The sequence below is a fragment of the Chiloscyllium punctatum genome, chromosome 24 (genome assembly GCF_047496795.1).
Source record: "Chiloscyllium punctatum isolate Juve2018m chromosome 24, sChiPun1.3, whole genome shotgun sequence".
Classification (NCBI taxonomy): Eukaryota; Metazoa; Chordata; class Chondrichthyes; order Orectolobiformes; family Hemiscylliidae; genus Chiloscyllium; species Chiloscyllium punctatum.
In genome coordinates this window covers 35,392,150-35,536,328 of record NC_092762.1, presented here as the reverse complement: position 1 = coordinate 35,536,328, position 144,179 = coordinate 35,392,150, and positions in this window count along the sequence as shown.

Below are 144,179 nucleotides of genomic sequence, written 5' to 3'. Positions count from 1 at the left end.
CACCTGACAAAAACAGCTCCTTCCAAACCATCTGCACTTAGGAGGTTCCAGTCGATATTGGGAAAGTTGAAATCACCCATAAAAACAACCCTGCTACATATGCACTTTTCCAAAATCTTCCAGCCTATGAGTTCTTCAATCTTTCTACTGCTATTAGGGGGTCTGTAGAAAACCCCCAATGAGGTGACTGTTCCCTTGCTGTTCCTAACTTCCACCCATACTGGCTCAGGAGACAAACCTTCCTCTACGAACTTCATTTCTGTAGCTGTGATGCACTCTCTGATTAGCAATGCTCCCTCCTGTTTTGCCACCCACCCTGTTATTTTTAAACATTCTAAACCCTGGAACATCAAGCAACCATTCCTCTCCCTGTGAAACTCACATCTCTGTTATGGCCACAGCACAGTAGCCCCAAGTACTGATCCATGCTCTAAGTTTGTCATTCTTATTTCTGATACTTCTTGCATTAAAGTAGACACACTTTAACCAATCCCTTTGTTTCATCGTGTGAGAAACCTTCCCGATAGATTCACTACATTTTGTCACTGCCCCATCTATAAGTGCCCCCCTCTCAGATATGTAGCTCTGATTCCCACCCCTTACCAAACTAGTCTAAACCCTCCCGAACCATACGAGCAAATCTCCCACCCAGGAAATTTGTGCCTCTCCATTTCAGGTGCAACTTGTCCTTCATGTACAGGGCCCACCTTCCCCAGAAGGTCTCCCAATGGTCTAGGTATCTGAAGCCCTCTCTCATGCACCAGCCTCGCTGCCACGTGTAAAGTTGCATTCACTGACTTGTATTCACTATCTTGTAGCACTGGTAACAAACCCAAGATCTTGTCCTGCTCTTCAACTTCCAACCTTGTTCTCTGTGGTCACTTTTCAGATATCACCCACTTAAAAACTTCCCGGCAGCCCTCGTTTTTCTCCTCACCATCCAGTAAAAAAACAAATTTTGTTTGAACACACCTTCCCAGCCGTCCTCTGCTCCTCCTCCACAACTCTCAACAAATGGAGGCCCCGAAGCCTGAGGTAAGTAATTTAAACAGTTTACTCACTCTCCCAGCAGTCCTCCACTCCTCCTTCACATCTCTCAACAAAGAATCTGGAAATGGATAAGCAAAGGACAACACGTTGGCAGATGGAATACAATATTGGGAAATGTGAACCTGTGATTTTTTCAGAAAGAATAAAAGACTGAATATTACAGAAATGGAGGGATATTAAATGTGTTAGTGCTACAGTGTGTATTGGAGAGTTCAGTCTGATCCATTCTGACATCACTCCATTACCCTAATGGTCAGTGGCCCCATTGCTCTCAGTACACAGGGGATATTTTGATGTGTTTGGTTGGTGGTAGGGAGTTGTATGGAGGACAGAGCTTTGAACAATTTACAAAGCTGTGGCCTTTATCCAAGAGGCCATCCTTTCTTTCCACTTGAAGACCCGAAGATGATGGGAATGGCTGACTGCTTCTGAATGAAGAGGCTGCTTGCCAGGGGTATGCATCAACATGATGTACTGAGCCTGGTCACACAACAGCATTAATGGGGCAAAATAGTTTGTTTTATCAAGATGAAGTTAACAACATCTTCATAACCTGGTCCATCTTATAATGTGTTGTGAGTGCTGAAAGGGAAATTGCATCAAATCAGCAGAACAAAACCAGGCCAGGCTGGTGTTTACACTTCTCCTATCTTGCTTCAAACTCTTAATATGCTGTCTGTGCCCTTTTTGACATCTAAAGTTCCCTCAAATACTGTTCTTTGACACTAATTTTCCCAACAACCCCTGGCAGCAGCAGGTTCTGCACACTGACTGCTCGGAGCAACAAAGCTTCTCCTGCAGTTTTATTGGATTTATTCGTGACCATCTACATCTAAGATGCAGTTGTAGATTGCCCCCATTCCCAACCAAGCAAGAAAGGCCCAACAATACAGAAAGGCATGCCTTCCCCCTTTCATACAATTCCAACCATTTCACACAGTGCAATTATCCATACTAACTTTTTGTCTGCTGTCAAAGTTGGTCAAATACTTCTGTAAGAGATAAACAAGGACAAAAACAAAATCAGGATGTTCAAAGGTTAAATAGTACCACAACTTTGTGAAATTTGAAAGATCAGAAGTGAAATACAAGTAAATTTGGTTCTATTTTAGTGTGTAGTCAAAAGTCAATCACAAATGATCTATCAAACTGCCAGGTCACATTTTGCATGTCACAGAGAGCCCTTTGCTCCAGTGAACCGGATCAGTACCAAGCTGATAACATTCTTCGTTGTTCAACTGCTCAGTAGGCAGTGACATCCAGGTAACATATACACCTGTACAAAATTTTAAAATGTGCAATTTATCCAAACTTGTGATGGCACAGAAAAAAATAAGTCATAGAGAGTCATAGAGTCATAGAGATGTACAGTACGGAAACAGACCTTTCGGTCCAACCCGTCCATGCCGAAAAGATATCTCAACCCAATCTAGTCCCACCTGCCAGCACCCAGCCCATATCCCTCCAAACCCTTCCTATTCATATACCCATCCAGATGCCTTTTAAATGTTGCAATTGTACCAGCCTCCACCACTTCCTCTGGCAACTCATTCTGCACACATCTCACCCTCTGAGTGAAAAAGTTGCCTCTTAGGTCTCTTTTATATCTTTCCCCTCTCACCCTAAATCTATGCCCTCTAGTTCTGGACTCCCCCATCCCAGGGAAAAAACTTTGCTTATTTACCCTATCAATGCCCCACATAATTTTGTAAGCCTCTATAAGATCACCCCTCAGCCTCGAACCTTCCACCACCACCCTGTGTCTTCTACCTGTGAGCCAGTTCTGTATCCAAATGGTGAGTTCTCCCTGTATTCCGTGAGATCTAACCTTGCTCAACAGTCTCACATGGGGAACCTTGTTAAATGCCTTACTGAAGTCCATATAGATCACATCTACTGCTCTGCCCTCATCAATTCTCTTTGTTATTACTTTAAAAAACTCAATCAAGTTTGTGACACATGACTTCCCATGCACAAAGCCATGTTGACTATCCCTATACAGTCCTTGCCTTTCCAAATACATGTATATCCTGTCCCTCTGGATTGTCTACAACAACTTGCCCACCACTGACGTCAGGCTCACTGGTCTATAGTTCATTGGCTTGTCCTTATCACCCTTCTTAAACGGTGGCACCACATTAGCCAACCTCCAGTCTTCTGGCACCTCACCTGTGACCATCGATGATCCAAATTTATCAGCAAGAGGCCCAGCAATCACTTCCCTAGCTTCCCACAGAGCTCCAGGGTACACCTGATCAGATCCGGGGGATTTATCCATTTTTATGAGTTTCAAGACATCCAGCACTTCCTCCTCTGCAATATGAATATTTTTCAAGATGTCACCATTTATTTCCCTACATTCTATACCTTCCATGTTCTTTTCCACAGTAAATATTGATGCAAAATACACGTTTCGTATCTGCTCCATCTCCTGCGGCTCCACAAAAGGCTGGTTTGCTGATCTTTGAAAGGCCCTATTCTCTCCCTAGTTACCCTTTTGTCCTTCATGTATTTGTAAAATCCCTTTGGATTCTCCTTAAGTATATTTGCCAAAGCTATCTCATATCCCCTTTTTGCCCTCCTGATTTCTCTCTAAGGTACACTCCTACTGTCTTTATACTCTTCTGAGGATTCCCTCATTCCATCCTGTCTCTCCCTGACATATGCTTCCTTCTTTTTCTGAATCAAGTCAATATTCAACCAGCTGAAAAGTGATCTGTATGTTCCTTTATGAACAAATTGTTTGATCCACCGCACAACGTACCAAATTATTCTAATCCATACCATTATTCTTCTTTTATTGGTTTAATTTTCATCTACAAGCAACTTGCAATGAAAGTGAAATAATTGGTGCTCATCAGCAAAGAAGGAATCCAAAACCTTGCAAAACAGACTTACAAAACAATAGTAAGAGAAAACCGAATCCAGCACTCATAGGGACGGCACAATTCTCTGACCGATACCCGATAAAAAGAGAGGTGAATTTCTTTCATCCATTTTGAATGTATTTCCTAAACATACCACTCATGCCTTATTTATCCCTTTTATTATGCAACTAAATCAATTTAGACATACTTTTAGTCGAATTTTATTCACAGTTATACAGAGAAATACAAAAATAGGCCTGTAAAAGTCAAGCAAGTTCAGAGTTTGATCCCTGATCTGTGAAGTGTCAACCAAACTCAATATTTGTGTTAGTTGGTCATTGGAGGTTGGAAGTTTTCTAAGAATTGCAGAATTTCCCGTGAGGATGACAACAACATATCTCTCCAGATCTCCAAATTTATGTCTCACTAAGATTAGGTCTCATTCTTCTAAACTCAAGAATGTAGTCCTTCTTAATGTCCCTTCATAGGAATCGTCTCACCCCAAGGATTCATTTAGTGGTCTCATATGGAAGGTTGATTAAGAAGTGAAAATCCAAAGAGATCCACTGCCATTGGCAAATTGGATCCAACATTGGCTTCATGGCAGAAGGTAAGGATGATGTTTGAAGGGGGCCTCTGCAACTGGAGTCTTTCACCCAGCGATATACCACAGGTACAGTGGTGGTCCCTTACTGATGTGCACATAATGATCAAGAATGATCATTAATGATCCTTCCTCGTTAATAATCAGGGGCTACAGTGTAATACAAGAAGCAGAATGTTTAGAGGGGAATTGAGTAAAAACGTTTCATCCAGGAGGTGGTGGGTATCTACAACTCACTGCTTAAAAGATTGGCAGAGACAGGAACCCTCGAGATATTGAAGAACTATTTTAATGGACTCTTGAACTGCCTTAGCACCCAAAGATCCTGGGTGGGGATGTGGTTCAGGGTGGTGCTTTTGTGGCATTGTGTAGATATCATTCCTATCTTTGGGGGTATGGGATCCAGTTCTGGTTCTTCCTGCTTCAGAAGGTAGACATAAGTCTGTCTGAATAGATAGATTAAAGCACCAAGAAATGCAAATTCTTTAAAAGGGTCATGTGCTGAGCGAAGACATCTGGGTTTGAGTTCCACCTGTGCCAGACAAATGTCATCATGTGTCAGAATATGTTGATTAAAAATACCTGGATGGCTGTGGGCTATGTGGTAGAAAATGGGATAAGAATAAATGGCTGATTTAGGACTAGGGCAGAGACAAAGGGCACTGTCATGAATACTCTATTCAGCCAGCTACACAGATGATGGCTATCTGAGTTATTATATAACCTGGGTTCAGTTCTTCCTTCCCTATCCTAAAAAGAATGAACAATTGCAGACCTCAGTCCCTGACTTTGTGAACATTGAAAAATGACAATGTTTGAAGCAAGATGTTGGATGTTATTTACCAGGCATGGGAAATGATTCCTGATGAAGGGCTTTTGCCTGAAACATCGATTTTCCTGCTTCTCAGATCCTGCCAGACCTGCTGTGCTTTTCCAGCACCCCTCTGATCTAAACTCTGGTTTCCAGCATCTGCAGTCCTCACTTTTGCCCGGATGGAATCTATCCCAGGTTACTGCGGGAAGCGAGATCGGAAATAGCTGGAGCCTTAACAGTTATCTTTGCAGCATCCTTAAACACAGGTGAGGTCCCAGAGGACTGGATAATTACTAATGCTGCCCCTTGTTTAAGAAGGGTAGCAGGAGTAATTCAGATAATTATAGACCAATGAGCCTGACATCCGTGGTAGGGAAACTACTGGAGAAGATACTGAGGAATAGAATTTAATCCCATTTGGAAGAAAATGGGCTTATCAGTGATAGGCAACATGCATTTCATGCAGGGAAGGTCATGTCTTATCAACAGAGTGGAATCACAGTTGGTGTGTTGCCTCCTAGGTGCCAGGGTTTGTGATGTCTTGGATCACGTTTTTGGATTCTTTGAGGGGGGAGGGGGAGCAGCCCCAAGTCATGGTCCACATAGGCACCAATGACAGGTAGGAGAAGGGGTTGGGATTTAAGGGAGAAATTCAGGGAGTTATGGTTGAAACTTAGAGCTAGAACAAACAGAGTTGTTATCTCTGGTTTGTTAACCGTGCCGCATGCTGGCGAGGCAAGGAATAGGAAGAGAGAGGAGTTGAACACATGGCTACAGGGATGGTGCAGGGTGGAGGGACTCAGATACTTGGATAATTGAGGCTCGTTCTGGGGTAAGTGGGACTTCTACAAATGGGATTGTTTATACCTGAACCAAAAGGTACCAATATCCTGGGAGGGAAATTTGTTTGTGCTGTTTGAGAGAGTTGAAACTAATTCAGCTGGGAACCTGAATTGTAGCTCCACTGTACATGAGGTTGGGAGTAGTGAGGTCATCAATAGGATTTCAAGGTCGAAAGAATGTACCTGCGAGCAGGAAGGTGGTTTGAAGTGCATCTACCTCAACACCAGGAACATCCGGAATACGGTGGGTAAACGTGCAGCATGTATTGGTACCTGGGACTTCAATGTAATGGCCATTTCGGAGACATAGATAGAGCAGGGACAGGAATGTTGTCACAGGTTTCAGGGTTTAGATATTTCAGTAAGAACAAGGAAAATGATGAAAGATGAGGAGATATGGCGTTGTTAGTGAAGGACAGTATTACAATGGCAGGAAGTGACGGAACAGCACTAGCCACCCTCCAGTCTTATGGCACCTCACCGTCACTGTCGATGACACACATTATCTCGGTTAGGGGTCCCTAGCTTGCCAGAATACCCTGGGATCCACCTGATGAGCTCCTAAGGATTAAGGTACCTCTATTCGTTTGAAGACTTCCAGTGCCTTTTCTTCTCTGATGTGGATTCTTTCCAAATCATCATTATTTATTTCCCATGTTCCCAACTGTTCATGTCTTTCTCCACAGTAAATTCTGACAGGAAATTTTTGTCAACATCCTACCCATCTCCTCTGGTTCCACACCTAGACGGCATTGTTGATCTTTACAGGCCTCTATTCTCTCCTTATTTATTCTTTAGCCCTAATGGGACCCTGTCAAAAAGTCTCTGAAACTTCAAATAAACCATATTTCCCCACTACCATTCCCCTCCCTCATTCTTAACTATTCTACTAATTATTCTGCCTAGAGCCATATCAACAAATAAGATCAATAGGCTCATAAAAAGAAATATCTTTTATAAAACATGTCTCCCATTGTTTCTGACAGTCCAGTTATTCTTTATTGTCATATCCTTTCTAATACATTCCAGCACCTTTCAAATTTACTGTCAGGCTAACACCATTTGGGTTCAGAGTGTTTGCTCAAAGGATTTTGGGAGTCCCTTGTGAATCAATCTGAAAAAGGTTGCTTTCAGGTTCCACGGGTAGTGGAGAAGGCAAATCAAATGCTGGCATTTATTTCAAAGGGAATGGAGAATTAAAAACAGGGAGGTGTTGCTGAAACTATACAAGGTACGAGTCACACCGCACTCAGAATATTCTGAACAGAATAATTGCATTGAAGGCAGGCGAGAGAATGTTCACTAGACTGATCTTGACAATCGAGGGCTTTGCTCATGAGAAGATCATGAATGGATTGAGTTTGAACTCATTGGAGTTGAGAGGAATGTGTGAAACATTTCATGAAACTTTCAAGATTCCAAAGGGTTTTGACAGGGTAGATGCCTGGAAGTTCGAAAATATATTAGTGCTCACCATGGCTTTTTTGACAATGATGTTATTCCAGTCGAATACCATCTGCCTGCAAATGGTCCATATTACTCTACTCGCTATATGTTCATATTTCTGTCTAAATGCCACTTGAAAACTTTGCTAACATTTCTGCTTCTACAATCTCCCAAGGCACTTTCTATTCTTTACGTAAAAAAAAACTTGCCTCAGGCATCTCATTTAAACATTTCTGTCTCACCTTAATCCTATGCACCATTGTATTTGATACTTGCACATTCAAAAAGAAATTTTAACTATTCACATTGTCCTTGCCTCTCCTAAATTTAAATTCCTGTACCTGGTCGCCCCTTAGTCACTTACACTCTGACAAATCAATCTCACCAGAAAGCTAACACACTCTCAAAACATTGAAAACAGGTAATCTGCTTTTGCACCCTTTCCAAATTCTCCATATCCTTCCTATTGTGTGGTAATGAGAACTCCCCGCAGTACACCAATTGTGTCCAAACCAGTCTCAAACAGTTAGAGCATGATGTTCAACCCTCGATACTCAAATCTGCAAGTAATGGGAACAGGCTTTCGATGTGCTTTCTTTCCCACTTTATCCACTTGTTTTACCAATTTCAGGCAGCGATGAACATGCACCAAGATCTCTGGATATATCATTGCCCCACAGTCTCCTAACCATCTCACACTTGTCCACATGAAACTAAATTTGCTATTTCTCCACCTACCTTTCAAGCTGATGTGTATCCTGCTGTAAACTTTGATAGCTTTCCTTAGTGTCTACAACTCCACCAATCATCTTGTCATCTGCAATCATTATCTTTGATATTCCCTTTGGTTTCTCTAGTGGGAGAAGCTTCAACCAGGTGGCATAAAATTCAACCAAGGGCTCACTCGTTCACCTTACATGATGGCTCATTGTTTAGCACTGCTGCCTCACAGCGCTAGGGACCCGGGTTTGATTCCAGCCTCGGGTGCCTGTCTGGAGTGTGCACATTCTCCCCGTGTCTGCGTGGGCTTCCACTAGTAGCTCTGGTTTCCTCCCACAATCCAAAAATGTGCAGATCAGGTAACTTGGCCATGCTAAGTTGCCCACAGTGTTAGGTGCATCAGTTAGAGTTAAATGTAAGGGAATGGGTCTGGATTGGGTACTCTTCAGAGGGACTTGTTGGGCCAAATAGCCTGTTGCCACACTGTAGGGAATCTAATCTAAAGACAGTGATGAGGAGGAATGTGTTCACTCAGAGGATCGTGAATCTGTGGAATTCCTTACTGCAGAGGGCTGTCAAGGCTGGGTCTTTCAGTATGTTTACAGTAGAAATGGCCACATTTTACTTAAGCAGGGAAACAAGGGTTACATGGAAAACACAGGAAAGTAGAGTTTGGGATCATCAGATCTGCCATGATCTCATTCAATTGCAGGAATACCTGATGGACCAAATGGCGAAATTCCACTTCTGTGTCGCATGATCTTCACTTAATCAGTATCAACCTCAATAAAAGATTGTATAATATTATGGTTCTGTGCTCACAGAACTTGTTTATAATGAGATTATTAGACATTTATCCTTCCACAGCATTTGATCCAGAATAGCCCATTCTATGTTGTGATAGAAAACCATCGCAGATACAATCAAAGACTCCATCCATTGCAGTTATCCAGTCGGGAATGAGACTCCTATCACACGTAGTTACTTTTGTGCCCTTGCTACAAGTACATCTAATTTTCTGACTGAAACCATATTTGCATGACCATCACTGGCTGCTGCCTGCAAAAGAATTTCTACTAACAGTTGCTGCCCCTTGTTGTTTCTCAGCTTCAGCCAGAAAGAATCTGCATTTTGATCTTCCAATCCACATGGCTGTCTCACTAATACACTGACTGCATCTGTTCTTCACAACACAACTTGACCTCACTTGGTTTTTTGCCTATTTTGCCTAAATCCGAACAACCCTTTGATATTCACTTCCCAGCCATGGTCATTCTTCAGCCGTACCTTCATATTGACAGTTCAATTATATCAGATCATTTCAGATAATGCTGTCATTCCACCTGCCTTGTCACAAATGCAAGGAGTGATTCAGTGATTATGGGGGTAAAGGGACAAATCGATGTGTTACAGAGACAGCAAATCATAGAGGGATTCTAAGGTGTTACAGAGTTTAGTACAGACTGAGAATATTAGTGGGTGAAAGGACTTTAGGGATTAGAGGAAGTAACAGAAATAGTGGTGTCTGGAGTAGATTCCAGAGATAGAGCTGGGCGTTGGGAGAGAGAGTGGCAGACAGCCCGAAAGGCAAAGATAAGAGCATTTTAGAGAGAAGACCTAAAGCAACAAACAGAGATATGGAAGGTTGTGGAGACTGAAGAAGTTTACACGTATCAGAACAGAGAACAAAGAACAAAGAAGATTACAGCACAGGGACAGGCCCTTCAGCCCTCCAAGCCTGCACCAATCCAGATCCTCTATCTAAACCTTTTGCCTATTTCCTAAGGATCTGTATCCCTCTGATCCCTTCCCACTCACTCATGTGTCTGTCTACATACATCTTAAATGACGCTATGGTACCTGCCTCTACCACCTCCCCAGCCAATGCATTCTGGACACCCACCACCCTCTGTGTAAAGAACTTTCCAGGCATATTTCCCTGAAACTTTTCCCCTCTCATCTTGAACTTGAGACCCCGAGCAATTAATCCCTCACTCTGGGGAAAAAGCTTTTTGCTATCCACCCTGTCTATATCTCTCATGATTTTGTAGACATCAATTAAATCCAACTTCAACCTTCGTTTTTCTCATGAAAATACTCCTATTCTATTCAACTTCACTTCATAGCAAGTGCTCACTATACCAGACAACATCCTGGTGAACCTCCTCTGCACCGTCTTCAATACATCCACATCCTCTGGTGATGCGGCAACCAGAAGTGTACGCAGTACTCCAAAGTCCTGTACAACTCTGACATGACCTGCCAGTTCTTATACTCAATACCCTGTCCGATGAAGGAAAGCGTGCCGTATGCCTTCTTGACCACTCTATTGAACTCCGTTGCCATCTTCAGGGAACAATTAACCTCAACACCCAGATCTCTATCTACATCAATTTTCTACAGGGCTTTCCCTTTACTGTATAGTTTGCTCTTGATTTGGAACTTACAAAATGTACCATCTCGAATTTGCCCAGATTGAACTCCATCTGCCATTTTTCCGTCCAACTCTCCAATCTATCTATATTCTGCTGTATTCTCTGACAGTCCCCTTCACTATCTGCTACTCCAACAATCTTAGCGTCACCTACAAATGTGCTAATCAGACCACCTTTCTCTTCCTCCCGATCACTTATGTACATCATAAACAATAGTGGTCTCAACACAGATCCCTATGAAACATCACTAGTCACAGTTCTCCACTTTGAGAAACTGCCTTCCACAACTACTCTGTCTCCTGCAGACCAGCCAGGTCTCTATCCAACCGGCTCGCAAACCCTGGACCACATAAAACTACATTTTCTCCATCAGCCCACCATGTGGAACCATATCAAACACCTTACTGAAGTCCATGTGTGTGGCACTTACAACACTTCTCTCATCAGCCACGTTTGTCATTTCCTCAAAGCTTTCTGTTAAGTTGTAAAACATGACTTTTCCTGCACAAAACCATGCTGCCGATCACTGATAAGCCCTTCTAAATGTCAATGGAACCCATCCCTCAGTATCTTCTCCAGCAGTTCCCCTACCACTGACATCAGGCTCACCGATCTATAATTACCTTGATTATCCCTTGCTGCCCTTCTTAAACAAGAGGAAACATTAGCAATTCTACAGTCCTCCAAGAATTCACCCGTGATCAAGCTTGCTGCAAAGTTATCTGTTAATGACCAGCTTTTTCCTCTTTTGTTTCCCTCAGTAACCTGGGATAGATCCCATCTGGATCTGGGGACTTGTCTACTCAACATTTTCTCCCTCTTTATGCTGTCTTGACTGAGAGTAGTCAAACGTCTGTCCTGAAACTCACCATCCATCATGTCCTTCTTCTCGGTGAACACTGATGCAAAGTACTTACGAAGACTCTCACCCATTTTCTCTGACTCCATGCATAACTTTCCTCCTTTGTCCTGAGTGGGCCAAAACTTTCTCTCATTACCCTCTTGCTCCTTATGTGTGAATAAAAGGCTTTGGGATTTTCCTTAACCCCATTTGTTAAAGATAATTCATAAGTCCTTTTTGTCCTTGTAATTTCTCATTTCAGATCGGTCCTACTTTCCTGACATTCTTCCCAAGCTTTGCCAGTTTTCATCACCTTGACCTTATGTATGCTTCGTTTTTTCCTCCTAGCTAGTCTCACAATTTCACCTGTCATCCATCGCTCCCTAATCTTGCCAGTTCTATCCCACATTTTCAAAGGAACATGTCTGTCCTACATTATAATCAACCTCTCTTTAATAGCCTCCCACGCATCAAATGTGGATTTGCCTTCAAAAAGCTGCTCCCAATCCACATTCCCGACCTCCTGCTAAATTTTGCTATAGTTTACCTTCCCCCAATTTCTCACTCTTCCTTTATGACCACTCTCATCTTTGTTCATAAGTATTCTAAAACTTATGGAATTGTGATAACTATTTCCAAAGTACTCCCCCACTGAATGTTCAACCACCTGGCCAGGCTCATTCCCCCAAACCAGGTCCTTTCTGGCCCCTTCCCAAGTTGGACTATTTACTTTCTGCTCTATAAAAAACCTTCTGCATGCTCCCTACAAATTCTACTCCATCTCGACCTTTAACAATAAGTGAATCCTAGTCATTTTTGGGAAAATTAAAATCTCCTATCACCACCATCCTGCTGCTCCTACATCTTTCCATAATCTGGTTACATATTGTCCCTCTGTCTCATGCTCGTGGTTGGGAGGCCTGTAGTACAGCCCCAACATTGTTACCGCACCCTTCCTATTTTTGAGCTCTGCCCATATTGCCTCACTGATCGGGTTCTCCATAGTGTTCTCCTTCAGCACAGCTGTGATATCCTCTCTGACCGGAAATGCGACTCCTTCAGCCCTTTCACCTCCCTCTCTATCCCGCCTGAAGCATTGATATCCTGGGATACTTAGTTACCAATCATGCCCTTCCCTCAACCAGTAAGAGCAATAACATCCCAGTTACTAATCCAAGCCCAAAGTTCTTCTGCCTTACCTACTGCACGAATGCGTCTCAGGCCAGCAGTCTCCTTACGTCATCATCTGCTCTCTGTCTTCTCTTCCCCTTAGTCACGCTGACTTCATTATCCAGCTCCTCACAGACTTTAGTTGTTACCTCCTTACTGTCCACTAACCCTCTCAATTGGTTACTATTTCCCACCACATTAGTTTAAACCTTTCCGAACAAATATATTCTCAAACTTATTTACATAGGAAGGCTGTGAATCTAGCAGCTTTTCCCAGTCAGACTCAGTTACAAACATAGGGAGTATCGCACAAACTGTAGGAGGTTCCAAAGGTGGAGATGGTTGTGAGGGAGGGTGAAGTTTACATCGATGAGGGTGAAAGAGCTGGAGAAGGATATGGAGATAAATAGAGGGATCGAAAAACTGGATGAGCGAACATTGAAAATCAGCCTGACAGGAAGTGGAGCGTCACATGGATTTGAGTAGGTGCTACAGATCAGGAATTCTGCAGGGACTTGAAGGAATTACCCAACTCAGGAAGATTGTAAAAGCTCCACAGGTTGGGAGTGTCATCAGGACTGAAAGAGGTTACACAGAAAGGGAGGGCTTTAGGGGCTGCAGGATTTTCTGAACAAAGTGGAAGTGTTGGAGCAGTTTCCAAAGTCAGGGCAGTTTTTAGACATAGAAGTAAGATACACTGAAAAATAATGTTTCTGGTGTTAATGTATGAAAGAATCAGAAACTTCATGGGTCTGGATAAACTAAGGGAGTTATGGACAGTTGTTTAGGCTGGAGAAGTTTACACAAGAGGGCGGCATGGTGGCTCAGTGGCTCGCACTCCTGCCTCACAGTACCAGGGTCCAAGGTTTGATTCCAGCCTCGGCCGACTGCCTGTGTGGAGTTTGCACATTCTCCCTGTGTCTGTGTGGGTTTCCTCCAGGTACTCTGGTTTCCTCCTACGGTCCAAAGATGTGCAGGTTAGGTAAATTGGTCATGCTAAATTGCCCATTGTGTTAGGTGCATTAGTCAGAGGGAGATGATTCTGGGTGGGTTACTCTTTGGAAGGTTGGTGTGGACTTGTCGGGCCAAAGGGTCTGTTTCCACACTGTAGGGAATCTAATCTAAAAAAACCTCAGAGAGAGACTTGTAGAAATTTGGACATTAGTGACAGCATGGGCTTCAGATACTGACATACATTGGAGGAACGCAAATAGGCCTGACAAATGGAGAGTGAAATAGGGACTGGAGAAGTTTGCAGTTCGAGACTGGAAGACATTACAGATGTAGGGAGGGTTATGGATAGTGGTGGAGGTTATAGATAGGAAGGCTGCAGAGACTGCAGGGGTTCACACTGAGAGGGAGGTTTCTAAACAGGGGAAAGTAACAGATGTAGAGAAAGTACAATGCCTGAAGAAGTTTCACCAATCATGGTTTCAAGGTGCAAGAAAATGTTACAAAGACAGGGATGGTTGTAGTGATCATAAGAATTTACAAAGAGACAGAGGTCTTTCAACACTGTAGGATGGTATGCAACAGAAATAGGAAGAGTTTAGCAATAGAAGGAAGTTACAAAGACCGGGAGGGTCGAAGGCATTGGAGCAGCTTTGACATATATGGAATGTTCGAGACTTTGAAGGAGGAGGTTACAGTGATAGAGAGCCCTGCCAGAGCTTGAGAAGGTTACACAGATAGGGAGGGTTGTGGGGACTGAAGAAGGTTAAGGAGATGGGGAGTTTAGAGAGAAACAGGGAAAGAGGAACAGATAATAATGAAGCCTGTGATTGTTCTTTTCTGCGTTTCTTGAACACATGAGCCTACTCCACCATTCAATATGATCATGACTGATCATCTAACTCAGTACAATGTTCCTGCCTTCACTTCATATTCTGATATTGTAGTGACTGGTGGCACTTAGTGATACAGAGGGCTGCAGTAACTGGAAGGGATTTAACCGAGATAGGGAGGATTGTGGAGGCTGTAACAGGTGACAGAGTTAGGAAGCATTTTACAGAGGAACAGAGGTATGTAGGAATGGGACGTGGTTACAGTTACAGGGAGGATTATGGGAGCTCATGTAGGTAATGGACATAAATTGTGTCATCATGTCTGGAGGAGGTTAAAGGTGTAAAGGTTTGTATTGATTGAAGGAGATTACATGCAAAGGGAGGGGAGTTTGCAGTGATCGAGTGTGATTTGGAGACAGGATGAGTTGAAAGTCATCTTTGGACAGCAGAGATTAAATTATGTGATAAGGAGAGTAACTCTGGCTGGTGTCCAGAGACAATGAAGATTCTAAAAGCTGGTGGGGGTTATAAAGGGAGAGAGTTTTTTTTGTAGAGATAGGAGAAGGCGTCATAGATAGTGAGGTTCATAAGAGCATGACATGGTTACATACGTAGGAAGGTTTTTTTTCCAGCCTGGAAGGGATTACACTGACAGAGCTGGCTCAAGGGATTAATAATTCTTTTTCACAGATAAGGAGGGGTATAGGGTCTGAAGAAAATTACACAGATAGGGACAGATATAGGATTAAAGGCAAATACAGAAACATGGAGGGTTGTATTGGTAGGAGGAGTCAACTGGGATAGGCAGGACTGTAGGGGTTTACAGAGATAGGGAGGTACTGTCTACTGGGGAAGGTTACACTGATTCGGATTGGAGAAGCTGACAGGGATAGAGAGTTTTCTGTGGACCAGAGGAAATTACAAACAAGATGACGATAATGAAGCCTGGGATCTTTCTCTTCTGTGTTCTTTGTCCTGTATTGTAACATATCGTGTCCTCAGTTATTGACTATAGAAACCCTCTACCTCATCCCTCTCCTGTTTATTGTGAATGATCTTACCATGCTGCAGGACTGAGTAAAGGATCCAGACCTCTCTCTCCATCTGACATACAGGAGGCTGGAAGAACACAGTAAACCAGGCAGCCTGGCTTGTTGTGTTCTCCCAGCCTCCTGTTTGTCTGCTTTGGATTCCAGCATCTGCAGATTCTTTTGTCTCTCTCCATCCCTCTGGCTGACAAACCACCTTCACAGAGGCAATAGACGAGGCAAGAGTTGGGAATTCTGTTGAGTCAGGAAGTCCTTGACAGCAATAATGAGGGCTCTGGAGGCTACACATGATTAAAGAGATAGAACAAAGACCAAAGAAAATTAGAGCACAGGAACAGGCCCTTCGGCCCTCCAAGCCTGTGCCAATGCAGATCCTCGATCTACAACTTGCACGTATTTTCTACGGCTCTGTATCCCTTTGTTTCCTGCCCATTTATATGTCTGTCGACTATATCTTAAATGATGCTATCGTGCCCACCTCTACCACCTCCGCTGGCAATGTGTTCCAGGTACCCACCACCCTCGGCACAATGACCTTTCCACACACATCTTCCTATAAACATTTCCCCTCTGACTTTGAACTCGTGACCCCTAGTAATTGAGTCCCTCACTCTGGGAAAAAAGCTTCTTGCTATCCACCCTGTCTATGCCTCTCTATCAGGTCCCTGCTCAACCTCCATCTTTCTTGTGAAAATAATCCTCTTTTACTAAACCTCTCCTCATAACTAGCACCCTCCAAACCAGGCAACATCTTACTGAAACTTGTCTATTCCCTCTCCAAATCATTCATGTGGCGACCAGAAATGTACACAGTATTCCAAATGTGGCCAAAACAATGTCTTATACAACTGTATACCCCGTCCAATGAAGGAAAGTATGCCGTATGCCTTCTTGACCACTCTTTTGACCTGCATTGCCACCTTCAGGAAACAATGCACCTGAACACCCAGATCTCTCTCTACATCAGTTTTCCTCAGGACTTTTCCATTTACTGTATAGTTTGCTCTTGAATTGTATCTTTCAAAATCCATCACATCACATTTATCAGAATCGAATTCCATCTGCCATTTCTCCACCCAACTCTCCAATCTATCTATATTCTGCTGTAATCTCTGACAGTCCCCTTCTGTATTTGTGACTCCACCAATCTTAGTGTCACCTGCAAACCTTTTAATCACACCATCGATATCTTCCTCCAGATCATTCAGTACTGATCCTTGTGAAACACCACCACTCACAATTGTCCATTTTGAGAAACTCCCTTCCACTGTTACTTTCTGTCTCCTGTTGCCCAGCCAGTTTTCCGTCCATTGACCTGGGAACCCATGCGACTTCAACTTCTTCATCAGCCTACCATGGGGAACATTATCAAATGCCTTAAAAAGGGATGGATTCAGGTACTGGAGAAGGCTACAGAGACAGGAATGGTTTTCGCGATTGAATGAAGCTAGTAATACTGTAGACACTGGGTGAGGTGAGTAACAGTTGTTCAGACTGAAGGAGGTTCCAGATAGAAACCGCTGTAGGGACTGAAGTTGGACACAGCAATCAAGAGGGTATCACTATTTCATGGATGGTTTTCATGGCTTTTGGAGGTTACAGTGTTAAGAAGGTTAATAGTGACAGGCGGAGGTAGAGTTAAGGAGGATTGTAGTGACGGGCGAAGTTCACAGAGGCAGTGGAGATTGCAGAGACCGGATGAGATTGCAGACATCGGGAGGAATTGGTGGCTTCAGAACACTATAAAAAAGGGAGGGTTGAAGGATTAAAGCAGGTTTCACAGGCAGGAACGGCTATAGGGACAGTAGGAGTATATATAGACAGGGAGGTCAGTAGGGATGATCGAGGGTCACAGAGGTCACGAGGCACTGTCTGACAGGAAGCAGGATTGTTATAGAGACTGGAGAGAGTTACAGTGATGTCATGTGCTGTAAGGGGCTAGAATAAGGTGCACAGATGGGGAGGTTGGTAGAGGCTGAAGAATGTTTTCCTGACAGGGTGGACTATAGGTCCGGGACAAGATGACAGAAATAGGTATTATTGTAGTGACTGGAGGAGGAGAAGGCAGAGATTGGAAATATTATGGAGATTGGAGTAATTTACAGAGATAGGAAGGGTAATCAGCATTGGAGTAGGTTTCAAATGTACTGAGGGATTGTTGGGAGAAGAGGGAGCTCACAGAGATAGGAAGGTTTTGTATGCATTTGTGGGACTTGGGCATAACTGGCTGGCCAGCATTGATAGCCCAACCCTACTTGCCCTTGAGAAGGTGGGGGTGAGATGCCATCTTCAATTGCTGCAGTCCCCTTGCTGTGGGTTGACCCACAATGCCAGCAGGGAGGTAATTCCGGAATTTTGATCCAACTCAGCAAGTACAATGCACCCCACAAACTTATGTGTGTGTGTGTGTGTGTGTGTGTGTGTGTGTCTGTGTGTGTCTGTGTGTGTGTGTGTGTGTGTCTGTGTCTGTGTGTGTGTGTGTCTGTGTGTGTGTCTGTGTGTGTGTGTGTCTGTGTGTGTCTGTGTGTCTGTGTGTGTGTCTGTGTGTGTCTGTGTGTGTGTGTGTGTCTGTGTGTGTCTGTGTGTGTCTGTGTGTCTGTGTGTGTGTCTGTGTGTGTCTGTGTGTGTGTGTGTGTAGTGGGGGAGGGGAGAAATGGTTATGAGTATCTGTGAGAGAGTGTGTGCATGTGTATAAGTCTGAGTGTAAAGGAGTATAAGTCTGTGAGAGGATGCGTGAGTGTGTGAGTCTATGTGTGAGCATATGAGAGAGAGCCTGTGTATGACAGAAGGTCTGTGTGAGTATATGGGTCTGTAGGTGTGTCCCAATGTCCGCCTTGAAGGACCGTCACCCGAATGTCCGTGGTCGAATATCCCAGCCTGTTTGAAGTGTTCTCTGACTGGGAGGGAGCTCTCCTGTCTGTTGATTGTTGTGCAGTGTCCATTCATCCATTGCCATAGCCCCTGCTTGGTCTCACCAATGTACCATGCCTCAGAGCATCATTACCTGCAGGGTACGAGATAGAAGACATTGGCTGAGTCGCCTGAGGTACCTGCCGCATACACGGTGGGAGGTGTCCTCACACGTAATGGTGGTGTCCATGTTGACACACTGACACGTCTTACAGCATCGACCATGACAATGTTGTGTGGGGTTGTCCTGAAAGCCGGGCAGTTTGCTGCTAAAAATGATCTGTTTGAGGTTTGGTGGTTGTTTAAATGTGAAAAGTGGATGTATAGGGAAGGTCTTGACATGGTGCTCATCCCCATTGGTAATGTGTTGCAGGCTGCGAAGAATATGGTGTAGTTCTTCGGCTCCTGGGAAGTACTGGACAATGAAGGGGACCCTGTCGGGTGCAGCTCATATCCTCCTGAGGAGGTCATTACGGTCTCTCGCTGTGGCATATCACAACTGGTGGTTGATGAGTTGAGCATCATAGCGCATTCTTATGAGGGCATCCTTGAGTACTTTCAGGTGCCCATCACGTTTTTCCTCATCTGAACAGGTCCTGGCATGTATTAGTTTTGCAGCCACAAGGTCATGCTATTAAACACCTAGAGTATTGTGTACAGTTCTGATCACTGCATTATACCAAGGATGTGGAAGCTCTGGAAAGGGTTCAGCGGAAATTTACTAGGATGTTGCCTGGTATGGAAAGGCTGAGGGACCTGAGGCTGTTTTCATTGGAGAGAAGAAAGTTGAGAGATTTTTAAGATTAGATTCCCTACAGTGTGGAAACAGGCCCTTCAGTCCAGCCAGTCCATACTGACCCTCCGAAGAGTAACCCACCCAGACCCATTTCCCTGTGACTAATGCACCTAACACTATGGGCAATTTAGCATGGCCAATTCACCTGGCCTGCACATCTTTGGACTGTGGGAGGAAATCGGAGCAAACTCACACAGACATGGGGAGCATGTACAAACTCAGTTGCTCGAGGCTAGAATTAAACCTGGGACCTTGGTGCTGTGAGGCAGCAGTGCTTACCAATGAGCCACCATGCCACCCTACATGGTGACTTAATCGAGACCTATAAGATAATCAGAGGGTCATATTGGGTGGACAGTGAGAGTCTTTTTCCTCAGATGGTGAAGGTTAACACAAGGGGACATAGCTTTAAATTGAGGGGTGGTAGTTTTAGGACAGATATCAGAGGTAGTTTTTTTACTCAGAGAATAGTAGGGGCATGGAACATCCTGCCTGCTACAGTGATAGACTCACCAACGTTAAGGGCACTTAACTGGGCATTGGACATGCATATGGGTTATAGTGGCGTGGCATGGTATAGGTTAAATGGGCATCAGGTTAATTTCACAGGTCTGAACAACAGCGAGGGCCAAAGGGCCAATATTCGTTGTTATTTTCTATATTCTAATTGTAATTCTACTGAAAGGCCACCCCTCATCCCCTTGATTAGGTTCTAGCTTGTAACTCTGTGCTGTTCCTGTCCTCGGAATGTTTGATAGGGACAGCAGAGATGGAGCTTCAATTTCTATCTAATTCCGTGCTGGAACTGTCCTGAGATTGTTTGATCAGGACAGTGTTATGGGAGATATTATTCCACATCTAACATTGTGTCAGAGTCTCCTGAGTGGTTGATGTGAACAGGGTGCAGGTGAGTCCTCTGACTGCTTGATGGGTGACAGTGCAGATGGAGATTTAAACTGTACCCCAACCTTATTGTGGAGAAAATGAAGATGCTGGAGATCAGAGTCGAGAGTATTGTGTTGGCAAAGCACAGCAGCTCAGGCAGCATCTGAGGAGCAGGAGAATCGACGGTTTGGGCATAAGGCCTTCATCAGGAACCAGGAGAATCAATGCTTTGTGCATAAGAATTTCGGGCGTTATGACCGAAACATTGATTCTCCTGCTTCTCAGATGCTGCTTGACCTGCTGTGCTTTTCCAGCACCACACTCTTGACCCAAACCTTATGGCCCCTGTCCTAGGCATATTTGATGGTGATAATGTATAGGAAACTTTACTTTATATTGAACGCTATGCTGGATCTGTCCTGGGAGGGTTTGATGGAGGACCAGTGTTGACAATTTAAAAGTGGGAAAGCAATTTTACTTTCAGGTTAAAAAAGAAGAGGTTGAACACAGTACAGGAATATAAAATTAGGAGAGGCAATGACAATGTGAATAGTTGAAATTTCTTTTTGAATGTGCAAGTATCAAATACAATGGTGCATAGGATTAAGGTGAGACGGAAATGTTTAAATGAGATGCCTGAGGCAAGTGTTCTTTTTACGTAAGGAATAGAAAGTGCCCTGGGAGATTGTAGAAGCAGAAATGTTAGCAAAGTTTTCAAGTGGCATTTAGACAGAAATATGAACATATAGCGAGTAGAGTAATATGGACCATTTGCAAGCAGATGGTATTCGACTGGAAATAACATCATGGTCAAAAAAGCCATGGTGAGCACTAATCTATTTTCTAACTTCCAGACAACTACCCTGTCAAAACTCTTTGGAATCTTGAATGTTTCATGAAATGTTTCACACATTCCTCTCAACTCCAATGAGTTCAAATTCAATTCCATTCATGATCTTCTCATGAGCAAAGCCCTCGATTGTCAAGATCAGTCTAGTGAACCTTCTCTCGCCTGCCTTCAATGCAATTATTCTGTTCAGAATGTTCTGGATGTGGTCTGACTCGTACCTTGTATAGTTTCAGCAACACCTCCCTGTTTTTATTCTCCATTCCCTTTGAAATTTGATTTGCCTTCTCCACTACCCGTGGAACCTGAAAGCAACCTTTTTCAGATTGATACACAAGGGACTCCCAAAATCCTTTGAGCAAATACTCTGAAACCAAATGGTGTTAGCCTGACAGTAAGTTTGAAATATGCTGGAATGTATTAGAAAGGATATGACAATAAAGAATAACAGGACTCTTAGGAACAATGGGAGACATGTTTTATAAAAGATATTTCTTTTTATGAGCCTGTTTGATTTTATTTGTTGATATGGCTCTAGGCAGAATAATTAGTAGAATAGTTAAGAATGAGGGAGGGGAATGGTAGTGGGGGAATATGGTTTATTTGAAGTTTTAGGAGCTTTTTGACAAAGTTCCACAAGGGCTAAACAATAAATAAGGAAAGAATAGAGGCCTGTAAAGATTAACAATGCCGTCTAGGTGTGGAACCAGAGGAGATGGGTAGGATATTAACAAAAATTTCCCATCAGAATTTACTGTGGAGAAAGACATGAACAGTTGGGAACATGGGAAATACATAGTGATGCTTTGGAAAGAATCCACAACAGAGAAGAGATGGTGCTGGAACTCTTCAAATGAACAGATGTAACTTAATCCTCAGGAGCTCATCAGTTGGATGCCAGGGTGTTCTGGCAAGCTAGGGACCCCAGACCGAGATTATGTGTGTCATCAACAGTGACGGTGAGGTGCCATAAGACTGGAGGGTAGCGAATGCTGTTCCATCACTTCCTGCCATTGTAATACTGTCCTTCACTAACAACGCCACATCTCCCCCTCTTTCACTATCTTCCTTGTTCTTACTGAAACATCTAAACCCTGAAACCTGCAACAACATTCCTGTCCCTGCTCCATCTAAGTCTCCGAAATGGCCATAACATTGAAGTCCCAAATACCAACACATACTGCACGTTTACCCACCGTATTCCGGATGTTCCTGGTGTTGAGGTAGATGCACTTCAAACCACCTTCCTGCTCGCAGGTACATTCTTTCGACCTTGAAATCTTATTGATGACCTCACTACTCCCAACCTCATGTAGAGTGGAGCTACAATTCAGGTTCCCAGCTGAATTAGTTTCAACTCTCTCAAACAGCATGAGCAAATTTCCCTCCCAGGATATTGGTACCTTTTGGTTCAGGTGTAAACAATCCCATTTGTAGAATCCCACTTACCCCAGAACGAGCCTCAATTATCCAAGTATCTGAGTCCCTCCACCCTGCACCATCCCTGTAGCCATGTGTTCAACTCCTCTCTCTTCCTATTCCTTGCCTCGCCCGCATGTGGCACGGTTAACAAACCAGAGATAACAACTCTGTTTGTTCTAGCTCTAAGTTTCAACCATAACTCCCTGAATTTCTCCCTTAAATCCCAACCCCTTCTCCTACCTGTCATTGGTGCCTATGTGGACCATGACTTGGGGCTGCTCCCCCTCCCCCCTCAAAGAATCCAAAAACGTGATCCAAGACATCACAAACCCTGGCACCTAGGAGGCAACACACCAACTGTGATTCCACTCTGTTGATAAGACATGACATTTCCTGCACAAAACCATGTTGCCTATCTCTGATAAACCCATTTTCAGCCAAATGGGATTAAATTCTATTCCTCAGTATCTTTTCCAGTAGTTTCCCTCCCACGGATGTCAGGCTCATTGGTCTATAATTATTTGAATTACTCCTGCTACCCTTCTTAAACAAGGGGCAGCATTAGTAATTATCCAGTCCTCCGGGACCTCACCTGTGTTTAAGGATGCTGCAAAGATAACTGTTAAGGCTCCAGCTATTTCCGATCTCGCTTCCTGCAGTAACCTGGGACAGATTCCATCCAGGAAAAAGTGAGGACTGCAGATGCTGGAAACCAGAGTTTGTATCAGACTGGTGCTGGAAAAGCACAGCAGGTCAGGCAGCATCCAAGGAGCAGGAAAATCGATGTTTCAGGCAAAAGCCCTTCATCAGGATTCACCTGATTTCAGCACCACTCTGATCTAGATTCCATCCAGACCTGGGGACTTGTCCACCTCAATGCCTTTTAGAATACCCAACACTTTCTCCCTTCTTATGTTGATTTGACCTAGAGTACTCAAAGATTTATCCCTAAACTCCATATCCATCATGTCCCTTCTTCGATGAATACTGACACAAAGTACTCATTAAGAATGTCATCCATTTTCTCTGACACCACACATTTCTTTCCTACTTTGTCCTTGAGTGAGCCAGTCAATTCTCTCGTCAGCCTCTAGTTCCTTATATATGAATAAAAGGCCTTGGGATTTTCCTTAACCCTTTTGGCTAAAAGGTATCTCATGACCCCTTTTAGCCCTCTTAATTCCTCATTTCAGATTGGTCCTACATTCCCAATATTCTTCCAAAACTTTGTCTGTCTTCAGTCACCTTGACCTTATGTTTATTTCCTAATTCTTCTTAGCTAGTCTCACAGTTTCAACTGTCATCCTTGGTTCCCTAATCTTGCCAATTCATGCCTCAATTTCACAAGAGCATGTCGCTTTTGCAATCTAATCAACAACAACAATCTGCCATTCCAAGATGTCATAGCAGAGCCAACGCTCAATGGGGAACTTCAAACGTGTATCGACAGGAAAACAACATGCACGGGCCAAATACTGAACAATGGAAGCAATCATCTTAAAACCCACAAACGAAACTGCATTAGGCCTTTATTTCAATGAGCCATCACACACTACAGCACCGAGGAACTACGAAGAGCAGAAGAGAATTACCTATACATCGTATTCAAGAAGAATGTGTACCCAGTAAATAAAGTCCACCGATTCCTCAGCAACAAACCAAAATAAGCAAACACAGCATGCCCAGAAACCCTAGCCACTTTACAACAAAAAGATCTCTGAAATAATATCCAGCCTACTCAGACCACTTGGCATCACGGTAGCCCACAAACCTAACAACGCACTTAAACAGCGGCGAATTAACTTAAATATCCCGTGACAAACAACAAGCAAAACGAATGTCGCTTACAAAATACCTTGCAAGGACTGAAGCAAACACTACATGAGACAAACAGGCAGAAAACTAGCTACCACAATACATGTACATCAAAATGATATGACCCACTATCACGAGTACATACAGACAAAGAAGGACACCACCTTGACAATACATCCATCCCAGGACAGGTAAAGCTGAGATACACACAAGAATTCCTTGAAGCAAGGCATTCCAGCCAGAACTCTATCAATAAACACATTGATTTGGACTCCATCTCCCATCCTCTGAGAAAAAGAACTGGAAATGACATCACCCACCCAAAGAAACCTAAACACATAAATAGAAAGCAGAACGGGCCACCAGTGCTTCACCGGAGACTCACTGTTAATGTTACCGAGTGTGGTGACGAAACGTCTGATAACAAGCAGACTTACATCCGAAATCTCTACCTGAGCTACAAATCTGCTCAAAAATTAATTTCCATTTATCCTTCCACTACTACTCTCTGTCACCTGTTGCCCAGCCAGTTCTCTATCCATCTCGCTCGTACACCCTGGACCCCATACGATTTCACGCTCTCCATCAGCCTAACATGGGGAATCTTATCAAACGCTTTATACTGTTTTTTTAAATAAATATTTGTGTCTTGAAATCTCTTATGTTCTTTCAATTGATATTATGGGAGGTATCGAGTTATTATAGTAAGGGATTAATTGGTTTTCTTTGCACAGCTTCAGGGAGGAACTTCAAAATTTGTCACCCTTGGCAACAGTTTGAAGGAAACCAAATCGCGTACTGACTCACAAAATGCAAAAGGTGAAAAGAAAGCAGGTAAGTCATCCTTTATGTTCCTTATCAGAAATGAAACATTCTGAAATTGTAATACATAAACTTTAAACTATACAACTAAGTCTGATTCATCTTTGCACAAGCTGGCACTTTGTCCTCAATATGCTGTGAAACAGTTCTCCTTACAATTATAATGAAGGTATCAGCTTATGCATGTTTGAAGCTATAATCATGTGGTGTTTGCACGTACACATGTGTTGCTTTCTGAATAGAATATTTCTCTGTGTAAGATGAGTGAACTTGTGGGCTGGGTTCGTATGCATAAACATTTCCTATGTGGGAGGAAAAAGGGAGGACTGCAGATGCTGGAGATTCGAGACATGAGTGTGGGACTGGAAAAACACAGAAGATCATGCAGCATCCAAGGAGCAGAAGAATCGATATTTCGGGCAAAAGTCCTTCATCCGGAATCATTTCCCATGTCTGGTAAATAACATCCAACATCTTGCTTCAAACATTGTCATTTTTCAATGTTCACAAAGTCAGGGACTGAGGTCTGCAATTGTTCATTCTTTTTAGGATAGGGAAGGAAGAACTGAACCCAGGTTATATAATAACTCAGATAGCCATCATCTGTGTAGCTGGCTGAATAGAGTATTCATGACAGTGCCCTTTGTCTCTGCCCCAGTCCTAAATCAGCCATTTATTCTTATCCCATTTTCTACCACATAGCCCACAGCCATCCAGGTATTTTTAATCAACATATTCTGACACATGATGACATTTGTCTGGCACAGGTGGAGCTCAAACCCAGATGTCCTCGCTCAGCACATGACCCTTTTAAAGAATTTGCATTTCTTGGTGTTTTAATCTATCTATTCAGACAGACTTATGTCTACCTTCTGAAGCAGGAAGAATCTGAACTGGATCCCATGCCCCAAAGATAGGAATGATATCTACACAATGCCACAAAAGCACCACCCTGAACCACATCCCCACCCAGGAGCTTTGGGTGCTAAGGCAGTTCAAGAGTCCATTAAAATAGTTCTTCAATGTCTCGAGGGTTCCTGTCTCTGCCAATCTTTTATGCAGTGAGTTGTAGATACCCACCACCTCCTGGATGAAACGTTTTTACTCAATTCCCCTCTAAACATTCTGCTTCTTGTATTACACTGTAGCCCCTGATTATTAACGAAGAAGGAAATAAACTTTTCCACGCCCTTTTCAATCTTTACACCTTAACCAGATTCCCCCTCAGCCTTCTGTGCTCTATTGAAGACATCCCCAACTTATTTAGTTCCTTTCCATAACTGAATTCTTCCAGAACAGACAATAGCCTGGGCAACAGGAATCTCATGTGCATCCTCTTGTGTGCAGTTACATACTTGCTATCATGTGGTGACAAGAACTGTACACGGTATTCCATCTGTAGCTTAACTAGTGTTATTTTCAATTCCGTCATTACCTCCTTGCTCTTACATTCAATGCCTTCACCCCAATAAAGGCAACTATACAATAGCTGCTTTAACCACCTTATCCACTGGTCCTCCTGCGTTCAAGAATATATCTGATCCTCTGTACTTCCCAAAATTTTAATTTAACATGCATTGTCCTGACTTATTAATCCACCCAAAACACTTCAGCTCTCACGTTTCAGGACAGAATTCTACTTGTCTCTGCACAGGCTTGTCACCATCTGTGTTATCTTAGACATTAAGACATTTTGTGATTGACCACATCTTCAAATGTTGTGTTGCCTGTGAACTTACTGTTCACACTTGGAACATTTGTGTCTTTATTATTAATGTGTACAGCAGTAAGGGACCACCACTGTACCTGTGGTATATCGCTGGGTGAAAGACTCCAGTTGCAGAGGCCCCCTTCAAACATCATCCTTACCTTCTGCCATGAAGCCAATGTTGGATCCAATTTGCCAATGGCAGTGGATCTCTTAGGATTTTCACTTCTTAACCAACCTTCCATATGAGACCCCTAAACGAATCCTTGGAGTTGGAGTACTGTGTGCAGTTCTGGTCGCCTCACTTTAGGAAAGATGTGGAAGCTTTGGAGAGGGTGCAGAGAAGATTTACCAGGATGTTGCCTGCAATGGAGAGTAGGTCGTACGAGGATAGGTTGAGAGTTCTCGGCCTTTTCTCCTTGGAACGGCGAAGGATGAGGGGTGACTTGATAGAGGTTTATAAGATGATCAGAGGAATAGATAGAGTAGACAGTCAGAAACTTTTTCCCCTGGTACAGCAGAGTGTTACAGGGGACATAAATTTAAGGTGAAGGGTGGAAGGTATAGGGGAGATGTCAGGGGTGGGTTCTTTACCCAGAGAGTGGTGGGGGCATGGAATGCGTTGCCCGTGGGAGTGGTAGAGTCAGAATCATTGGCGACCTTTAAGCGGCATTTGGATAGGTACGTGGATGGGTGCTTAATCTAGGTTAGAAGTTCGGCACAACATCGTGGGCCGAAGGGCCTGTTCTGTGCTGTATTGTTCTATGTTCTATGTTAATCCCTATGAAGGGACATTAAGAAGGACTATTTTCTTGAGCTTAGAAGAATGAGACTTAATCTTACTGAGTCAAAACTTTGGAGATCTGGAGAGATATGTTGTTGTCATCCTCAAGGGAAATTCTGCAATTTTTAGAAAATTTACCATCTCCAATGACCGATTAATGCAAATATTGACTTTGGTTGACAGTTCGCAGATCAGGGATCAAACTCTGAACTTGCTTGACTTTTACAGGCCTATTTTTGTATTCTTCTGTATAACTGTATCTAAAAATTGACTAAAAGTGTGTTTGAATTGATTTAGTTGCATAATAAAGCGGATAAATAAGGCATGAGTGGTATGTTTAGGAAATACATTCAATATGGATGGAACAAATTCACCTCTTTTTATCGGGTATCGGTCAGAGAAGTGTGCCGTCCCTATGAGTGCTGGATTCGGTTTTCTCTAATTATTGTTTTGTAAGTCTGTTTTACAAGGTTTTGGATTCCTTATTTGCTGATGAGCACCAATTGTTTCACTTTTATTGCAAGTTGCTTGTGGATGAAAACTAAACCAATAATTTAAAAAATCAGTATGTTTAATGATGTGGATTAAAATAATTTGGTGCTTTGTGCTGTGAATCAAAGAACTTGTTAATAAAGGAACATATAAACCATTTTGCAGTTGATTGAATATTGACTTGATTCAGAAAAAGAAGGAAGTATATGTCAGGTATAGACAGGATGGATCGTGTGAATCCTCAGAAGAGTATAAAGACAGTAGGAGTGTACCTTAGAGAGAAATCAGGAGGGCAAAAAGGGGATATGAGATAGCTTTGGCAAGTAGACTTAAACAGAATCCAAAGGGATTTTACAAATACATTAAGGACAAAAGGGTAACAAGGGAGAGAATAGGGCCTTTCAAAGATCAGCAAGGTGGTCTTTGTGTGGAGCCGCAGGAGATGGGGCAGATATGAAACCTGTATTTTGCATCAGTATTTACTGTGGAAAAGGACGGGGAAGGTATAGAATGTAGGGAAATAGATGGCGATATCTTGAAAAATGTTCATATTACAAAGGAGGAAGTGCTGGATGTCTTGAAACACATAAAAATGTATAAATCCCCAGGACCTGATCAGGTGTACCCTGGAACTCTGTGGGAAGCTAGGGAAGTGATTGTTGGGCCTCTTGCTGAGAAATTTGGATCATCAACAGTCACAATTAGGTGCCAGAAGACTGGAGGTTGTCTAACGTGGGGCCACCGTGTAAGAAGGGTGGGAAGGACAAGACAGGGAACTATAGACCGGTGAGCCTGACATCAGTGGTGGGCAAGTTGTTGTAGAGAATCCTGAGGGACAGGATGTACATGCACTTGGAAAGGTAAGGACTGATTAGGGACAGTCAACATGGCTTTGTGCGTGGGAAATCATGTCTCACAAACTTGATTGAGTTTTTTGAAGAAGAAACAAAGAGAATTGATGAGGGCAGAGTGATAGATGTGATCTAGATGGACTTCAGTAAGGCGTTCGACAAGGCTCCCCATGGGAGACTGTTGAGCAAGGTTCGATCCAATGGAATACAGGGAGAACTAGTCATTTGGATACAGAGCTGACTCACGGGTGGTGGTGGAAGGTTGTTTTTCAGACTGGAGGCCTGTGACCAGTGGAGTGCTACAAGGATCGGTGCTGGGTCCACTATTTGTCATCATTTATATAAATGATTTGGATGTGAGCATAAGAGGTATAGTTAGTAAGTTTGCTGACGACACCAAAACTAGAGGTATAGTGGGCAGTGAAGAAGGTCACCTTAGATTACAACAGGATCTTAATCAGATGGGCCCATGGGCTGAGAAGTGGCAGATGGAATTTAATCTAGATAAATGTAAGGTGTTGCATTTTGGGAAAGCAAGTCTTAGCATGACTTATACACATAATGGTAAGGTCCTAGGAAGTGTTGCTGAACATTGAGATCTTGGAGTGCTGGTTCATAGCTCCTTGAAAGCTGATAGGATAGGATAATGAAGAAGGCATTTGGTATGCTTTCCTTTATTGGTCAGAGTATTGGGTACAGAAGTTGGGAGGGCATTGCTTAGGCCACTGTTGGAATATTGAGTGTAATTCTGGTCTCCTTCCTGTTGGAAAGATGTTGTGAAACTTGAAAGGGTTCAGAAAAGATTTACAAGGATGTTACCAGCGTTGGAGGAGTTGAGCTTTAGGAAGAGACTGAACAGGGTAGGGCTGTTTTCACTGGAATGTAGGAGGCTGAGGGGTGACCTTATAGGGGTTTACAAAATTATGAGGGGCATGGATAGGATAAATAGGCAAAGTCTTTTCCCTGGGGTGGGGGAGTCCAAAACTAGACGGTTTAGGGTGAGAGAAAAGATATAAAAGAGGCAACCTTTTCACTCAGTGGGTGATATTTGTATGGAAAAAATTGCAGGAGAAGCTTTGTTGCTCCGAGCAGGCAGTGTGCAGAACCTACTGCTACCAGGGATTGTTGGGAAAATTAGCGTCGATGGACAGTATTTGAGGGAACTTTAGATGTCAAAAAGGGCACAGGGAGCATATTAAGAGTTTGAAGCAAGATAGGAGAAGTATAAACACCAAGTATAAACAGTTGGCCTGTTTTTATTCTGCTGATTTGATGCAATTTCCCTTTCAGCACTCACAACACATTATAAGATGGACCAGGTTATGAAGATGTTGTTAACTTCATCTTGATAGAACAAACTATTTTGCCCCATTAATGCTGTTGTGTGCCCAGGCTCAGTACATCATGTTGATGCATACCCCTAGCAGCAGCCTCTTCATTCAGAAGCAGTCAGCCATTCCCATCATCTTTGGGTCTTCAAGGGGAAAGAAAGGATGGCCTCTTGGATAAAGGCCATAGCTTTGTAAATTGTTCAAAGCTCTGTCCACCTTACAACTCCCTACCACCAACCAAACACATCGAAATATACCCTGTGTACTGAGAGCAATGGGGCCACTGACCATTAGGGTGATGGAGTGATGTCAGAATTAGATTAGATTACATTACATTACAGTATGGAAACAGGCCCTTCGGCCCAACAAGTCCACACCAACCCGCCATACCCCTACATTCACCCCTTACCTAACACTACGGGCAATTTAGCATGGCCAATTCATCTTTGGACTGTGGGACGAAACCGAAGCACCCGGAGGAAACCCACGCAGACATGGGGAGAACGTGCAAACTCCACACAGTCAGTCGCCTGAGTCAGGAATTGAACCCAGGTCTCTGGCGCTGTGAGGCAGCAGTGCTAACTACTGTACCACCGTGCCGCCCTTAATGGGTCAGACTGAACTCTCCAATACACACTATAACACTAACTCTTATGATAACCCTAAATTTATGTAATATTCAGTCTTTTATTCTTCCTGAAAAAAATCACAGGTTCACATTTCCCAATATTGTATTCCATCTGCCAACGTGTTGTCCTTTCCTTATCCATTTCCAGATTCTCTGTTGAGAGATATGAAGGAGGAGTGGAGGACTGCTGGGAGAGTGAGTAAACTGTTTAAATTACTTACCTCAGGTTTCGGGGCCTCCATTTGTTGAGAGTTGTGGAGGAGGAGCAGAGGACGGCTGGGAAGGTGTGTTCAAACAAAATTTGTTTTTTTACTGAGTGGTGAGGAGAAAGGACAAAGAGAAACGAGGGCTACTGGAGAGTTTTTAAGTGGGTGATATCTGAAAAGTGACCACAGAGAACTAGGTTGGAAGCTGAAGAGCAGGACAAGTAGGGTAGTGATCTCGGGTTTGATACCAGTGCTACGAGATAGTGATGGGAGGAACAGTCAGTGAATGCAGCTTAACACATGGCAGCGAGGCTGGTGCACGAAGGAGGGCTTCAGATACCTAGACCATTGGGAGACCTTCTGGGGAAGGTGGGACCTGTACATGAAGGACAGTTGCACCTGAAATGGAGGCACAAATTTCCTGGGTGGGAGATTTGGTCGTGTGGTTTTGGAGGGTTTAAACTAGTCTAGTAAGGGGTGGGAATCAGCGCTACATATCTGAGAGGGGGGCACTTGTAGGTGGGGCACAGAATGTAGTGAATCTATCGGGAAGGTTTCTCACACGATGAAACAAAGGGATTGGTTAAAATGTGTCTGCTTTAATGCAAGGAGTATCAGAAATAAGAGTGACAAACTTAAAGCATGGATCAGTACTTGGGGCTACTGTGCTGTGGAAAACCAGGAGGGGGTGTAGCATTGCTAATCAGAGAGTTCATCATGGCTACAGAAATGAAGGTTGTTGAGGAGAGTCTGTCTACTGAGTCAGTATGGGTGGAAGTCAGGAACAGCAAGGGAACAGTGACCTCATTGGGGGGTTTCTACAGACCACCTAATAGCAGTAGAAAGATTGAAGAACTCATAAACTGGAAGATTTTGGAAAAATGCAGATGTAGCAGGGTTGTTATTGTGGGTGATTTCAACTTTCCCAATATCGACTGGAATTTCCTAAGTGCAGATGGTTTAGATGGACCCATTTTTGTCTGGTGAGTTCAGGAGGGTTTCCTTACTCAGTATGTAGACAGGCCGACAAGGGGAGACGCCATTTTGCATTTGGTCCTCGGCAATGAGCCAGGACAGGTGTCAGATCCCGCGGTGGGAGAACACTTTGGTGACAGTGATCACACTGCCTCACGTTTAGCATAGCTTTGGAGAGTGAAAAGAGCAGTTACTGAGGGAAGATATTTAATTGGGGAAAAGGAAATTATGATGCGATCAAACAGGAGTTGGGAAGTACAGACTTGGAGCAATTGTTCCACAGTAAGGTAACAGCAGAACCTGTGGAGACTGTTTAAGGAGCAGTTGTTGCGAGTGATGCACAAATGTATTCCTCTGTGACAGATAAGAAGAGGTAAGACGAAGGAACCTTGGAAGATGAAAAAAGAGGAGTTTCTGTGCAAAAGGAAGAAGGCAGCTTACATAATGTGGAGGAAGCAAGGATTTCAAACAGCTTTAGAGGATTACAGGCTTGAAAGAAAGGAGCTTAGAAGTGGACTGAGGAGAGCCAGGAGGAGGCACAAAAAAGGCTTGGCAGGAAGGATTAGGGAGAACCCAAGGTATTTTTCTCATACGTGAGGAATAAGAGAATGATCAGGGAGAAGGTAGGGCCGATCAGGGATAGTGTAGAGAACTTGTGCGTGGAGTCTGAGCAGATAGGGGAAGCCCGAAATGAGTTTTTTGCTTCAGTTTTCACGAAGGAAAGGAACTTTGTCTGAATGAGAATTTTGAGGAGCTGGGATACAGGCTTTACCAGATCAAGATTGCTGACGTTGATGTGTTTGAAATTTTGGAAAACATTAATATTGATAAGTCCCCATGGTTAGACCAGATTTATCCCAGCCTTTTCCGGGAAGCAAGAAAAGAGGTTGGTAAGACACTGGCAAATATCTTTGCCTCCTCACTCTCCATGGGAGTTGTACCAGAGGATTAGAAGGAGGCAAATGTTGTTCCTCTTTTCAAGATGGGTAATAGGGAAATCCCAGGCAATTACAGACCAATCAGTATTAGTCTGTGGTCAACAAAGTTTTGGAAAGAATTCTGAGAGTTAGGATTTATGAATACTTGGCAAAACATAATGTGATTAAAGGCAGTCAGCATGGTTTTCTGAGGGGCAGGTTATGCCTCACAAATCTTATTGAGTTCTTTGAGGAGGTGACAAGACAGTCGACAAAGGTCGTGCAGTGGATGCGGTGCATATGACTTCAGCAAGGCATTTGATAAGGTTTCCCATGGTAGGATCATTCATAAAGTCAGGAAGTATGGGATACAGGGAGATTTGGCTGTCTGGATTCAGAATTGGTTGGCTGACAGAAGTGGTTGTAGATGGAAAATATTCTGTCTGTAGGTCAGTGTTGAGTGGGGTCCTGCAGGGCTCTGTTCTTGGGCCTCTGCTGTTTGTAGTTTTTATAAATGACTAGGATGAAGAGGTTATGGGGTGGGTTAGCAAATTTGCAGATGACACAAAGGTTGGAGTTGCCGTTGATAGTATTGAGGGCTATTGCAGTCTGCAGTGTGACAGACAGGATGCAGAGCTTGGCTGAGAAATGGCAGATGGAGTTCAGCCTGGATAAATGTGAAGTGATGCACTTTGGAAGGTCGAATGCGAATGCTGAATATAGTATTAAAACAGGATTCTTCGCAGTGTGGAGGAACAGAGGGATCTTGGTGTGCAAATACATGGATCCTTCAGAGTTGTCATCCAAGTGGATCAGATTGTGAAGAAACATATGGTGTTTTGGCTTTCATTAACAGGGGGGATCGAGTTTAAGAGCTGTGAGGTTTTGCTACAGCTCTACAAGTACCTGGTGGGACCTCACTTGGAATATTGTGTCCTGTTCTGGTTGCCCTACGAGAGGAAAGATACAGAAGCTTTGGAGAGGGTGCAAAGAAAGTTTACCAGGATGCTGCCTGGATTTGAGGGTTTCCCTTATGAAGAGAGGTTGAATAAGCTCGGACTTTTCTCTCTGGAGAGGAGGAAGAGAGGATACCTGATCGAGGTATACGAAATAATGAGAGGAATGGATAGAGTCAATAGCCAGAGACTTTTCCCCAAGGCATAGTTTTCCCCAGGGGTCATAGTTTTAAGATATTAGGAGAATTGTATAGGAGGGACATCAGAGGAAGGTTCTTTATGCAGAGATTTGTGAATGCATGGACCGTGTTGCCAGTTGTGGTGGTGAAAGCAGAGTCATTAGGGACATTTAAGCCACTGCTGGACATTCACATGAATAGCAGTGTGTTGTTGGGTGCGTAGGTTAAGTTATTTTGTTTTATATTAGGATTACACTCGGCACAACATCATGGGCCAAAGGGCCTGTTCTGTGCTGTACTTTTCTACATTCTATGTTCTAAAAGCACAGAAACAGGCCAGTCGGCCCATTGTATCCATGCGGTTCTCTAAATTATCTTTCCGACCATGTGCCATTTTCTTACATTGTTTATCATCAAATAATCATTTAATGCTCTTGATTGAACCTGCCGAAACCACTGTTTCATGCAATGTCTTCCAGATCTAATTACTCGCTGAGTGAAGTTTCTTTCTCACATCCAGTGAGAAATGTATTTGCAATCGACCCTCTTATTCTCAATGCTTCTACTACTGGGAGGGATTTGGTTGAGCCCAGTTGTCTGGGTCAATGGTTTGCAGAGCAGTGTGATGTCAACAGTGGGTTTAATACCCATTGCCAGTTTCAGGTTCCCACGAAGGGCTTTCCTTCTCAATCTCTTCCCTTGCCTGAGGTTTGCTGACCCTCAGATTAAATCATCACCAGTTGCTTCTCTCTTGAATGAGGAAGCAGCCCCTTATGGTTTGGTAAGACTATGGCACCATGACATATTAGTCAGCATGGTGTCACATTATCTACTCTGGGTAGGCTGTGCATGATTTTGTAAACTTCTTTCAAATTTTCTGCCAGCCTTCTCCAATCTAACTTTCTGACTGAAATTTCTTACGGCTGGAGCCATTCATGTGAAGGTGGTTTCTCCAAACCCCCCAGTTTCTGCTCCTTCTCTTCAGCTGAAACTAAACTAACCCCAGAACAGTCTCATGGTCCATCCTGGTGCCTGAGTCTCTTCATGCTGATAAACTAACTCCAGTTATATACCAAGAAGAATGAAGCCGCTGTTTCCAGTCCCTGCTTCAATTTTCATTCCTGAGCTACCTCCTCGATCGCTCTCTCCTGTAACTTATTGTAATTCAGCCAGTTTGTTCACAACTTGGTGCTGCATTTGATTCTGAGAGGAACTGCTGATCTCAGACTAAAGAAAAAAAAACGATTTTATATACCCGAAAACATCAGACCAGCTCATTGGTTTGATGTCATTCATAATGGTAAAATACAAATTCAATTGGATTTTGGTATCTAGGGCATAATTTAAACTGATTGGTCAAATTTGAATTTGTTGTGTACAATGGCAACACAGCTCCAGCTATTTGTTACACAACCAAATGTTACATTTTTAAATTTCCAGCACACTCTGTGACAGCCAGAAGTTTCAGCTCCCTTAGAGGTACAGTACAGTTTCAGAACCAAGAGGTCTTGTTCAGCTAGACAAGACGCTGATAGGACCTGGAGTATTGCATATTGTGGAAGCTTTGGAAAGGATTCAGAATGGATTTACTAGGCTGTTGCCTGCTATGGAAGGAAGGTCTTACGAGGAAGCGCTGAGGGAACTGAGGCTGTTTTCGTTGGAGAGAAGAAGATTCAGAGGTGACTGAATTGAGATTTATTAGATAATCAGGGGGTTAGATAGGGTGGACAGTGAGAGCCTTTTTCCTTGGATGGGCAAGGCTAACAAGAGGGGATAGAGCTTTAAATTGAGGGGTGCTTTAAATTATAGGAAGGATGTGGAGGCACTGGAACGGGTGCAGAGGAGGTTACCAGGATGTTGCCTGGTATGGTAGGAAGATTGTATGAGGAAAGGCTGAGGCACTTGGGGCTGTTTTCATTGGAGAAAAGAAGGTTTAGGGGTGACTTGATAGAGGTGTACAAGATGATTAGGGGTTTAGATATGGTTGACCATGAGAACCTTTTTCCACGTATGGAGTCAGCTATTACGAGGGGGCATAGCTTTAAATTAAGGGGTGGTAGGTATAGGACAGATGTTAGGGGTAGATTCTTTACTCAGCGATCATGAGTTCATGGAATGCCCTGCCAGTAGCAGTGGTGGACTCTCCTTCTTTATGGGCATTTAAACAGGCATTGGATAGGCATATGGAGGATAGTGGGCTAGTGTAAGTTAAGTGGGCTTGGATCGGCGCAACATCGAGGGCCAAAGGGCCTGTACTGTGCTGTATTCTTCTATGTTCTATATTCTTCTTCTATGAGGGGTTGAAAAATTTAGGACAGATATCAGGGGTAGTTTCTTTACTCAGAGAGTAGTAGGGGTGTGGAACGGCCTGCCTGCAACAGGAGTAGACTCAAAGGCATTTAAATGGGCATTAGACAGGCACTGATAATAATGGAATGGTGTAGGTTAGATGGGCATCAGATTATTTTCACGGGTCGGCACAACATCGAGGGCCGAAGGGCCTGTAATACACTATAACATTCTATGTTCTATGTTCTTTGAGTCACAAGAGCATGAAACCCGATCATGGAGACAGTCAACAAGTTCAGTGAGTGTATGGAAAGAAGAAGTTTATTCTTCTTTGATTAATAAAACTCTTATAGCTGGAAGAATGTATTATAATGAATGAAAAGCTGTGTCCATGGTATCGGTCTTGTTAAAGTTATAGTGGGAAACAGCTGGAATAACGTTGGCGTTGAACAATTATTCCAGTGACCATATTCTGTTTTATTCATTCACTGGATGAGGGTGTCGCTGGCATTTTGTGTCCATCCCGAATTGCCCAAAGTGCAGTTAAGAGGCAACAATGTTGCTGTGGGTCACATGGAGGCCAGACCATATAAGGATGGCAGTTTCCTTCCCTAATGGACATGAATGAAGCAGACCCAAATCCGTGAGAAATAAATCAATAATGGGCATTCCTATGCACATCCCCAGGTTCCCATGATCTCATGGTGTTTACCAGACATTGTCGTGTCAGGCCATGGGATCTTTCTATACATCCGATGCATTCGCATTCCAACATGACAAGTTATGCTCCCTCAGGTACGTTTCAGGCTTGCTTCTATCTAATTTACTGTTCCTTCACGATCATTTTTATAGAATTCTTGGAATCCCCTTACAAACAGCTCTGTGCATTCGACTGCGCCACTTGGATAGAAGAGGTTCAAGATGGCAGCTCTCTGTTACCTTGTCCAGAGCTGTTGGGGATAACAAATAAACTCTCCACTTGCTGGTGCCTTCCAAAACCCATAAACAAATATGTTAAAATACCAAGATATTTTATGTTTTCGTGGTTTGTTCTGAAGTCTTAGAAACGGAAGACCTTGCTGTATAAGTGTGACCCCAGTGACATCAGGAGCATGACATGACATTAAGGGAACAATCTCATTTGTTTTCAAACAGTCAGAGGATTGATTTTGCGATGTCAACGCCACTGAGTTCAACATTTTCATGACAAGTTATAAAAAGGCAACAGATTATGGATATCGGGATGTTTAATATGGACTCTGAGTAATTTCTCATTTCCTGGCCATCACCAAATACTTGACAATGCTCTGACACGGTAGCTTTGCTGTTCCCATTCACAGCAGACAATTTGTCATTGTTCAAAAAGAAGAGAAACTGAGTAGGTCTGGCAACATCTGAATAGACAGAAACTGAGTTAACGTCTTGACTCCAATATAACTTTTTCACAATAGCTTCATATTAAAGTCGATATGTTAACTCTGTTTCTCTATTCAGATGTAACCTCATCTGCTACATGGCTCGACGATTTCCTGTTTGTATTTCAGGTTTCCATTGTACCTAGTGTTTTGGTTTCTTTGATGAACCAAAAGGTTGAACTTGGTTATATTTGCCCAATATGATCCGTGACTTGAGCTGATGTGTGACATCGGAGGCTGCATCTTCTTTAAGTTCCAAGGAAAAAATGTTTTGTTAAAATCCATCTAATGTGGGAATCTCAGGAATTCAATTTTACTTGAAAAGCATTTTGCAGGCAACTGCACTTCATGAAACAACAGGAATAGATTAGTGATGACGCCACAATCTATGGCCTTCACTGAACAGGTTTATCTCCTCAGACTCCAAATACTTTTAATACAAATCAGAAAATAATTGCAACAAAACGGATTGGTCATTCAGCCAACTACCTCTGCACTGGCAGAAGAGTGAGTTATATATCTGCTGTTATTATTCTGGAATCTCCCTGTACCCCTACACATTTTGTTGCCTGTGTCTGTTTGAATTCTGAATATCCTGTTTAGGCATGAACAATCTTATCAGCCTGTTAGCCTGCGATGAAAAGGTGTGTAAGATATATTGCCTGAATTACATTTATAATTTTCCTGTTCTATTCAGATTATCGATTGACATTCCATCTCCCAAATGTAATCTGCCTCCTTGCTCTGCATTACATTTCATTCCATCTGTCAGAAAGAGTGATGTTTGAATACTGGTGACTGGAGGATATCATTGTACTCCCCTCCAATCTCCACAGTCAAAGGCCCCATTCCCCTGTATCTCCGAGGCAATGTCAAATTCATTCTGTCCCTGATCCCTTAATAAGGAATGTTTTAATAAACAAGATGATTGTACATGTCACATTTAGCTTTGGTCTAAAGTCAAAGAATGCAAATATTGTTGATTTAAAGCAAATAAACTGCAATAAGATATTTGTTTTTTTTTAAAAAGAGCTGAAGCACATTTTGTGGTGAAATTACAAAGTTGCCTGATTAAATCAGTGAAAGAAACATTCAGGCAAATCCATACTTCCTGCGCATGGTCAGGGTAATCATACCCAGTGACAATCTGTTGGTTGGCGGTTGATCGTGTGATCAGCACAGTAACAACCTCTTGACTGCTTTTTTTGAGGGGGGGCTGTTGGATGTAGCACTGTATATGATCAACATGACTGAATCATGAGCAAAAAGGAAATGCCTGTCATTCTCCCTCCCCACTGACTTCACAAGAACGGTTGGTATTGGGAGATAAGACCAATAGCCAGCGATGCCAATATCCAGTCCAGTCCAATTATTGTTGTGAACTGGAAGTGCTGTATTGAAAAGGGGTTAACTGGAAATGTTTATTCAGTGGCTGTGATTAATGTCAATCTCCATGGAATCTAATTGTGTAACTGGAGGCTTTCCCTCTCCTATTAGTAAGGGTTTCTTTCAATGCATCATCCCCTTGTTTCTGCAACTGCTTCACATCCACCACTAACGGCAGCTGCAGAGACAGGGAAAGGAGAGATCAGAATCTGAGGACAATGGACTGGAATGTTCCAACAATGGACAGGAGCTTATCTTTGGGTCTTAACTTTCTTTCCTGGTCTTTATTATCTTTTCGGATAGAAGGTGTACTGCTGATTATTCAGGCAGGTTACTATCCCATCCTCGCTATTGTTGGTGTTCCTGGTAAGTCTCTTTATGTCTCTCTCTATTCATTCATTCCCTAAACCATGTTGAACTCCATTGCTATTTCTGTTGTCTATATTTGACAAGGACAGAAACTATTTACTTCAGTTTCAATTAAACACTCCATTCATTATCCACAAATTTCAGACCCCTCCCTCACAAGCATCTGATACTCAGACTGCTCACAATGTCGAGGCCCCTTTTTGCCCTGAACCAATTTGTGTCTTGGTATTGTGTCTATCATCAAACCTGTCCATTGCCGGCTCCATAATATCACCAGACTCCACCCATATTTCAGTACTGTTGTTGAATAAACAATTATCTAAGCCTTGGTAAAATTCAGATTTACTGTTGCAACTCTCTTCTAGTCACGCTTTCAGTTGCAAATATTTTGATCAGAAACTTGTTTTTGTCACTAAAATGATTCCATGATAGGGACACTGTGCCAGAGTATTAATGTCACTGGAAGGTTAATTCAGAGCCTCAAGCTAATTATCTGAAGGCATTCATTCATATCTAACAACAACTGATAACAGACCTTAAATTGAAATGACAAGAATTGGAACAAAATTGAATTTCACTAATAACAACCATAAATCCCTCAGAATTTTGTCTAAATACCAAGCTGTTTCACTGATGTCATTTGGGAAAGAAATCTAACATTCTTATCTGGTTTGGATTAAGTGTGCCTTCATACCCAAAACATTGTGCTTGGCTCTATTCTGCCTTGTGGAATGGCCTCACAGTCAAGGTCAATCAGTGATGGTCATCAAATGCTGTCCTTCCCAGTGATGCCGACATTCCCGTGAAATCAAAGAAATTAAGAGTTAAATCAAACAAAGGAAGATGCTGCCATTTGTAAACAAAAAGAAATGTTGGGGAGAAAGATGAGTTATGCCCGCCTGTGTCACGAGAAAAACAGAGTTCGCATTTCGAGTCCACAGACCATACATGAGAACTGAAAGCAGCTGGGAAATATTGTGATTTTTTTAGTGACAAAATTGTTTGTTTTCAGGGGGAGAAGGAGTGATTTGAATAGAAGGAGAAAGAGAGAGAGAGAGGGAGAGAAAAAGAAGCAAACAAAGGGATTATTGATCGGCTGGGATGGAAATAAAATGTGGTATAATCTTATTTAAGTTTCTGCCTTTTCCCATACTCTTGAAAATCATTTCAAGTCACTGTTTAAACTGAGTTATGTCCCCTCTGCCTCTCTTCCCAGAGTGTGCTCATCTCCTTATATTCACTAATGGGACATGGGTATCACTAACTGGGTCAGCATTTATTTCCCCTGCCAATTGCCCTTGAGAAGATGCTGCTGAGCTGCCTTCTTGACCAACTGCAGGTGCCTCGGCCCATTCAGTTTCATTTCTCTGAGACTTTGTAGTGATTGATACAGCTGATTGGTTGACTTGGCCATTTCAAAGGGCAGTTGCGAGTCAACCCTATTGCTGAGAGTCTGGAGTCACATGTAGGCCAGACCAGGTGTAGGTGGGAAAATTTCCTTCCCTAAAGGGCACTAGGGAGCCGGGTAGGTTTTCCTGAGAACAAACGATGGTTTCATAGTTTCATTTGAGTCATAATTCCAGATGTTTGATTGAATTCAAATTCCACCATATGCTGTGGTGGGATCAAATCCGGGGTCTCGGTTATTACCTGGGTCCCTGGATTAATAGACCACAGGCTGGACCATCACCTCCCCGTCTTCTCTAATCAACTCCCCATGCTGTCATCGTGACTGAGGTACAGAAAATGGTGCAATTCTACTGCTATGGAGACTGGAATTGCAAATATTTCAGGACAATGGGACTGTGCAGGGATGTAACAGTTCATCAGCAACTGACAAGAACCAGAGAATGAAGGCATTTTCAACACAGAGTGGGTGTGCCATGTATACATGGATTTGACCTGCTCCTGTCACTGGAACATCAGTGAAGGTTCTGTAAATGGTTTCCTCAGGTTTGTGTATCAGCTGCATTCATTCAGGGAGAGCTGATGGTCTGGTGACCCCACTCTGAACAAGGTGTGGGCAGGGCATTCACAGTGTTTTGGGGTCTTCAACACGGCTAACAAATAGAGCAGAGACTGCATAGAAGGGAAGCTCTGTAAACAGTGGGGAGCAGGGCACTACAATCTCCTCTCTGGGATTTCCAGGAATATTTTCCAATGTTGTACCTTTTCCAGGTGCAATGTGTGAAGCCAGTTTGATTAGACAATGAGGAGGTCACAGAGCTGTGTCACCTGCTTCAGCAGAACCTGTGGTCTCACACCAGGGAGAGGACTGTGCTGATACTGACCATGAAGTGAATTGGTTTGATTCTGGAACTTTCCGTGCAAGAATCGGTGTCATAGCCATCATGTGCCATCGTGCCATCCTCGGAGGTATTCACGAGGTGACATAGACTTTCTCTGTCCCCAGAGGTTGATTCAGTCTCCGCAGAGGAAGGAACCGAAAATCTTGCAGAAATATTAGGGAATAGGGTGACTGTTGAAGATGAGAAAGTGCAGGGAATTTGATTTATTAAAAAGCAATTACTTGAAAAACTGATTGCATTGAAGTGTGGTAATTGCTGCACCAAATGATTAATGAATTTCGTGGACTGCAGAGATGGGGCTGCAGACAGAGTATGCTGGACAGCTCTTTTGGGAGCCAGTATAGAGATAATGGGTCAGTGGCCTCTTTTGGTCCTTTAATTCCTTGATTCTATGAGGCATTCCCATGACTATTGAGGGAAGTCAAAGTTCTTCAAAGCTCTTTCGATTCTGGGAAAGATCCTGGACAGTAGTGAGGAGGTGCTATGACTGCAAATATTTAAAAGTTGATGCAGAGGGAATAATTTGATGCCAGTTGGTAGAAGATATGAGCACATTTTGTGAGGAATGTGATAGCTGGATAACTGGAGAGTGATGATGTGATTTTGCAGAGCCAGGCTACATTCAGAAATTATCTTTAATAAATCTGCTGGGGTTTGTGGAAGATGTTGTTTGTGACGTCTACAAATGAGAACAGTGGGACTGGAATATTTTAGTTTTCAGACGAATATTGAAACGCTTGCACACTGGTGAGTGAAGAAGGTAAGAGCCCAGGGGTAAGGGGGGATATAATACATGGATTGATGTTACAGAGTCGAAAGACTGCATGATCACTTTAAGAAAGACGATGCAGGAACCATGGTTTCGATGTCTGGCTGAAGGAGCAGCGGGTGTGTAGCTGGCAGTACTGCCAATGCCACAAGTGCCACCTGGTCACCGAGTGGCAGCGTATCATGGCAATGCAGAAAGGGCTCAACAACAGCAGCAGTGGGAGGAGGAAATGGGGATAACCAACCCTTCTCTGGGGGCATACGCCAGAAACACCAGCCTCCTGCCACAGGGCAAGCAACAGGCCAGCTCCCCAGCCCAGTGTTGGAGGGAGACACCTCTGTCTCAGATAGGCATGACCCCTCAATGGGGCAGCAGGGGAAACAGGGCAGTGGCGACAGGAACAACAATCCGTCTACCCATGTGGTCCACACCCCTGACTCCTTTGATCATCCTCCTCAATACCAGAAGGTTTGAACTCGGTTTATCAAAGATAACTCCCCATTCCTGACACCAACCTGTTCAAATGCAGAGGTCTAGCCCCTCTGCTAATTAAAACCAACACCCCATGAAATCTCCCCTCACCTCGTAATCTGGGCAAAAAAAATGGTATGGGAGTGAAAGAAAACTTCTGATTTCCACTGTTTAAAGAAAAGTAACAATTTCCTTTTCCTAACTTGAACAGTGAACACTAAACAAAACTATTAACAAATCTTAGCCCACTTTTTCTTAGCTAATCACTGCTTGACTCCAACTCTTAAAATTCTTCTCCAATAACACAATTATTACCCATTAATAGAACATAGAACATAGAACATAGAAGAATATAGCGCAGTACAGGCCCTTCGGCCCTCGATGTTGCGCCGATCAAAGCCCACCTAACCTACACTAACCCACTATCCTCCATATACCTATCCAATGCCCGCTTAAATACCCATAAAGAGGGAGAGTCCACTACTGCTACTGGCAGGGCATTCCATGAACTTACGACTCGCTGAGTGAAGAACCTACCCCTAACATCAGTCCTATATCTACCCCCCCTTAATTTAAAGCTATGCCCCCTTGTAATCGCTGACTCCATACGTGGAAAAAGGTTCTCACTGTCAACCCTATCTAAACCCCTAATCATCTTGTACACCTCTATCAAGTCACCCCTAAACCTTCTTTTCTCCAATGAAAACAACCCCAAGTGCCTCAGCCTTTCCTCATAGGATCTTCCTACCATACCAGGCAACATCCTGGTAAACTTCCTCTGCACCCGTTCCAGTGCCTCCACATCCTTCCTATAGTATGGCGACCAAAACTGCACACAATATTCCAGATGCGGCCGCACCAGAGTCTTATACAACTGCAGCATGACCTCAGGACTCCGGAACTCAATTCCTCTACCAATAAAAGCCAGTACGCCATATGCCTTCTTCACTGCACTATTTACCTGGGTGGCAACTTTCAGAGATCTGTGTACATGGACACCAAGATCCCTCTGCTCTTCCACACTACCAAGTAGTCTACCATTAGCCCAGTAATCCATCTTTTTATTACTCTTACCAAAGTGAATCACCTCACACTTAGCTACATTGAACTCCATTTGCCACCTTTCTGCCCAGCTCTGCAGCTTCTCTATATCCCGCTGTAACCTGCCATATCCTTCCTCACTGTCTACAACTCCTCCGACTTTCGTATCATCCGCAAACTTGCTCACCCAACCTTCTAACCCTTCCTCCAGGTCATTTATAAAAATGACAAACAGCAATGGTCCCAAAACAGATCCTTGCGGAACACCGCTAGTGACGGCACTCCAAGATGAACCTTTGCCATCAACTACTACCCTCTGTCTTCTTCCAGCCAGCCAATTCCTAATCCAAACCTCCAACTCACCCTCAATGCCATATCTCAGTATTTTCTGCAGTAGCCTACCATGGGGGACCTTATCAAACGCCTTACTAAAATCCATATATACCACATCTACCGCTTTCCCCTCATCTACCTCCTTAGTCACCTTCTCAAAGAATTCAATAAGGTTTGTGAGGCACGACCTGCCCTTCACAAAACCATGCTGACTATCCTTGATCACATTATTCTTATCCAGATGTGCATAAATCCTATCCCTTACAATTCTCTCTAAGACTTTGCCCACAACAGAAGTGAGACTCACTGGCCTGAATGTAACTTAATCTCTCAAAGTCCATACACACCCTTACACTGTCTTCCTTCTATCCTTCCATTTCTGCTGTCATCTCCCTGGACCGTCTTCTTACACTTTTTCCTGTTTTCACTGGAAAAGGTATGTTTGAGAGATAGTGCCTTCAAAGAGATTTCTTTGAGAGGGTGAAGAGCCCCTTCAGATGATATGTGCTCTGACTAATTTTCAAAATGCACTTGCTTTTAAATGTCCAAGAGTCATTTGGTCAGATGTTGTCAATACTATTAAATTCAAATTCAATTGTTTTTTGGTATCCTGGGCATAATTTAAATTCATTGGTTAAATTCAAATCTGATTGCCTTGACATCAAAACACAACCCCAAGCTAACGGTTATATTTTCTCAATTTTCAGCAATCTCTGCGCTCACAGACATAATGGGCTGTCACAATCTCTCAGCTTAGAAACACACCCTCTCTTTTAAAGTAACCATGCAAAATCACTGTGTGACTTTGTAACTATTGATTATTGGTTAATGGAGAGAATACAGAGAATTGGGTTCTGCTCTCTACTGGTCTCTTCTGCTCTCTCACTCATGGGGTATCATCTGTATTCCTGAAGAAGGGCTCATGCCCGAAGCATCGATTCTCCTGCTCCTTGGATGCTACCTGACCTGCTGCACTTTTCCAGCAACGTATTTTCAGGGTATCATCTGTATCAGTGCTTGGAGCATCAGGATTCACAAGGCAAAGGAATGATTTCGGTGTGGGCAACAAATACCATCCTTCTGGTTGTATCCTGATTAGAATGTGTGAGGTTGGGAAGTGCTGTTGGTGAAAGGATCTGAATGCTCTTGGTCATGAGCCACTGACAGAATTCTTACGGGACAGGAGCAATCAGGACTGTTAATTGTATGTTGTCCTTTGTCACAAAATGATTCAAGTACAGGAATAAAGACAGTTTCCTGCTGTTGTCGAGTGTTGGTGAGACAATATCTGGGCCACTGTGTACAGATTTTCTCTCCTTTATGAGGAATGATTTCCTAGCCACAGAGACAGTGTAAAGGAGGTCCACCAGAATAATCCCTGGGAAGATGGTACCATGAGGAGAGTGTGAAGGAAATGAATATATCATCTGTAGTGTTGGGAGGCAATAAGTGGTGGCAGTGCTGTACCGACGGGTTATGGCCAAACACCCATTATGTCTTAACAAATGACACCGAAAGTGTGAAAAATTGCATCTTTATTTCCTCCATGATATGTGTTTCCTGATAGTTTGCATACCTCTGCAACTCCCATGTTAATTGAGAGAGAGCTCCAGGTTCTGAATGAACTCTCACCACTTCAGTGTGTGCTGCTGTGTGACTCTGCATTGAAAATCATATTGTTCACAAATCTGTCAGCAGCCACAATGCCTTACTCCTGAAAGAGTTAGCCGTTCACACCAGATTCTGACCACCAATGAGAATGCCAGTTTGTCTTCTTGGAGATGGACGCTGCATCCTTGAGACTTGGCACAAACCATCCCCTTTCCCTCCTCACCCTAAGCAAACCTCGGTAAAGTAGCACGTGCGCACCATTATCAATGGAGCCAGGAGGGACAATGTAGAGAAATCTGTCTGTGCAGTCTCTGAATCATTGGTTTGTCATGTTGGAGCATCAATGACATCCTGCCGAAGGGCCTGTTTCCACACTGTAATGTAATCCTGTATAAGCAGTTTGAGGAGCTGAATGGCCTTTTCCAGTTGCTGTGTTAGGGACTCATGCAGTGATTTGGGGATCGAGAGTGTGGTTCTGGAAAAGCACAGCTGGTCAGGCAGGTCTGAGGTGCAGGGGAATCGATGTTTCAGGCAGAAGTTCTCACTTTCTCCTCAAATGGAGAGTTGTCCTGGTCCCATAGAAGAGGCTCAGTGAGTTGATTGGGTGATCGCTGATTCCTGTTTAACAGCTCGATGTGCAGTACAGATGGGCGGCACGGTGGCACAGTGGTTAGCACTGCTGCCTCACAGCACCAGAGACCCAGGTTCAATTCCTGCCTCAGGGAACTGACTGTGTGGAGTTTGCACGTTCTCCCCGTGTCTGCGTGGGTTTCCTCCGGGTGCTCTGGTTTCCTCCCACAGTCCAAAGATGTGCAGGTCAGGTGAATTGGCCATGCTAAATTGCCCATTGTTAGGTAAGGGGTAAATGTAGGGGTATGGATGGGTTGCGCTTTGGCGGGTCGGTGTGGACTTGTTGGGCCGAAGGGCCTGTTTCCACACTGTAATGTAATCTAATCAGATCTCTTTTTCTGGCCCTCTTCTTCTCCAATCGTTTCAATGTTATTTTCCTGTGAAACCAGCTTGAGGTGCTGAATGAGATCCTCTTCCCCTTCACTGTGGAAATGGGCAGTGCCCAACAGTCCTGTTCCATGAATGTTACAGGCACTTTAACAGCACAAGCTGAAATGTTGTCCAGCCCTTGCTGCACATGGCCACAGGAGCTGAGGGCTGACAGATTGTTTTGAACATTGTGTAATCTTCAGTGAACATCCCCACTTCTGATCTTATGATGGGGAAAGACATTGATGAAGCAGCTGAAAATATGCCGAGGAAACTATCCTGAGGATCTCCTGCACAAATGTACCAGGACTGAGAGGATTGATGTTCAGAGATCACAAACCTGTTCATTTGTGCTCTGAATGACTCCAACCAGCGGGGAATTTACAACTCATTCCTTTTAAGTTCAACTTTGTTGCTTTCCTTGCTGTCATCCTTATTCAATGTCCAGATCCTTGATATAAACCCATCGCCTATTTTCTTAGGGTCTGTATCCCTTTGCTCCCTGCCCAATCATGTATCTGTCTAGATACATCTTAAATGACACGATTCTTCCTGTCTCAACAGCCTCCACTGGCAACGCGTTCCAGGCAGCCACCAACCTCTGTGTAAAGACCTTTCCACGCATATCCCTTCAAAACCTTTCCCCTCTCACTTTGAACTCGTGACCCCTAGTAATTAAGTTCCGCACTCTGGGAAAAAGCTTCTTGCTATCTACACTGTCTGCACCTCTCATGATTTTGTAGACCTCAATCAGGTCACCCCTCACCTCCATCTTTATACAAGACTCATAAAGTCATAGAGATGTACAGCATGGAAACAGTCCCTTCGGTCCAACCCATCCATGCTGACCAGATATCCCAACCGAATCCAATCCCATCTGCCAGTACCCAGCCCATATGCCTCCAAACCATTCCTATTCATATACCCATTCAAATGCCTCTTAAATGTTGCAATTGTACCAGCCTCCACCACTTCCTCTGGAAGCTCATTCCATACACATATTACCCTCTGTGTGAAAACGTTACCCATTATGTCTTTTTTATATCTTTCCCCTCTCACCATAAATCTATGCCTTCTAGTTCTGGACGTTTCCCTCCCCGCAGGGAAAAGACTTTGCCTATCTATGCCCCTTACAATTTTGTCAACCTCTAAAAGGTCACCCCTCAGCCTCCAACGCTCCAGGGGAAACAGCCCCAGCCAGTTCAGCCTCTCCCTATCGCTCAAATCCTCCAACCCTGGCAACATCCTTGTAAATGTTTTTGGAACCCTTTCAAGTTTCACAACATCTTTCCAATAAGAAGGAGACCAGAACTTCATGCAATATTTCTACAGGGGCCTAACCAATGTCCAATACAGCCATAACATGACCTCCCAACTCCTGTACTCAATACTCTGACCAATAAAAGAAAGCATACCAAACACCTTAATCACTATCCTATCTACTTGCGACTTCACTTTCAAGGAGCTATGAACCTGCACTCCAAGGTGTCTTTGTTCAGCAACATTCCTTAGGACCTTACCATTGAGTGTATAAGATCTGCTAAGTTGCAAACTTACTAACTGTACCTCTTATGCTCATATCCAAATCATTTATGTAAATGACAAAACGTAGAGGACCCAGCACTGATCCTTGTGGCACTCCACTGGTCACAGGCCTCCAGTCTGAAAAACAACCCTCCACCACCACCCTCTGTCTTCTACCTTTGAGCCAATTCTGTATCCCAATGACTAGTTCTCCCTGTATTCCATGAGATCTAACCTTGCTAATAGTCTCCCATGGGGAACCTTATCGAACGCCTTACTGAAGTTCAATTAGATCACATCTTCTGCTCTGCCCTCATCAATCCTCTTTGTTACTTCTCGAAAAATCTCAATCAAGTTTGTGAGACATGATTTCCCAGGCACAAAGCCATGTTGACTATCCCCAATCAATCCTAGCCTTTCCAAATGCATGTACATCCTTTCCCTCAGGATTCCCTCCAACAACTTGCCCACCACTGATGTCAGGCTCACTGGTCTATAGTTCCCTGGCTTGTCCTTACCACCCTTCTTAAACAGTGGCACCACGATTGCCAATCTCCAGTCTTCCGGCACCTCATCTGTGACTATCGATGATACAAATATCTCAGCAAGAGGCCCAGCAATCACTTATCTAGCTTCGCACAGAGTTTTCGGGTACACCGGATCAGGTCCTGGGGATTTATTCATCTTTACCTGTTTCAAGACATCCAGCACTTCCTCCTCTGTGAAAATAATCCTAATCTATTCAACCTCTCTTCAAAGCTTGCACCCTCCATACCATGCAACACCCTGGTGAACCTCCTCTGCACCCTCTCCAAATCATCCACATCTTTTTGGTAAAGTTGCAACCAGAACTGTCAGCTGAATTCCAAATGGGGCCGAACCAAAGTCCTATACAACTGTAACATGATCTGCCAACTCTTGTACTCAATACCCCGTCCAATGAAGGAAAGCATGCCATTAGCCTTCTTGACCACTCTACTGACCTGCACCTTCCAGGTAACAATGGACCTGAACACACAGATCTCTCTGTACATCAATTCTCCCCAGGACTTTTCCATTTACTGTTTCGTTCGCTCTTGAATTCGATCTTCCAAAATGCATCACCTCACATTTGCCCGGCTTGAACTCCATCTGCCATTTCTCTGCCCATATTTCCAATTTATCTATATCCTGCTGTATTCTCTGACAGTAACTTTCACTCTCTGCTACTTCACCAAGCTTGATGTCATCTGCAATCTTGCTGTTCAGGGAACCTCTACCTTCCTCCAAATCATTTATATATATCACAAACAAGAGTCGTCCCAGCGCAGATCCCTGTGGAGATCTACTGGTCACAGGTGACAGTGAGGCCTGCAGATGCTGGAGATCAGAGCTGAGAGTGTGTTGCTGGAAAAGCTTGAGCTCCCAGCCTTATTCCTGATGAAGGGCTCCGGCTCAAAATATCGATTTTCCTGCTCCTCAGATGTTGCCTGACCAGCTGTGCTTTTCTAGCAACACACTCTCAACACTGGTCACAGGTCTCCATTTTGAGAAATTCCTTTCCACTGCTACTCTGTTGCCCAGCCCGTTCTCTATCCATGTAGCTAGAACACCCAGGACACCATGCGCTTCACCTTCTCCATCAGGCGAATCTTATTAAATGCCTTACTAAAGTTCAAGAATATAGCCCTTCCCCCATCAGTCAATGTTGTCACCTCCTCAAAGAATTCTCTTAGGTTTGTAAGACATGACCTTTCCCGCACAAACTCATGCTGCCTATTACTGATAAGCCCATTTTCTTCTTTCTATCCCTCAATATCTTCTCCAGCAGCTTCCCTAACACTGACGTAAGGTCTATAATTTTTCTGGAGTATCCCTCCTACCCTTCTAAGACAAGAGGACAACATTATCAATTCTCCAGTCCTCCAGGTCCTCACCCGTGTTCAAGGATGCTGCAAAGATGTCGATTAAAGTCCCAACTATTTCTTCTCTTGCTTCCCTCAGTAACCTGAGGTAGATTCTGGATTAGTGGTGCTGGAAAAGCACAGCAGTTCAGGCAATATTCAACGAGCAGCGAAATCGACGTTTCGGGCAAAAGCTCTATCGCTGCTCATTGGATGCTGCCTGAACTGCTGTGCTCTTCCAGCACCACTAATCCAGAATTTGGTTTCCAGCATCTGCAGTTATTGTTTTTACCTCGTTGAACCTAAGGTAGATCCCATCTGACCTGGGGACTTGTCTACCTTTTAGAATACCCAGAACTCCCTCCCTCCTTATGCTGACTTGACCTCGAGTACTCAAAGAACTATCCCTAACCTCAGCATCCAGCATATCCCTCTCTCCTTAGTGAATAGCAATGCAAAGTACTTATTAAGAATCTCATCCATTTTCTCTGACCCCACACATAACTTTCCTCCTTTGTCCTTGAGTAGACCAACCCTTTCTCTTGTTACCCTCTAGTTCCTTATATATGAAAAAAAGACTTTGGGATGTTACTCAACCCTGTTTGCTAAAGATATCTCATGACCCCTTTTAGCCCTCTTAATTTCTCGTTTCAGATTGGTCCCAGATTCCCAATGTTCTTCTAAAGCTTTGTCTGTATTCAGCAGCCTAGACCTTATGTCTGCATCCCTTTTCCTGTCAGCTAGTCTCACAACTTCACCTGTCATCCACAGTTCCCTAACCTTGCCGTATCTATTCCTCATTTTCACAGGATCATACCTCTTCTGAGATCTAATCAACCTCTCTTTAAAGGTATATCGAAGGTGGATTTATCTTCAAACAGCTGCTCCCAATTTACGTTCCCCAGCTCTTGCTGAATTTTGGGAGAGTTGACCTTCCCCCAATTTTGCACTCTTCCTTTAGGACCACTTTCATCTTCGTCCATGAGTGTTCTAAAACTTCCAAAATTGTGATCATTATTCCCAAAATAATACCCTCCTGAAACTTCAACCACCTGGCTAGACTCATTCCCCAACACCAGGTCCAGTCTGGCTCCTTCCCAAGTTGTACGATTCACATACTGCTCTAAAATGTCCTCCTGGATGCTCCTTACAAATTCTGCTCCAAGCTTTAACACAAAGTGAACCCCAGTCATTGTTGGGAAAATTAAAATCTCCCATCACCACCACCCTGTTGCTCCTCCATCTTCCCATGATCCTTTCACATATTTGTACCTCAATCTCCCGCTTGCTGTTGGGAGGCCTGTAGTACAGCCCTCACATTGTTACTGCACCCTTCCTGTCTCTGAGCCCTGCCCATATCGCCTCAGTGCTCGAGTCTTCCATAGTGTCCTCCTTCAGCCCAGCTGTGACATTCTCTCTGACCAGGGATGCAACTCCTCCACCCCTTTTACCTCCCTCTCTATCCTGCCTGAAGCATCGATATCCTGGGATATTTCACTGCCAGTCATGATCTTCCCTCAACAAGTCTCAGTGATAGCAATAATGTTATATTCCCAGCTACTAATCCAAGCCCTAAGTTCATCTGCTTTATCTACGACACAAATGCACCTCAGACCACCAGCCCCTTTGCGTTCATCATCTGCTCCCTGCCTCCTCTTCCCCTTCATCATGCTGACTTCATTATCTAGTTTATTACAGGCTTTAGTTACTTCTCCTCACTGTCAGTTTAAACCCTCCCCAACAGAGCTACCAAAAGGACCCCCAAGGACATTGGTTCCAGTCCAGCCCAGGTGGAGACTGTCCAATTTATAATAGTCCCACCTCCCCCAGAACCGGTCCCAATGTCCCAAAAATCTAAACCCCTCCCTCCTGCACCATCTGTCAAGCCACTCATTCATCCTGTTTATTCTATCCCTCTGACGAGCACGTGGCACTGGTAGCAATATTGAGATTACTACCTCTGAGGTCTGACTTTTTAACTTGGTTCCAGACTCCCTGAATTCCATTTGCAGGTGTTCATCTTGTTTTTAACCTTTATTGTTTGTGTCTTTATACACCACGACAGCTGACTGATCACACTCCCCCTTGAGAATGTTCTGCAGCCGATCTGAGACATCCGTGACCATTGCACATGGGAGGCAACATACCATTCGGGAGTCTCGTTTTCAACCATAGATCCGCCTACCTACTCCTCTACAAGTGAACCCCTTCTGACTATAGCCCTTCCACTCTTTTTCCTGCCCTTCTGTACAGCAGAGCCAGCCATGGTGCCATGAACATGTCTACTGCTGCCATCCCCTGGTGAGCTCTCACCGCTCCCACTCAGCTCCTCACTCTCCCCACTCCCCCTCAGCTCCTCACTCTCCCCGCTCCCACTCAGCTCCTCACTCTCCCCACTCCCACTCAGCTCCTCATTCTCCCCACTCCCCCTCAGCTCCTCACTCTCCCCACTCCCACTCAGCTCCTCACTCTCCCCACTCCCACTCAGCTCCTCACTCTCCCCAATCCCACTCAGCTCCTCACTCTCCCCACTCCCCCTCAGCTCCTCAATCTCCCCGCTCCCACTCAGCTCCTCACTCTCCCCAATCCCACTCAGCTCCTCACTCTCCCCACTCTCACTCAGCTCCTCACTCTCCCCACTCTCACTCAGCTCCTCACTCTCCCCGCTCCCACTCAGCTCCTCAATCTCCCCAATCCCACTCAGCTCCTCACTCTCCCCAATCCCACTCAGCTCCTCACTCTCCCCACTCCCCCTCAGCTCCTCACTCTCCCCGCTCCCCCTCAGCTCCTCACTCTCCCCACTCTCACTCAGCTCCTCACTCTCCCCGCTCCCACTCAGCTCCTCACTCTCCCCGCTCCCCCTCAGCTCCTCACTCTCCCCACTCTCACTCAGCTCCTCACTCTCCCCAATCCCACTCAGCTCCTCACTCTCCCCACTCCCTCTCAGCTCCTCACTCTCCCTGCTCCAGTTCAGCTCCTCACTCTCCCCACTCCCTCTGTTGCTGAAAATAGGCAGCTGATGCTCAAGGTAAGTCCCTTTTGAGAGTGAAATATACCCCGGTCCTCTCTCTCTATCTCGCCCATCCTGAAAATACTCTCCTCATCTCTGCCTCACACAAGGACCGTTCCCTTTGACAGTCCTTGGTTTGTGCCACTCTTCCCACTGACAGCTCCCTCCCCCAGGAACGTTGCCCTGCAACAGGAAAATATGCAAAACCAGGCAGGGCCCCAAACAGTCCTTCCAGGTGAGACAGACCTTCACCTGCCTCACTTCCAACCCAGTTTACTGCATCAGGCATTCCCGATGTGGCCTTTTCTACTTCGGACAGACTGAATGTAAACTTAGGGAACGGTTTGCCGAGCATCGCAGCCAAATCCGCAGGGACTGACCGACCTCCCAGTCACTGACCTCCAGGTCACTGCCCATTTCAATTCCCCCAAACATTCCCATTCCGACATGACCACCTCCAAGTGCTCTGGTTTCCTCAAACAATCCAAAGGTGTGCAGATTGAGTGAATTGGCCATGCTAAGTTGCCCATCGTGTTCAGAGATGTGAGGTATGGGGCATTCGTCAGGGGTAAATGTCAAGTAATTAGGGAGGGGAATAGGTTTAATTGGGATCCTCTTCAGAGTGTTGGTGTGGACTTGTTAGGCCAAAGGGCCTGTTCCCACACCGAAGAAATTCTATAAATGATACAGAAATGATCTGGAAAAGGGCACTGTTGGAATGATCAGCAAGTTTGCAGATGACACGAAGATTGGTGGAGTAGCAGGAAGCATAAGGGACTGTCAAAGAATACAGGAGGATATAGAAAGACTGGAGAGTTGGGTGGAAAAGTAGCAGATGGAGTTCAATCCAGACAAATGTGAGGTGATGCATTTAGGCAAGACTAATTCTAGAGCAAATTATACAATGAACGGAAGAGCATTGGGAAAGGTTGATGGGCAGAGAGATCTGGGAGTGCAGGTCCATTGTACTGTGAAGGGTGCTGCACAAGTTGATAGAGTTGTGAAGAAGGCATATAGTATGCTTGCCTTCATTGGACGGGGTATTGAGTATAAGAGCTGGCAAGTATTACCAATAGGAGAGGGTGCACTTTGGAGAGGGTGCAGGGAAGGTTGACAAGGATGTTGCCTGGTATGGAAGGTGCTAGATGTGAAGAGAGGTTGAGTAGGTTAAGATTGTTTTCCTTAGAAAAAAGGAAATGGTGGGGGGCTGATTGAGGTCTATAAAATCATGAAGGGTTCAGACAGGGTGGATAGAGATACGCTTTTTCGCATGGTGAAGTATTCAGCAACGAGAGGTCACACTTTCAAGGTCAGAAGTGAAAAGTTTAAGGGGGTTACACGCAGCAAGTACTTCACACAGAGGGTGGTGGGTGTCTGGAACGTGTTGCCATCAAAGGTGGTAGATGCAGGCACAGTAGATTCATTTACGATGCATCTGGACAGATGCATGAGGAGGTGGGGAGCGGAGGGGTACAGATGCTTAGGAATTGGGCGACAGGTTTAGACAGTGGATTTGGATCGGCTCAGGTTTGGAAGGCCGAAGGGCCTGTTCCTGGCCTGTAAATTTTCATTGTTCTTCTCTTTGTTCTTTATAGCTATAACTAACATCTCATCTTCCGCCTGGGCAACCAAGAGCCCAGAGGACTCACAACTGAGTTCTCCAATTTCAAAATGCCTTCCTTCCCATCAGCCCACCCCTTTCCCAACCCTCCCCATCCCTTCCACTGCACCCTGCCACCAAACGGATTCAGTCCTCCCATTGACCAATCAGGTTGTACCTTTCACGTGCCTTCACCTATCCCCACTTCACCACCGAGCCCTCTGCAAACCCCTATATCTGCAGCTCCCCCTACACCCACTGCCAGTCCTGAAGAAGGGGTACACCTTCGATTTCTCCACTTCCTGATGTTGACCGGCTTGCTGTGTTCTTCCAACCTCCTGCCTGTCTGTTCTGGGCTGCTATCTTCTCCCAATTTATGGTATCTGGGCTAATTCTCTTGGGGAGACTCAGAATTCCATGGAACAAACTGTTTCAGCTAATCTGGCAATGTCCTAATTCAATTTTCTCATTGTTGTGACAGTCTTCTCCAAGTTCTCACTCCTCCAGTTAGTCCCACTCCCTTGTCTTCTTCGCCATCTTTCCACAACACATTCTCAATTAATTAATTATCTGTTTCTGTCTTCAATATAAATCTTTGTGTCCCTCTGTATCTTTCCCTGGCCTTGGTTTATCGCTCCCCAGTCTATCGAGTGCTGCCATTGTGAAGCTCAGAAACAAGAAAAAGGTTTGTGTCGGGCTGTTGTTCACTTCCTGGTGTGTCCCATGTGATGCTCCATGTGGGACGGGGGTCACAGCAGCTTTGACACACATCCTTGAAACTTGGTCTGTGCCTGTCCACTGAACGCCTGTGTTTGTCCCTCTCAGCTGATCGTGCGGTCAGTAACACGGGGAAACCCCTCGAGTATTATTGTAAAGGAGCAGCTGTCTGACTTGTAGCTGAGGGGCTTCTGACTGACTCCTGTTATTGAAACGTTAGTGGAGGAGCTGGGGATGGTTTGCTGGAGGTTGTGCTGTGAGCTGCCTCAGACATTCAGGGAGACCTGAGGATTTGGTGACCCAACTCTGGATGGAGTCTGGGGCCTGTAGTTATAGCATCTGGGTCTGTAACATGAACAACAAATGGAGCAGGGGATAGAGAGAGCGGCAGCTCTGAAACCACGGAGTGGGTGGGGAAAGGGATCTGCCGTATCCACTCCGGGTTTTCCAAGAACAGCTTCCCAAGCGACACTTAACCCAGGAGCAGGGTGTGAGGGGACCCTGATTGAACAAGGAGCTGGGCACAGAGCAGTGTCACCTCCTTCAACACGACTTGCAGCTTCACACCGGTGCTGCCAGTGGCTGTTAGCGTCGCAGCTTCATTCTAGGATCCAGAACTTTCCAGACAGGCGTGGGGGACATATCCATTATCTCCCAGTATGTCGATATCAATGTCACCATTCAGTGACGGAGGGTATATATGGCGGATGAGGTGAATACAATGTTTTATCCCTCAGCAGGGAGTTGCCAGCGCTACCCTTGTTTTCCCAGTATAGTGGGATTCCCGATGGTGTACTTGGCTCTGCAGGGTCCCCATGTCAATGGGGAGAGTTCGAGGAACTGAAGGACCTCTCACTCCAATAATGGTGCAGTGTGACCATACACAGTACATCATGTTGGTGAATACCCACTGTCCTGGCAGCAACCACAGCCTCTTCGTTCAGAAGCAGTCAGCCATTCCCATCATCTTCAGGTCCCCACATAGAAAGAAAGGATGGCATCTCAGATGAGGCCACCCCCTTCGGACACAATTCAAAACACCCTGCTCCTCACCGCTCCCCACCGTCAACCAACCACATCAAAATATCCCATGTGAACTGAGAGCAATGGGAACACTGGGAACATCAGGGATCAGACCATCAGGGAGATGGGGCAACACTTCCGATGTTTGAATTAGGTCCTGCAATCTCCCTCCATTTATGTAATCTATGACCTTGTATCCTTTCTGAAAAATTCACAGGGTCACAGTTAGCCACGCGACATTCCATCTGCCAAATGGTTATTTCATGCTTATCCATTTTCAGATCCTCCACCTCCTCTTGATAACTTTGTTTCCTTCCTATCTCAGCATCATCACCGAATTTAGTGAGAATATATTTGTTCCATTTATCTAAACCGTTGATATAATTTGCAAGTAGTTGAGGACCCAGCAGGTGTCTGTGCAGTTGTTATTTTCTGTTAAACTGATAAAGACTGATTTACCCCAGTGGACGGTATCTTCAATATGAGGCTGAGCCTTTCCCTCCACCAGGACTGTGTGCCTGCTGGTGTGGAGGCAGGAGATGACCATCATCAGGCACTTTCCTTGACCATCTTTGATATGTCACCATGAGAATTCTTGGATTCTGGAATCAATGTTGGGGAGTTACAAGGTAACTCCTTTCTTGACTGTACAGCATGGTGCCATCACCATTGGTGGGTCTGTCCTGCTGTTGGTACAGGATATACCCAGGGATGGTGATGGGGCTGCGTGAAACATTACCCATCAGGTTTGATTCTGTCTGTAATGACAATGTCAGACTGTTTCCTGACCTTTCAAAATGAGGAATAAAGGTGACAATGGAGCAGGGAATAATAGCTTAAAAAGCTGAATGAAAGACACTCTATCTGATTACACAATGCATTCTCAAAAATGATTGAGGAACTCAATGCATACATTGAGGTAAATGGATACAATTTAATGACATCAGAGAGTCCTTGCTACAGGGTGTCTGATATTTGGAACTGAACATGCAGGACCTTTTATATTTGGGGACGTAATACAAAACATAAAAGGAGGTGGGGTAGATCTCCAAGTAAAAGTTGACATCTGTACGATTGTAAACAGAGAATCTTATATCAAATCTTCAAGTTTTTGGCTTAATCTTATTGTTTCTGTTCGCAAAGTGCCAGTTGAGTTGGGTTTGGAGAGAGATTTTCACAATGATGCTGAGTGGATTTCACCAAACCTAATGACAGAAGAACCTTAGTGATGGGGCTTTTTATGACGCTATCACATTCTCAAACTGATATTCTCCGGAACATTCTTTAACCAACATTCCTCCGGAACAGTCTATGACTGACATTCTCCGGAACATTCTATGAATGGCATTCTCTGAACATTCCATCACCAACATTCCCAGAATATTCTATTATTGACATTCTCTTAACACATTCTATAACCAACATTCTCTGGCACATTCTATAAACAGAATTCTCCAGAACATTCTCTGACCCACTTTCCCTGGAAGAATCTATAACCAACATTCTTCAGAACATTCTTTTACCAACATTTCTGGGAAAATTCTACAGCCCACATTCCCCGGAACATTCTGTAACTGACATTCCCCTGAACAATCTATATCCAACATTCTCTTGATCATTCTATAAGCAACATTCTATAAGCAAGATCCCGTTCCATGGAGGAGGAAACACTGTTTCGAACTCCCCTCAGGCAGTTATAGGGCTTTACCCTACGTTTACACTTCTTCACCTCAGAGGATCGATCGACCACAATTTAGACTAAAAGACAGAAATTTTTAATGCCCGTTTTCTTTAAAAAACTGCAAGAGAATTCTTCAGGATAGCAATGTTTATCCTCCGTATTGGGAACTGTAAAGACGTGACCTGTCTGCTCTCGAGTAATCACGTGTTTGGGAATGTTCTAGAATCCATCTGTTCTTATGGATGTGTGTCTGTGTGTTTAAGGAGGGGGGAGGGGGGTTTCTTCTGTAATACATCACCTATCTGTCAGTAATTCAGAATTTGCAATGTGTTATTCCAGCTCCAACTACATCAATAAATCTCTGAACGTTTCATTTTGAAAATCTCACTCTGATCTCAATCAATTGTAAAATGTCCTTCAGGCTGATGTATAAATTGTTGCTTTTCCTTCCTCACAGTTAACGTCATGACGATCTTCGTCCTGCTTTATAAAGATTGTGGATTGTCTCCATGCATCAGGCGTTACCTGGAGGCAATGGCAATGACGGATCTACTGGTCATTATCCTCGATCTGATATTGAGACACATTCCCATTGTTTATCAGGAACAGTTTTATTTTCTGTACTCCGTCCCCGTGTGTAATATCCACGCCGTCCTGCTTTATGCAGCCACTGACTGTTCTGTCTGGTTCACCGTCACTTTCACCTTTGATCGGTTTGTGGCCATTTGTTGCCAGAAGCTGAAAAGTAAATATTGCAGTGAGAAAACAGCGGCTGTGGTTCTGGGAACAGTGACTGTGCTGAGCTGTTTAAAGAACATTTTCTGGTATTTCATGCTCACGGGTCTTTATCGGTTGGCCAACTCCCCCTGGTTTTGTTACATAATGAACGGTGTTCTATCTTCTCGTGTCTGGGTCACAATCGAGTTCCTCCACCACATTCTAACCCCAGCTCTCCCATTTCTCCTGATTCTGCTGCTCAATGTTTTCACCATCAGACACATTTTAGTGACCAGCAGAGCCCGCAGGAGACTCCGGACTCACACCAATGGGGACTGTCACCATGATACAGAAATGCAAAATCGAAAAACATCAATCATTTTATTGTTTGTGATCTCGGCCAATTTCATCCTGTTATGGTCAACATTAATGCTGTATTCAATATGGACTCGGATGTATGCCTTGGCATATAATTTTGTGTATCTGCATCGCTTTGTGCGGGAATTGGGCTTCATGCTGCAGCTCCTCAGTTGCTGCACTAACACTGCGATTTATGCTGTGACCCAGACTAAGTTCAGACAGCAGCTGAAGAATGTGCTGAAATATCCCTTTACCCAAATTCATCAATCAATCAAATTCACTGATTAGTCAATCCATCCAGGATTTTCTCATTTCAGTTCAATGTTTCAGCAACGAAACAGCCTGTCGCTATGGTAACAGACTGAGGGTAGTGCTGGTTTTTCCAACCTGATTCAACAGGGGATTACAGAGACACATTTCAATGGTTCTCAACTCGGGGATCAGTGAAAAAAGGCACCATTTCACTGAATGTATCTATCACTTCAATCTGTAAAAATGAATTTCTTCATTAAGAAGTACCACACAGCAGAACAAACTATTTTGTTGTTTGTGTTGAAGCAGCTGGGCTGGAGAGAGACAGACTCAGCCCCTAGTCCTGGTCATTAGGGAAGGGGAGGGAACTGGGTCTGAGCTCAGGAGCTGGGTTTAAGTCACTCTGTCCTTTACTTTCACCTCAGGATCACTGACTCTGACCTGGCCTTGGCAGATTTCATCTCTCTCTCCATGTTCAGCTCTCATTCTCACAGTGTCCCCTCTTTCTCTTGTCCTCCCATTTTTGTTTCCTGTTGCTCATATCTCAGATGCAACATCGGTCAGCCAAAACTGCTGTGTCACTAAAGAAACTGTTTGAAGAATAACAAAACTGTGCAACATGAGAGATTCACAAGCTGTGAAAAGATCATCCACTCATGAAGTGGCATGTCACAACCAGCAGAGGGTGGCATTGTATCACATTAAACAATTCCGGGGAGAATGAGGGATGGTTGGTGGGTGTGTGTGTGCAAAAGAGACTCAGCCTTTGATTCATCACTTTCTAATTCATTCACTCATTCAAACTTCCCTCCAGTCCCATTGCACGAGAGACAGATCCACAGGCACAAATATATAGAGACACAATTTGGAGATACTCACCAATATGACATTTTACACACAAGACAGACAGACAGACAGAATGGGGAGAGACGGGTAAACACCATTTCAATGGATTCACCCCCAGAACAACAGAGATCCCACTGCACAGTGACACAGACTTAGAGACACACTGAGACAGAGGGACGCACACTAATACACACTCTCATCTATAGCAGCTGATGTGCACACAGCTACAATAAGAGCTGAAATAGATCAGAAGAGACAATTCAGTACAGAAATACACACACAGATACAGACACATAGAATTATATATACATACATACACACACATAGATACACACACACTGACACAAAGACACAAACAGATACACACACAAAGATACACACACAGAGGCATACATACACACAGAGACACGCACACACACACATATACAGATACACACGTGCACACAGACACACACAGATACACGCACCCAGATACATGCAGACACACAGACACACACACATGCACACAGACACACACAGATATACACACACATACAGATATACACACATACACAGAAACACACACACACACACCCACACACACACAGATACACACATATACACACAGACGTACACAGACACACACAGACGCACACAGATACATACACACACATGCACACACACACACAGATGTACACACACACACACGCACACACATATACAGAGATACACACAGGTACACACACAGACACACACACAGATACACACATACACACACATGCAGATACACACACATACAGACATGCAGAAACACACACAGATACATATGCACACACACACAAACACATACACAGACACGTACAGATACATACACAGACACAAGCGCACACATACACACACACACATGCACACACACATACACACAGATACGCATACAAACATACAGACACACACAGATACATACACACACACACGCACACACACAGATCAACACTAATACACACATCCATAAACACTGCCTCAAACACTCAGAGCTACGAATGTGCAGATATAGTTCGTTTGGGATAGACAAGCAGACAGTTACAAAGAGAGAATCACATACACAGAGACACACACAGGCACATTTATACACACAAACATACAGACCGACATAGATTCATACACATACAAAGACAGAAACAGACACAGACTGAGGTGCAGACATGCAAACAGACCTTTACACTGACACAGACAAAGACACAGAAACATATACATACAAACGCACACACACAACCAAGCGCACAGACACATATTGTTGTGGGTAAAAACAAGGACTGCAGATGCTGGAAACCAGATTAGAGTGGTGCTGGAAAAGCACAGCAGGTCAGGCAGCATCCGAGGAGCAGGAAAATCAGTGTTTTGGACCAGGCCAGACCACCTCAAATATATTTTGGTAGCTTAGATCCTAACCTTTTCTTATTTTAAAGGCAGATGGGAAATCAATATTCCAGGTGTGATGCAGCTGGTCAGACCACTCAATACAGAATTTCTGAAAATACAACAGTATAACAAAAGAAAATCGTAATTAGAATAACACAATTATTGGAAAACCTAACTATCCAGATACAGCAAATTAACGAAGGGACTGTACGCATTCAGACATCCGAGAACACACACTTTGGAAAAATAGGTAAACTGAAACAGATTCTTGCAGGCAGGAGGGAACAACATCCAAAGAAATTCGAGAGTGACAGTAAGTTAGGATTCATCTGCTGACGGTTGGAATCATTTCTGGACTTGTGACTGCCACAGCTAAACCAAACTGGAAAGAAAAACGTGAACAGGGAGAACTGGCCAATCCCCTGCCATTGTTAACCTCGGCTCTTTCTAACCCCTTCAACACCTCCGCCTTTACAACCTCTCTTATCCGTATCGTGCAATTGAGCAAATGCATAGGTATAAACAAAATCATAGCTGGAGTTATGTACAGGCCTCCAAACAGGAGTCAGGAGATGGGGCACAAGATACAACTGGAGATGCAAAAGATTTGAAGGAAATGCAAAGTTAGAGTGATCATTGGGGATTTCAATATGCAGGTGGACTGGGAAAATCAGGTTGGGAATTTGTGGATAGCTTTTTGGACCAACTTGTGGTGGAGCCCAGTAGGGAACAGGCAACACTGGATTTAGTGATGTGGAATGAAGTAGACTTGATCAGGGAGCTTAAGGTAAAGGAATCCTCAGCAGGCAGTGATCATAATATGTCTGAAATTACTCTGCAATTTGAGAGGGTGATGATAGAATCAAAGGTAATAGTATTACAGCTGAATAAAGGCAACTACAGAGGCATGAGAGAGGAGGTAGGTAAAATTGACTGGGAGAGGAGTGTATCAGGAAAGACAGTGGAACAGCAATGGCAGGAGGTTCTGGGAGTAACTCAGGAGACACAGCAGAGATTCATCCCAAGGGAAAAGAAGCATGGTACAGGGAGGATGAGGCAACCATGGCTGACGAAGGAATTCAGGGATATCGTAAAAGTAAAAGAAAAAACAGATCATTTGGGGAAGGGTAGTGGGAAACCAAAGCATTAGGCACTCGCAAAGACCAATAAAGAGCAACAACAAAAGAAATAAGAACGGTCATGATGAAATATGACAGTAAGCTAGCCAGACATATCACGCAATACCGTAAGAGTTTCTTTCGACAGATAAAGGGCAAAAGAGAGGAAGAAGTGGACATTGGGCCACTGGCAAATGACATGGAAAGATAGTGGCAGGGAAAAGGAAATGGCTGAAGAATTAAATAATTATTCTGTGTCAGTCTTTATTGTGGAAGATATGATTAATATCCCCAAAAAATCAAGAGAGGGTAGGGACAGAGCTCGTGTGGTGGCCATCACCAAAGACATCAACTTCATTAATCCTGATCTGTTCCAGCCTGTTTCCCAGCTCCTCAAAGTTCTCATTCACAACAAGGTCCCTTTCCTCAGTGAAAACTGAAGCAAAAATCTCATTTAGGGTTTCCACTACCTCCTCAGATTCCACACACAAGTTCTGTACGCTATCCCTGACTGACCCTACATTCTCTTATTCCTCACATATGAGTAAAATGCCTTTGGGTTCTCCCTAATTCTTCCTGCCAAGCCTTTTTCATGCCCCCCTCCAGGGTCTCCTCAGTCCATTTCTGAGCTCTTTTCTAGTAAGTCTGTAATCCTGCTCCCAATCTGTACTTCCCAACTCCTGTCTGATAGCATCATAATTTCCTCTTCCCTAATTAAATATTCCTTGGTAACTGCTCCTTTTCCTCTCCAAGGCTATGGTAAATGTGAGACAGTTGTGGTCACTGTTACCAAAGTGTTTCCCACGACGAGATCTGACACCTGTCCTGGCTCATTGCCGAGCACCAAATCCAAAATGGCCTCTCCCCTCATCGGCCTGCCTACATACTGAGTAAGGAAACCCTCCTGAACACACCTGACAAAAACAGCTCCATCCAAACCATCTGAACTAAGAAGGTTCCAGTCAATATTGGGAAAGTTGAAGTCACCCAAATCAACAACCCTGTGACATCTGCATTTTTCCAAACTCTGCCAGCCGATGAGTTCTTTGATCTCTCTCCTGCTATTAGGGGGTCTGTAGGAAACCCCCATTGAGGTGGCTGCTCCCTTGCTGTTCATACTGACTCAGTAGACAAACCTTCCTCAACAGCCTACCTTTCTGTAGCCATGATGCATTCTCTGATTAGCAATGTTGGGAAGATGCTTCCATTGGTAGGAAAGACTAGGACTGAGGGCACAGCTGTAGGGTAAAGGGAAGACATTTTTAAATGGAGTCAAGGAGAAACCTCTTCAGCCAAATAGTGATGCATCTATGGAATTCACTGTCTCAGAAGGTTGTGGAGGTCAGGACTTGGAATATATTTAAGATGGAGATTGATAAGTTTTTAACTGTCAAGGGTATCAAGTGTTACAGGGAGAATAGGGATGAGAAACGTAGCAGCCATGATTGAATAGTGGAGAAGGTTTGATGGGCTGAATGGCCTAATTTCTGCTTTTATGTCTTATCGATGTTTTTAAAAAAATGAAGGACAAAATAAGCTTGTAAAAGTGACAGCATTGTCACATCCAGATGCACTGACACAGACATACATACAGATATACAGAAACACACACACCGACACACATAAACGCACACAGAAACATGTACACACCGACACACATAAACGCACACAGAAACATGTACACACAGACACACTGACTCACACATCCACACAGATACACAGAAACATGCTCACACAGACATACTGCCTCACTCATATATACAGACACACAGAAACATATACACACAGTGCAGTAAATGACACTTGCCTGTGTTTAACCATTGAGAGAGTGAGACAGTGCTGTGATGTCCCTCAGCTATTGTCAGGGAGGGGGTGAATGTGTCTAACAAACTCATGATCATTTGTACAATGAACAATGAGAGAGCTGATGCAATAGATCCATTAGTCCCTTTGTGCCCATCTGTGAAATATTTGATGTTCACTCTCAGAATCTCACTAACTTTACTGGTTAAGTTCATCCCACTCACACCTTGTGTTTGTCAGTGTAGAAATACGATGTTCCCCTGTGGGATAAATCTGTGTTCCTTGGCGGCAGAAGACTGTTCCCTTGTCTGAATAAAAGCATTTTGCAGCTGGTTTGAAACTGCAGCTTTGTCTCAGTGTGGATTTAAGGTATGAGGCCAGTTGGTGTGTGTGTGTGTGTGTGTGTGTATGTGTGTGTGTGTGTGTGTGTGTGTGTGTGTGTGTATGTGTGTACTGCTGGAAGCTCAGTTCCAGTTTTGAACTTAAATCAACCCGTCCCTGAAGCAGACCCTGTCTGATGTGACCCCTGGCGCAGTAGCTATCCCTCATGGGAGCGAGGGAGAGTGAGAAGTCAGAGAGAGAGCTGGGACCCACAGTAATGGTGAGTATCACCTTTTCAGACTGTGTCTTTCCTGAACTCCCGCCTGTCTCTTGCTGATTTCCCGTCTCTTTCTCACATTGTCACTTTATGTCTCTTTGTTTCTCACGTTGTGTCCCAGTATCTTTCTCTCAAAGTCTCTCCTCCTTTTTGTCTTTTGGTCATTCTGTCTTTCCCTCCTGTGTCTCTGTCTGTCACACTCTCAACTTTTTATTTCATTCTCCCTCTGTCTGTCCATTCCCACCAGCTGTGTGTCCCCCCTCTCTCTGTCTGCATTTTTTCTGACCCCTGTATCCACCTTTCTGCCCCTCCCTCTCTCTGCATTTTTCCTGCCCCTCCCCAAAATGTTTTTCTCTATCCAAAATTACTGAATGCGACTCCCTGCCAAATGTGACTTCTCGAACTTTGTGTCATCCAATCTTGCGACCCCATACACCCCCCATTTCACACCCACGCCTTCTCTTCTGTCCCCCGCAGATATTCCCTCAACATATTTCACTATTTCCCACTTTTTGCCCTTGTCTTTACTCCACAACTTTGCCCCACCCACACTGTAATTTGCCCCATTCCAAAATCTTGAGTCAACGCAGAAGAACATTACCACCCTCAGATATTAACATCCCCCCGCACAAATATCTCACCCACCATCTGCCAAATATTGTCTCGTCAAATGTAGTGTTCCCATCAATTCTGTAGTCCCCAAATATCATCCCTAAGTTTGTCTTCCATCCCAACTATGGCCCTTTTGGGAAGACCAGGTCCCCCAAACCTCTCCACAGATACAGCACTACCCCTGACACAGGAGGCTCTGCTGGATTAGGGCCAAGCCCTCAGTAGGGTCATTAACCTTGACCATGATTTGATAAAGGCAGCGAGGCCCACACCCCACCAGGAGGCACCTCATCCATTCCAACCTGGGGACTATGTAATGATCAAAACACTGGGCAAAGATTCTCTCTCTCCTGGTGGAAGGGCCCATACCTGGTGCCTCTGACAACCCCGACAGCTGTCAAACTGGAGGGGTAACCTGATTGGACACACAGGACCTGCTGCAAGTGAGCTCCGCCCCCAAAAGACAACAACCAGGAAGCACAGCAAACGACAGCTCCACACCCCGAGGAAAGCTCCAGCTAACCGCCACAGCCATCACCATCTTTATACTCCCCCGATCATCCTGCCACAGGATGACTGGAACCAGGATCATGCAGTGACACACCTTACCGTTCGCGAGTCACTGGTCAATACATTCCTCTGTGTGACCTGTGTGTATGCTCAGAGGGTCAGCCAGAGTAGCTGTTGGGTTTGTGCTCATGTCCCCATGCACTCCCAAGAGGGCATTCCCCTGAGACCCTTCCACTTTAATGAATCAGACAATGCTGAAAGGTGGGTGGGACGGGACAGGTCCCCTGAAGCAACCACTCTCAGCCTGAATGGGATCTTACAGAGGTAATTCTCCAGCCTGCTGGAAATCTGCAGAGTACCCATTAAACAATTTTCAGGGATGGTTCTATCCCTCATACAATCTTCCCCATGAACCCCCGGCCCTACTCCTCACAGACACTCCCGAACAGGGCACACCCATCGGATCGATCTGCCTCAAAAGCAGCCATACATCCGGATGGAATGCTGGCGGGAGCCGGTGTGGTAACACCTTGCTCCTCACCCTGCAGCAAGTCAGTCCACAGCAGAGGGCAGGATACTGAACCTTCACATCCTCAACAGGAGCAGGCAAAACCCCACTTTCACCACCACCTGGACAGAGACCCAGACTGACCGCCTGAGAACCTATAATGGCACTTACTTTATTTACAGTCATAAAGCCTCCCCTTGGTTCCTGTTATCCTGGACCAGGAGCTGCTATGTTGGGTACGTGGTCACATTTGTATAACATTCCCAGTCTTCTCCCTTCATGAAGTCACCGTCTCACAGGAAGTGAACCCTCAACACCCTTGACCAGATTCTCTCTGTCTTTTCACCCACCTATGCAGCCATTCGATTGGAAATAGAAGCCCAGCTGCTGGCCATCCCCTTGGAGGAGGTAGCCAATGCCACATCCAGCTGCATGCGGAAGTTGTTGGCATTCACACTGTGGCCCAATAAAACAGGTCTTCCCTGGATTCTCTGCTGGCGGAGAAAGGGGGCACATGTACCCTCATCGGCTCTGATTGCTGCAGTTACATACCCAGCCCCAGTGGGATCATTACGAACTCAGCCCGACATATCCAACAGGCTGCCGCTGTACTGCACAACCAAAAACCAGAATGGGACCCGTGGAACTGGGCAAGCTCCTGGCTGGGTTCCTGGGGCACGGCCTTGCTCCAGGGTCTCAAAGTCCTCATTACTATCATTGTCGTTCTTGTAGTTCTTGTCATGGCTATTAAAATGCGCTGTCTGAGCTTGTGCTCAATGCTGCTACCCCCCCTGCCCTGACCTTACCACCCAACTAGTGAAGGTCCACAGGGACAATAACTTTGCCCCGACATGGAATATGTGGTTTTAGACTCAGACTCTGAATCTTACCCCACTGATTCCGACCCTCCCCTGGCTCTGGCTACATATTCCCTTTCGCCTCTACCCCTAACTCAGCAAAATAAAATAAAAAAAGGGGAATTGTAGGAGAAAAGATAAACCACTCTGCCTGCCTTGTTCACAGAACCATGTCTGATCTTAGCAAAACAGAGCATACTGGGAGTGCAGGTCCATTGTACCCTGAAGGTTACTGCACATGTGGATAGAGTGGTCCAGAAGGCATATGGTATGCTTGCCTTCATTGGACACGGTGTTGAGTATAAGAGCTAGTAAGTCATGTTAACATTGTACAAGGCATTGGTTCGGCTGCATTTGGAATAATGTGTACAGTTCTGGTCACCACATTACCAAAAGGATGTGGACACTTTGGAGAGGGTGCAGAGAAGGTTTACGAGGATGTTGCCTGGTATGGATGATGCTAGCTCTGAAGAGAGGGTGAGTAGGTTGGGTTTATTTTCATTAGAAAAAAGGAGATTATGGGGGGACCTGATTGAGGTTTACATAATCATGAAGGGTATGGACAGGGTGGATAGAAACATTATTTTTTCCCAGGATGAAGGATTCAATTGCGAGAGTTCACGTTTTCAAGCTGAGAGGTGGAAAGTTTAAGGGGGATAACACGCGGCAAGTGCTTCACACAGAGAGGGTGGTAGGCATTTGGTACGTGTTGCTAGCAGAGTTGGTAGAGGCAGGCACGGTAGATTCATTTAAGATGCATCTGGACAAATGCTTGAGTGAGTGGGGAGCAGATGGGTACAGATGCTTAGGAATTGACCGACAGGTTAAGAGAGTACATTTGGATTGGCTCAGGCTTGGAGGGCCGAAGGGCCTGTTCCTGGGTTGTAAATTTTCTTTCTTTGTTCTATAATCCCTCAACTTCACTACAACCAGCTCAGGAACTAAAAAGCAAAACCAGACATTACCTAAACAGCTTCCAGACTGAAGGAATGCACTCCTCAGATGATCTGATAACAGACTTCCTACCTCACAATAGCATCACTGCTCCTGCAGCCCCGAGGGCATCCACAGTGCCCTCAGGTACTGAAGTCCCACAAAGCCTCCCTAGACTGAGTGACACCCAGATACCTGACAAGAATACGCACCACCCTGCAGGCCCATTGGAACCAGGATACTGGACATTAGCACCTGCTCTCGCAGAGGAACGGAACCTCCTGTTACAGTTATTACCTGATTGCTCCGACCGGCCAGCCGATTGTATTCCATTGAATGTAATTTAATTCATCTTGTCTTGTAATTAACACTGCACTACTGTAACACTACTGTAACACTATAAAAACTGTATCTGCAGCTTGGGGAAGAGAATCCTTGACTTAACTGGGTTAAGTGTCCGTTTCCTATGAGTATTGCCAATTTCTCTTTCCCACCATATAGTGAGAAATGAACTAGTGTTCGTCAATTTCACAAGATCGGTGTGTGGCCTCTATTTATAATTGGACGATTCTCCGACAATGTCCTATATTGCAACAAGTGGCTCAGAGTCAAAATGTCATTTGCAGAGGCTGTGATTTTACACTTTCTTCCTCACTCTCTGTCCCGCTGTGTCCATTTACTTCTGTCTGACCTCCCTCAGTCTTGGGTCTCCCTTCATTTCTCTCTCTCCATCGTCTGGCTCTTTCTTCCTCACTCCACTCCCCTCTCTCTCGCTCTCTCTCTCTATCTCTCTCTCTCTCTCACACACACACACACCCTCCCTTTCTGATTCTCCATCACAATTCCTCTGTCTATCCTCTTCCCCCGCCTCCCATCCAATTCTCCAGACCGTCCCATCATGTTAATCCATCAATGCTGTAATGTTTCGAGTTATGTTTACAAAATGAAACGAACTCCAACATTTCAGAGACAGAGGTTTCAATCTCAGAAACAATTTTTAAATATTCTTTTGTGGGACTTGGGCGTCACTGGCTGGCTAACATTGACAGCCCATCCTTATTTGCCCTTGAGAAGGTGGTGGTGAGCTGCCTTCTTGAATCATTGCAGTCCCCTTGCTGTGAGTTGACCCACAATGCCGGTAGGGAGGGAATGCCAAGATTTTCACTCAACAACTGTAAAGGAATGGTGATATATTTCCAAGTCAGGGTGGTGAGTGGCTTGGAGGGGAACTTGCGGGTGGGTGGTGTTCCCCAGTACCTGCTGCCCTTGTCCTTCTAGATGGATGTGGTCGTGGATTTGGAAGGTGCTGTTGAAGGATCTTTGGTGGATTTCTGCAGTGCATCTTGTAGATAGCACACACTGCTGCCACTGGGCACCGGTGGTAGAGGGATTGAATATTTGTCGATGTGGAATCAACGTTTCGGGCAAAAGCCCTTCATCAGGAATAAAGGCAGTGAGCCTGCAGCATGGAGAGATAAGCTAGAGGAGGGTGGGGGTGGGGAGAGAGTAGCATAGAGTACAATGGGTGAGTGGGGGAGGAGATGAAGGTGATAGGTTAAGGAGGAGAGGGTGGAGTGGATAGGTGGAAAAGAGGATAGGCAGGTCGGACAAGTCAAGGAGTTAGCAACTGAGCTGGAAGTTTGAAACTAGGATGAGGTGGGGGAAGGGGAAATGAGGAAGCTGTTGAAGTCCACATTGATGCCCTGGGGTTGAAGTGTTCCGAGACGGAAGATGAGGCGTTCTTCCTCCAGGCGTCTGGTGGTGAGGGAGCGGCGGTGAAGGAGGCCCAGGACCTCCATGTCCTCGGCAGAGTGGGAGGGGGAGTTGAAATGTTGGGCCACGGGGCGGTTTGGTTGATTGGTGCGGGTGTCTCGGAGATGTTCCCTAAAGCGCTCTGCTAGGAGGCGCCCAGTCTCCCCAATATAGAGGAGACCACATCGGGAGCAACGGATACAATAAATGATATTGGTGGATGTGCAGGTGAAACTTTGATGGATGTGGAAGGCTCCTTTAGGGCCTTGGATAGAGGTGAGGGAGGAGGTGTGGGCACAGGTTTTACAGTTCCTGCGGTGGCAGGGGAAAGTGCCAGAATGGGAGGGTGGGTCGTAGGGGGGTGTGGACCTGACCAGGTAGTCACGGAGGGAACGGTCTTTGCGGAAGGCGGAAAGGGGTGGGGAGGGAAATATATCCCTGGTGGTGGGGTCTTTTTGGAGGTGGCGGAAATGTCGGTGGATGATTTGGTTGATGCGAAGGTTTGTAGGGTGGAAGGTGAGCACTAGGGGCGTTCTGTCCTTGTTACGGTTGGAGGGGTGGGGTCTGAGGGCGGAGGTGCGGGATGTGGACGAGATGCGTTGGAGGGCATCTTTAACCACATGGGAAGGGAAATTGCGGTCTCTAAAGAAGGAGGCCATCTGGTGTGTCCTATGGTGGAACTGGTCCTCCTGGTCGTGGCGGATGGAGGTGTAGAGGGATTGGATATCCATGGTGAAGATAAGGCGTTGGGGGCCGGGGAAACGGAAGTCTTGGAGGAGGTGGAGGGCGTGGGTGGTGTCTCGAACGTATGTGGGGAGTTCCATTTCTCCGCCTCCGCCGTATCTGCTCCCAGGAGGACCAGTTCCACCATAGGACACACCAGATGGCCTCCTTCTTTAGAGACCGCAATTTCCCTTCCCATGTGGTTAAAGATGCCCTCCAACGCATCTCGTCCACATCCCGCACCTCCGCCCTCAGACCCCACCCCTCCAACCGTAACAAGGACAGAACGCCCCTAGTGCTCACCTTCCACCCTACAAACCTTCGCATCAACCAAATCATCCACCGACATTTCCGCCACCTCCAAAAAGACCCCACCACCAGGGATATATTTCCCTCCCCACCCCTTTCCGCCTTCCGCAAAGACCGTTCCCTCCGTGACTACCTGGTCAGGTCCACACCCCCCTACGACCCACCCTCCCATTCTGGCACTTTCCCCTGCCACCGCAGGAACTGTAAAACCTGTGCCCACACCTCCTCCCTCACCTCTATCCAAGGCCCTAAAGGAGCCTTCCACATCCATCAAAGTTTCACCTGCACATCCACCAATATCATTTATTGTATCCGTTGCTCCCGATGTGGTCTCCTCTATATTGGGGAGACTGGGCGCCTCCTAGCAGAGCGCTTTAGGGAACATCTCCGAGACACCCGCACCAATCAACCAAACCGCCCCGTGGCCCAACATTTCAACTCCCCCTCCCACTCTGCCGAGGACATGGAGGTCCTGGGCCTCCTTCACCGCCGCTCCCTCACCACCAGACGCCTGGAGGAAGAACGCCTCATCTTCCGTCTCGGAACACTTCAACCCCAGGGCATCAATGTGGACTTCAACAGCTTCCTCATTTCCCCTTCCCCCACCTCATCCTAGTTTCAAACTTCCAGCTCAGTTGCTAACTCCTTGACTTGTCCGACCTGCCTATCCTCTTTTCCACCTATCCACTCCACCCTCTCCTCCTTAACCTATCACCTTCATCTCCTCCCCCACTCACCCATTGTACTCTATGCTACTCTCTCCCCACCCCCACCCTCCTCTAGCTTATCTCTCCATGCTGCAGGCTCACTGCCTTTATTCCTGATGAAGGGCTTTTGCCCGAAACGTTGATTTCGCTGCTCGTTGGATGCTGCCTGAACTGCTGTGCTCTTCCAGCACCACTAATCCAGTATTTGATTTTCAGCATCTGCAGTCATTGTTTTTACTTTGTCGATGTGGTGCCATTCAAGTGGGTTGCTTTGTCCTGGATAGTGTCAAGCCCCTTGAGTGTTGTTGGAGCTGCACCCATCCAGGCAAGTGGGGAGTATTCCATCACATTCCTGACTTGTACCTTGTAGACAGTGGGTAGAATTTGGGGAGTCAGGAGGTGAATTACTCGCCACAGTATCCCTAGTCTCTGACCTGTTCTTGTAACTACTGTGTTCATGTGGTGAGTCCAGTGAGTTTCCGGTCAATAGTAACTCCAAGGATGTTGACAGTGGGGGAATCAGTGACGGTAACACTGTTGAATGTCAAGGAGTGGTGATTACATTGTCTTTTATTGGTGACGGTCATGGTCTGGCATTTGTGTGGCCTGAATATTACTCATCACTTGTTGGCCGAAGTCTGGATATTGTCCAGATCTTGTTGCATTTGAGCACGGATTGTTTCAGTATCTAAGGAGTCATGAAATGTGCTGAAAACTGTGCAAACATCAGCGAACATCGCCACTTCTGACCTTATGACTGAGGGAAGGTAATTGATGAAGCAGTTGAAGATTATTGGGCCTAGGACATTACCCATTTCTCCTGCAGAGATGTCCTGGAGCTGAGATGTCTGACCCTCTACAACCACAATCATCTTCTTTTGTGCCAGGTATGACTCTAACCAGTGGAGTGTTTGCCCCCAATACCTATTATTCCATTTCTGACAGGGCTCCTTGATGCCATACCCATTCAAATGTAGCCTTGATGTCAAGGGCTGTCACTCTCACCTCACCTCTGGAATTCAGCTCTTTTGTCCATGTTTGAACCAAGGCTGTAATGAGATCAGGAGCTGAATGACTTTGGCGAAACCCAAACTGGGCGTCACTGAGCAGGTTATTGCTGAGCAGGTGCTGTTTGATAGCCCTCGACAAAAGTGAGAACTGCAGATGCTGGAACCCGAGTTTAGATCAGAGTGGTGCTGGAAAAGCACAGCAGGTCAGGCAGCATTTGACTCCTCGGATGCTGCCTGACCTGCTGTGCTTTTCCAGCACTACTCTGTTTGATAGCCCTGTTGATGGAGAGTCGGCAGATTGGGTGGTAATTAGCCAGGTTGGACTGGTCATGCTTTTTATGTACAGGAAATACCTGGGCAATTTTCCACATTGTCAGGGAGAAGCTAATGTTGTAACTGTGTGGGAAAAGTTTGGCTAGGGGAGCAGCAAGTACTGGATGCACTTCTTCAGTACTATTGCCAGAATGTTCTCAAGGCCCATTGCCTTTGCAGAATCCACGGGGAGTGAATCGAATTGTCTGGAGACTGGTATCTGTGATGCTGGGGAGCACTGAAGAAGTCCAAAGATGTGCAGGTCAGGCGAATTGGTCATGCTAAATTGCCCGTAGTGTTAGGTAAGGGGTAGATGTAGATGTAGGGGTATGGGTGGGTTACGCTTCGGCGGGGCGGTGTGGACTTGTTGGGCCGAAGGGCCTGTTTCCACACTGTAAGTAATCTAATCTAATCTAATCTAATTATAAAAAAAAGTCCAAGATGGATCATCTACTCAGCACTTCTGACTGAACTTTGATATGAATGCATCAGCCTTATCTTTTGCACTGATGTGCTGGGCTCCTCCATCAGTGAGGATGGGGATATTTGTGGAGCAGCTCCTCCAGTGAGTTGTTAAATTGTACACCACCATTCACGACTGGATGTGAAAGGACTGCAGAGCTTAGATTTTTTTTTATTTCAAAAATATACTTTATTCATAAATGATTTGATGGTCTGTACATTGGATCATGCCATACATATGTCCATATTTACAAACACAGATTCGACTTTATTCTTGTCCTTTACAATCCTGTGCATTTTTCCAATCTTGTATATATACATATATTTGGCTGAGGCATCAGCAGAGCCCAAAAAAACGTCTGTATGGGCCCCCTGTTCTTCTTTCGGCAGGCCGATCTTACACGGTGGTCTTTCCCCACCGCGCCTTGGCGGCAGCTGCCCCTAGCTTCAGCGCGTCCCTCAACACGTAGTCTTGGACCTTGGAATGTGCCAGTCTGCAACACTCGGTCGGGGTCAACTCCTTCAGCTGGAAGATCAACAGGTTTCGGACCGCCCAGAGAGCGTCCTTCACCGAGTTGATGATCCTCCAGGCGCAGTTAATGTTCGTCTCGGTGTGAGTCCCGGGGAACAGGCCGTAGAGCACGGAGTCCCGCGTCACGGCGCTGCTCGGGACGAACCTCGACAAGCACCACTGCATTCCTCTCCAGACTTCCTCTGCATAGGCACATTCCAGAAGGAGGTGTGTGACAGTCTCGTCCCCCCCGCAGCCACTTCGAGGGCAGCGTGCGGTGCGGCAGAGAGTCCGGGCGTGCATAAAGGATCTCACAGGCAGAGCCCTTCTCACCACCAGCCAAGCCACGTCTTGGTGCTTGTTGGAGAGTTCTGGCGATGAGGCATTCTGCCAAATGGCTTTGACAGTCTGCTCAGGGAACCGCTCGACAGGATCCGCCCTCTCCTTTTCCCGAAGGGTCTCAAGGACGCTACGTGCTGACCACTTCCTGATGGACTTGTGGTCAAAGGTGTTTTTCCTCATAAATTTCTCCACGAAGGACAGGTGATACGGAACGGTCCAACTACTCGGAGCGTTCCGCGGCAGCGAGGCCAGGCCCATCCTTCGCAACACCGGGGACAGGTAGAACCTCAGTACGTAGTGACACTTGGTGTTTGCGTACCGGGGATCCACGCACAGCTTGATGCAGCCACACACAAAGGTGGCCATCAGGGTGAGGGTGGCATTGGGCGTGTTTTTTCCCCCATTGCACCGGTCTTTGTACATTGAGTCTCTTCGGACCCGGTCCATCTTTGATCTCCAAATGAATTGGAAGATGGCCCGGGTGACTGCGGCGGCACAGGTCCTGGGGATAGGCCAGACCTGTGCCACATATAGCAATACTGAGAGTACCTCACACCTGATGACCAGGTTTTTTCCCGCGATGGAGAGCGACCGTTGCCCCCATCTGCCTAGTTTCTGTCTCATCTTCCTGATCCGCTCCTCCCAGGTCTTGGCGCACGCCCCAGCCCCCCCGAACCAAATACCCAGCACCTTCAGGTGGTCAGTCCTGACGGTGAAGGGGATAGAGGATTGGTCGGCCCAGTTCCCGAAGAGCATGGCCTCGCTCTTGCCTCGGTTTACCTTGGCCCCCGAGGCCCGTTCGAACTGGTCGCAGATGCACACGAGTCTGTGCACGGACAGCGGATCCGAGCAGAAAACAGCGACGTCATCCATGTACAGGGAGGCCTTAACCTGCAGGCCCCCGCTGCCAGGAATAGTCACCCCCCTCAGGCTCGCATCCTTCCTGATGGATTCGGCAAATGGCTCTATGCAACACACAAACAAGGCGGGTGAGAGGGGGCATCCCTGCCTGACTCCAGATCTTACAGGGAAGCTATCTGATTCCCACCCATTGATTGAGACTGCACTGACAATGTTGGTGTAGAGCAGTCTGATCCAATTTCCGATTCCCTCCCCAAAGCCCATTTTGGAGAGGACATCCCTCATATATGTATGCGATATCCTGTCAAAGGCTTTCTCCTGGTCCAGGCTGATGAGGCAGGTGTCCACCCCCCTGTCCTGCACGTAGGCGATCGTATCCCTGAGGAGTGCGAGACTCTCAGAGATCTTCCTGCCCGGTACAGCACAGGTTTGGTCCGGGTGGATCACCGATCCCAGAGCAGACCTGACCCGGTTGGCGATGACCTTTGACAGGATTTTGTAGTCTGCATTTAACAGTGAGATCGGTCTCCAATTTCTAATTTCCTCCCTCTCCCCCTTCCGCTTGTAGACGAGGGTGATGATGCCTTTCCTCATGGATTCACTCATGGTACCTGCCCGGAGCATACTGACATACACCTCCAGCAGGTCCTGGCCGATCAAGTCCCAAAGAGCGGAATAAACCTCGACCGGTAAGCCGTCGCTTCCGGGAGTTTTATTCTTTTCGAAGGACTCGAGGGCCTTGGTCAGTTCATCCAGAGATAGCGGCTGGTCCAGCCTCTCTCGTGTTCCGTCATCTAGGACCTCCGTGATAGAGGACAGGAACGACTGGGAGGCCGCGCTGTCGGTCGGCTTCGAGTCATACAGGCTGGCGTAGAAGGATTTGCTGATCCTCATGACGTCAGCCTGAGATGACGTTACCGAGCCATCTTCTTTCTTCAGGCTGCTGAGCACGGAGCTCTCTTTGTGCACCTTCTGGAAGAAGAAACGTGAGCACGTCTCGTCCTGCTCCACCGAGCGGACCCTGGACCGGAAGATTATCCTGGAGGCCTCCGAGGCAAAGAGCGAGGCTTGCTGGCCCTTCACCTCCTTGAGGTCCTCCGTGACATCCACCCCCATCGTCTGCAGCAGGAGCAGGTTCTGCATACTTTCCTGGAGCTGGGACAGTTTTCCCCGCCTCTCTCTCGCCTCCTGGACACCTTTGAGGATAAAGAACCTCTTGATGTTCCCTTTTACCGTTTCCCACCAGTCCACTGGAGACTCAAAGAGGGGCTTCACGGTTCTCCAACCTGCGTAATCCCTCTTGAGCTCTTCGATGTTTCCCGGGGTCAACAGCTTAGTGTTCAGTTTCCACGTTCCCTTGCCCGCCCGCTGTTCGTCCTGTAGGTGACAGTCGGCCAGCAGGAGGCAGTGGTCAGAGAAGAACACCGGCTTGACGTCGGTGGATCTGACCGAGAGCGTTCGGGACACAAACAGGTAATCTATCCTTGAGCGGATAGACCCGTCTGCCCGTGACCAGGTGTATCTACGCTGCGCTCCGTCTGCAGGGGCGCTGAAGACGTCGTGCAGCTTGGCGTCTTTGACCGTTTCCATCAGGGCCCTGGACGTAGCGTCCGGTTTACTGTCCCCCCCGCCGGATCGTCCATCAGCATCAATGATGCAGTTGAAGTCTCCGGCCAGAATGACCGGCCTGGACGTAGCCAGCAGCAGTGGAAGCTGTTGCAGGACGGCCAACCGTTCACTCTTACCCACTGGGGCGTACACGTTGATTAGTCTCACGGGAGCGTTTCTGTATTTGACGTCCACGACGAGGAGGCGCCCGCCCACCACCTCCTTAACCTCGGAGATGGTGAAGTTGCCTCCCCGCAACAGGATACCCAGGCCGGAGGCGCGGCTATCGTTGCCCCCCGACCACACTGACGGCCCGTGGGCCCACAAGCTCGACCATCTCCTGTAACTGCTGAGGTGCGGTATCCCGCACTCCTGCAGAAACAGGACATCGGCTTTGACGTTGGCCAGGAAGGCCAGCGTTGAAACACATCGCGTAGCCGCTTTAATGCTACGCACATTTATGCTGGCAATTTTAGCTTAGATCTGATGCATTGGTTGTGGGAGCACATAGCTCTGTCTATCACTTCCTGTTTATGCCGTTTGGCATGCAAGTACTCCTGTTTAGTACCTTCACCAGGTTGACACCTCATATTTAGGTCTGCCTGATGCTGCTCCTGGCACGCGCTCCTGAACTCTCCATTGAACCAAGATTGATCCCTGCTTGATGGTAATGGTTGAGTGGGGATATGCTAGGCCATGAGGTTACAGATTGTGCTGGAGTACAGCAGTTTTGATGACCCACAGTGCTTCATGGATGCCCAGTATTGAGCCGTAGATCGGTTCGAAGTCTGTCCCATTTAGCACAGTGATAGCAGTACACAACAAGATGGAAGGTATTCTCAATGTGAAGGCAGGACTTTGTCTCCATCAGGACAGTGCAGTGGTCACTTTTATCTATACTGTCATGGACAGAGGTGATTGCAACTGGCAGATTAGTAAGGGTGAGGTCAAGTACATTTTCTGCTCTTGTTGGTTCCTTCACCACCTGCCAGAGACCCAGTGTAGCAGTTATATCCTTTAGGACCCAACCAACCCAATCAGTAATGCTGCTGCTGCTGAGCCACTCTTGGTGGTGGACATTGAAATCCGCCACCCAGTAGACATTTTACCACCCTCAGTGCTTTCTCCAAGTGTTGTTCAACATGGAGGGGCACTGATTCATCAGCTGAAGGAGGATAATATGTGATAACCAGTAAGAGGTTTCCTTGCCTCTGTTTAACTTGAAGCCATGAGACCTCATGAGGTCCAGAGTCGATGTCAAGGACTCCCAGGGCAACTTCCTCCCACCTCGGCTGGGTCTGTCCTGTCAGTGGGACCGGACATATCCAGGGATGGTAATGGTGGTGTCTGGGTATGTAAGGTATGATCTGATAAAAATGAATGTATCAGGCTGTTGCTTGACTCGTCTGTGAGACAGTTTTCTCAATTTTAGCACTAGCTCCCAGATTCCAGTATAGAGGACAGGGCCATTGTCTTTTCTGGTTCCAAGGACGATGCCAGATGATCCAGGGTTTCATTTCTTGGTTGTGAGTTTCTAGCGATTGATACGACTGAGTGGCTTGTGAGGCCATTTCAGAGGGCAGTGGAGAATCAACCACATTGCTGTGGCTCTGGACTCACATGGAGGCCAGACCAGGTAAGGATGGCAGATTTCCTTCCCTAAAGGGCATTAATGAGCCAGATAGTTTTTTCCGACAATTGACAATGGTTTCAAGGTTAACCCTTAATTCCATTTTTTAAAAATTGAATTCAAACTCCATCATCTGCCATGGCACGATTTGAACCCAGGTCCCCACAGCATTATTCTGAGTTTCTGGATTAATAGTCAAGTGACAATACCACGAGACCATCGATTCCACTGAGGAGGTGGATGGGGATGCAGAGAGGGAGGTTGTGGAAAGGCAGGGATGGGAGTCAGCCTGGAGGGCCGTGGGAATGGGGATGTGGGGGGCAGGGAATAGGTACCAGGGCTGAGTCGAGGGGTGGTGATAATCTCCTATCAGTGAACACTGAAATTGCAGGAGAAATAGTTCTCAGCACATGATTGAAGATGATATCCTGGGATAGAGAGAATGAGACAGAGAGAAGTTGGACAGATACACAAACATGAGGGGAGGAGGTGACAGTGTCTCAACCTTTGCAGCCTCTGGTTTCTAACCGTGTGTGTTATGTGCTTTTGTTGAAATGCAGTGAGACTGTGTGTGGGATCTTCCTTCATTCGACAAGGTGTTGCACAAAAGGGCCTGGAATAAACTAAACATACGGGCCATGTATTAGCATGGATACAGGATGGGTTAACTGACAGGAAGCAAAGAGTGGGGATAAATGAGTGCGTTTCTGGTTGTTGATCAGTGACGAGTGTTTGCCTCAGTGATTACCATTAGGACCACAATTATTCACAATTTATAGAGATTTGGAGTTGGGGACCACATTTTGTGCCAATGTTTGTGGATGACATGAAGGTAAATGGTAGAGTAAAGTGTGCAGAGCACTCTGAAAGTTTCCAAAGGGACATCGATAGTTCAAGTGAGTGGGCAAAGGTCTGGTAGATGGAGTACAATGTGAATAAATGTGAAATCATCCAATTTGGAATAACTGTGAGAGGGACTGTTTCTGAATGGTGAAAGAAACTTGCAGCATGATGCTGTGCAGAGGGACCTGGGGGTCCTTGTGCATGGATCAGAGAATGCTAGTCTACAGGTGCAACCAGTAAGTCAGAAGGAAAATGGAATTTTGTCTTCCTAAAGGGATTGTGGTTCAAAGCACGAATGTTACATTGCAGCTGTATAGGGTGCTGGGGAGGCCACACCTGGAGGACTGTGTGCAGGTTTTGTTTCCGCACTTGGGAAAGGATGTACTGGCACTGGAGGTGGTGCAGAGGACAAGGTTTACTAGGTTGATTCCGGAGTTCAGGGGGTGGCTTATGAGGAGAGACTGAGAAGACTGGGATTATATTCCTTGGAATTTCCGAGAATAATGGGGATGGTGGGGTGGGAGTGGATCTCAGAACCATATGAAGTTATGAAGGGAATAGATAAGATAGAAATAAAGAGGGTGTTTCCACTGGTCGGTGAAACTGAGACAAGTGGGCATAGCCTCAAAATAAGAAGGAACAGATTAGGGCTGAATTGAGAAGGAAGTTCTTCACCCAGAGGGTTGTGAATCTGTGGAAATCCTTGCCCAGTGAAGTAGTTGAGGCTTCCTCAGTGAATGAATATAAAGTTAAGAGAGATAGATTTTTGAACAGGAAAGGAATTAAGGGTGAAGGTGAGAGGGTGGGTATGTGGAGCTGATCCCACAAAAAGACCAGCCATGATCATATTGAATGACTCAGGGGGCTCAAAGGGCCAGACGGCCATTTCCTGCTCCTCATTCTTATGGTCTTATGGATTTGAACATTAACCTCTTCTGGGGGGTTGTGTGTATGGGTGGGGTGGGGTGCGGTGAAGAGGGCGGTGTTGGGGGGAGGGGGGTGAGGGTGGAGTCCTGAGCCTCTGAAGCATTTTTCAATCATTGTGGAAGGGTTGTATTATTACTTCAGACAGTGCTAAATGGAAGTTGCAGGTGCCACTCAAATGTAGTTTATTGGTCAGCTGAGGCTAATGGGGAAAGGAAAGAGAGGGGTGGATTTTTCTGTCTCTCCACCCAGCTGTTTTCTTTTCTGTATTTCCTCTCGGAATATCTGGGACAGACTCCACTGGGACTTGTCGCCATTTTAATGGGGAGGTGGGTGAGTGGTCAGTGGGGATCATGGTGTGGGAAGGGAGTGGGATCCCAACCCCCGCTTCCCCACAACATGTCCCACTCCCTCCTCCTACCATTCTCAGTTTATCTGTGAGGATTAGGGGATGAACAGAAGGAATTGTTGCCATTGACTGGGATCTTATTACGGGTAAAAACAATGACTGCAGATGCTGGAAACCAGATTCTGGATTAGTGGTGCTGGAAAAGCACAGCAATTCAGACAGCATCCGAGGAGCAGTAAAATCGACGCTTCGGGCAAAAGCCCTTCATCAGGAATACAGGCAGAGAGCCTGAAGGGTGGAGAGATAAGTGAGAGGAGGGTGGGGGTGGGGAGAAAGTAGCATAGAGTACAATAGGTGAGTGGGGGAGGGGATGAAGGTGATAGGTCAGGGAGGAGGGTGGAGTGGATAGGTGAAAAAGAAGAAAGGCAGCTAGGCATGGTTGAAGAGCTTCAGGACAGAGGAAATGACCTGGGAGTTGCAGTGGGAGAGGGACTCCCTGAGATTCTTGTCGAGAGAGGAGGAAAACATCTTCAAGGCAGGCATCCTTGCAAGAGGATTCGCAGTAGGGTTAAGATCAACTAGGTAAAAACAATGACCGCAGATGCCTTCCCCGCTCACCTACTGTAGTCTATGCTACTTTCTCCCCACCCCCACTCTCCTCCAGATTATCTCTCCTCACTTCAGGCTCTCTGCCTTTATTCCTGATCAGGGGCTTTTGCCCACAACGTCGATTTTACTGCTCCTCGGATGCTGCCTGAACTGCTGTGCTCTTCCAGCACTACTATCCAGAAAATGGGATCTTATTACTGTCTCTTGGGTTGGGGGGTTGGGGAGGGTGGGGTTTGGTGAGGGGGTGAGGTTTTGGAGTCGGCTCTGGGACTGAGGAGGATCCTTAGCATTGCAAAGGGGCAAGAAATGCAGGATCTGACACACCCGACCCCACCACCCTCCCACGCCACCCCCACTCACTTTTGGCCAACGTTCAGGATGATATTAACCCACTCCATCAACGGTTGGCCATTTTCACATTTTGCTTCCTGTGGGATCCCACACAGTGGAATGTGGGGGCAGGGGTTGTTGCACGGAAAAGGAAGACAGCTGAAAGAGGGATGGGGTGGTAGGGGGCTAGGTACCGGATCTGGAGGGAGGGTGTGAGGGTTTACTCCAGTGATCAGACCCAGCCCAGCTCCAGGTTGAAACAGGAGAGTTTAGTATTTGCTGTTGGCTTAGTGGAGATGGAGGGGTGGGGGGGCTGCTGTTTTCACATTACAGCCTGTGGGATCTTGCTGTGCAGGGACAGACTGCAGCCATTTCCTTTACAGTAGCAAGGAGCAACACTTTTCACATTCAGGAAATTCAGGAGGTGAGGGCAAGGGGTTCTGAACGTGGGTGGTGAAGCTACAGAAACCTTCAGTTTCATTCAACATGGAGTGGGGGAAACTGGGGACAGCTGGTGGGATCCAGCTGTGCAGAATACCTTTCACTCCAATATCAGCCCCTCTCTGTGGGGGTAATGGGGAGGTGGGGGGGCTGGTGCGTGGAGATGGGTTCTGACAGGTTGTTGAAGGGATACCATGTCGGTCCTGCATACAGCTACCTGTGGGATCTTGCTGTGCACTCCCTCGGCCTGCAGCTCACCCTCACATGTTACGCTAGCCTATCCATAGGGCCCTAGGGTGAGGTCACTAATGGTCTGATAGTGGTTAGGGTACACCGTCCCTCCATTTCCCCCATAGCTCTGACCCTCCCACCACCTCTCGTCATCCCCTCACCCTCCGAGACATGGCACAGAGATTGGAGCACAAGGCAAACGTGAGGCAGGAGAGGGCATTTCAATCAAAACAAGTGTGGAATGGAGAGAGAGAGAGAGAGAGATAAAGAAATTATCGAAATGAAAGGGGAATCTGGCCAGAGATGGAGGTGTGGGTGGGACAGTCAAAGAGGAAGACGGAGAAAGAGACAGAGAAAGAAAGACATTGATCGATTTGCGAGAGCAGGAGGAGAAAGCTGAACAGAGATGGACAAGTGGATAGTGTCAGACAGAGGGAGAGAGGAGTGAATGAGAGAAACAGGGACACACAGATAGAGAGTTGCCTGTACCAGGGGAAGGTTCCTCATTAATATTTCATGTAGAAACTGCACCAATCCCGGATGGAGTGGGCACGGGGGTGATGCCCTTTGAATGGGAGTGGGTCAGGGGAACATTGGTCTTGTTTTTTGTGCTTCTCGTACCCCCGGATTGTCAGAGAACCAGCTGGACGGGGCAGATTAAACCCAAGGGATGGTGCGGGCTGGGGAGGTGGAGCGGGTGGTGGGAAAAGGGGGAGAGGGACACAAGTTGTGGTGAGTGACTCTCCACCACTGAGTCATTGCCCAGCCCCTCAGAAAATAAACCCTGGGGCAGTCAGAAAGCATTTGCCCCTGATCACATTTGAAATCCGTTCCAATTCTCTGGGTTTAAGATCAGGGAGAGGTGCTGATTAAACATAGAGACTTTGGAAGGCAGTCAGTGATGGGATCTCGTTTGTTTCTCCTCAGTTTTGTTTCAGAACATTTTAGCTTTGATCTGATCAATTTCCATCTCTCTCCTGGGGGGAATTCTGAGAGACTGAACCTTGGACACTGAGGGAGAGACAGACTCTGGCAGTGGGAATGGGGGTGGTGTGTGGGGAGGGGGAGTTGGGGGCTGAGAGACAATAAATATTTCTGTCCCTGCTCCCCTCAAACAGAAACACTGCGACAGTCCTGAGGCAGTCTGAGTAACCTTCCTGTTCCCGGTCCCTGGGCTTAATATCAGGGGCTGTGTTGGGAGGAGAATGTCTGATTGTGGAGGCAGCGAGTGGTGGGATCTTGCTGTGCTTTTGGTGCAGGTGTTTGTGAAAAACTAATTAATTTTCATTTCTCTCTCAGTCCTTCCACCTCCCGTTCCCGGGGAAATTTGATTCGGGAGCTGAAACACGGGAAAATGCAGAGACAGAGAGAGAGAGACAATTATTATAAACTGTCCCATCTCCTGTCATTCATTTACACACAAACACACACTCCCGGGGGAGAACAATTGTGGTGCTCAGGCAGTCTCTGGGGTTTGTACCACAAGGGGGTGAGTTCTGGGGGGTAGAGGATGTGGGAAGATAGAGGGCCAAAAAGTCTGATCCCACAGATTTCGCTACCTCCCTCTCTCTCTGCCTCCATATTCCCAGTTGCCTGTCCCTCACGCAGCTTTCTATAAATTCTCCTCTCTGCCATATCCTTCACATCTACCCCTGCCCACTCTCTCAACCCCTCCCCAGGTTTTTCAGGAACTGATCTTCCATTCAGTATTTCCGATCTTTGGCCTTTCCCACCAACCTCTCTCTGCCTTCTGTGATCTTGCTATTGCTCCCTGAGGGTCATTTGACCCACATCCCCCTCATTCTCTGTCCCTCTCTATCGCTCATGCTCAGTGGTATCTCTGTTTACCTTTCTCCCCACCGACTTCTTTCTCTCCTTGGGTTTCCATAGATTCCCCACAGGATGGAAGCAGGCCATTCAGCCCATTCACACCAACCCTCTGAAGGATAGCCTCCCCAAACCGTTCCCATCTCTGTAACCCTGCATTTCCCATGGCACGTCCACTTAATCTGCTCATCCTTTGTCTGTGGGAGGAAACCAAAGCACCCAAAGGAAACCCAGGCAGACACAAGGAGAATGTACAAACTCCACACAGACAGTCATTCAAGACTGGATTCGAACCTGGGTGTTTCTCTCTCTCTCTCTCTCTTTTCTTCTGTCTCTGTATCCCTGTGTTTATTTTTCTCTCTTTCTCCTTCTCACTTTCTCCATTTTCCCCTATTCTCAATGGGATTTCTCTCTCCTGCTTCCTATCTGTCCTTTTTGGTCTGTCTCTCTCTCGGATCTTTCTCCCTGTGTCTTACTGTTTCTCTCCCTGTATTGCTCTGTGCCCCCGTTTTCACCTTTTCTGCCCCAGTTTCTTTCTCTCCTATCTGTCCTTCTATCTCTCTCTCTCTGGGGTCTTTCTGCCCCCCTCGATTCGTCCCTCTTCCTCTGCCTCTCCATCTCTGTCTCTATCCTGCACTGTTTCTCTCTCTCTGATCATTCTCTGTCTCTCCCAAGTTTTCTCTCTCTCTCTCTACCCCGACTCTCCAGATGGAGGTTTCCCTCTGTTTACATATGTCTCCCTATTCCCCATGTCTCTACCTGGAGTTTCACTCTCCATTTGCCTGTGGCTGTTTATCCCTGTCCCTGGGAGCAAATTTGGGGTGGAACGATGGCAGGGCTGAATACTTACTGGAGTGGGATTCTCCTTCTGTTTCCTTCTCTCTCCCTGTCGGTCCATCTCTCGCATGGCTTTTCTCACCTTTATGCCTCAGACCTGAAATCCACACAGAGACAAAGCTTCAGTTTCAAACCAGCTACAATAGGCTTTTATTCAGACGAGGGAACAGTCTTCTGCAGCCAAGGAACAAAGATTAATCCACAGGGGAACATCGTATTTCCACACTGACAAACACAAGCTGTGAGTGGGATGAACTTAACCAGTAAAGTTAGTGAGTTTCTGAACATCAAACTATTTCAGACAAGGACATGAAGTGACTATATGGATCTGTTGTGGACGTTTGTTTATTTTACAAATGATCATGAATTTTCTCACTCAGATTTTTTTAGAATTCTGACACGGTGTGAACAGACCCTTCAGCCCAACACATCCACACTGACTCTTCAAAGAATAACCCATCCAGACCCATTTCCCCATCCTATATTTACCCCTGACTAATGCACCTAACATACACATTCCTGAACACTCAGGGCAATTTAGCACAACCAATTCACCTAACTTGCACAACTTTAGACTGCGGGTAGAAATCGGAGCATGTCGACAGAGGGAGAATGTGCAAACTCACACAGTCATCCGAGGCTGGGTTCCAGGTATTTGAGGCAGCAGTGCTACCCACTGAGTCACCTCTGATTGACTCAAATTGTGTTCAAGATGGTTAATCTCAGGGAAGTGTAATTTACTGCTGACTTTGCCTATTTTACCACACACTTCCAAGTATTCAGAAATCTCATCTTTCACAATGGATTCCAGGATCTTACCCAGGACCGAGGTTAGGGTAATCGGACTGTAATTTTCTGTTTTGTGCATTACTTCCATTTAAAACAAGTATGTGTGCATGTTTCTATGTGTCTCTATGTATGTGAATCAGTGTGTCTATGTGTGTGTGCATGTTTCTGTGTGTGTTTATGTGTGTTAGTGTACATGTTTCTGTGTATATGTATACATGTGTGTGCCAGTGCGCTTGGATGTGACAATGCTGTCACTTTAACAAGGTTATTTTGTTCTTGGTTGTTTTTTAAGACGATAAGACATAAAAGCAGAAATTAGGCCATTCTGTCCATCGAGCCTGCTCTGCCATTCAATCATGGCTGCCACGTTTCTCATCGAGGAGAAAGTGAGGACTGCAGATGCTGGAGATCAGAGCTGAAAATGTGTTGCTGGAAAAGCGCAGCAGGTCAGGCAGCATCCAAGGAACAGGAGAATCGATGTTTCGGGCATAAGCCATTCTTCAGGCTTATGCCCGAATCATTGATTCTCCTGTTCCTTGGATGCTGCCTGTCCTACTGCGCTTTTCCAGCAACACATTTTCAGCTCTGCCACATTTCTCATCCCCATTCTCCCTGTAACACTTGATCCCCTTGACAATCACGAACTTATCTATCTCTGTCTTAAATATATTCAATGACCTGGCCTCCACTGATTAGATTAGATTAGATTACTTACAGTGTGGAAACAGGCCCTTCAGCCCAACAAGTCCACACTGCCCCGCCGAAGCGCAACCCACCCATACCCCTACATCTACATCTACCCCTTACCTAACACTAAGGGCAATTTAGCATGGCCAATTCACCTGACCTGCACATCTTTGGACTGTGGGAGGAAACCGGAGCACCCGGAGGAAACCCACGCAGACACGGGAGAATGTGCAAACTCCACACAGAGAGTCGCCTGAGGCGGGAATTGAACCCGGGTCTCTGGCGCTGTGAGGCAGCAGTGCTAACCACTGTGCCACCGTGCCGCCCATTCACCTGCCCGTTCTGTGGCAGTGAATTCCATAGATTCACCACTCTCCAGCTAAAGAGGTTTCTCCTTGTCTCCATTTAGAAAAGTCTTCCCTTTACTCTACTGCTGTGCCCTCAGGTCCTACTCTTTCCCCCAATGGAAACATCTTCCCAACATCCATGGTGTCCAGGCTATTCATTTAGATTCCCCCTCATCCTTTTGAACTCCATCGAGTACAGACCCAGAGTCCTGAAACTTTCCTCATACATTAAGCTTTTCATTTCTGGGACCATTCTCGTGAGCCTTCTCTGAACACCCTCCAGGACCAATACATCCTTCCTAAGATACGGGGCCCAAAACTGCACACAATTCTCCAAATGCATTCTGACCAGAACCTTCTAGAGTCTCAGAAGTGTATGAATTCTTACTTTCCCACATTGTGCTCCATCTGTCACTTCTTTGCCCACTTTCCTAACCTGTCCAAATCCTTCTGCAGACTTCCTACCTTCTCACTGTTACCTGTACAGGCTGGGAAAATATTTGGGGGAACCTCAAAAATTGGAAGGATGAGTGGTGAGTGCCAAATCTGTAGGTAAGACATCTGGGGAGGTGCAAAATTTGAGGGCATGATTGAAGAGGAACTTGAGGTTTGCAAAATGTTTGGAAGGTTGCAAATTATGGGGGTACTCAAAACCTAAGCAGATGCAACATTTGGGGAGTTTGAACAGAGTGAGGACTGGAGATGCTGGAAAGACAGAATTGATAAAATGTGGAGAGGCAAAAAGCACAGCAGATCAAGCAGCCTCACAGGAGCAGGAGAGTCAATGTTTGGGCTTTGGGACCTTCATCAGGGGGACTGAGGAAAAATCTGGGGTGGTGGTCTGGGGGAAGGTAGGTGGGGTGATGAAAGGTAGATGCAGGTCGGAGGTGATTGTGATTACTCAATCAGAAGGAAGATAGACAGGTTCGGTCAGGTCAAGAGGACAGGGGTGGAGAGGGAGGGCTGGACAGTTCGAGGTGGGAAGTGGGAAGATTTGGAAGCTGGTGAATCCTATATTGAGGCCATTTTGTTGTAAGCTTTTTCCTCAAGTTCTCGTTTGGCTTTACTTTGATATTGGAGCAGGCTCATGTCTTTGGGGGAGTTGAAATGGTTGGCCTGGAAGGTGGGGTTGATTGGAACATGTGGGCCTTAGATGTTCCCTGATCTGGTCCCAGTGTTTGTGTTCAGGCTCCCACGGAGAGGAGAACACATTGGGAACAAGGGATGCAATAAATCAGGTTAGAGGAAATATGGGTGAATCTCTGCTGAACTTGGAAAGATGTTTTGGGTCCTTGGATGGAGGAAAGAGGGGAGGTGTGGCATCAGGTGTTGCACTTCCTGGGTTCACAGGTGAAGGTGCCAGGTGTGGAGCAGAGGATGGTGGGAAATGAGGATCTAACTAGGGAGTCATGTAGGGAACGGTCCCCAGGAAAGCAGATGGGGTAGAGTGGGAAATCTCATTTTTGGGTTAGGGGTCAGATTGCAGGTGGTGAAAATGGCAGAGGATGATGCATTGGATTTGGAGATTAGTGGGGTGGAATGTGAGGGAGTTCTATCCTTGTTGTGGCTGGGAGGGGTTTGAGGGTAGAATGTGGTTGTAGGACTCATTGTTCACGGGGAAGGGGAAATTACGCACCTTGAAGAAGGGAAGGTGATGGCCTAATGGTATTATTACACGTATTATTATCCAGAAACACAGAAAAATGTTCTGGGGACCTGGGCACGAATCGTATCACGGCAAATGGTCGAATTTAAATTCAACAACAAAATCTGGAATTAGGAGTCGACTGATAGCCATGAAACTATTGTCAATTGTTGGAAAAAAACTATCTGGTTCATTAATATCCTTTCGGGAAGGAAATCTGCCATACTTACCTGGTCTGGCCTCCATGTGACTCCAGAGCCACAGCAATGTGGTTGATTCTCCACTGCCCTCTGAAATGGCCTCACAAGCCACTCAGTCGTATCAATCGCTAGAAAGTCACAACAAAGAAATGAAACCCTGCACTATCTGGCATTGACCTTGGAACCAGAAAATACAACAGCAAAAACACAAACAGCTCTGTTGACCATGCAAAGTCCTACTTACTGACATCTTGGGGCTCATGCCAAAATTGGGCGAGCTGTCTCACAGACTAGTCAAGCAACAGCCTGATATAGTTGTTCTTACGGAATCATACCTTACAGATAATACCTCAGACACTACCAATATTTTCCCTGGATATGTGCTGTCCCATGAGCAGGATAGATCCAGCAGAGGTGGCTACACAGTGGCATGCAGTCAGCAGGGAGTTGCCCCAGGAGTCCTTGATATTGACGTCCCCAGCTCTCATGGCTTCAGGTTAAACAGGGGCAAGGAAACCTCTTACTGGTTATCACGTAGCATCCTCCTTCAGCTGATGAATCAGTGCTCCTCCATGTTAAACAATACTTGGAGGAAACACCGAGGCTGGCAAAGGCACAGAATGTACTCTGGGTGGGGGATTTCAATGTTCAACACCAAGGAGGTGCTTGGCAGCATCATTACTGATCGAGCTTGTCGGGTCCTAAAGGATAGAACTGCTAGACTGGGTTTGTGGCAGGTGGGTGAAGGAACTAACAAGAGGGAAAAACATACTTCAGGTCATCCTTACTAATCTGCCAGGCTGCAGAAGCATCTGTCCATGACAGTATAGATAAAAAAGACCACCTTCCTGTGCTTATGGAGACAAAGTCCTTCCTTCACAATGAGAAGACATCCACATTCCGGCAATAGTACTGAAGAAGTGTGGTCCAGAACCTGCCGCTCCCCTCGCCAACCTCTTCCAGTACAGTTACAACTCTGGCATCGACCTGACAATGTGGAAAATTGCCCAGGTATGTCCTGTACACAAAAAGCAGGACAAATCCAACCCAGCCAGTTACTGCCTAATCTGTCCACTCTCCATCATCAGTAAAGTGATGGAAGGGGTCATCAACAGGGCTATCAAACAGCACCTGCTCAGCAACAACCTGCTCAGTGATGCTCAGTTTGGGTTTTGCCAGGGTCACTCAGCTCCCGATCTCATTACAACCTTGTAAGGCATTAGTAAGGCATTTGATAAGGTTCCCCATGGTAGGCTTATGCGGAAAGTCAGGAGGCATGGGATAGAGGGAAATTTGGCCAATTGGATAGAAAACTGGCTAACCGGTCGAAGGCAGAGAGTGGTGGTAGATGGTATAAATTCAGCATGGAGTCCAGTTACAAGTGGAGTTCCGCAGGGATCAGTTCTGGGTCCTCTGCTGTTTGTAATTTTTATTAATGACTTAGATGAGGGAGTCGAAGGGTGGGTCAGTAAATTTGCAGATGATACAAAGATAGGTGGAGTTGTGGACAGTGAGAAGGGCTGTTGTCGGCTGCAGAGGGACTTAGATATGATGCAGAGCTGGGCTGAGGAGTGGCAGATGGAGTTCAACCCTGCCAAGTGTGAAGTTGTCCATTTTGGAAGAACAAATAAGAATGCGGAATACAGGGTTAATGGTAGGGTTCTTGGTCAGGTGGAGGAACAGAGGGATCTTGGGGTCTATGTACATAGATCTTTGAAGGTTGCCTCTCAGGTGGATAGAGTTTGTAAGAAGGCCTATGGAGTATTATCGTTCATTAGCAGAGGGATTGAATTCAAGAGTCGTGAGGTGATGTTGCAGCTGTACAGGACTTTGGTTAGGCCACATTTGGAGTACTGTGTGCAGTTCTGGTCGCCTCACTTTAGGAAAGATGTGGAAGCTTTGGAGAGGGTGCAGAGAAGATTTACCAGGATGTTGCCTGGAATGGAGAGTAGGTCGTACGAGGATAGGTTGAGAGTTCTCGGCCTTTTCTCGTTGGAACGACGAAGGATGAGGGGTGACTTGATAGAGGTTTATAAGATGATCAGAGGAATAGATAGAGTAGACAGTCAGAAACTTTTTCCCCGGGTACAACAGAGTGTTACAAGGGGACATAAATTTAAGGTGAAGGGTGGAAGGTATAGGAGAGATGTCAGGGGTGGCTTCTTTACCCAGAGAGTGGTGGGGGCTTGGAATGTGCTGCCCGAGGGAGTGGTAGAATCAGATTCATTGGTGACCTTTAAGCGGCATTTGGATAGGTACATGGATGGGTGCTTAATCTAGGATAGAAGTTCGGCACAACATCGTGGGCCGAAGGGCCTGTTCTGTGCTGTATTGTTCTATGTTCTATGTTCTATGTTCTTGGTTCAAACCTGGACAAAAGAGCTGAATTCCAGAGGTGAGATGTGAGTGACAGCCCTTGACATCAAGGCTGCACTTGCTGAAAATGTGTTGCTGGAAAAGCGCAGCAGGTCAGGCAGCATCCAAGGAACAGGAGAATCGACGTTTCGGGCATAAGCCCTTCTTCAGGAATCGCCATAACGTCGATTCTCCTGTTCCTTGGATGCTGCCGCACTTTTCCAGCAACACATTTTCAGCTCTGATCTCCAGCATCTGCCATCCTCACTTTCTCCATCAAGGCTGCATTTGACCAACTATGGCATCAAGAAGCCCTTGGCAAAACTAGAATCAATGGGTATCGGGGCAAACACTCCACTGATTCGAGTCATGCCTGGCACAAAGAAAGATGGTTGTAGTTTTGGAGGGTAAGTCATCTCAGTTCCAGGACATCTTTGCAGGAGTCCCTCAGGGTAGTGTCCTAGCTCCAATGATCTTCAGCTGCTTCATCAATTACCTTCCCTCTGTCATAAGGTCAGAATTAGGGATGTTCACCAATGATGAACAGTGTTCAGCGCCATTTGTGACTCCTCAGATACTGAAGTAATCCATGCTCAAATGAAACAAGATCTGGACAATATCCAGGCTTGGGCAGACAAGCAGCAATAACATTCACGCCACACAATTGCCAGACAATGACCATCACCAATAAAAGACAGTCTAACCACCGTCCATTGACATTCAATGGTATTACCATCACTGAATCCCCCACTGTCAACATCCTTGGAGTTATCATTGAACAGAAATTCAAATTGACTCCCCACATAAACACAGTGGCTACAACAGAATGCCAGAGATGAGGGATACTGTGGCGAGTAACTCACCTCCTGACATCCCAAAGTCCATCCACCATCTACAAGGCACATGTCAGGAGCATGATGGAATACTCCCCACTTGCCTGGATGGGTGCAGCTCCAACAACACTTAAGAAGCTTGACACCATCCAGGACAAAGCAACCCACTTGATTGGCATCACATCGACAAATATTCAACCCCTCCACCACCGGCACTCAGTGGCAGCGGTGTGTGCTATCTATAAGATGCACTGCTGAAATTCACCAAAAATCTTTCAACAACACCTTCCAAACCCATGACCACATCCATCTAGAAGGACAAGGGCAGCATGCACTTGGGAACAGTACCACTTTCAAGTTCCCTCCAAGCCACTCACCACACAGTCGTTGAGTCAAAATTCTGGAATTCCCTCCCTGCCGGCATTGTGAGTCAACCCACAGCATGGGGACTGCAGCAATTCAAGATGGCATCTCACCCCCACCTTCTCAAGGGCAAGTAGAGATGTGCTATCAATGCTGACCAGCCAGTGACGCCCAAGTCCCACAAATGCATACAAAACCTTCCTATCTCTGTGAGCTCCCTCTTCTTCCAACATCCCTCAGTACATTTGAAACCTAATCCAATGCTGATTCCCCTTCCTATCTCTGTAAATGACTCCAATCTCCATAACATTTCTAATCTCTGCCATCTCCTCCTCCAGTCATTACAATAATACTTATTTCTGTCATCTTGTCCCGGACCTATCGTCCACCCTGTCAGTATAATATTCTGCAGCCTCTACCAACCTCCCCATCTGTGCACCTTATTCTAGCCCCTTACAGCACATGACATCACTGTAACTTTCTCCAATTGGTGATGGTCATTGTCTGGCATTTGTGTGGCGTGAATGTTACTTGCCACTTGTTGGCCCAAGCCTGGATATTATTATAGGGAACATTAAAATCTCCTATCACCACCACCCTGCTGCTCCTACATCTTTCCATAATTTGGTTACACATTGTCCCTCTGTCTCACGCTCATGGTTGGGAGGCCTGTAGTACAGCCCCAACATTGTTACCGCACCCTTCCTATTTTTGAGCTCTGCCCATATTGCCTCACTGATCGGGTTCTCCATAGTGTTCTCCTTCAGCACAGCTGTGATATCCTCTCTGACCGGAAATGCAACTTCTTCACCCCTTTCACCTCCCTCTCTATCCCGCCTGAAGCATTGATATCCTGGGATACTTAGTTACCAATCATGCCCTTCCTTCAACCAGTAAGAGCAATAACATCCCAGTTACTAATCCAAGCCCAAAGTTCTTCTGTCTTACCAATACACGAATGCGTCTCAGGCCAGCAGTCTCCTTACGTCATCATCTGCTCTCTGTCTTCTCTTCCCCTTAGTCACGCTGACTTCATTATCCAGCTCCTCACAGATTTTAGTTGTTACCTCCTTACTGTCCACTAACCCTCTCAACTGGTTACTATTTCCCACCACATTAGTTTAAACCTTCCCGAACAAATATGTTCTCAAACTTATTTACATAGGAAGGCTGTGAATCTAGCAGCTTTTCCCAGTCAGACTCGGTTACAAACACAGGGTGTATCGCACAAACTGGAGGAGGTTCCGAAGGTGGAGATGGTTGTGAGGGAGGGTGAAGTTTACATAGATGAGGGTGAAAGAGCTGGAGAAGGATATGGAGATAAGTAGAGGGATGGAAAAACTGGATAAGCTAACATTGAAAGTCAGCCTTACAGGAATTGGAGTGTCACATGGACTTGAGTCGGTGCTACAGATCAGGAATTCTGCAGGGACTTGAAGGAATTACCCAACTCAGGCAGATTGTAAAAGCTCCACAGGTTGGGAGTGTCATCAGGACTGAAAGAGGTTACACAGAAAGGGAGGGCTTTAGGGGCTGCAGGATTTTCTGAACAAAGTGGAAGTGTTGGAGCAGTTTCCAAAGTCAGGGCAGTTTTTAGGCATAGAAGTAAGATACACTGAAAAATAATGTTTCTGGTGTTAATGTATGAAAGAATCAGAAACTTCATGGGTCTGGATAAACTAAGGGAGTTATGGACAGTTGTTTAGGCTGGAGAAGTTTACACAAGGGGGCGGCATGGTGGCTCAGTGGTTAGCACTCCTACCTCACAGTACCAGGGTCCATGGTTTGATTCCAGCCTTGGCCGACTGCCTGTGTGGAGTTTGCACATTCTCCCTGTGTCTGTGTGGGTTTCCTCCAGGTACTCCGGTTTCCTCCTACAGTCCAAAGATGTGCAGGTTAGGTAAATTGGTCATGCTAAATTGCCCGTTGTGTTAAGTGCATTAGTCAGAGGGAGATGGTTCTGGGTGGGTTCTTTGGAGGGTTGGTGTGGAATTGTTGGGCCAAAGGGTCTATTTCCACACTGTAGAGAATCTAATCTAAAAAACCTCATGGAGAGCCTTGTATAAATTTGGACATTAGTGACAGATGGGCTTCAGATACTGACATACATTGGAGGAACGCAAATAGGCCTGACAAATAGAGAGTGAAATAGGGACTGGAGAAGTTTGCAGTTAGGGATTGGAAGACATTACAGATGTAGGGAGGGTTATGGAGAGTGGTGGAGGTTATAGATAGGAAGGCTGCAGAGACTGCAGGGGTTCACACTGAGAGGGAGGTTTCTAAACAGGGAAAGTAACAGATATAGAGAAAGTACAGTGCCTGAAGAAGTTTCAGCAATCATGGTTTCAAGGTGCAAGAAAATGTTACAAAGACAGGGATGGTTGTAGTGATCATAAGAATTTACAAAGAGACAGAGGTCTTTCAACACTGTAGGATGGTATGCAACAGAAATAGCAAGAGTTTAGCAATAGAAGGAAGTTACAAAGACCGGGAGGGTCGAAGGCATTGGAGCAGCTTTGAAATATATAGAATGTTCTAGACTTTGAAGGAGGAGGTTACAGTGATAGACAGCCCTGTCAGAGCTTGAGAAGGTTACACAGATAGGGAGGGTTGTGGGGACTGAAGAAGGTTACGGAGATGGGGAGTTTAGAGAAAAACAGGGAAAGAGGAACAGATAATAATGAAGCCTGTGATCGTTCTTTTCTGCGTTTCTTCAACACATGAACCTACTCCACCATTCAATATGATCATGACTGATCATCTAACTCAGTACAATGTTCCTGCCTTCACTTCATATTCTGATATAGTAGTGACCGGTGGCATTTAGTGATACAGAGGGCTGCAGTAACTGGAAGGGATTTAACCGAGATAGGGAGGATTGTGGAGGCTATAACAGGTGACAGGGTTAGGAAGCATTTTACAGAGGAACCGAGGTATGTAGGAATGGGATGTGGTTACAGTCACAGGGAGGATTATGGGAGCTCATGTAGGTAATGGACATAAATTGTGTCATTATGTCTGGAGGAGGTTAAAGGTGTAAAGGTTTGTACTGACTGAAGGAGATTACATGCAAAGGGAGGGGAGTTTGCAGTGATCGAGTGTGATTTGGAGACAGAATGAGTTGAAAGTCATCTTTGGACTGCAGAGACTAAATTATGTGATAAAGAGAGTAACTCTGGCTGGTGTCCAGAGACAATGAAGATTCTAAAAGCTGGTGGAGGTTATAAAGGTAGAGAGTTTTTTTGTAGAGATGGGGGATGGTGTCATAGATAGTGAGATTCGTAAGAGCATGACATGGTTACATACGTAGGAAAGTTTTTTTTTCCAGCCTGGAAGGGATTACACTGACAGAGCTGGCTCAAGGGACTAATAATTCTTTTTCACAGATAAGGAGGGCTATACGGTCTGAAGAAAATTACACAGATAGGGACAGATATAGGATTAAAGGCAAATACAGAAACATGGAGAGTTGTATTGGTAGGAGGAGTCAACTGGGATAGGCAGGACTGTAGGGGTTTACAGAGATAGGGAAGGTACTGTCTACTGGGGAAGGTTACACTGATTCGAATTGGAGAAGCTTGACAGGGATAGAGAGTTTTCTGTGGACCAGAGGAAATTACAAACAAGATGACGATAATGAAGCCTGGGACCTTTCTCTTCTGTGTTCTTTGTCCAGTATTGTAACATGTTGTGTCCTCAGTCATTGAATATAGAAACCCTCTACCTCATCCCTCTCCTGTTTATTGTGAGTGATCTCACCGTGCTGCAGGACTGAGTAAAGGATCCAGACCTCTCTCTCCATCTGACATACAGGAGGCTGGAAGAACACAGTAAACCAGGCAGCCTGGCTTGTTGTGTTCTCCCAGCCTCCTGTTTGGCTGCTTTGGATTCCAGCATCTGCAGATTCTTTTGTCTCTCTCCATCCCTCTGGCTGACAAACCACCTACACAGAGGCAATAGACGAGGCAAGAGTTGGGAATTCTGTTGAGTCAGGAAGTCCTTGACAGCAATAATGAGGGCTCTGGAGGCTACACATGATTAAAGAGATAGAACGAAGACCAAAGAAAATTAGAGCACAGGAATAGGCCCTTCGGCCCTCCAAGCCTGTGCCAATCCAGATCCTCGATCTACAACTTGCACGTATTTTCTACTGCTCTGTATCCCTTTTATATATCTGTCGACTACGTCTTAAATGATGCCATCGTGCCCACCTCTACCACCTCCGCTGGCAACGCATTCCAGGTACCCACCACCCTCTGCGCAATGAGCTTTCCACACACATCTTCCTATAAACTTTTCCCCTCTGACTTTGAACTTGTAATTCAGTCCCCCACTCTGGGACACAGCTTCTTTCTATCCACCCTGTCTATGCCTCTCTATCAGGTCCCCGCTCAACCTCCGTCTTTCTTGTGAAAATAATCCTCTTCTACTCAACCTCTCCTCATAGCTAGCACCCTCCAAAGCAGGCAACATCTTACTGAACCTTGTCTACACCCTCTCAAATCATTCATGTGGCGATCAGACATGTACACAGTATTCCAAATGTGGCCGAAACAAAGTCTTATACAACTGTAACATGACCTGCCAACTCTTTATTCAATACCCCGTCCAATGAAGGAAAGTATGCCGTATGCCTTCTTGACCCTTCTATTGACCTGCATTGCCACCTTCAGGAAACAATGGACCTGAACACCCAGATCTCTCTCTACATCAGTTTTCCTCAGGACTTTTCCATTTACTGTATAGTTTGCTCTTGAATTGTATCTTTCAAAATGCATCACATCACATTTATCAGAATCGAATTCCATCTGCCATTTCTCCGCCCAACTCTCCAATCTATCTATATTCTGCTGTAATCTCTGACAGTACTGATCCTTGTGAAACACCACCAGTCACAATTCTCCACTTTGAGAAACTCTCTTCCACTGTTACTTTCTGTCTCCTGTTGCCCAGCCAGTTCTCCATCCATCGACCTGGGAACCCATGCGACTTCAACTTCTTCATCAGCCTACCATGGGGAACATTATCAAATGCCTTAAAAAGGGATGGATTCAGGTACTGGAGAAGGCTACAGAGACAGGAATGGTTATCGTGATTGAATGAAGCTAGTAATACTGTGGACACTGGGTGAGGTGAATAACAGTTGTTCAGACTGAAGGAGGTTCCAGATAGAAACAGCTGTAGGGACTGAAGTTGGACACAGCAATCAAGAGGGTATCACTGTTCCATGGATGGTTTTCATGGCTTTTGGAGGTTACAGTGTTAAGAAGGTTAATAGTGACAGGAGGAGGTAGAGTTAAGGAGGATTGTAGTGACAGGAGAAGTTCACAGAGGCAGTGGAGATTGCAGAGACCGGATGAGATTGCAGACATGGGGAGGAATTGGTGGCTTCAGAACACTATAAAAAGGGAGGGTTGAAGGATTAAATCAGGTTACACAGACAGGAAAGTCGATAGTGACAGGAGGAGTATGTACAGACAGGGAGGTCAGTAGGGATGATAGAGGGTCACAGAGGTCATGAGGCACTGTCAGACAAGAGGCACGACTGTTATAGAGACTGGAGAAAGTTACAGAGATGTCATGTGCTGCAAGGGGCTAGAATAAGGTGCACTGATAGGGAGGTTGGTAGAGGCTGCAGAATGTTATACTGACAGGGTGGACTATAGGTCTGGGACAAGATGACAGAAATAGGTATTATTGTAGTGACTGGAGGAGGAGATGGCAGAGATTGGAAATGTTATGGAGATTGGAGTAATTTACAGAGATAGGAAGGGTAATCTGCATTGGAATAGGTTTCAAATGTACTGAGGAATTGTTGGGAGAAGAGGGAGCTCACAGAGATCGGAAGGTTTTGTATGCATTTGTGGGACTTGGGCATAACTGGCTGGTCAGCATTGATAGCCCATCCCTACTTGCCCTTGAGAAGGTGGGGGTGAGATGCCATCTTGAATTGCTGCAGTCCCCTTGCTGTGGGTTGACCCACAATGCCAGCAGGGAGGGAATTCCAGAATTTTGACCCAACAACTGTGAAGGAACGACAATCTATTTCCAAATCAGGGTGGTGAGTAGCTTCTGGGGCACTTGCAGGTGGTGGTGTTTCCAAGTACCTGCTGCCCTTGTCCTTCTGGATGGAAGTGGTCATGGGTTTGGAAGGTACTGTTGAAGGATCTTTAGTGAATTTCTTCAGTGCATCTTGTAGATAGCACACACTGCTGCCACTGAGTGCCAGTGGTGGAGGGGTTGAATATTTGTTGATGTGATACCAATCAAGCAGGTTGCTTTGTCCTGGATGGTGTGAAGCTTCTTGTGGTGTTGGAGCTGCACCCATCCAGGCAATTGGGGAGTATTCCATCACTCTCCTGACATGATTTTTAGATTAGATTCCCTACAGTGTGGAAACAGGCCCTTTGGGCCAACAAGTCCACACCGACCTGCCGAAGCGTAACCCACCCAAACCCATTCTCCTACTACGAGCAACTTAGCGTGACCAATTCACCTGACCTGCACATTTTTGGATTGTGGGAGAAAACCGGAGCACCCAGAGGAAACCCACGCAGACATGGGGAGAATGCCTGAGGCGGGAATTGAACCCGGGTCTCTTGCTCTGCGAGGCAGCAGTGCTAACCACTGTGCCACCATGCCACTCACATCTGCCTTGTAGATGGTGGATGGACTTTGGGATGTCAGGAGGTGAGTTACTCGCCACAGTATCCCTAGGCTCTGACATTCTCTTGTAGCCATTGTGTTTATGTGGGGAGTCAATTTGAATTTCTGGTCAATGGTAACCCCAAGGATGTTGACAGTGGGGGATTCAGTGAAGGTAATACTGTTGAATGTCATGGGGCGATGGTTAGAGTGTCTCTTATTGGTGATGGTCATTGTCTGGCATTTGTGTGGCGTGAATGTTACTTGCCACTTGTTGGCCCAAGCCTGGATATTGTCCAGATCTTATTGCATTTGAGCACGGATTGCTTCAGTATCTGAGGAGTCGCAACTGAACACTGTTCAATCATTGGCGAGCATCCCTAATTCTGACCTTATGACAGAGGGAAGGTAATTGGTGAAGCAGCTGAAGACCATTGGGCCTTGGACACTACCCTGAGGAACTCCTGCAGAGATGTCCTGAAACTGAGACGACTGACCCTCCACAATGACAACCACCTTCCTTTGTGCCAGGTATGACTTGAATCACCCAATATCCATTGATTCCAGTTTTGCCAGGGCTCCTTGATATACTTCTTTAAGAACAAGTCTTTAGTTTCAGGAATTGGCAATTCTCCATTCATTCCCAGATAAGGTAATCCAAATAAGATTTCATAGGGGGATAGCCCCAAATCTCTCCTTGGGGCTGTTCGTACTCGCAAGAGAGCTATAGGTAAACATTTGGTCCAAGGGAGTCTGGTTTCTATCATTAATTTAGAAAGCTGTTGTTTGAGTGTTTGGTTCATTCTCTCAACCCTTCCTGATGATGGCGGGTGCATTGGAGTATGGAACTCCCAGGAAATTCCCAACCCTTTTATTACCCCGTAACACTTTAGATATAGATTCTGACCAAGGAACTCATTTTACCTCTTGTGAGCCCATATCGGGGAATTATGTGCTCTAATATTGTTTTAGACACCCCACTCGCAGTGGCGGTAGCTAGGGGGTATGCCTCAACCCAACCAGATAGATGATCTACTATGACAAGTATATATTTTAGTCTTCCTACTCTGAGTAGTTCAATATAATCTAATTGTATACTCTGGAAGGGTCTCAATCCTGGGTCTCTTCCTCCTGGGCTCTGTTTTCTCAAGACTTTCTTATTTACCTTTCTGCATATTTGTTTAGCAATTGTATATATTCCTTTACATCCATATTCCCAAAGACCTAAATCACATATTGCTTGTACTCCCCAATAGCTGCCTTGATGTAGGACAGCCATAATCTCTCGCATCATCATTTTGTTTGACATTTCCCTTCCATCAGGTTACATCCAATGCCCGTCTGCTGTTTTTGCAACCTCTAAATCTTGCAATTCTTTTTCCTCTCTTACAGTAAATGTAGGAGCTTCCCGAGGATCTGGGAATGAATCATCACTTCTTGTGGGTTCAGGGCTGCTTCCTTAGCCACTTCATCAGCTAATCTATTCCCCCTAACTTCTGGTTCATTTCCTTTCTGATGACCATTTGTATGCACTACCACTATTTCTCGGGGGAGTAATAGAGACTCCAAGACCTGTTTAATCAACTCCTCATGTGCTAATTCCTTCCCCCAGCTATTAATCAGTCCCTTTTACTGCCACATCTTTCTGAAAGTGTGCACAACACCAAATGCATAATTAGAATCAGTGTATATTAGATTAGATTAGATTACTTCATGTGGAAACAGGCCCTTTGGCCCAACAAGTCCACACCGACCCGCCGAAGCGCAACCCACACATTTACCCCTTAACTAACACTACGGGCAATTTAGCATGGCCAATTCACCTGACCTGCACATCTTTGGACTTTGGGAGGAAACCGGAGCACCCGGAGGAAACCCACGCAGACACGGGGAGAATGTGCAAACTCCACACAGTCTGTCGCCTGAGGCGGGAATTGAACGTCTCTGGCACTGTGAGGCAGCAGCGCTAAACACTGTGCCTCCATGCCGCCCACATATTGTTCACTCTTTATTTTCTAATGCCCTAAGGGCTCTTTCCAATGCATAGAGTTCGCAGTTCTGAGCTGACCACCCATTTGGCAACCTTCCTGCCTCTACCACACTACCTTTCGTCCCGTCTACAACTGCATACCCATTATGTCTTTTCCCTTCAGTCACCCAGGATGATCTGTCTATAAAAAGTCAGGCTCCTGCCTGAAGCAGAACTTCTCTCAGGTCCATGCGGACCTTAGTTTGGTATTCTATAATGTCAAGGCAGTCGTGCTCTGGATTCTGAGGAGATTCTCCTTCCCCTTTCCAAAGAAAGGCAGCTGGATTTAAACAATTGTCCGTGACCAATACTAGATCATTCTTTTCTATTAATATTGCCTCATATTTCAGAATCTGCGAGTCTGTCAACCATCGCGCAGCTTTTTGGTTTCGGATCGTTCTCACTTGGTGTGGAGTGCTTATTGTTCGGGCTCCCCCAAATTTAAGCTTTCCGCTTTCCTCCACCAATAGTGCAGTGGCAGCCACGGCCTGCACACACTCAGGCGAGCCCGGGGATTCTGGATGCAATCGTTTCGAAAGATATGCTACTGGCTGTCTCATTCCTCCCCACCTCTGGGTTAATACTCCTAAAGTTGCTCCCTAAAGTAGCAAAGAGGTGGAAATGTTTATCTAGGGAAGGTAATGCTAACATGGGGGCATGGATCAGATCTCTTTTGAGTTCCTCAACTAGTTCTTTTTCCTCATCATCCCAACTTAGACACTTTGGTTCCTCCTCCAATAGTTTGAGATATAATTTCTTATTCTTTTGAGCATAAGAATCAATCCACAATCTGCAATATCCCGTTAGAACCAAAAATTTACATAACTCCCATTTAGTCCTGGGCAGCAGCATCCCCACTATTCCCTCGATCCGTTCCGGGCTTATCTTTTGCTTTCCCTCACTTACTAAATGTCCCAAGTATTTCACTTCTCGCTCCACATATTGTAGTTTGTTTTTAGATACTTGCAGTCCCTGCTGATCCAGGAAATTCAATAATTTTTTAGTGGCGTCTACTACTCTTTCTCTTCTTTTTCCTGTTACTAAGCGATTGTCTTCATACTGCAACAGTGTAGTTCCCTTAGGACTGCTAAATTTCTCCAATATTTGTTCTAGCATCTGTCCAAATAAATTCAGGGATTATGTAAACCCCTGGGGGAGCAAGGTCCACTGGTCTTGCTGTTTCCATCCTGTCTTGGGATCTTCCCATTCAAAGGCAAACAAATTCCTATTTTCCTCCGCCAAGGGACAAGAACAAAAGGCATCCTTTAAGTCTATCACGCTAAACCATTTGTGGTCATGAGGGATCTTAACAACATATAGAGATTTGGCTCCACTGGGTGCCTGATCTGTACTGTTCGATTCAATGTTCTCTAATCCTGCACCAATCGATAAATTCCATCGGATTTCCGTACTGGTAGTATTGGGGTATTACAAGGAGACATACATGGCTCCAACAGTCCATCTCTAATCAGTCCCTCAATTACTGGCTGCAGTCCTCGTTTACCTTCTGTGGAAATGGGATATTTTCGCTCACAGACAATGTCCCCTTTCCTTTTTAAACTTATTTCTAGGGGAGGGATCTGTATTTTTCCACGATTCTCTTCTCTAGCCCATACAATAGGATCTATCTCTCTCTCCACATCCTCTGTCAATATTGACCTTTGTACAGCTAATTCTTTTTCCTGAATTCCAATCTCCAGTCCTAAGTGGATAATTAAATCTCTCCCTAGTAAGTTACTTCCTATGTCAGGGATATACAACAGTTTCCCTGTGACTCTATCCTTAGGACCTTCTATCATCATAGGTTCAAATACTGGAACAGTAAATTCCTACCCTTTTACCCCCGAAACAGTAATTGACCGTGTTGACATTCCTACTTTCTTTGGTTTAAAATTCAGCAACGACCGTGCTGCCCCCGTATCTACTAGGAAGACTACCTCTTCCCTACAGGGTCCCACCTTCAAGTTTATCAAGGGTTCCTGGTGGGTCCCCGAGGGCAGGAACCCCTGACACCCCTATTTTTCATCAAAATTCATAAGTGGAATTGCCCTTTCTTCCATTTGTAGATCAGGACACTCCCGCTTAAAATGCCCTAATTTTCCGCAATAGCATTCTGCCTGTGGAGACTTCCATCTCTGCCCCTGTCACCCGAACCCTCTATCAAATGCTCCCCCTTGTCCTCTCCCTCTCCCTCTCTGTCCTACATGCTGCCACCCCCTGCTCCGGTTGCTCACTATTGGTTCCATTCTTTTCTTAACTATCTCATCAACCGTAGCTACCATCATTTTTGCCTTCTATTTTTGTCTCTCATCCTCTCTCTTTACAAACACTCCCTGTGCCTCTCTTAACAAATCATTTAATGATTTTTCGCTCCACCCTTCTATCTTCTGTATCTTTCTCTGTATGTCTGGCCATGCCTTTGTCACAAAATGTACTTTCAAAAGACCCTGTGCCACTGGGTCCTCAGGGTTCATTTCAGAGTATTTCCACATTGAGTGTCTGAATCTTTGCAAGAAAGCTGAGGGAATCTCACCTTTCTCCTGTCTAACTTCAAAGGCTCTTGTCAAATGCTGCGATTTCAGAACTGCCTCTCTTATTCCTTTTAGAATCAGGTCTTTCAATTCCCTCATTTCTTCTCTATGCTTCGGGTTTTGATTTTCCCACTGGGCGTCTGAGGGGAAACTTCGTCTCTCCCTGTGCAGCATCCCCATCTCCAATGGGATGCTCCCTGTCCCATATTTTAATGGCTGCTCCTCGTATAAGTCCCCTTTCTTCCCCAGTAAATAGTATATTCAAAATATATATTAACTCAGTCCACATATACAGACTGGGCCCCAAGAATTGATCAATTTGTTCAGACAACCCTACTGGATCCTCAGCCAGGACCTTCATCTCCTTTTTAAATGTTCTGACCTCCCCACTGCTGAGGGGGACACATATCTCTTTCTCCCCTATTGATACCTCCTGAAGGGGATAAGACTTTATAGTCTTCCCCTTTTTTTGTTTTTGTTTCTCCCCCTTTAGGCTTTGGTTTAGATACTCCGGAGGCCTCCTCTATATATGCTTTATCTTTCCTTTCTTTTGTTGAGGATTGACGGTTGGGAACAATAACATCCCCGTCCACCACCCCTTCGTCCTCCTCTTGTGGGTCATCCGTTCCCTGTCCCTGTCTGTCTGTCTCTCCTCCTCCCTCATTTTCACCTAATCTGATTTCATGGTACGGTGTGGGGTGGGGGGGAAGGGGGAGGTGGTGGGGTGGGGGTGGGGGTGGGGGTGCTAGCAGCCAAGAGGATCCCAGGGACTGTGTGCGGCAGAGGGGGAATCCTTTGTCTTTACTACCATCATTCCCAAACTGCGCTTCCAACAGGACGCATAGTCCGCCTCTTCTTGACTAAAAGGTTGTTTTTCATTCACATACAAATCTAAATAATGACAGACCCAATCCTCGTCCGAACCACACTTTGTCCAGAAGACAGCCAGGAAAAGGATTGGTTCTTTGGTCCATACTAAACAACAATATTTAATCATTTTCTTTTTATCTTTTACCACAAGTGTTATTTGTCCATTCCCGCAACATCCTCCCCAACAGACTTTCAGGAGGAATGTTACCAGGGACGTTTTCTTCCTTTACTCCGTGACAGTTACTCTGCCTACCTCCCATTTCTCGAGGCCCTCGCCAGTCCCTCAGTGGTTAAATACCTCTTTTCCCGGCCACCAAGGCAATACTTAAAAGCCAGTTTTCTTACCTTGGTCTGTGCACAGAGTTGCCTGGCCCCTTGTTGCCGTATTTTCTATCGACCTCCTTTCACTATCTGATTCAGATGTCTCGCTTGTGGGATTTGTACCAATCGCCCAAGGGAGCGGACCAAACCGGGACACGAAACCGCTCCTCAATTGGGAACAGGACACATCTTCCCAGTGTCCAGGGCCAGCCACTCCCCCGGCGATGGAAGAACATCCCGGATGGCCCCCAATTGTGAGAAACGAAGCTCACTCACTTCAATAATTTCAGTCCGAGACAAGATCTGAAGCAATCAGTATGTTTATTATATGCTTGCAAGCGTGGTGCCGGGAATTGGCACACAGAATTTAGCAAGTACATATCTTATGTAGGATTCACTACTCCAAACCCGGTGCCCATTACTATTGTTTATCTCTTGCCTTATCTGGCCTTGTGCATAACAAAGTACAAGTTTCACCACATCCTGCTGTGGCCCATTGTTGGGTATATCCTTTTTCATGATTATCTACTTCCTCCACCTGTGCCATTTCCTCCCTTTCCCCAACCATATTGATCCTTATGACCTTTTAATTGGGGTTTGTTTTTGTGTTTTTGCAAAAGTGGGAAACAGATGCTTATAACTACTGCTTGTACAAGCATATCTGGCTTAAACTACATCCTCACAACACCTTATCTATTTGTCTATCATTGTTTGCAGGCATGTTTCATTCTTGCATTCACATTTTAGCTAATACAAAAACAATTACATATTTCCTCCACATAGTTTTCATTCTTGTCGACTCAGCTCTTGGTTGAAACAATTATACACTGATGTGAGCGCATTTACCTTGCATAAATAATTATAATTGCAGAAGTAACACGACCTATATCCCACAATGTTTTGCATTGATGCAACTTTTTTACAACAAACAATATCTCTAATCTCTCAGAAAGAATGCTAACATAATAGACACATTCAAGCAACTTTGATAATGTGACTGCTGTAATCTGCTGTTTGTTGCATTGTTCTGGCATGAGCTCATCAAGAAGCCTCTCCATAGAACTTATAGGAAGTGGCAGCAATTTTCCTTCACATTGTTGTATTCTGGATGAAACTTAATTAAATGACACATTGGAGTAAAGTTTACTTTTTGCTTACTGCATTCATGACTGGAATGTCCTCTGCCTCTGAAGTTTCCAGTGTCAAAGTTTCCATATTTGCAATTGGCAATACAGCACAAATGAAGTGATTTTAAACAAATGCTTGAATCAATAATTTGCATTCAGCCATTGAAAAAAACTCAGATGAGACATAATCATATTAAATGTTCTCCTCCTACCTATTTGAATAAAATGTGGCAGATGTGATATAAAATGCCCAATTGGCGTTTCAATGCAAAGTTTTAAAAAGCCAAGTAATGGAGGCTTCTAAGACCCAAATCTTGAATCTTCAGAGTTTTAGTTTAGATCCACATTCCTGCCCACTCTGACAACCTTTCACCACCACCCCCCACCTCAGCAAGAATCTAACTATCTTTGCTTTTAAAATATTCCAGAGCTTAACTTTTCCTGAAAAGTTAATCAGAATGTTCCAAACAATAACCATATTTTGAGAGAAAAAAAACTAATTTGTTTTAACTGGACAACCACTGACATTTAGAAAATATCCTCTCCAGATCTACCCAGTCACAAGCCCTCAGGCTCTTCTATGTTTCAATCAAGTTGCTTCTTCCTCTCCTAATCGCAAACTGATGCAAGCCTAGCCTATCCAACTTTTCTTTGTAAGACAAGTCACCCGGTCTTGGTATTCTTCTGAACTGTCTCCAATGTATTTACTTCCTTCCTTAAATAAAGTGACCAGTATGAATGAGAGCATTAGAGATATAGGCTCACCATCACTCCATACTTCTGTGTTTAAATTCTCCCATGATAACATTTATTCACTTTCCTAAGTACTTACTGTATCTGTATCCTGGCATTTTGTGATTCATGCATGAGGGCACCCAGATCCCACTGCATCTCAGAGCTACAAAATCTCCCTCCATTAAAAACAAATTGCTATTCTTACTGCCAGAATGGACAACTTCAAATTTACCTACATAAAACTTTATTTGTCAGACCTTTAACTATTCACTTAACCAATATTTCTCTGTAGTATCCCAATGTCCTCTTTGGTTAATTTTTTTAACCCTTCTTTGTCTCATCAGCATATCAGTCAGTCATACATTCATTCCTTCATAAGTCATGGAGTGTTTGTCAACACTTAGAAAACTTAGGCAGAAACAGGTGTTTAAAATGGCTGCTCAAATTATATGATCCTAATAATTTTGAACTCTAGGTACTTCTCAAATAAGTCAAAGTAAAAAGGGATTCATGTAAAAAGGGATGAATTCTTTGGATCAAATTAGGGAACACCAAAATAACTATAGTAAGCCTGTCTCTCTCTTTCACCATGGATAAAGGAAAATCTTGAAATGTAAGGCAAATGGATGCTGTATTACACTGCATTATGATGATCTTTTCGCAAAGTAACATGGTTGACTCAAACACAAAATTAAACACAGCACCCCTCTCGTTGGAAAAAGGGACTTGAACTTTTGAATCTCACAATGACAAGGAAGCCATTTTGTTGCTGACTTTTTAAAAATGCCAAGCTACTTGCAGATGGAGAATTCCATCAAAAGACAGTCAGCGATCCAAGCAGCCAAAGTAATGTACAGTTCTATTATGAAAGGAGGAGACAGTAAATACAAAAGATGATTGTCTTAAACTAAGTCACCTTGAAGTTTAGTGAAAATCAACCTCCTGAAATTTGAACAAATCTCAGTTTGAATAGAATCCCTACAGTGTGGAAACAGGCCCTTCAGCCCAACAAGTCCACACTGATCCTCCGAAGAGTAACCAACCTAGACCCATTCCCCTACCCTATTATCCTACATTTACCCCTGACTAATGCAACTAACCAACATATCCTGTTTCCACACTGTACGTAATCTCTAAATCCGTAAATCTAATCTGTAAGTAATCTGTAAATCTGTAAATATCCCTAAAAACTACGGGGAATATAGCATGGCTGATTCACCGCACCTGCACATCTTTGGATTGTGGGAGGAAATCAGAGCACCCAGAGAAAACCCACGCAGACACGGGGAGAATGAGCAAACTCCACATAGACAGTTGCCCGAGGCTGGAGTCAAACCTGGTCCCTGGTGCTGTGAGGCAGCAGTGCTAACCATTGAGTCATGGTAGCAGCCTACACTGAGATTCCTCGGTTTTACAAGATTTTCACTTCACCTTTAAAAAAGTACCGCCATCTGAGATGACTACAGGCCTAACAAAAAAGTGAATGAGAAAGTAATAACCCGTACTTTTTGTTTTTATCTACTATCTAACCATTGAGTGAGTGATCTGTCATGTTTACTCAGACTTGCCTTGGTTTTTAAATCTTTTTTTAAAACTCAAAAGCTGGAATTATTTAGTTGGACTATTTATTTTTGTGGGAAAGAAAACAAAGAAAATTTTGGCCATGGGCAAAAAAGAAAATCCCAAAATCCCTTTTCAAAGTTACAACTGGATCAGTTTCTGCAACCTAGGTCATTGTAAATTCTAATTGCCTCTGGTTCTTTGCTGATCCTCTCAAATTTCAAAACCACAGCACAGTTGGGAAACTCTTCGTCCCCAATTGCACTTTGTCACTTTAATGCCAGTGGTATATCTGAAGGTCAGCAGTGGTGAGAATTGCTGTGTCCCCGACTAAGGTTTGATCAGTAACCGCAATAAACCACCGGTGAAGTGCACAAACTGTTAAATACTGCCCCAACATTCAGAAAACTGATGCATAAAAACTCAGGTAACAAGAGAAACCATCATTCTTTCCTGTTGTGAGCTTTCTGCTGAGATCAGGATGTTGTAGCTTCACAGGATATGGAATCCTCTTTGTTGTAGATTGGGTATCTCTATACAATACACTGATCAATCTTACGGAGCCTAGCTTCCGAAAAAAAAGAAGGTTACAGTCGATGTAATACTCAGTCCTCAGGCCTCCCAGTAATATACGCTGCTCACTGATGCAAACATTATTAGCTCACACCAACTTCTTGGCAGCAGTGAGGAGACCTATCAGACAGAAGCAGATTTCCTACTGTGAAAAGTCACTAGATTGCAGACTGCAAACAAAATATATATATACGGAAATGAATGCTTATAATAAGATACGATTAATTGCCTCGAGTTAATCAATGTATCTGTGCACAAACTTCAAAAGCCATTCATTTATATTATATGAACAAATCATATTACATTTAAAACTGCATTTTCACACAGCATTTGCCTGTGTTGAGTATGAATGCTCAATCCCCCATATCCGTCAAAGGATACGTGCGTTCTACTAAAGAGAAGAAAGTCTTCATTTACATTATGTAAAATTTAATTTAGATATAGACAGCAAGTTTTATTAATTCCATAAAGGAATGAAGACTTCATTTGAAAGAGAATTGCATCACACATGGTGGTTTTGGTCCAGGTTAGTCTTCTACAAGCCTTCGTCTACGTATTGCACTTGTGTCAAATTCTCACCACATTTCACCATGACTATCGTCAGTATTCTTACTTGGTGTTATGCATTTCAAAACCAAGCTGATTTCCAAACACAATCAACATCTGAAACCATTCTTTTTTAAGTACTGACAGTCATTACCCCAAACCTTCTATCACCTCCCCAACAAGTTATACAGGTGCCAACAAATTCATTAAGAACAGAAAATGCTGCCGAGACTCTGTGCCTTGAGGGGAGGGAATCTGACATCCTTACTTAGTGTGGCCTAAATATGACTTTAGACCCACTGTAATATTATGAATTCTTTATTAACTACCTTCTGAAATGACCTTGTATGCCATTGCTAAAAAAAAGAGAAAGGAAATTGGATGGACCATCCAAAATCAATTTAGGGACTGGAAATAACATAAGTATATCTTGCTCAGTTGACCCTGCAATACCCTCCTCAATGTCAGCTGGAATTGCACCAAAATTTGGAGAGTTGTTCAACAGACAAGTTAGGCAAAAGGTGAGCATAGTCATAAACCATTCCTTACAGCCAATGTTTCAACCTCCTCCATCAAACATCCCTGTTCCACTGGCAGAGCAGACACAATAGAGGTGGGGAGGAACAAAGATGTACAGCTAGGAGATTGTGAGAGTCCTGAGATTCTTCTACTTTGACTTTGAACCACCTGACATTTCAAGTCATCAGGTCAAACGTGGGCACAGAAACCTTCTACTGATTGCCACCATTCTTCCCTGCTACCAGCATTCAGGGGACAACGGTATTGAATATACTTTGGTTGGGGACTTCAATGTCCATCACCAAGTGACTGACTATGTTGGCCCTGACTGGAGGACTTGGCTGCTAGACTCAGCTGAGGCAGGTGGTAGGAGAGTCAACAAAAGAGAAAACCTAGTTAAGTCAGTTGCACAAGCTGACACATTACACTGCATCTGTCTGTAGATACACTAAGGACACCTCCCCCATATTGTCTGGCACTACCACCACAGAAAACTAATTTATTAGTGTAAAAACTGGGGATTTACAAGGCTCAGTGGCCAACAACTACACTGGAATTGTATTATATAACAGTATGTAATCTCCATCATGCAGCTGAAGTGGTGGCTACAGTGGGGTATGCCAAAAGTTAATTTTGTGGTAGAAGTGCATCCACAGTGTTGGGAGAATCGAGTTTCAGAATTTTGACAGAGTGAAAGAATGGCAATGTAGGTAACACAGGTAGGACAGTATAACTTGGAGGTGTTCCGATGGATCTGTTACCCTTGTTATCATCACTGCCTGCTCATTTCGGAATAAGAACAAAAATATCAATGAGGAATGAAACTGGACTGACCATCTGACATGTATCTGGGCATCAGATACTACAATGGCACATCATGCCCAGTCCATCCTTCCAGTTCTGACTTATTATTATCCTGGTGTTATATCAACATTAAAGGAACAATAGTCTGATATAACCATGTTCGCTTAATCATACCTTACTGGCTGGCAGACCTAAAGAACCCAAATGGGAGTGATTTACAGCTCTCTGAATAGTATCCATGATGCGAGCACACTTATATGAGACAACATATTCAATACTTGTGATATAGAGACAGGGATAAGCATGGATAATTTTAACTACACATAAATTTTAAAAAATAAGGTTGCTAACAAGAGCTTTGATGGGGAATTAGTCAAATGCTTTCAAAGCAGTTGTTCAGAGCAGCATGATCTGGCATTGTACAACATGACAGGATTAAGGAATGATTTCAGAGTAAAGACATCTCCAGGTAGCAATGATCTTAAGATGTAATTTTACTTTCATTTTGGAAGGGAGAAAGTGGGTTGAAGCCAAGTATTATAAATTTAAATTAGGACAACTATGCTGGCTGAAATGAACTGGTGTAGTAGGTCAGGAGGCTGGTCAGTATTTTAAATTGGTCATCCTTTTAAGGCAGAGAACTAAAGAGAATTGTTTTCTCTCAGAGGGACCTCTTTCTTTGAAAGTGGTAGATATGCATATATTGGCATTTAATATGATGTAGATATGTAGATTCCTGATAGTCAATGGAATCAATGGTTATTGGGGATAGAGGGGGAGGGAGATTGGAAGTCAGAACACAAACCGATCAGCCATGAACTTATTGACTATTAGAGCAGGTTCATGGAGGGGAATAGCCTTTTCTGTTCCTAAGTTTTACATTTGCATTTTTTAAGGGTTTCCTGAGCTTTGGAGCTGCCAGCTGTGGGAGATTGATAGGTGGGAACCAGCAGAGGATTTCCTTTCCCAAATTTGACTTGATGCCATGAAACTGAGTTAATGCTGGGACTTTCTGACTGAACACCCATGTACCACCACTACTGGTGGAACTGTCCTGATGGCGGGGAAGAATATAAGTAGGGTAGTGATGTGGGCGTCTGGAATCTGTAAGGTATGATTCAGTGAATATGACTACATCAGACTGTTGCTTATCTAATGTTGAGATAGGTCCAGCATAATTGTAAATGAGAACTGGCAGGATGGACTGGGCATGATGTGCCATTGTGGTATCTGATGCCCAGATACATGCCAGGTGATCAGTCCTGTTTTATTCCTCATTGATATTTATGTTCAGATTCCATACAGCTGCATTCTCAGTTATTTCAGTCGGCAGTTCAGAGTTAACCACATTGCAGTGATTCTGGACCACTGTAGGTTAGACTGGATGAGAACAGCATATTTCTTATATTGAAGGACATTTGTACAATAGATAGGTTTTCACAGCAATCGAATATCATTGCAGTCACCATTTTTGGGACCAGCTTTATATTCTGAATTTACTAATTAATTGAACTTACCTTTAGCTGCTGAGCTGGAATTTGAATATGTATCTCTCAAGCAATCGGCTCATATTTCTAGATTGCTCATCGAGCTATATTGCATATGTCTGCACTCTTAGGGAACAAGGTTAGGTAGAATACCATCTATTTACACAGCATGATTGACAATGAAGCATATTGAACAATATTAAGGATTTACAGGCAGGCAAACGTATGACACCTCACTCCTGAAGTGCTTAAACAAACATCATGAATTTCTCCAGAGTTGGGTCGAGCATCAAAGCAGCATTGACAGTTGCTCCCTGAACAAGCATTCAGATTAAAGATTGCTTTTTGGGTGTTCTTGACAATTTGGTGGCTTGTCATGAACAATTCAGATCAGAAAGGCTCCCGTGTCTCCTCAACTGGAAATTTCAAGTGACTCGAGTAATTTACTCCGAGTATCTTAATGCAGCAACAAAGGCAAATCAAATTACACTGAATTGGTAAAGCAGAAAGCTTCATGGCAATGTGCAAAATACCTGATTTGAATTGAGTTTAACATACAAATTACCCATGTTTTTCATTGTTTGAAATGGAAAAATAGGATTGACAATGAGGTATGTAACTTAGTCTGTCAGGGGGCATATTCAGTTGAAATATTTAAATTGTATTTCATTTTTCTTTGGTACAACACAGGTCTGCTGGGAACAGCCATTAATATCAATCAAATTGCCCAGGTGACCTTGAACAGCAGTGCGTTTCCTGACCAATATCCCACTCTCATACACAGAAACACCAACAGAAATTCTCATATTTTTATTGTCATTTGTGCAGACAGCAGTTAACTCAGCAGATATAGGCCTTTTTAGTCTGAACAACTTCTCATCCTCACCTTTGCTTACAACTCTACAACACTTGGGACATTTTGCTGCATTAAACCGTTGTTAATAAGCTTTCGCAGACTACTGGATCACCCTCAAAAGGCAGTGGGAACACTCCAACATTGCCTTTCAAATGGAGAAAGGATTAAGTCTTTATACAACAGTATTTTATGATATGAACATGTTAGATTAGATTAGATTACTTACAGTGTGGAAACAGGCCCTTCGGCCCAACAAATCCACACCGCCCCGCCAAAGCGCAACCCACCCATACCCCTACATCTACCCCTTACCTAAAACTACGGGCAATTCAGCATGGCCAATTCACCTGACCCACACATGTTTGGACTGTGGAAGGAAACCGGAGCACCCGGAGGAAACCTACGCAGACACAGGGAGAATGTGCAAACTCCACACAGTCAGTCGCCTGAGGCGGAAATTGAACCCGGGTCTCTGGCGCTGTGAGGCAGCAGTGCGAACCACTATGCCACCGTGCCGCCCACTGGTAAATACCATTCTACTGGTATTTTACAGACAAAGACATACACTTTGAAGTGTAGTCGTAAAGATTAAGCTGTGCAGCAGCGAGTCTAAGCCATCCATTCTCAGAAGGCAACCTGACTGCAAGGTGATATCAATATCAGTGCAATCTATCAAATGGGGGAACACTAACTGGAGGCAACAGACTTCCTCGGAGGAACACTGTGGGAAGAAGTCAATTGCAACAACTAAAAAAAAAATTCATCTCCCACTGACACAATGCCTAGATTCTTTATGGTTATGCAAGTACAGTGATAATAATGAGAGTCTCTAGGTAAGTGTTCAGTAAGTGCATGACTTGATGTACTTGACATAAAATAAATTTCATTGCTTTCACCTGATGCAGCTTGGTGCTGTTTCGATGCTGCCATTAGCATGGCAAATTGCACACAATTCATACATTCACATGATTCACTAGCATCACCTGGTGCTGTAAACACAAGCTGGCATTTCTCAGGGCATTCATGTCTGGTGGATTGCAAAAACCCGACACAAAATTCAAGTAAACTCTCAGTCTGCTCATAATATCTTAGACAAATAATCAGGGTTTAAGTATTGCTGGCCTCTGAAATAGCAATTCGTTAAATACATTTCTTTATTATGTTCTATTGAATTGCATTTACAGCTGTTCACATTTTTCTCATCTTTACGAACCAATATTGACCATACTTAAAATATCATGACTTTTAAACTATAATGCATTTGGAAAAACTGCCTTACATTGTGCCAATGGAATGTTCTGAGACATTTTTCTGATGCATGATTTTAAGATATAGAATTTTCTGAGAACTCGGGGACCTTGGTCAGCTCATCCAGAGATATTGGCTGTTCCAGCCTCTCTCACGTGCTGTCATCAAAGGTCTTCGTGATAGAGAGAGCATGAACGGCTGGGAGGCCACACTGTTTGTGGCCTCACTTCATACAGACTGGCATAAAAGGACTTGCTGACCTTCAGGATGTCAGACTGAGATGATGTTACCGAGCCATCTTCCTTCAGCCTGCTGAACTCAGAATTCTCCCTATGCCTCCTCCAGAAAAGAAAATGGGAACACATCTCATCCTGCTCCACAGAGTGCACCCTGGATTGGAAAATGATCTTGTAGGCCTCCATGGTGAAGAACGATGCTTGCTGTTTCTTCACCTGCTGGAGACCTTCCAGAACATCAATACTTATCACCTGCAGCAAGAGTAGGTTCTGCATACGTTTCTGGGGTTTAGACAGTTTTCCCCTTCTCTGTCTCAATGTCTGAACACATTTGAGGATAAAGAACCTCTTGATGTTCCCTTCACTGTTTCTCATCAGTCTACTGTACACTCAAAGAGAGGTTTCACTGTTCTTCAGCTTGTGTGATCCCTGTGAGATCCTTCTTGTACATCTGGACTGTGTGTGCCATTGCACGCTGGCCTCAAAGTGGCTGTGGGAGCCTAGAGACTGTCACACACCTCCTCCTGGAATGTGACTTAGCAATGGAAATCTGGAGAATGATGCAGTGGGTTATGTCAGGTTTGATCCCTGTCAGCTCTGTAGCTGTGTTCTATGGGCTGTTCCGCAGGATGTACACTGAGACAAACATCAAGTGCGCCTGGAGAACCACCAACTCACTGAAAGATGCACTTTGGTCTCCCCAAAACCTTTTGGTCTTCCAGAGTGGCAGACTGGCACATTCCAAGGTCCAGGAATATGGCTGGAGCTTGCGGCAGCTGCTGCCAAGGCATAGTAGGGAAAGACCACCATCTGAGGTCTTTCTATCAAAGTCAAATTAGGGTTCTTTCAGTGACTGGACCTTGTGGATACCTCAAATATACGCAAATAGAATCTTACACAAGTAAGAGATGCCTTCGGTTTGTTTATTGGACAGAGTCCAACTCCAATATTTGTTTCTTTTACCTTCAGAACAGAAATGCCTCAGTAGTTATGTCTTTTTTTTAATGAATAAAGTATATTTTTAATATTAAAAAACATCTTGTACTGAGGGAACACTACACTGTCAGAAGGTCAGTATTGAGGGGTTGCTCCGCAGTCAGAGAGTCAGTACTGAGGCAGTGTTGCACTGTCAGAGGGTCAGAACTGAGGGAGCGTTGCACTGTCAGAGGTTCAGTTCTGAGGGAATACTGCACTGTTGGAGAGTCAGTATAGAGGAAGCATTGCACTGTCAGAAGGGCAGGACTGTGGGAGCGCTGCATTGTCGGTGGTTCAGTACTGAGGGAGTGTTGCACTGTCAGAGGTTCAGTACAGTGGGAGCGCCACACTATCGGAGTGTCAGTACTAAGGGAGCGCTGCACCATCAGAGGGTCAGTACTGAGAGAGCATTACACTGTCAAAGATTCAGTACTCATGGAGTGCTGCACTGTCAAAGGGTCGGTTTTGAGGGGGTGCTGGGCTATCAGAGGTCCATGACTGAGGCAGTGCCGCACTGTCAGTGTGTCAATACTGAGGGAGTTGTGCTCTGTCAGAGGGTCAGTACTGAGGGAATGCTGCTCTGTCGGAGCATCAGCACTGAGAGAGGTCACTACCCCATTGCTTATCCTTGGTAAATTGTCCCCCCAACAGTATCCAAAATGGTCCACTTGTTGTTGAGGGGAACCACCATAGGAGATCCCTGCACTGCCTGCAGGCTCCCTTTCCTACCCCTGTCGGTAATCTATCTACCTTCATGTGGCTGTGGAGTAACTACCTCCCTGTAACTTCTCTCAATAACCCCCTCCCCTTCCCAAATGATCCGAAGTTCATCCAGCTCCAGCTTCAGTTCCCTAATGGTTCCCAAGAAGCTGGAGTTGGGTGCACTTCCCAAAAACGAAGTCAGCAGGGTCACTCGAGCTGACTCTTACCTCCCACATTCTGCAGGAGGAACTGCCCTAACCTCCATTCCCATGATTCTAAATTCCCAAGTAGACCGCTGAGAAAATGAAACAAGAAAGAAAACACTTGTCACCTTACCAACTGATGCACAGAACTATTTTTTGGTTCGAGGAGGAGGATGGGTGGGACCATTCCCGAATATTGTTTAGGGTAAAGCAACCACCCAAATCTGCAACCTCATGACCTTCCAAATATTCCAGAGGGAGTCAGAGACTAGATTCTGAGGTGATAAGCAGTGGTTTAGATACAGAATACGAGATACACAGGAGTTGAAGTACTGACTGGAATCTATTTGAGGAGTTCAGGGTGATTAATAAAGAGAATAAGAGAATCACAAAAGTGAATTATAGGGCCAGAAAGTCAAACTTGAATGTAGAACAGAAAGTTAAAGGGAGGATTCTTGACAGTGTGGAGGAACAGAGGAATCTTGGGGTCCATGTCCATAGATTCCTGAAAGTTTCTACCCACATTGATAAGGTTGTTAAGAATGCATGTGGTGTGTTGGCTTATTGTGTTTAAGAGGCTGCGAGGTTATGCTGCAGCTCTATCAAGCCCTGGTTAGACCACACTTGGAATATTGCATTCAGTTCTGGTCGCCTCATTACAGGAAAGATGGGGAAGCTTTACAGAGAGTGCAGGGGAGATTTATCAGGATGCTGCCAGGAACGGAGGGCATGGTCTAGATTAGAGTGGTGCTGGAACAGCACAGCAAGTCAGGCAGTATCCAAGGAGCAGGAAATTCCTCATTCCTGATGAAGGTCTTTTGCCTAAAACATCGATTTTCCTGCTCCTCAGATGCTGCCTGACCTGCTGTACTTTTCCAGCACCACTCTAATCTAGACTCTGATCTCCAGCATCTGCAGTCCTCACTTTTGCCTAGGAACTTATGAGGAAAGGTTGAGGGAGTTAAGGCTTTTCTCATTGGAGCAAAGGAGGATGAGAGGTGACTTGATAGGGGCGTACAAGACGATGAGAGGCATAGATAGAGAGACTATCATAGTCAGAGACTTGTTTCTCTGAAGGAAATATCTATCACAAGGGACATAATGATAAGGTGATTGTTGGAAGGTTTCAGGAAGATATCAGAGTTAGGTTCCATACACAGAGTGTGGTGGGTGTGTGGAATTCTAGTAGAGCAAGATATGCTGGGGATATTTAAGTGACTCTTGGATAGCCACATGGAAGATAGTGCAATGGAGTATATGGAGGTTAGTCTAATCTGAGAGTAGGATAAAAGGCCAGCAGAGCCATGAGGACCGACAGGCCTGTACTGTGCTGAACTGATCACTGTTCTCAATTAATCAAGGGTTCAGGGTGGTTTATGCATAGAATAACAAATACCCCGCAGTGAGATTGAATTGGGGGGTTCAGCATGTTTCTGTACAGTCATAGACACAAAGGAGTGTGTTATGGTTTTTGAGGTTGTTCTGTATATAGAGCAACAGATACTCTGGAGTGAGTTAGAGACTGCAATTTAACCAAATATTTTGGGTCATTAAAAATTGGTTGCAAATTTGAGAGATGTAAAATTTGAGGTGGTGTGATTGGAATTGGCAAAAATGATTGGGTGTGCAACAAAAGGAGTGGCAGCACATAACATGGGGTGGCTGTTCATTGGGAATGGGAATAAATACGGGCTGGGAAAATATTTGGGGGAAGCTCAAAAATTGGAAAGATGGGTGGTGAGTGCCAAATCTGTAGGTAGGACATCTGAGGAAGTTCAAAATTTGAGTGCATGATTGAAGAGGAACTTGAGGTTTGCAAAATTTTTGGAAGGCTGCAAATTATGGGGGTACTCAAAACTTAGGTGGATGAAACATTTGGGGAGTATGAACAGAGTGAGGACTGAAGATACTGGAAAGACAGAGTTGACAAAACGTGGAGAGGCAAAAAGCACAAGCAGGTCAAGCAGCCTCACAGGAGCAGGAGAGTCAATGTGTGGGATTTGGGACCTTTCATTAGGGTTGGGGAGGGGAAGGGGGCAGAGAAATAACTGGGGTGGTGGGTCTGAGGGAAGGTAGGTGGGATGATGAAAGGTATATGCAGGTCGGAGGTGATTGTGATTACTCAATCGGAAGGAAGATAGACAGGTTTGGTCAGGTCAAGAGGACAGGGGTGGAGAGGGAGGGCTGGACAGTTCGAGGGGGGAGGTGGGAAGATTTGGAAGCTGGTGAATCCTATATTGAGGCTATTTTGTTGTAAGCTCTTTCCTCTAGTTCTCGTTTGGCTTTATTTTGATATTGGAGCAGGCTCATGTCTTTGGGGGAGTTGAAATGGCTGGCCTGGAAGGTGGGGTTCATTGGAGCATGTGGGCCTTAGATGTTCCCTGATCTAGTCCAAGAGTTTGCGTTCAGTCTCCCATGTAGGGGCGAACACATCGGGAGCATGGGATGCAATAAATCAAGTTAGAGGAAATGCAAGTGAATCTCTGCTGGAGTTGGAAAGATGTTTTGGGGACTTTCAATGGAGGTAAGAGGGGAGGTGTGGCATCAGGTGTTGCACTTCCTTGGTTCACAGTTAAAGGTGCCAGCACTGGAGGAGAGGATGGTGGGAAATTAGGACCTAACTAAGGAATCATGTAGGCAATGGTCCCCAGGAAAGCAGATTGGGTCGAGTGGGAAATATCATTTTGGTTGTGGGGGTCAGACTGCGGGTGGTGAAAATGGGAGAGGATGGTGCATTGGATTTGGAGATTAGTGGGGTGGAATGTGAGGGGGTTCTATCCTTGTTGTGGCTGGGAGTGGTTCGAGGGCAGAATGTGGTTGTGGGCCTCATTGTTCATGGGGAAGGGGAAATTATGCACCTTGAAGAAGGGGAGATGATGGCCCAATTGTATTATTGTATGACTATTAATCTAGAAACCCAGAAAAATGTTCTGGGGACCTGGGCTTGAATCTTACCATGTCAAATGGTGGAATTTGAATTCAATAAAAAAAATCTGGAATTCCGAGTCGACTGATAACCATGAAACCATTGTCTATTGTTGGGGGGAAAAAAACTATCTGGCTAATTAATGCCCTTTAGGGAAGGAAATCTGCCATCCTTACCTGGTCTGGCCTCCATGTGACTCCAGAGCCACAGCAATGTGGTTGATTCTCCACTGCCCTCTGAAATGGCCTCATAGGCCACTCTGTTGACCTCCTGGCATCAACCTTGGAATCGGAAAAGACAACAGCAAAAACACAAACAGCTCTGTCTTTACTGTCTGTTCGCTCCTTTTCTCTTCTTTTCACTTTTCTCCTGTTTTCTCTTCTTTTCTATTCTTTCCTGTGTTCTCCGATCTCCTTTCTCTTCTTTTCTATTCTGTTCTCTTCTTTTCTCTTTTCTCTTCTTTTCTCTTCATTTCTCTTCTTTTCTTTTCACTTATCACTTTTCTCTTCTTTACTCTTATCTTTTCTCTTCTTTTCTCTTTTCTCATCTTTTCTCTTTTTGCTTCTTTTATCTCTTATCTCTTTTCACTACTTTTCTCTTTTCTCTTTTTTCTTCTATTCTCTTCTTTTCCCTTCTCTTTTCTCTTTTTTCGTCTTTTCCCTTTTCTCTTTTGTCTTCTTTTCTCTTCTTTTCCCTTTTCTCTTCTTTTCTCTTCTTTTGTATTTATTCTTCTTTTCTCTTCTTTTCTCTTATCTCTTTTCTCTTTTCTCTGTTCCCATTTCTCTTCTTTTCCCTTCCTTTCTCTTCTTTTCACTTTTCTCTTGTTTTCTCTTCTTTGCTATTTTCTTCATTTCTCTTCTTTTCCCTTCCTTTCTCTTCTTTTCTCTTTTCCCTTCTTTTCTCTTCTTTTCTATTCACTTATCACTTTTCTATTCTTTACTCTTTTCTTTTCTCTTCTTTTCTCTTTTCTCTTCTTTTCTCTTTTTTCTCTTTTCTTTTTTTGCTTCTTTTCTCTCTTATCTCTTTTCACTACTTTTCTCTTTTCTCTTTTTTCTTCTATTCTATTCTTTTCCCTTTTCCTTTCTTTTTTCTTTTTTCGTCTTTTCCCTTTTCTCTTTTCTCTTCTTTTCTCTTCTTTTCCCTTTTCTCTTCTTTTTTCTTCTTTTGTATTTATTCTTCTTTTCTCTTCTTTTCTATTATCTCCTTTCTCTTCTTTACTCCGTTCTCTTTTCTCTTCTTTTCCCTTCCTTTCTCTTCTTTTCTCTTTTCTCTTGTTTTCTCTTCTTTCCTATTTTTTTCATTTCTCTTCTTTTCACTTCATTTCCCTTCTTTTCATTTCTTTTCTTTTCACTTATCACTTTTCTCTTCTTTACTCTTTTGTTTTCTCTTCTTTTCTCTTTTTGCTTCTTTTCTCTCTTATCTCTTCTCGCTACTTTTCTCTTTTCTCTTTTTTCTTCTATTCTCTTCTTTTCCCTTTTCTTTTCTCTTTTTTCATCTTTTCCCTTTTGTCTTCTTTTCTCTTCTTTTGTATTTATTCTTCTTTTCTCTTCTTTTCACTTCATTTCTCTTCTTTTCTCTTGTTTTCTCCTCATTTCCGTTCTTTTCTCTTCTTTTCTTTTCACTTTTCACTTTTCTCTTCATTACTCTTTTCTTTTCTCTTCTTTTCAATTTTCTCTTCTTTTCTCTTTTTGCTTCTTTTCTCTCTTATCTCTTTACACTACTTTTCTCTTTTCTCTTTTGTCGTCTGTTCTCTTCTTATCCCATTTCTTTTCTCTTTTCTTTTTTTCGTCTTTTCCCTTTTCTCTTCTTTTCCCTTTTCTCTTCTTTTCTCTTCTTTTGTATTTATTCTTCTTTTGTCTTCTTTTCTCTTATCTCTTTTCTCTTCTTTTCTCTTTTCTCTTCTTTTTTCTTCTATTCTATTTCTTTCATTTCTCTTCATTTCCCTTCTTTTCTCTTGTTTTCTTTTCACTTATCACTTTTCTCTTCTTTACTCTTTTCTTTTCTCCTCTTTTCTCTTTTCTCTTCTTTTCTCTTTGTGCTTCTTTTCTCTCTTATCTCTTTACACTACTTTTCTCTTTTCTCTTTTTTCTTCTATTCTCTTCTTTTCCCTTTTCTTTTCTCTTTTTTCTTCTATTCTCTTCTTTTCCCTTTTCTTTTCTCTTTTTTTCATCTTTTCCCTTTTGTCTTCTTTTCTCTTCTTTTCCCTTTTCTCTTGTTTTCTCTTCTTTTCTATTTTTTTCATTTCTCTTCTTTTCTTTTCTTTTCTCTTTTCTCTTTTCTCTTTTTTCTCTTCTTTTCTTTTCACTTATCACTTTTCACTTCTTTACTCTTTTCGTTTCTCTTCTTTTCTCTTTTCTCTTCTTTTCTCTTTTTCTCTTTTCTCTTTTTGCTTCTTTTCTCTCTTATCTCTTTTCACTACTTTTCTCTTTTCTCTTTTTTCTTCTATTCTCTTCTTTTCTCTTTTCTTTTCTTTTTATTTCGTCTTTTCCCTTTTCTCTTTTCTCTTCTTTTCTCTTCTTTTCCCTTTTCTCTTGTTTTCTCTTCTTTTGTATTTATTCTTCTTTTCTCTTCTTTTCTCTTATCTCTTTTCTCTTCATTTCTCTTTTGTCTTTTCTCTTCTTTTCTCTTTTCTCTTCATTTCTCTTTTCTCTTCTTTTCACTTTTTTTGCTTTTCTCTTTTCTCTTCTTTTGTCTTCTTTTCTCTTATCTCTTTTCTCTTCTTTTCTCTTTTCTCTTCTTTTTTCTTCTATTCTATTTCTTTCATTTCTCTTCATTTCCCTTCTTTTCTCTTGTTTTCTTTTCACTTATCACTTTTCTCTTCTTTACTCTTTTCTTTTCTCCTCTTTTCTCTTTTCTCTTCTTTTCTCTTTTTGCTTCTTTTCTCACTTATCTCTTTTCGCTACTTTTCTCTTTTCTCTTTTTTCTTCTATTCTCTTCTTTTCCCTTTTCTTTTCTCTTTTTTTCATCTTTTCCCTGTTGTCTTCTTTTCTCTTCTTTTGTATTTATTCTTCTTTTCTCATCTTTTCACTTCATTTCTCTTCTTTTCCCTGTTCTCTTGTTTTCTCTTCTTTTCTATTTTTTCATTTCTCTTCTTTTCTTTTCTTTTCTCTTTTCTCTTTTCTCTTTTTTTCTCTTCTTTTCTTTTCACTTATCACTTTTCACTTCTTTACTCTTTTCGTTTCTCTTCTTTTCTCTTTTCTCTTCTTTTCTCTTTTTCTCTTTTCTCTTTTTGCTTCTTTTCTCTCTTATCTCTTTTCACTACTTTTCTCTTTTCTCTTTTTTCTTCTATTCTCTTCTTTTCTCTTTTCTTTTCTTTTTATTTCGTCTTTTCCCTTTTCTCTTTTGTCTTCTTTTCTCTTCTTTTCCCTTTTCTCTTGTTTTCTCTTCTTTTGTATTTATTCTTCTTTTCTCTTCTTTTCTCTTATCTCTTTTCTCTTCATTTCTCTTTTGCCTTTTCTCTTCTTTTCTCTTTTCTCTTCATTTCTCTTTTCTCTTCTTTTCACTTTTTTTGCTTTTCTCTTTTCTCTTCTTTTCTCTTGTTTTCTTTTCACTTATCACTTTTCTCTTCTTTACTCATTTCTTTTCTCTTCTTTTCTCTTTTCTGTTGTTTTCCCTTTTCTCTTCTTTTCTCTTCTTTTGTATTTATTCTTCTTTTGTCTTCTTTTCTCTTATCTCTTTTCTCTTCTTTTCTCTTTTCTCTTCTTTTTTCTTCTATTCTATTTCTTTCATTTCTCTTCATTTCCCTTCTTTTCTCTTGTTTTCTTTTCACTTATCACTTTTCTCTTCTTTACTCTTTTCTTTTCTCCTCTTTTCTCTTTTCTCTTCTTTTCTCTTTTTGCTTCTTTTCTCTCTTATCTCTTTTCGCTACTTTTCTCTTTTCTCTTTTTTCTTCTATTCTCTTCTTTTCCCTTTTCTTTTCTCTTTTTTTCATCTTTTCCCTGTTGTCTTCTTTTCTCTTCTTTTGTATTTATTCTTCTTTTCTCATCTTTTGACTTCATTTCTCTTCTTTTCCCTTTTCTCTTGTTTTCTCTTCTTTTCTATTTTTTTCATTTCTCTTCTTTTCTTTTCTCTTTTCTCTTTTCTCTTTTTTTCTCTTCTTTTCTTTTCACTTATCACTTTTCACTTCTTTACTCTTTTCGTTTCTCTTCTTTTCTCTTTTCTCTTCTTTTCTCTTTTTCTCTCTTCTCTTTTTGCTTCTTTTCTATCTTATCTCTTTTCACTACTTTTCTCTTTTTTCTTCTACTCTCTTCTTTTCTCTTTTCTTTTCTTTTTATTTCGTCTTTTCTCTTTTCTCTTTTCTCTTCTTTTCTCTTCTTTTCCCTTTTCTCTTCTTTTCTCTTCTTTTGTATTTATTCTTCTTTTCTCTTCTTTTCTCTTCATTTCTCTTTTCTCTTCATTTCTGTTTTGTCTTTTCTCTTCTTTTCTCTTTTCTCTTCTTTTCACTTTTTTACGCTTTTCTCTTTTCTCTTCTTTTCCCTTCTTTTCTTTTCACTTTTCACTTTTCTCTTCTTTACTCATTTCTTGTCTCTTCTTTTGTCTTTCCTCTTCGTTTCTCTTTTTTCTCTTTTCTCTTTTCGCTTCTTTTCTCTCTTATCTCTTCACTACTTTTCTCTTTTCTCTTTTTTCTTCTATTCTCTTCTTTTCCCTTTGCTATTATCTCTTTTCTCTTCATTTCTCTGCATTTCTCTTTTGTCTTTACTGTCTGTTCGCTCCTTTTCTCTTCTTTTAATATTCCCCTGTTTTCTCTTATTTTCTCTTCAGTTAACTTCTTTTCTCTTATCTCTATTCTCTTCTTTTCTCTTTTCTGTTTTCTCTTATCTCCTTTCCCTTCTTTTCTCTTCTGTTCTCTTCTTTTCTCTTTTCTCTTTTCTCTTCTATTTTCTTTTCTTTTCTCTTCTGTTCTCGTCTTTTCTCTTTTCCTTTTTCTCTTCTTTTCTCTTTTCTCTTCTTTTGTCTTCTATTCTCTCATTGTCTCTTTTCTCCTTTATCTTCTTTTCTCTTCTATTCTCTTCTTTTCTCTTTCCTCTATTCTCTTCTTTTCTCTTCTTTTCCCTTTTCCTTTCTTTTCTCTTTTTCTCTTTTCTCTTTTCTCTTAATTTCTCTTCATTTCTCTGCTTTTCTCTTTTCTCTTCTTTACCCCTTTCTCTTTTCTCTTTAATCTTCTTTTCCCTTGTTTTCTCTTTTCTCTTGTTTTCTCTTCTTTACCCCTGTCTTTTTTCTCTTTCTCTTGTTTTCTCTCCTTTCTCTTTTAACTTTTCTCTTCTTTTCTCTTCTTTACTCTTTTCTCTTCTTTTCTCTTCTTTTCTCTTTTCTCTTGTTTTCTCTTGTTTTCTCTTTTCTCACGTTTTCTCTTCTTTTCTCTTTTCTTTTCTGTTCTTTTCTCTTCATTTCTCTTCATTTCTCTTCTTTTCTCTTTTCTCTTTTCTCTTCTTTTCTCTTCATTTCTCTTCTTTTCACTTTTCTCTTGTTTTCTCTTCTTTTGTATTTTTTTCATTTCTCTTCTTTTCTCTTCTTTTCTCTTTTCTCTTTTCTCTTCTTTTCTCTTCTTTTCTCTTCTTTTCTTTTCACTTATCACTTTTCTCTTCTTTACTCTTTTCTTTTCTCCTCTTTTCTCTTTTCTCTTCTTTTCTCTTTTTGCTTCTTTTCTCTCTTATCTCTTTTCGTTACTTTTCTCTTCTCTCTTTTTTCTTCTATTCTCTTCTTTTCCCTTTTCTTTTCTCTTTTTTTCATCTTTTCCCTTTTGTCTTCTTTTCTCTTCTTTTGTATTTATTCTTCTTTTCTCTTCTTTTCACTTCATTTCTTTTCTTTTCTCTTGTTTTCTCCTCATTTCCGTTCTTTTCTCTTCTTTTCTTTTCACTTTTCACTTTTCTCTTCTTTACTCTTTTCTTTTCTCTTCTTTCCTCTTTTCTCTTTTCTCTTATTTTCTCTTTTCTCTTCTTTTCTTTTCACTTTTCACTTTTCTCTTCTTTACTCTTTTCTTTTCTCTTCTTTTCAATTTTCTCTTCTTTTATCTTTTTGCTTCTTTTCTCTCTTATCTCTTTACACTACTTTTCTCTTTTCTCTTTTGTCGTCTATTCTCTTCTTATCCCATTTCTTTTCTCTTTTCTTTTTTTCGTCTTTTCCCTTTTCTCTTCTTTTCCCTTTTCTCTTCTTTTCTCTTCTTTTGTATTTATTCTTCTTTTGTCTTCTTTTCTCTTATCTCTTTTCTCTTCTTTTCTCTTTTCTCTTCTTTTTTCTTCTATTCTATTTCTTTCCTTTCTCTTCATTTCCCTTCTTTTCTCTTGTTTTCTTTTCACTTATCACTTTTCTCTTCTTTACTCTTTTCTTTTCTCCTCTTTTCTCTTTTCTCTTCTTTTCTCTTTTTGCTTCTTTTCTCTCTTATCTCTTTTCGCTACTTTTCTCTTTTCTCTTTTTTCTTCTAATCTCTTCTTTTCCCTTTTCTTTTCTCTTTTTTCATCTTTTCCCTTTTGTCTTCTTTTCTCTTCTTTTGTATTTATTCTTCTTTTCTCTTCTTTTCCCTTTTCTCTTGTTTTCTGTTCTTTTCTATTTTTTTCATTTCTCTTCTTTTCTTTTCTTTTCTCTTTTCTCTTTTCTCTTTTTTTCTTTTCTTTTCACTTATCACTTTTCACTTCTTTACTCTTTTCGTTTCTCTTCTTTTCTCTTTTCTCTTCTTTTCTCTTTTTCTCTTTTCTCTTTTTGCTTCTTTTCTCTCTTATCTCTTTTCACTACTTTTCTCTTTTCTCTTTTTTCTTCTATTCTCTTCTTTTCTCTTTTCTTTTCTTTTTATTTCGTCTTTTCCCTTTTCTCTTTTGTCTTCTTTTCTCTTCTTTTCCCTTTTCTCTTGTTTTCTCTTCTTTTGTATTTATTCTTCTTTTCTCTTCTTTTCTCTTATCTCTTTTCTCTTCATTTCTCTTTTGCCTTTTCTCTTCTTTTCTCTTTTCTCTTCATTTCTCTTTTCTCTTCTTTTCACTTTTTTTGCTTTTCTCTTTTCTCTTCTTTTCGCTTCTTTTCTTTTCACTAATCACTTTTCTCTTCTTTACTCATTTCTTTTCTCTTCTTTTCTCTTTTCTGTTCTTTTCCCTTTTCTCTTCTTTTCTCTTCTTTTGTATTTATTCTTCTTTTGTCTTCTTTTCTCTTATCTCTTTTCTCTTCTTTTCTCTTTTCTCTTCTTTTTTCTTCTATTCTATTTCTTTCATTTCTCTTCATTTCCCTTCTTTTCTCTTGTTTTCTTTTCACTTATCACTTTTCTCTTCTTTACTCTTTTCTTTTCTCCTCTTTTCTCTTTTCTCTTCTTTTCTCTTTTTGCTTCTTTTCTCTCTTATCTCTTTTCGCTACTTTTCTCTTTTCTCTTTTTTCTTCTATTCTCTTCTTTTCCCTTTTCTTTTCTCTTTTTTTCATCTTTTCCCTGTTGTCTTCTTTTCTCTTCTTTTGTATTTATTCTTCTTTTCTCATCTTTTGACTTCATTTCTCTTCTTTTCCCTTTTCTCTTGTTTTCTCTTCTTTTCTATTTTTTTCATTTCTCTTCTTTTCTTTTCTCTTTTCTCTTTTTTTCTCTTCTTTTCTTTTCACTTATCACTTTTCACTTCTTTACTCTTTTCGTTTCTCTTCTTTTCTCTTTTCTCTTCTTTTCTCTTTTTCTCTCTTCTCTTTTTGCTTCTTTTCTATCTTATCTCTTTTCACTACTTTTCTCTTTTTTCTTCTACTCTCTTCTTTTCTCTTTTCTTTTCTTTTTATTTCGTCTTTTCTCTTTTCTCTTTTCTCTTCTTTTCTCTTCTTTTCCCTTTTCTCTTCTTTTCTCTTCTTTTGTATTTATTCTTCTTTTCTCTTCTTTTCTCTTCATTTCTCTTTTCTCTTCATTTCTGTTTTGTCTTTTCTCTTCTTTTCTCTTTTCTCTTCTTTTCACTTTTTTACGCTTTTCTCTTTTCTCTTCTTTTCCCTTCTTTTCTTTTCACTTTTCACTTTTCTCTTCTTTACTCATTTCTTGTCTCTTCTTTTGTCTTTCCTCTTCGTTTCTCTTTTTTCTCTTTTCTCTTTTCGCTTCTTTTCTCTCTTATCTCTTCACTACTTTTCTCTTTTCTCTTTTTTCTTCTATTCTCTTCTTTTCCCTTTGCTATTATCTCTTTTCTCTTCATTTCTCTGCATTTCTCTTTTGTCTTTACTGTCTGTTCGCTCCTTTTCTCTTCTTTTAATATTCCCCTGTTTTCTCTTATTTTCTCTTCAGTTAACTTCTTTTCTCTTATCTCTATTCTCTTCTTTTCTCTTTTCTGTTTTCTCTTATCTCCTTTCCCTTCTTTTCTCTTCTGTTCTCTTCTTTTCTCTTTTCTCTTTTCTCTTCTATTTTCTTTTCTTTTCTCTTCTGTTCTCGTCTTTTCTCTTTTCCTTTTTCTCTTCTTTTCTCTTTTCTCTTCTTTTGTCTTCTATTCTCTCATTGTCTCTTTTCTCCTTTATCTTCTTTTCTCTTCTATTCTCTTCTTTTCTCTTTCCTCTATTCTCTTCTTTTCTCTTCTTTTCCCTTTTCCTTTCTTTTCTCTTTTTCTCTTTTCTCTTTTCTCTTAATTTCTCTTCATTTCTCTGCTTTTCTCTTCTTTACCCCTTTCTCTTTTCTCTTTAATCTTCTTTTCCCTTGTTTTCTCTTTTCTCTTGTTTTCTCTTCTTTACCCCTGTCTTTTTTCTCTTTCTCTTGTTTTCTCTCCTTTCTCTTTTAACTTTTCTCTTCTTTTCTCTTCTTTACTCTTTTCTCTTCTTTTCTCTTCTTTTCTCTTTTCTCTTGTTTTCTCTTGTTTTCTCTTTTCTCACGTTTTCTCTTCTTTTCTCTTTTCTTTTCTGTTCTTTTCTCTTCATTTCTCTTCATTTCTCTTCTTTTCTCTTTTCTCTTTTCTCTTCTTTTCTCTTCATTTCTCTTCTTTTCACTTTTCTCTTGTTTTCTCTTCTTTTGTATTTTTTTCATTTCTCTTCTTTTCTCTTCTTTTCTCTTTTATCTTTTCTCTTCTTTTCTCTTCTTTTCTTTTCACTTATCACTTTTCTCTTCTTTACTCTTTTCTTTTCTCCTCTTTTCTCTTTTCTCTTCTTTTCTCTTTTTGCTTCTTTTCTCTCTTATCTCTTTTCGTTACTTTTCTCTTCTCTCTTTTTTCTTCTATTCTCTTCTTTTCCCTTTTCTTTTCTCTTTTTTTCATCTTTTCCCTTTTGTCTTCTTTTCTCTTCTTTTGTATTTATTCTTCTTTTCTCTTCTTTTCACTTCATTTCTTTTCTTTTCTCTTGTTTTCTCCTCATTTCCGTTCTTTTCTCTTCTTTTCTTTTCACTTTTCACTTTTCTCTTCTTTACTCTTTTCTTTTCTCTTCTTTCCTCTTTTCTCTTTTCTCTTATTTTCTCTTTTCTCTTCTTTTCTTTTCACTTATCACTTTTCTCTTCTTTACTCTTTTCTTTTCTCTTCTTTTCAATTTTCTCTTCTTTTATCTTTTTGCTTCTTTTCTCTCTTATCTCTTTACACTACTTTTCTCTTTTCTCTTTTGTCGTCTATTCTCTTCTTATCCCATTTCTTTTCTCTTTTCTTTTTTTCGTCTTTTCCCTTTTCTCTTCTTTTCCCTTTTCTCTTCTTTTCTCTTCTTTTGTATTTATTCTTCTTTTGTCTTCTTTTCTCTTATCTCTTTTCTCTTCTTTTCTCTTTTCTCTTCTTTTTTCTTCTATTCTATTTCTTTCCTTTCTCTTCATTTCCCTTCTTTTCTCTTGTTTTCTTTTCACTTATCACTTTTCTCTTCTTTACTCTTTTCTTTTCTCCTCTTTTCTCTTTTCTCTTCTTTTCTCTTTTTGCTTCTTTTCTCTCTTATCTCTTTTCGCTACTTTTCTCTTTTCTCTTTTTTCTTCTATTCTCTTCTTTTCCCTTTTCTTTTCTCTTTTTTCATCTTTTCCCTTTTGTCTTCTTTTCTCTTCTTTTGTATTTATTCTTCTTTTCTCTTCTTTTCCCTTTTCTCTTGTTTTCTGTTCTTTTCTATTTTTTTCATTTCTCTTCTTTTCTTTTCTTTTCTCTTTTCTCTTTTCTCTTTTTTTCTCTTCTTTTCTTTTCACTTATCACTTTTCACTTCTTTACTCTTTTCGTTTCTCTTCTTTTCTCTTTTCTCTTCTTTTCTCTTTTTCTCTTTTCTCTTTTTGCTTCTTTTCTCTCTTATCTCTTTTCACTACTTTTCTCTTTTCTCTTTTTTCTTCTATTCTCTTCTTTTCTCTTTTCTTTTCTTTTTATTTCGTCTTTTCTCTTTTGTCTTCTTTTCTCTTCTTTTCCCTTTTCTCTTCTTTTCTCTTCTTTTGTATTTATTCTTCTTTTCTCTTCGTTTCTCTTATCTCTTTTCTCTTCATTTCTCTTTTGTCTTTTCTCTTCTTTTCTCTTTTCTCTTCATTTCTCTTTTCTCTTCTTTTCACTTTTTTTGCTTTTCTCTTTTCTCTTCTTTTCGCTTCTTTTCTTTTCACGAATCACTTTTCTCTTCTTTACTCATTTCTTTTCTCTTCTTTTCTCTTTTCTGTTCTTTTCCCTTTTCTCTTCTTTTCTCTTCTTTTGTATTTATTCTTCTTTTGTCTTCTTTTCTCTTATCTCTTTTCTCTTCTTTTCTCTTTTCTCTTCTTTTTTCTTCTATTCTATTTCTTTCATTTCTCTTCATTTCCCTTCTTTTCTCTTGTTTTCTTTTCACTTATCACTTTTCTCTTCTTTACTCTTTTCTTTTCTCCTCTTTTCTCTTTTCTCTTCTTTTCTCTTTTTGCTTCTTTTCTCTCTTATCTCTTTTCGCTACTTTTCTCTTTTCTCTTTTTTCTTCTATTCTCTTCTTTTCCCTTTTCTTTTCTCTTTTTTTCATCTTTTCCCTTTTGTCTTCTTTTCTCTTCTTTTGTATTTATTCTTCTTTTCTGTTCTTTTCACTTCATTTCTCTTCTTTTCCCTTTTCTCTTGTTTTCTCTTCTTTTCTATTTTTTTCATTTCTCTTCTTTTCTTTTCTCTTTTCTCTTTTTTCTCTTCTTTTCTTTTCACTTATCACTTTTCACTTCTTTACTCTTTTTGTTTCTCTTCTTTTCTCTTTTCGCTTCTTTTCTCTTTTTCTCTCTTCTCTTTTTGCTTCTTTTCTATCTTATCTCTTTTCACTACTTTTCTCTTTTTTCTTCTATTCTCTTCTTTTCTCTTTTCTTTTCTTTTTATTTCGTCTTTTCTCTTTTCTCTTTTCTCTTCTTTTCTCTTCTTTTCCCTTTTCTCTTCTTTTCTCTTCTTTTGTATTTATTCTTCTTTTCTCTTCGTTTCTCTTATCTCTTTTCTCTTCATTTCTCTTTTGTCTTTTCTCTTCTTTTCTCTTTTCTCTTCATTTCTCTTTTCTCTTCTTTTCACTTTTTTTGCTTTTCTCTTTTCTCTTCTTTTCGCTTCTTTTCTTTTCACTAATCACTTTTCTCTTCTTTACTCATTTCTTTTCTCTTCTTTTCTCTTTTCTGTTCTTTTCCCTTTTCTCTTCTTTTCTCTTCTTTTGTATTTATTCTTCTTTTGTCTTCTTTTCTCTTATCTCTTTTCTCTTCTTTTCTCTTTTCTCTTCTTTTTTCTTCTATTCTATTTCTTTCATTTCTCTTCATTTCCCTTCTTTTCTCTTGTTTTCTTTTCACTTATCACTTTTCTCTTCTTTACTCTTTTCTTTTCTCCTCTTTTCTCTTTTCTCTTCTTTTCTCTTTTTGCTTCTTTTCTCTCTTATCTCTTTTCGCTACTTTTCTCTTTTCTCTTTTTTCTTCTATTCTCTTCTTTTCCCTTTTCTTTTCTCTTTTTTTCATCTTTTCCCTTTTGTCTTCTTTTCTCTTCTTTTGTATTTATTCTTCTTTTCTGTTCTTTTCACTTCATTTCTCTTCTTTTCCCTTTTCTCTTGTTTTCTCTTCTTTTCTATTTTTTTCATTTCTCTTCTTTTCTTTTCTCTTTTCTCTTTTCTCTTTTTTCTCTTCTTTTCTTTTCACTTATCACTTTTCACTTCTTTACTCTTTTTGTTTCTCTTCTTTTCTCTTTTCGCTTCTTTTCTCTTTTTCTCTCTTCTCTTTTTGCTTCTTTTCTATCTTATCTCTTTTCACTACTTTTCTCTTTTTTCTTCTATTCTCTTCTTTTCTCTTTTCTTTTCTTTTTATTTCGTCTTTTCTCTTTTCTCTTTTCTCTTCTTTTCTCTTCTTTTCCCTTTTCTCTTCTTTTCTCTTCTTTTGTATTTATTCTTCTTTTCTCTTCTTTTCTCTTATCTCTTTTCTCTTCATTTCTCTTTTGTCTTTTCTCTTCTTTTCTCTTTTCTCTTCTTTTCACTTTTTTACGCTTTTCTCTTTTCTCTTCTTTTCCCTTCTTTTCTTTTCACTTACCACTTTTCTCTTCTTTACTCATTTCTTGTCTCTTCTTTTGTCTTTCCTCTTCGTTTCTCTTTTTTCTCTTTTCTCTTTTCGCTTCTTTTCTCTCTTATCTCTTCACGACTTTTCTCTTTTCTCTTTTTTCTTCTATTCTCTTCTTTTCCCTTTGCTATTATCTCTTTTCTCTTCATTTCTCTGCATTTCTCTTTTGTCTTTACTGTCTGTTCGCTCCTTTTCTCTTCTTTTAATATTCCCCTGTTTTCTCTTATTTTCTCTTCAGTTAACTTCTTTTCTCTTATCTCTATTCTCTTCTTTTCTCTTTTCTGTTTTCTCTTATCTCCTTTCCCTTCTTTTCTCTTCTGTTCTCTTCTTTTCTCTTTTCTCTTTTCTCTTCTATTTTCTTTTCTTTTCTCTTCTGTTCTCGTCTTTTCTCTTTTCCTTTTTCTCTTCTTTTCTCTTTTCTCTTCTTTTGTCTTCTATTCTCTCATTGTCTCTTTTCTCCTTTATCTTCTTTTCTCTTCTATTCTCTTCTTTTCTCTTTTCTCTATTCTCTTCTTTTCTCTTCTTTTCCCTTTTCCTTTCTTTTCTCTTTTTCTCTTTTCTCTTTTCTCTTTTCTCTTAATTTCTCTTCATTTCTCTGCTTTTCTCTTTTCTCTTCTTTACCCCTTTCTCTTTTCTCTTTAATCTTCTTTTCCCTTCTTTTCTCTTTTCTCTTGTTTTCTCTTCTTTACCCCTGTCTTTTTTCTCTTTCTCTTGTTTTCTCTCCTTTCTCTTTTAACTTTTCTCTTCTTTTCTCTTCTTTACTCTTTTCTCTTCTTTTCTCTTCTTTTCTCTTTTCTCTTGTTTTCTCTTGTTTTCTCTTTTCTCACGTTTTCTCTTCTTTTCTCTTTTCTTTTCTGTTCTTTTCTCTTCATTTCTCTTCTTTTCTCTTCTTTTCTCTTTTCTCTTTTCTCTTGATTTCTCTTCTTTTCACTTTTCTCTTGTTTTCTCTTCTTTTGTATTTTTTTCATTTCTCTTCTTTTCTCTTCTTTTCTCTTTTCTCTTTTCTCTTCTTTTCTCTTCTTTTCTCTTCTTTTCTTTTCACTTATCACTTTTCTCTTCTTTACTCTTTTCTTTTCTCCTCTTTTCTCTTTTCTCTTCTTTTCTCTTTTTGCTTCTTTTCTCTCTTATCTCTTTTCGCTACTTTTCTCTTCTCTCTTTTTTCTTCTATTCTCTTCTTTTCCCTTTTCTTTTCTCTTTTTTTCATCTTTTCCCTTTTGTCTTCTTTTCTCTTCTTTTGTATTTATTCTTCTTTTCTCTTCTTGTCACTTCATTTCTTTTCTTTTCTCTTGTTTTCTCCTCATTTCCGTTCTTTTCTCTTCTTTTCTTTTCACTTTTCACTTTTCTCTTCTTTACTCTTTTCTTTTCTCTTCTTTCCTCTTTTCTCTTTTCTCTTATTTTCACTTTTCTCTTCTTTTCTTTTCACTTATCACTTTTCTCTTCTTTACTCTTTTCTTTTCTCTTCTTTTCAATTTTCTCTTCTTTTCTCTTTTTGCTTCTTTTCTCTCTTATCTCTTTACACTACTTTTCTCTTTTCTCTTTTGTCGTCTATTCTCTTCTTATCCCATTTCTTTTCTCTTTTCTTTTTTTCGTCTTTTCCCTTTTCTCTTCTTTTCCCTTTTCTCTTCTTTTCTCTTCTTTTGTATTTATTCTTCTTTTCTCTTCTTTACTCTTATCTCTTTTCTCTTCTTTTCTCTTTTCTCTTCTTTTTTCTTCTATTCTATTTCTTTCATTTCTCTTCATTTCCCTTCTTTTCTCTTGTTTTCTTTTCACTTATCACTTTTCTCTTCTTTACTCTTTTCTTTTCTCTTCTTTTCTCTTTTCTGTTCTTTTCTCTTCATTTCTCTACTTTTCTCTTCTTTTCTCTTTTCTCTTTTCTCTTCATTTCTCTTCTTTTCACTTTTCTCTTGTTTTCTCTTGTTTTCTATTTTTTTCATTTCTCTTCTTTTCTCTTCTTTTCTCTTTTCTCTTTTCTCTTCTTTTCTCTTCTAGTCTTTTCACTTATCACTTTTCTCTTCTTTACTCTTTTCTTTTCTCTTCTTTTCTCTTTTTGCTTCTTTTCTCTCTTATCTCTTTACACTACCTTTCTCTTTTCGCTTTTGTCTTCTATTCTCTTCTTTTCCCTTTTCTTTTCTTTTTATTTCATCTTTTCCCTTTTCTCTTTTCTCTTCTTTTCTCTTCTTTTCCCTTTTCTCTTGTTTTCTCTTCTTTTGTATTTATTCTTCTTTTCTCTTCTTTTCTCTTATCTCTTTTCTCTTCATTTCTCTTTTGTCTTTTCTCTTCTTTTCTCTTTTCTCTTCATTTCACTTTTTTGCTTTTCTCTTTTCTCTTCTTTTCGCTTCTTTTCTTTTCACTAATCACTTTTCTCTTCTTTACTCATTTCTTTTCTCTTCTTTTCTCTTTTCTCTTCTTTTCTCTTCATTTCTCTACTTTTCTCTTCTTTTCTCTTTTCTCTTTTCTCTTCATTTCTCTTCTTTTCACTTTTCTCTTGTTTTCTATTTTTTTCATTTCTCTTCTTTTCTCTTCTTTTCTCTTTTCTCTTCTTTTCTCTTCTTTTCTTTTCACTTATCACTTTTCTCTTCTTTACTCTTTTCTTTTCTCTTCTTTTCTCATTTTGCTTCTTTTCTCTCTTGTCTGTTTACACTACCTTTCTCTTTTCGCTTTTGTCTTCTATTCTCTTCTTTTCCCTTTTCTTTTCTCTTTTTTTTCATCTTTTCCCTTTTCTCTTTTCTCTTCTTTTCTCTGCTTTTCCCTTTTCTCTTCTTTTCTCTTCTTTTGTATTTATTCTTCTTTTCTTTTCTCTTCTTTTCACTTCATTTCTCTTCTTTTCCCTTTTCTCTTGTTTTCTCTTCTTTTCTATTTTTTTCATTTCTCTTATTTTCTCTTCTTTTCTCTTTTCTCTTTTCTCTTCTTTTCTCTTCTTTTCTTTTCACTTATCACTTTTCTCTTATTTACTCTTTTCTTTTCTACTGTTTTTTTCTTTTCTCTTCTTTTATCCTTTTGCTTGTTTTCTCTCTCTTTACACTACTTTTCTCTTTTCTCTTTTTTCTTCTATTCCCTTCTTTTCCCATTTCTTTTCTTTTTTCTTTCTTTCGTCTTTTCCCTAATCTCTTTTCTCTTCTTTTCTCTTCTTTTCCCTTTTCTCTTCTTATCTCTTCTTTTGTATTTATTCGTCTTTGGTCTTCTTTTCTCTTACCTCTTTTCTTTTCTTTTCTCTGTTCTCTCTTCTCGTCTTTTCCATTCCTTTCTCTTCTTTTCTCTTTTCTCTTGTTTTTTCTTCTTTTCTATGTCTTTCATTTCTCTTCTTTTCTCTTGTTTTCTCCTCATTTCCGTTCTTTTCTCTTCTTTTCTTTTCACTTTTCACTTTTCTCTTCTTTACTCTTTTCTTTTCTCTTCTTTTCTCTTTTCTCTTTTCTCTTATTTTCTCTTTTCTCTTCTTTTCTTTTCACTTATCACTTTTCTCTTCTTTACTCTTTTCTTTTCTCTTCTTTTCAATTTTCTCTTCTTTTCTCTTTTTGCTTCTTTTCTCTCTTATCTCTTTACACTACTTTTCTCTTTTCTCTTTTGTCGTCTATTCTCTTCTTATCCCATTTCTTTTCTCTTTTCTCTTTTTCGTCTTTTCCCTTTTCTCTTCTTTTCCCTTTTCTCTTCTTTTCTGTTCTTTTGTATTTATTCTTCTTTTCTCTTCTTTTCTCTTTTCTCTTTTCTCTTCATTTCTCTTTTGTCTTTTCTCTTCTTTTCTCTTTTCTCTTCTTTTCTCTTTTCTCTTTTTGCTTCTTTTCTCTCTTCTCTCTTTTCACTACTTTTCTCTTTTTTCTTCTATTCTCTTCTTTTCCCTTTGCTATTATCTCTTTTCTCTTCATTTCTCTGCATTTCTCTTTTGTCTTTACTCTCTGTTCGCTCCTTTTCTTTTCTTCTAATATTCCCCTGTTTTCTCTTCTTTTCTCTTGTTTTCTCTTCATTTTTCTTTTCTCTTTTCTCTTCTTTTCTCTTCTTTTCATTTTCTCTTGTTTTCTCTTCTTTACCCCTTTCTTTTTCTCTTTTCTCTTCTTTTCTCTTCTTTTCTCATCTCTCATCTTTTCTCTTCTTTTATCTTTTCTCTTCTTTTCTCTTCTTTTCCCTTTTCCTTCTTTTCTCTTCTTTTGTATTTATTCTTCTTTGTCTTCTTTTCTCTTACCTCTTTTCTCTTCTTTTCTCTGTTCTCTCTTCTCTTCTTTTCCACTCCTTTGTCTTCTTTTCTTTTCTACTTCTTTTCTATGTCTTTCATTTCTCTTCTTTTCTCTTCTTTTCTTTTCACTTCTCACTTTTCTCTTCATTACTCCTTTCTTTTCTCTTCTTTTCTCTTTTCCTTTTTCTCTTCTTTTCTCTATTCTCTATACTCTTCTTTTCTCTTCTTTTATCTTTTCGTTTCTTTTCTCTTTTTCTCTTTTCTCATTTCTCTTTTCTCTTCATTTTTCTTCTTTTCTCTTTTCTCTTCTTTTCTCTTCTTTACTCCTTTCTCTTTACTCTTCTTTTCTCTTCTTTTCCCTTCTTTTCTCTTTTCTCTTGTTTTCTCTTCATTTTTCTTTTCTCTTTTCTCTTCTTTTCTTTTCATTTTCTCTTGTTTTCTCTTCTTTACCCCTTTCATTTTTCTCTTTCCTCTTCGTTTCTCTTCTTTTCTCAACTCTCATCTTTTCTCTTCTTTTATCTTTTCTCTTGTTTTCTCTTCTTTTCTCTTTTCTCTTGTTTTCTCTTCTTTACCCCTTTCTTTTTTCTCTTTTTTCTTGTTTTCTCTTCTTTCTCTTTTCTCTTTTCTCTTCTTTTCTCTTCTTTTCTCTTTTCTCTTTTCTCATGTTTTCTCTTTTCTTTTCAATTCTTTTCTCTTCATTTCTCTTCTTTTCTCTTTTCTCTTTTCGCTTCTTTTCTCTTCATTTCTCTTCTTTTCACCTTTCTCTTGTTTTCTCTTCTTTTCTATTTTTTCATTTCTCTTCTTTTCTCTTCTTTTCTCTTTTCTCTTTTGTCTTCTATTCTCTTCTTTTCTTTTCATTTATCACTTTTCTCTTCTTTACTATTTTCTTTTCTCCTCTTTTCTCTCTTCTCTTCCTTTCTCGTTTTGCTTCTTTTCTCTCTTATCTCTTTTCACTACATTTCTCTTTTCTCTTTTTGCTTCTATTCTCTTCTTTTCCCATTTCTTTTCTTTTTCCTTTCTTTCGTCTTTTCCCTATTCTCTTTTCTCTTCTTTTCTCTTCTTTTCCCTTTTCTCTTCTTTTGTCTTCTTTTGTACTTATCCTTTTTTGTCTTCTTTTCTCTTACCTCTTTTCTCTTCTTTTCTCTGTTCTCTCTTCTCTTCCTTTCCATTCCTTTGTCTTCTTTTCTTTTTTCTTCTTTTCTATGTCTTTCATTTCTCTTCTTTTCTCTTGTTTTCTTTTCACTTCTCAGTTTTCTCTTCTTTACTCTTTTCTTTTCTCTTCTTTTCTCTTTTCTCTTTTCTCTCCTTTTCTCTTCTTTTCTTTTCACTTATCACTTTTCTCTTCTTTACTCTTTTCTTTTCTCTTCTCTCTTCTTTTCTCGTTTTGCTTCTTTTCTCTCTTATCTCTTTACACTACTTTTCTCTTTTCTCTTTTGTCTTCTATTCTCTTCTTATCCCATTTCTTTTCTTTTTTCTTTTTTTTGTCTTTTCCCTTTTCTCTTTTCTCTTCTTTTCCCTTTTCTCTTCTTTTGTATTGATTCTTCTTTTCTCTTCTTTTCTCTTATCTCTTTTCTCTTCTTTTCTCTGTTCTCTTTTCTCTTCTTTTCGCTTCCTTTCTCTTCTATTCTCTTTTCTCTTTTTTTCTTCTATTCTATTTCTTTCATTTCTCTTCTTTTCTCTTCATTTCCCTTCTTTTCTCCTCTTTTCTTTTCACTTATCACTTTTCTCTTCTTTACTCTTTTCGTTTCTCTTCTTTTCTCTTTTCTCTTCTTTTCTCTGTTCTCTTTTCTCTTCTTTTCCCTTCCTTTCTCTTCTTTTCTCTTTTCTCTTCTTTTTTCTTCTATTCTATTTCTTTCATTTCTCTTCTTTTCTCTTCATTTCCCTTCTTTTCTCTTCTTTTCTTTTCACTTATCACTTTCCTTTTCTTTACTCTTTTCTTTTCTCCTCTTTTCTCTTTTCTCTTCTTTTCTCTTTTTGCTTCTTTTCTCTCTTATCTCTTTCCACTACTTTTCTCCTTTCTCTTCTTTTTTCTTCTTTTGCATTTATTCTTCTTTTCTCTTATCTCTTTTGTCTTCTTTACACCGTTCTTTTTTCTCTTCTTTTCCCTTCCTCTTCTTTTCTCTTTTCTCTTGTTTTCTCTTCTTTTCTATTTTTTCATTTCTCTTCTTTTCACTTCATTTCCCTTCTTTGCTTTTCACTTATCACTTTTCTCTTCTTTACTCTTTTCGTTTCTCTTCTTTTCTCTTTTCTCTTCTTTTTTCTTTTTCTCTTTTCTCTTTTTGCTTCTTTTCTCTCTTATCTCTTTTCACTACTTTCTTCTTTTCTCTTTTTTCTTCTATTCTCTTCTTTTCTCTTTTCTTTTCTTTTTATTTCGTCTTTTCCCTTTTCTCTTTTCTCGTCGTTTCTCTTCTTTTCCCTTTTCTCTTCTTTTCTCTTCCTTTGTATTTATTCTTCTTTTCTCTTCTTTTCTCTTATCTCTTTTCTCTTCATTTCTCTTTTGTCTTTTCTCTTCTTTTCTCTTTTCTCTTTTCTCTTTTTGGTTCTTTTCTCTCTTCTCTCTTTTCACTACTTTTCTATTTTTTTCTTCTATTCTCTTCTTTTCCCTTTGCTATTATCTCTTTTCTCTTCATTACTCTGCATTTCTCTTTTGTCTTTACTGTCTGTTCGCTCCTTTTCTCTTCTTCTAATATTCCCCTGTTTTCTCTTCTTTTCTCTTCTGTTCTCTTCTTTTCTCTTTTCTCTTCTTTTTTCTTTTTCTCTTTTCTCTTTTTGCTTCTTTTCTCTCTTATCTCTTTTCACTACTTTTCTCTTTTCTCTTTTTTCTTCTATTCTCTTCTTTTCTCTTTTCTTTTCTTTTTATTTCATCTTTTCCCTTTTCTCTTTTCTCTTCTTTTCTCTTCTTTTCCCTTTTCTCTTGTTTTCTCTTCTTTTTTATTTATTCTTCTCTTCTCTTCTTTTCTCTTATCTCTTTTCTCTTCATTTCTCTTTTGTCTTTTCTCTTCTTTTCTCTTTTCTCTTCATTTCACTTTTTTTGCTTTTTTCTTTTCTCTTCTTTTCTTTTCACTAATCACTTTTCTCTTCTTTACTCATTTCTTTTCTCTTCTTTTCTCTTTTCTCTTCTTTTTTCTTCTATTCTATTTCTTTCATTTCTCTTCTTTTCTCTTCATTTCCCTTCTTTTCTCTTCTTTTCTTTTCACTTATCACTTTTCTCTTCTTTACTCTTTTCTTTTCACCTCTTTTCTCTTTTCTCTTCTTTTCTCTTTTTGCTTCTTTTCTCTCTTATCTCTTTCCACTACTTTTCTCCTTTCTCTTCTTTTCTCTTCTTTTGCATTTATTCTTCTTTTCTCTTCTTTTCTCTGTTCTCTTTTCTCTACTTTTCGCTTCCTTTCTCTTTTCTCTCTTTTTTCTTCTATTCTATTTCTTTCATTTCTCTTCTTTTCTCTTCATTTCCCTTCTTTTCTCTTCTTTTCTTTTCACTTATCACTTTTCTCTTCTTTACTCTTTTCGTTTCTCTTCTTTTCTCTTTTCTCTTCTTTTCTCTGTTCTCTTTTCTCTTCTTTTCCCTTCCTTTCTCTTCTTTTCTCTTTTCTCTTCTTTTTTCTTCTATTCTATTTCTTTCATTTCTCTTCTTTTCTCTTCATTTCCCTTCTTTTCTCTTCTTTTCTTTTCACTTATCACTTTCCTTTTCTTTACTCTTTTCTTTTCTCCTCTTTTCTCTTTTCTCTTCTTTTCTCTTTTTGCTTCTTTTCTCTCTTATCTCTTTCCACTACTTTTCTCCTTTCTCTTCTTTTCTCTTCTTTTGCATTTATTCTTCTTTTCTCTTATCTCTTTTGTCTTCTTTACACCGTTCTTTTTTCTCTTCTTTTCCCTTCCTCTTCTTTTCTCTTTTCTCTTGTTTTCTCTTCTTTTCTATTTTTTTCATTTCTCTTCTTTTCACTTCATTTCCCTTCTTTGCTTTTCACTTATCACTTTTCTCTTCTTTACTCTTTTCGTTTCTCTTCTTTTCTCTTTTCTCTTCTTTTTTCTTTTTCTCTTTTCTCTTTTTGCTTCTTTTCTCTCTTATCTCTTTTCACTACTTTTTTCTTTTCTCTTTTTTCTTCTATTCTCTTCTTTTCTCTTTTCTTTTCTTTTTATTTCGTCTTTTCCCTTTTCTCTTTTCTCGTCGTTTCTCTTCTTTTCCCTTTTCTCTTCTTTTCTCTTCTTTTGTATTTATTCTTCTTTTCTCTTCTTTTCTCTTATCTCTTTTCTCTTCATTTCTCTTTTGTCTTTTCTCTTCTTTTCTCTTTTCTCTTTTCTCTTTTTGGTTCTTTTCTCTCTTCTCTCTTTTCAATACTTTTCTATTTTTTTCTTCTATTCTCTTCTTTTCCCTTTGCTATTATCTCTTTTCTCTTCATTACTCTGCATTTCTCTTTTGTCTTTACTGTCTGTTCGCTCCTTTTCTCTTCTTCTAATATTCCCCTGTTTTCTCTTCTTTTCTCTTCTGTTCTCTTCTTTTCTCTTTTCTCTTCTTTTTTCTTTTTCTCTTTTCTCTTTTTGCTTCTTTTCTCTCTTATCTCTTTTCACTACTTTTCTCTTTTCTCTTTTTTCTTCTATTCTCTTCTTTTCTCTTTTCTTTTCTTTTTATTTCATCTTTTCCCTTTTCTCTTTTCTCTTCTTTTCTCTTCTTTTCCCTTTTCTCTTGTTTTCTCTTCTTTTTTATTTATTCTTCTCTTCTCTTCTTTTCTCTTATCTCTTTTCTCTTGATTTCTCTTTTGTCTTTTCTCTTCTTTTCTCTTTTCTCTTCATTTCACTTTTTTTGCTTTTTTCTTTTCTCTTCTTTTCTTTTCACTAATCACTTTTCTCTTCTTTACTCATTTCTTTTCTCTTCTTTTCTCTTTTCTCTTCTTTTTTCTTCTATTCTATTTCTTTCATTTCTCTTCTTTTCTCTTCATTTCCCTTCTTTTCTCTTCTTTTCTTTTCACTTATCACTTTTCTCTTCTTTACTCTTTTCTTTTCACCGCTTTTCTCTTTTCTCTTCTTTTCTCTTTTTGCTTCTTTTCTCTCTTATCTCTTTCCACTACTTTTCTCCTTTCTCTTCTTTTCTCTTCTTTTGCATTTATTCTTCTTTTCTCTTCTTTTCTCTGTTCTCTTTTCTCTACTTTTCGCTTCCTTTCTCTTTTCTCTTTTTTTTCTTCTATTCTATTTCTTTCATTTCTCTTCTTTTCTCTTCATTTCCCTTCTTTTCTTATCTTTTCTTTTCACTTATCACTTTTCTCTTCTTTACTCTTTTCGTTTCTCTTCTTTTCTCTTTTCTCTTCTTTTCTCTGTTCTCTTTTCTCTTCTTTTCCCTTCCTTTCTCTTCTTTTCTCTTTTCTCTTTTTTTCTTCTATTCTATTTCTTTCATTTCTCTTCTTTTCTCTTCATTTCCCTTCTTTTCTCTTCTTTTCTTTTCACTTATCACTTTTCTCTTCTTTACTCTTTTCGTTTCTCTTCTTTTCTCTTTTCTCTTCTTTTCTCTGTTCTCTTTTCTCTTCTTTTCCCTTCCTTTCTCTTCTTTTCTCTTTTCTCTTCTTTTTTCTTCTATTCTATTTCTTTCACTTCTCTTCTTTTCTCTTCATTTCCCTTCTTTTCTCTTCTTTTCTTTTCACTTATCACTTTCCTTTTCTTTACTCTTTTCTTTTCTCCTCTTTTCTCTTTTCTCTTCTTTTCTCTTTTTGCTTCTTTTCTCTCTTATCTCTTTCCACTACTTTTCTCCTTTCTCTTCTTTTTTCTTCTTTTGCATTTATTCTTCTTTTCTCTTATCTCTTTTGTCTTCTTTACACCGTTCTTTTTTCTCTTCTTTTCCCTCCCTCTTCTTTTCTCTTTTCTCTTGTTTTCTCTTCTTTTCTATTTTTTCATTTCTCTTCTTTTCACTTCATTTCCCTTCTTTGCTTTTCACTTATCACTTTTCTCTTCTTTACTCTTTTCGTTTCTCTTCTTTTCTCTTTTCTCTTCTTTTTTCTTTTTCTCTTTTCTCTTTTTGCTTCTTTTCTCTCTTATCTCTTTTCACTACTTTTTTCTTTTCTCTTTTTTCTTCTATTCTCTTCTTTTCTCTTTTCTTTTCTTTTTATTTCGTCTTTTCCCTTTTCTCTTTTCTCGTCGTTTCTCTTCTTTTCCCTTTTCTCTTCTTTTCTCTTCCTTTGTATTTATTCTTCTTTTCTCTTCTTTTCTCTTATCTCTTTTCTCTTCATTTCTCTTTTGTCTTTTCTCTTCTTTTCTCTTTTCTCTTTTCTCTTTTTGGTTCTTTTCTCTCTTCTCTCTTTTCACTACTTTTCTATTTTTTTCTTCTATTCTCTTCTTTTCCCTTTGCTATTATCTCTTTTCTCTTCATTACTCTGCATTTCTCTTTTGTCTTTACTGTCTGTTCGCTCCTTTTCTCTTCTTCTAATATTCCCCTGTTTTCTCTTCTTTTCTCTTCTGTTCTCTTCTTTTCTCTTTTCTCTTCTTTTTTCTTTTTCTCTTTTCTCTTTTTGCTTCTTTTCTCTCTTATCTCTTTTCACTACTTTTCTCTTTTCTCTTTTTTCTTCTATTCTCTTCTTTTCTCTTTTCTTTTCTTTTTATTTCATCTTTTCCCTTTTCTCTTTTCTCTTCTTTTCTCTTCTTTTCCCTTTTCTCTTGTTTTCTCTTCTTTTTTATTTATTCTTCTCTTCTCTTCTTTTCTCTTATCTCTTTTCTCTTCATTTCTCTTTTGTCTTTTCTCTTCTTTTCTCTTTTCTCTTCATTTCACTTTTTTTGCTTTTTTCTTTTCTCTTCTTTTCTTTTCACTAATCACTTTTCTCTTCTTTACTCATTTCTTTTCTCTTCTTTTCTCTTTTCTCTTCTTTTTTCTTCTATTCTATTTCTTTCATTTCTCTTCTTTTCTCTTCATTTCCCTTCTTTTCTCTTCTTTTCTTTTCACTTATCACTTTTCTCTTCTTTACTCTTTTCTTTTCACCTCTTTTCTCTTTTCTCTTCTTTTCTCTTTTTGCTTCTTTTCTCTCTTATCTCTTTCCACTACTTTTCTCCTTTCTCTTCTTTTCTCTTCTTTTGCATTTATTCTTCTTTTCTCTTCTTTTCTCTGTTCTCTTTTCTCTACTTTTCGCTTCCTTTCTCTTTTCTCTCTTTTTTCTTCTATTCTATTTCTTTCATTTCTCTTCTTTTCTCTTCATTTCCCTTCTTTTCTCTTCTTTTCTTTTCACTTATCACTTTTCTCTTCTTTACTCTTTTCGTTTCTCTTCTTTTCTCTTTTCTCTTCTTTTCTCTGTTCTCTTTTCTCTTCTTTTCCCTTCCTTTCTCTTCTTTTCTCTTTTCTCTTCTTTTTTCTTCTATTCTATTTCTTTCATTTCTCTTCTTTTCTCTTCATTTCCCTTCTTTTCTCTTCTTTTCTTTTCACTTATCACTTTCCTTTTCTTTACTCTTTTCTTTTCTCCTCTTTTCTCTTTTCTCTTCTTTTCTCTTTTTGCTTCTTTTCTCTCTTATCTCTTTCCACTACTTTTCTCCTTTCTCTTCTTTTCTCTTCTTTTGCATTTATTCTTCTTTTCTCTTATCTCTTTTGTCTTCTTTACACCGTTCTTTTTTCTCTTCTTTTCCCTTCCTCTTCTTTTCTCTTTTCTCTTGTTTTCTCTTCTTTTCTATTTTTTTCATTTCTCTTCTTTTCACTTCATTTCCCTTCTTTGCTTTTCACTTATCACTTTTCTCTTCTTTACTCTTTTCGTTTCTCTTCTTTTCTCTTTTCTCTTCTTTTTTCTTTTTCTCTTTTCTCTTTTTGCTTCTTTTCTCTCTTATCTCTTTTCACTACTTTTTTCTTTTCTCTTTTTTCTTCTATT